This window comes from Chamaea fasciata, unplaced genomic scaffold, assembly GCF_029207755.1.
Source record: "Chamaea fasciata isolate MVZ Bird 193981 ecotype frontalis unplaced genomic scaffold, bChaFas1.0.hap1 SCAF_18, whole genome shotgun sequence".
Taxonomy (NCBI): domain Eukaryota; kingdom Metazoa; phylum Chordata; class Aves; order Passeriformes; family Sylviidae; genus Chamaea; species Chamaea fasciata.
This window is the reverse complement of record NW_027094103.1, coordinates 2,686,360-2,789,015: the sequence shown is the minus strand read 5'-3', so window position 1 is coordinate 2,789,015 and position 102,656 is coordinate 2,686,360. Positions and strand designations below refer to the sequence as shown.

Sequence of the window (102,656 nt, the reverse complement as noted above, 5' to 3'; positions counted from 1 at the left end):
GTGTTTTTGGCCTGAAAGTTGTTCTCACAGAGAGAAATTGCCAATTTGGAGAAGGGGAGTTCTTTTTTTTTCCCCGGGTTCATAGAATGATTTAGACTGCATGGGACTTCCCAGGGCCTGTCAGCTTTGTCAAACTCTACCAAGAGTGCTGCTTTGTCTTAACAAAAATACGATATTTTTTAGTTTCAACCACGTACTAATCAGAAACCGTATTTTATTTCTCATTTTAAAAGCTCAGTTTATGTCCTACGGTTATTGTATTTTGTTTTTTCCTTGCAAAACCCGCGGTCCTTCCGCGTGGGATGATGCTGAAGAACAGTTCTCGAGTGACGGCACGAGAACCTTACCAAGATCCAAGCGACTCCTCTTCCCACAAGAGGGAGCCCAGCGGTCACTGCAGGATCACATCCGTGCCGGCTCGGAAGCGCTGTGCGATCTCTCGCCTGCCAGCAGAGGGGATGTGCCGGGCAGGCCGGCCCGAATTTAGCCCCTTATCGCAGGATTCTCACTCTCAAATCACAGGTATGTGTCTGCCACCGTAGTCTTAAAGAAATTTTGTATCCAATTACAATACTGCTCTGTTCAATACATAAAGTATCAGCAAAAATTCAGAGAACAATTCCCAGTGGAATTTCTGGAGTTGTGCTTCCTCAGTAGATAAAGAGGGTGTAGTTGTTTAACAGTATTATTCACTAAAAGGTAAGTGTGCACATAGAAATTCCTCATCTGACTCATCAGAATTCTTACTCCCTCCAGAAAGGAAACAAATGTCAGAAAAGTGGACCCAAATAGAAACTGCTCTGGAAATCAATCAGAATGGTGAGCCTTCAGTAAAAGTTCTGTATGAATTCAGAACATATCCCAGTGCTGTCACATACCTGCCATTGTTTATAACCATGCCAGTACAATCTTTTTATTCCTAGAAATACATTGCACGTCAGAATGTTGTTGGTCAAACTGCTAATAAGCAAGCTAAAAGTATCAATGGAGAAAAGGCAATTCATTTTATTTCTGTGACAGATTCAGAAAGATTTATAGAGTTATTTATTAAACCTATAGATTTTATTACGATTTAGGTCATAATCTGTTTTCCATATAGGTCAGCCACTGCCTGCTATGTGTTAAAAGCTGAGGAAACAAGTGCAGGAAAAGCAGTTAAAGCCAGGAAACAAAAACCAACAGGGATGAACTATGCAAAAGTGAATACATGAGTAGCCGTTTGTGATATAGCTGAAAATACCCCCAAATATTTTGATTGGCATATAAAAAAGCATGGAGAGAAAAACTGCTTAATGGATTTTGAAACAGTGTATCTCAAAGGTAAGGGAGCTACTCCCATGGAGTTTTGCTTTTCATTCCTATGGGATTTTATTCTTATAAGGGCTATATCCCACTCTTTTCTAGCAACATGTACCAGAAAAGATATGCTTCACCACAAACATGAAAGAAACAGTTCTATGGGGGATATGAGGGTTACATATCACCTTTTCCTGTCCTCCAAACAGGCAAGATGGAATTTCGGTTGTATTTTTTACCCTTTTTTTAGAGGTTGAATTAATACACCAAAAGGACACATGCCTTAAGCAAGGATAGAAGGAAGCGTGATGGTGTGATTTCAGAAGGAAAATAATACCCAACAGCCAGAATTCTGTTTAAATCATTTGCCACCCTTCGCCCAGAGGTGAAGTGTGGGACTGAGTTACTGGGGCTAAATAGCATACAGGACAAAAATTAGTCTAATGTCCAAACAAAGCAGCCTTTATTGTCAGTATCAGAGTTATTTTGGGGTACCGGTTGCCCATCTCAGAAATCCAGCATGTCATTTATTAGCAAGGAAGGTAGGATTGAGGGGATGACAAGCCTGCTACTAACCAGCACTTACACGAGTGGGGGAAAACGTGACCTTTGAAGGTGAGCCGCATCAGTGCCTGGAGGGGGGAGCCTTGCTGTGAACACAAGAGAGAGCACAGAGACATGCTGGTGTTTATACATAATAGATGAGGGCATGGCTGTGTGGCCGGGAATGGATACCTCCCTATACACACAGCGCTGTGTGCATGGCATGTTCTGAAGCAGTCTTCGCTACGGTCACGTCCGTATGGTGTGATGATGCCCAGGCCCGTGGCTGCGAGGGCGAGCGGGTGGGGGCCGCTCACGACTTTGCCTTTTGTCTCACGGCCAGCCGAGAGGAAGGCGCTGGGCCGCCGCCACCCCCGCGGATCCCCCGGCCCGGCCGGCCCGGCTGCCCCTTTAAGAGGCCCCAGCGCCGTGTCAGTGCCTGCGCCGGGTCCTTCCCTCCCCTCCCCTTCCGCAGCGCCGCCGGAGCCGGGCCGCGATGGGCCGCCGCGGGCAGCGGGGGCCGCGCCGCCGGGGGGGCTCCCGCGGGGCCGCGGGGCGCTCGGGCACCGCCGGGTAGCGGCGGAGCTCGGCCGGGACGCGCCGCCGCATCGCCGCCCCGCGCGGGGACCGTGCGCGCCCCGAGCGCCGCACAATAGCCGGGAGGAGGAGACAGGGAAAGGGGCAGGGGGAGAGGAGGAGAGAGAAAGAGAAAGCACAACACGGGGGCTGGCGAGGCAGCGCGGAGCGGAGGGCTCCGGAGCGTGGCCGCGCTGAGGACCGTGCCCAGGACGGCGGCGACAGGAGGTGGGTGGGGGGCGATATTTACCTTCCCTCCCCCGCCCCGAGCCCGCTCCTTTGTCCACGCGCTTTGAACTGCTGGGGGATCGCCGGGGTGGGAGCATTGTTGTTCGCCAGCAGACGATCAGTCATGCCGGGGAGAGAGTAGCGAGTGTACGCGGGGCTGGGGCCGGCAGAAGCAGAAGGAGACGGGGAGGAGAGAGGATTGCGAGACAGGATTGCTGCCTGCCTCCCCAGTGCCCTGCATGGACCGCGAAAGAGACGCGCTGAGTTGACCCTGCCCGAGCTGTTTCTGCTTCTACATGTGAGATCCGGTTGGTTTTTTCTTTCCACCTCTTTCTCTCCAGCCTCCTTCTCGTATTCTCCACTTACTCCCGTATGCAAAATGGTGGACCCTGTGGGGTTTGTAGAGGCTTGGAAAGCACAATTTGCAGACTCTGAGCCTCCTAAAATGGAGCTGAAATCTGTGGGAGACATTGAACAGGAACTGGAGATGTGCAAAGCATCTATCCGGAGACTGGAGATGGAGGTTAACAAGGAGAGGTTCCGCATGATTTACCTGCAGACTCTTCTGGCAAAGGAGAAAAAAAGCTATGATAGACAGAGATGGGGTTTTAAACGTGTTTCTCAGTTGCCTGAAGGGGGTGCAGAGCAGCAGATCCAGGACCTGCATCATCACCAGTCTGCTGACCAAGACGAATATGAAAAAAGCAAGTCACATCACGGGGAGGAAAAGTTCAAACCCAGGATACCCTCTATGCGGAAGCTGTCTACCCAGAGTGATGGGTCAGACCTGTCACCTTTGGACAGTCCCCACCATGGAGAAGGAGAGCAGGACAGGTGTAAGTACTATGGTGAAGAGAAACTGAAGAGAGTTGTAGAAGACATGGAGAATCGCTGCGATACAGATGGCTCTCCTTCAAAACACAGATCGGCTTCCACTCGCAGACTGGTGGGATCTGCTGAGAAGGAGGGATCGTTTGAACCTAAGGAGAGAGGCAACAGCACCAGTGTGGCAGCCCTCAGGTCCAATTTTGAGAGAATGAAAAAGGTTAATTCGCACTCTTCTGGAGATAACAAGGATGTTGTTGAAAAGCCCTTTTATGTGAACATGGAGTATCATCACGAGAAGGGTCTAGTAAAGGTCAACGATAAGGATGTTTCTGATAAAATAAGCTCCCTTGGTAGCCAAGCCATGCAAATGGAACGCAAAAAGTCCTTGCACTCCCTCCCTTCTAACATGGTACCCAGCTTCAGCGAGTTCCAGAGACCTGCCTACAGGGGAAGGGCCTCAGAGAGCAGCTTTGGCTATGATGGAGAATACGAGGATGCTGAACTGAACCCCAAGTTTCTTAAAGATAACCTGATTAACGCCAATGGCAGCAACCGCTCACCTTGGCAGCCCATGGACTTTCAGCCGTATCAGAGTATCTACGTTGGTGGAATGATGGGGGAAGGAGAAGGAAAAGGACCTATCCTGCGCAATCAGGGCCCAGCTGACCAGGAAAAACATCTCACGTGGCCCAGGAGATCTTATTCCCCCAGGAGTTTTGAAGACATTGGAGGAGGATATACTCCTGATTGTAGCTCTAATGAGAACCTTACCTCCAGTGAGGAAGACTTCTCCTCAGGACAGTCCAGCCATGTCTCCCCCAGCCCCACCACTTACCGCATGTATCGGGATAAAAGCCGTTCCCCCTCGCAGAACTCTCAGCAGTCCTTTGACAGCAGCAGCCCACCAACGCCCCAGTCCCAGAAACGGCACCGGCAGCAGCAGGTCATCGTGTCTGAGGCCACCATTGTGGGTGTACGAAAGACAGGACAGATCTGGCCGAGTGATGGAGATCTGCCCTCTGGGAGATGTCACCAGGACAGCTGTTTCCACGGGGATACAGGTGTGTACCAGCTCTTTGCTTGGTCTTTTAAATGTACGGAGCAGGGAATGGCATGGTGGAAATGAATGGCAGACCCTGCGTGAATCACTGTGAGGGGGCAACTGTTTCATGTGAGAGTTCTGTGTTTAATTTGTAGTTTTGCCGTTTTAGGAAGATCCTACAGAAGTATATGTCAGACTGCATTTTAGGAATTCAATCTGGATTCCCAGAAGGGTTGATTCAGGCTTCTCTTGAGAGGATCAGTGGAGTCCCATGTTAATAATTTCAGTCTGAACACTGAGGTAAAAAGGGGCCAGAACTTCACCAGGTATTCACCACCTGTGGTGAATTCACCACCAGTTTATTCCCTCCCTCATATTTGTGCACTGTGGAGTAGTTAAACTCTACCTCAGAGGTGGTAGTATGCCAGCAAGCCACAGCCTGAGGGTTTTGCCAGAGCTTTACCGATAATGATGCTGCTCCCGCAGTCTTGTTTTTTCCTGTCTGTATTAATTGCAGTGCTAGTTTCTCGTTCTGTCTCGTGTCAGCCTTCAATTAGAGCTGATTGGAGGTGATGATTGTGCAGCCCTGTTCTTGGAGCTTTCTGCTATCTCTGACTGAAGGGAGAACTTGGAATATCAGGAAGCCCTGAGGGAAAAATGTTAACTAAATTTCAGCAGAATAAAACTCTTCATTTGGGGAAGGATGGGCAATGTTTGAACCCGTTCTTGTGTAAGTCATTCAGGCACGCAGGTGTGTCTGTGGAATCGCTGTGAATTTGTAGGTGGAAGAGGCATACAAGGAATTATATTAATTCAGACGGATTTTTTGAATGTATGTGGATGTCTGAACCTATTTAGCCAGGCAAGGCATGTAATGTGAATAGTGTCTTGTGCTAACACCAGTAGTCTGCTGTGCAGTAAATGAAAATCAAATCCAAGATTGAGGAAAATAGGAATGTTTGTTTTGACAGATATCTTTAATTATAAATCTGTGAGTTCTCTCATGGGTTTTCTTTGTCTCTTTGAATCTCTCATTTTAATAAGGGATTAACATGTTATTTGTCAATGGGACCAAATTCCTGTAGTAGTGGGTGAATTCAGAGGCCTGTCAGAGATGTCACTTTCTCAGGTTGTGAGAGTTTGCCCCATTACTTCTCAGAAGAGTAACTTTGCTCAAAGGAGATGCCTGGTTTTACTTTCCCTGCTGATTGGTTTTGTCAGCAATACTTCTGGGAGCAACAATGCAGGGAGAACTCTTCAGTGCCTTGGTGCCATCCTCTTACTCATTGTATTATTGGAAGGCTGGGCAGTTGTGGTGGATATTCAGTGTACGTGGAAGCTCTGCATCTCTTCACAGTGACTTCTCCCTTATCACATTGGATGTACATCCCTGTTTTCACTCTGGGACTGCTGCATTCTTCCTGGGTTTTAGGGGAGAGGCTGAGTCTTGTGCTCATTTGAACTGAGCTCAACCATCTGTCTCTGCTCTTGTTTACTGATGCTCTTTAGATGACTGGGAAGCCTCCTGGCAATTTCAGTTTTTGCAGAAGGAAACAAAGGGGTAAAAATAACGAAGGTTGATAAAGCTTGAGGATAAATTCAGCTTTCAAAAAGGCAGTAGATAATTTTTATTTTAAATCATTTATCTGGGATGCCGTGATATAAAAAAAGGCAGCTGAAAAGTCAGAACATTTACAATTCCTAGATGTGCTGGAAAGCTTTGTGTCTTGTTCCTAAGGATGACCACACATTGCAGGCAAGGACAGAATGTAACTGATCCACCTTCTGCTTTCCTCAGCTCAGGGGGCGACATGGCAAGCTTAGCAGGAACTTTCACCAGATGGCTAATCAGTACTGTCTTGCACATTAGCTGGTGGCAACTTTTTACTTGACCGAAAAGGCTTCTGCCTTCGGGAGGACTGTGTTTCTGATTAATTCCTACTGAGCATCGTTTTATAGGAATTTTCTTTCCTTCCCGATTGGGATGAATTTTGATCTGAAACCAGTTGGCAGAACCTCCTTTTCGTAAACCAAACAAAAGGCCTGAGAGACCACTGTGTGATTATCTGGCTCCCATTCCCAGCTACCCTGCTCTGCTGCGGGCTGTTCTCCATGGCCACGTGATACCAAAGCCATTCACACATCCAGACTGATTTTCCAGCACCTGTGGTTCAGTCACTGGTTCTGCCAGGCTTCCCTAAAGTTTTGCTTGAACAGAGTGCAAGTTTGAATCACAGTAGGTTCTGGCCAGCTTTAATGTTAATTAGCATCAAGTGGGGTTTATTCAACAGTACTTGACTTCCCTGTGTATTCAGGTTGTTGTGTGTTTTCTGGCTCTGCCTTTGATCGCTCTTCCCGTAGTAATGCTGAGTGTGCTGTGGACAGGTGCAATGGGAAATTTCCATCTGGATCTGTCCCAGTGCGCCTTGAGCTTGGCCAGCAGACATGGGCTATTCTGTCCAAATTATTTCATGAGTTCACAGTTAAGTGATGTTTTCCTGATTTTGTATTACACAAAAAAAAGGATGTAACTCTCAAGTGGATGGGGTTTTGAGCCAAAATTTGAATCTGAGTTTTTGGAGGTAGATTATCAAATACCTTAAAGCAGACCAAAGTGTAGTAGGCTTTCAGTTTTTTCCAAGGAGCAGCATGAGAGCTCCAGGGTTGAGATTTGGTAATAGCTGTACTTTCTATTAAATGTACTTAATGGAGCCTGGGCAAAGATATTGATATTAGGATTAATTATGTATCACTAATTTCCTGTAGTGGGAATAGAAAAAAAATCACATCTTAACTTTGCATTAAGCTTGAATATCTTTACTATGATTGTGAAGAAAGAACAAGATTTTTAAAATTACAGCTTCTCTTAAATGATAGTTGCAGAAACAGAGATGAGAAAAGCCACTTGTGCATTTCTGCTTATGGTCGAGGGGAAAGTTGCACAGTATTGTTGTGGAATGATGAGATCCTGCAATGGCCTCAGCTGAGACAGTTTTTAACTAGCAGTAATTTGTTAATGAAGAGCACAGTGGAGCTGTCGCTTGGCTTTGGAGCTTGCTGCATAAAATCAGTGCTCTCGCCCTGTGTGAAATGGTTTTATCTGTCTGCAGAATAACATGGAAACTATCTAGAGCCCACATAAATAATATTTACCTGCACAGCTGCTTCCCTCAAGGTGCCCCAGGGGCAACTTCTGTTCACGTGAGACTTGGTGGTGCTCTGGGGGAGTCAGGCCAGGCTCTTTCTCTAGACAGCCACCAACCACCACAGTGCACAGTATGAGGTCACTTTGGGGATATGTGTCATTTAATTCCATCGGAGGCAAGTTCTACTTATTTTAGCCTGTACTAAATGTGGGAGTTCTGCATGTCCCTTTCTGGAGAGCATGGAACGTTCTCTGTATTTTTAGTGAGTTTAATGTAGAGAGGAGAAAGAGCAGTGGAATTTATGCGTGTGTACTGCAAACCTCACGATTCCTGTTATGTTAGAAGGCCATTTTAAAACTCCTGCTTAACTAGAGCTGTAGGTTCTTCACTTTTTGTGTGCCTTAAATGCCTGACCAGCTAGACAAGCATCTGAATTTCCTGCTTTTAAAGCAAACTTTGCACTACTTATTTGTAAAGCCCCAAGAAAGCATGTAGTGTGTCATCATGGAAGGACCTTGTTCTGTACCACTTTCTGCAAGGGTTTGCTTCCTGAGTTATTTGCGTCTTCTGAGATCTTAGACAAGTTTCTTAACTCTGCACTTCTTCCACCCAGTATTGTATGCTGTGAATTTTAGTTTGGAGATGTAGTTTGAAAAGTTCTTTGCAGGGTTTTGCAGACTCGTGAGGCAACATGGCAGTCCTGTTGCTGTTGTTCAGATGCACAGCTTCCCTTTGAGCAGCTGAAGCAGACTTCAGTCCACTGTGGAGAGATTCTTCCTTCTGAGGAGCTGAAATGTAGGAGCTTTTATAATGTGCAGATTGCTTGTTAATTTTAAAGGAAAAGGACTCTTCTGGCCACAGGTCCTGCTTCCCATCTGTGCCTTATGTTGGATCAATAATGCAGTTTAGATTTTCCTGACACTTGTTTACTTCATTTTATTATTACTTCTTCACCATGTTTTAATTCTTTCCTGTGACGATCAGTGATTTCCTAGGAGCACTGATGCCAAGATGCTGTTTAAATGCAACCCCCACCCTGCCTTGCTTTTCAGCAATTTAGTGGCATTTGAGATTTTGGTGATTATCAGGATGCTTGCACTACCACTCCCCTCTTCTCAGTCTAGGGGAGTGAAGAGCTCCCTCCCTTTCTCTTCCAGATTTCTCTTTCCCTCCAGCAGGGTGTAACAGAATCTATGGAGCTGCTTTATGTCCCCAGTGATTATGGTGGACTCTGAAGTGTTTGTTTGGTTCCTCCTTCCACTGAGAGTTGCTAATGTTTACCTCAGGTCTACCAGAAGTAATAGCACGTAGATAGATTTATTTATTTTCTTTTCTTAGGTTCAACCTTCTGCAGTCACAAGGCACTTGCCTTTGAAATGGGAGTGTAAACCAATCCATCAGTGCAAGCCTGAAGTTTGGGAGTGGTGCAGGAACTCAGCAGCCCCAGAGGCACAGGGTCCATGCAGCATCCTTACTGTGATGGGCACAGACTGGAATGCTGTGCTGGAGACAAAACAGTTGGACCCAGGTGATTCCAGCTCAGTGATTTCAGAGCCAGGGGCTCGAGCCCTAAAGCTTTGCAGTGACTTTGGAAGTGATTTACTTGCGTGTGTAGGTGATGGACTTTAAAGCAGTGAGTTACATTGGTGAATGAAGTGCTTTGGTCTCCTGTGTCTTCTCATCTCTAGCAAAGCAGGTGTTGGGTGTGATTTTAACCTTGAAGATTTTTATTGTTTAGTGTAAATATACATGACCCCACGCACGCATGGACTTCCAGGGTGCAAAACTGGAACATTATACTCTTAATTCCTATAGTTATGCTATCTCAAGCTAATGCTGAGAAAAAGAAAGCTAAAAGCTTGCTAATTTGTGGAACTAATTGCTCTACCGTTTTTCCTAAGTGCTTCCATTTGTCTAATATCTCTGGTTTGGATATTTGAATAAAATGCTAAGTACCGTGTTCAGTCACTCTTTGATTGACAGCTTGCTTTTCACTGCCACCAGAAAGTTTCACGGAGACCTGAGCAAAAGTAATAAAATGAGTTGACTGGAATGGCAAAGAGACATCCTGAGTAACAGATTTGGGGTGAAAGAAGAGTAAGGTTTAATTATAAAATTTACTAAACCTTCAAGTGTGGGTTAGGAAATGCTTATTTTTGATTACTGGGCAGCACACTAGAGTTGTATACTGACTCTTAGAAGAAGTGTTGTGGGTGGGTGGTGTGATTTGTAATCCAAATTTGGCTTTGCAGGCTACCTGAAAGAAGGGCAGCAAAGGAGACCTACGCCTGTGAAGATTTGGGCCCCAGTTAAAGGCTGGAAACAGTTCTTATTCCAGTCCTAGCATGTTTAGCAGTTTGCTCTCTAATGCCCTCCCTTGCTCCCCAACCTCTTAGGGGTAAACATTTATCACGCAGAGGCAAGGGGGACCTGTATTTCAGCTTCAAGGAATTTTAGAGGTCAGTCCATAAAGGTTAATGAGGTGAGACTTGGCAAGCTGTTTGAGAATTGCTCCATTTCAATTACCATAGGGAAGCATATTGCTGCTCATGAAAATCAGAGTGTTGATTGGAGGCACAGCTTATCTGGAGCTTGCTATTCCCCAGAGAAACCAAGACCAGCAGTTTGGGTTGGTTTTTTTTTTACCGTCTCCTCTTTGATTTTTTTTCTGCTCAGTCAGATGAGCATGGAAAGAAGAATAAGGGTCTGATCCTGTTCTTGCTCTGGTGAAATATCACTGGCTTTAGTAATCTTTTGCTGGCACATGTAGGAAAAGAGGTGGTGTTCCAGTCCTGGTTGAATGGCAGATGGATGCAGGGGATAGGCTGCAAACGACTAGAAAAATGCGGGCGTGGATTAGTTTGGGTGAGCTGCATGTGAACGAAGTACTTCCAAAACACCGATTTGAGTGTCTTGGGTTACAAAGCAGGTTTTGGCCAGCTCACTGATGGCAAAGTGAATTGCTTTCCTGATCATATCTTTAAATTACAAGTGATGTGAAAGTAACCCTTAACTGTAAGTAAATCCGTGAATGTTGGTCTGTCTTACCACTAAGACAGTTTTACAAATCCATAACTTCTCATTTTTTTTTTCAAATTGTACTGTATGTGTTTCAAACAGTAAAAGTGTCCTGAGCACGACAACGTGGTGTATTTCTCACAAAATCTGGCTGCACTTTGCAAATCTGTCTGTGACTAAAACAACAAAGCACGTCTCCCTAAGTGCCAAAATGGTATCTCTCAGACCCTTTCTTAACCAGGTTATGGCTCATGTAGTAATCAGATTATTGCAAATGTAATTGGAGCCTCTGCTTTAGAGAAAGCTCTGCCCAAATGTGGCAGCTGGAGTCAAGTTAGTTGCTCATGGCTACACGGGTGCTCGAGGAGTATTTGTGTGAGAATCCCCGAGGACTGCCCTGTAGAAAGGGTGAATTACTAAAGTTCAGTGTGTTTGTTTTTACTACTAAATTGTGCCTGTTGGTGTTACAGCCCTTTTGTATCATTGTTACCTTCTGTTATTTTTTTATTTGCAGTCATTTCACCAATTTCTGTTACTACTGTGTGGGGATGGGTTTTTAAAAAAATTATTATTTATTTTATCTTGTGGATGATAAGGATTCTTTTCCAAAAGAGTGGATCCATCACAACCTTCCTTCCTTCCTTTAAAAACAATATATTTTTAAAACCCCTCCAAAACCACCCCATCCTCTTCAGGAACTTCTGCACAAGTTCTGAGGTATCCAAAATCCCCAAATGACTTGCAGATTGGTCTGTGACAACAGCACAGGAGCAGCCATGGCAGGCTGCTGTGGATCAGCATGTGAATACTGCGTGCGATATTTTCTGAAATCTAAGCAAGCAGCCCTTGCAGGAGGAGTTACTTAACAGTGAGTAACTTGTGTGCTTGGACTGCAGCTCCTCTCCTTGAGGTGTGGGGAAGTGCACCGTGCAGCCTTGGCTCGCTCTGTGTGTTTACTTCTTAAGAACTAAAGAATATTCTAGAGTCCACACTGAAATGCAGCTACTTCTCTGATGGGGTATTTACCAGCTATTCTGTTATCAGCAGTTACGTACTCCCTTGGCTGCAGAGCTAAGGAAGGAGTGCCCATTTTGAACCCACAAGATGGGCGAGGCTGGAGCAGGCTGTTAGGACAGCTTTAAGAAACTCAACACACAAAAAGCCACCAAAAAACAACAAATCCTTTTTGAAATGGGCCAGCAGCTTCCTAGAGTAATCTGTTCTGAAGGAAAACACCTCGTTCCCTGGAGCATGAGGCTCCAAATGTATTTGAGCTGCTAAAAAGTGAATGTAATTGGCCTGTTGTCACTAGGGAGGTGTCACATCCAAACCCAGCGCTGATTTGCTGCAGTGCAGTTACACTGCAGGGGATGACTGCCCAGCAGGACAGCCCCTGCCTGGGCTCAGGGCTCCCGAGAGGTTAGATTATGGTGCCTACAGTGAGCCAAGGCACAGAACACTTGTTTCTGTGGCTGTTAGTCCAGCTGCTTCAGATCATGATTCACTGCCCCATCTTCAGTTCTGCTTCCTGCTAACCTAGAGCTGCTCCGGAAAATTTTTTATGGTGTCCTGAAGTGACATTACTACATAAGTTTCAGAAAATATACGCTTAGAACAGTAGATCACTATTGGAAGCTTTGGATGTGTTTTCCCGTGTATTTGCCTGTCACTTCTGTAAACTGTCCCCTTTGTTTGAATCCTTTTAGGTAGAACAAGTATGGGAGTCCCTTCCCTGGGTAGGACATTTTTGCTTTACCCTCTCCTGAGGTGGTCATTGGATCTCTCGGTCTGACAGGGATGAAATCACTTGACATCACTCTGAGAAAACACAATAATGTCTCAACTGTCTTTGAGGAAATCATGGTATTTGGATGAATAAACTTGTCTTTGCCAGCTGTATCAATTACTTATTTGAATTTCTAAATTAGCCAGCAGAGAATGTCCAATTGCAAAATTCTATTGCAGTTCTCCCACCTAAGCCTAATTGTGGTGGATACCAAAGCCGGTGCTTAGCTGGGATTGAAAATGTCTTGTACAGGAGATGGGCATCCTACACTAAATCAGTGGCTGCAGTGAGGAGAGCACATCTTACAGTCCATTCCTTGTTTTACTTTTCTTGGTTTTCTTGATTAGAAAGCTGATGAGTGAAATCTGAATTGCAAGTGGGAAAAAGAATCTGACAAGCTGTCATGTGAAAATACTCTCTTTAGCCTGGGGACATACACCACTTCTCTAGTCCTAGTATTGATCATCTGTGGCTCCTGATGTAGAGTAAATGGATACCAGGAAGAGAATGTTGTAGTCAAATGCAGAGTATTGTCTCAAAGGCTTCCTAAGCTGGAGCAAGTACCTCTCAGCTCATGTAAGGAAGATCCTCAGGGGCCCTCAAGAGCTGCTTCTGACTCCGACAGAAAGCTGTGCACTTACTGCTTAATGTGAGCAATACACTGGGCTTAACAGTCACCTGAACAATTGTTTGGGTGAATCTTTTGTTCAGCCTTTTCTCCATTGGCATCTTTCCTGAGGAGCTTACTCAGGGGAATGAAGTATACTGAATACTCATTTGAGTTCTCCATTGTCTGCTGTTGCCCTCTTTCCCTTGAAACCTGTGACTGTAATGGGCCCAGAGGCAGATGCTGCTGGAGCAGAACTCGTGATAAGCATGTGTCTGATCAGGTGAGGGGGCTGCTGCGTGACAAGGAGGATTGTGTTTAGTCCTTGAGTATATCCAGAAGGGCCAGCGTGTGCTCAGCTCGACAGGGAACCTGGAAACCATTTGCTGTCTTACACTTACTCAACAGTTCAGGTTTTTTTCTGGCAGAAGGGCCATTGGCAGACCTGACTGATGGTCCCATGCTCTTTTCAGATGATAGGGATCGAGAAAATTCCCTGGTTTTCCTTTGGTGTTTCAGGTGGTGTATTGAGCTGCAGGCCTGACTGACTGCCTTCTTGATCTGTACTGCATGGCAGGGGTGAGAGACTAATTGCAATTTTGAGATGGTTCACACGGTCTGGTGCTCTTGCCATTCAGATGAGGGCTGAGTTCTGCTTCATGTGAAAGTAGAAGGTCTCTCATATCTTATGAATTTATATGAGGCCACAGTGGAGACAATTATTTTCCACTTTCCTGTATTCTTAAGTGATGCTTTAACACACAATGCAGAGAATGCAGAGCTGTCAGTGCACCCGTTTAGGTTTCAGAGAGGCACTTCCTCTGTTTGACTTGCTGAATTTGAAGGTCCTCCTGAGCACAGCTGAGCAGTTCCACAAACCCATAAGCCTTTTCTTTTGTAGTCGCTGAGAAACCACACTGCTTTGTATAGAAATATTTACATAGGATTTAAACATCACTTTGACCCTTCCTAATCCAAATTGATTTTGCAACTTCTGTATGCATTGGGTAAAATACGCAGTCACAGAGCTGAAGTCAACTTGCTATTACCAGTTTCTCTGTATTGCTAAAAGGGTCAGTGTTCTCAACAGGGAGAAATATCAGGAAAGAAGGTATGCGTTTGGAATAAGTAACAAGGAAGGAGCAAGAGAGCTTAACAAAATCTAGTTGTTTGGTTAGTTGTGTTTTTGCTTGGATTGTTGTTTTTTTGTTCTTTAACAGCTGTACACACCAGTGGCTACTCTTGAGACCTCTAACAGTGTCTTAGGAAAGACTTGATTGAGGTCTTGCTGATGCCAGGGGATTTCTAGTTTTGCTGGAGTGAAGCTTCACAGCACTAGCTGTTTGTTTCTGTGTAACTACCTGAACCAGAATTTCCCAAGAGACTTTGATTTTGAAGTTTTGAGCTCTGACTTCAAAAGAGCTCATAGGGTCTTCCCAGGCTTAGATTGTAAGTGTTTTAAAACTGGCATGCATGCAGGTTATGCTGTTTCAGTAGCAATGCTGCTGTGGGTGAGAGCTGGCTCAGAGCTATGCTGGGCAGGCAGTTCAAAACTATAATTTTGTTTTGAAGTTTCTTGTGCCTCTTGGAGAGCTGTGTACAATGGCCATATGTGTCTGCCACGCCTCCTGGTTAGGTGCTATGGAAACACTAATGCAATTTGGAAAGCATTTTTACTTTATTTAATCATTCTTTTCACCATCCTGCATCCTGAAGGGGAAAGTGGCCTGACAAAGTGATAAAATGGTGTTTATATCAAAACATCAGATACATTCTTTCCGGTTTGCCCAGTCTTCTACGCTAGGACTCTCAGAATGAGTTTTGGTTAGGTAGGGGGTTTTCAGTATTCAGGGAGAGAAAAGCGTGTCTATTTTGTCTCTAGAGTAGCTGAGACACCGGCAGAAGGTGCCTTCTCTGCTGGCCCATTGTGCGCAGGCAGCTGAGGCTGTGTCACAGCCTGGTGTGATGGGGCTGTTCTGTGGCACTGACCTGTCCTCTGTGCTCAGCAAACGTGCCCTAGGCCTGACCTTGACTACCCCAAATTCACTCAGCCTTGAGCACTGACCTATACATAATTTGTTTTGGTCTCTGCTCAAACTGAAACACATACTAATGTGATCTCAGCTCTGCTTTGTTCTGTGCTGATAGGTAGACGTAATAAAATTCCTGCTGCAGATAGAGGGTTACACATCTTCCTCCAGTTAGTGTCCTCCATTCCAGGGCACGGTAGAAATCTCAGTATCTCCACTTAAAGCAAAGAAGGAGACCTGATTATCTGTTATGTAAATGTGTTCTGACTATATATGTGCACAAGAAGAATATGAAGAGGAAGAATTTTAAACTTGAATATTTTATTCTGCATTTAGGTGTTTCAGGCTGGTTTCAGTGTACATGCAAATATGCAGCGATGCAAAGATACAAGCAAATTTAGAGAGTTCTACCTAAACTTTATAAGGAACTTTTCCTTCTAATTAGACCAACATCTGGTTAAGGAAGCATTCTGATGCTAAAACTGGTTTTCCCATTAATAGACACTTGCCGTGTAGGGCTGATGCATACTGAAACAGGCCTGTTTAATAGTCTTTAATAATTGGTTGCTTTGTGGTTGTGTTTTTTTAGTTTGTAAGGAAACGAGTCATTTGCAAGTTTTTTTCCAAACACATGTAAAGAATGAAAAGGGAATTTAAAAAGGAAAACAGCCTTAGGTTTATAGCAAGCTTTTATCTTAATATAGTGATTTGCATAAATAAATTTCTAAGTGTGTTAATGAGGAAATAAGCAGCTCAGTCTTTTGAGTTGTTGAAACTCAGGGTTTTAGCTGAATTTTGGTGAGCTGTAGTGTGCTGGAATCCAATTCCGTGCTGTTCTCCTGGATCACACTTTAGTTAGTAAATTGATTAACTTCCTCTATAGGTATGTGTTTAGAAATCGGTTTATATCCATATTTAACTTTTAAAAGAAAATACTGTCAAAAAAAAAAGAACAAAACACAATGAAAAAACCTGAGTTTTGTTGGTGGAGGGCTTGCCCTTTCACTGATTTCTACAATTCATATGCTTTCTTCCTCTATTTCTTTTTTTCTACTTAATTCTGTGTTTGTATTAACTCATTCATGTTCCTCTCTAAGTCAGTCAGTCCAGAATCTGGGTTTTTTGCCTGTGGCTGTTGCTGCTTGTGTGTTAATCTCTGGGTTTTCTACTTCTTCCTTTTTTTTGATTTCTTTACTTAAAATTTGAAGCACGAGCTGCCTCGTCTTACAACATGTATCTGTGTATGTCTTCCAGTATTTTTGTATTATGCCCCTTGAGGCTAAATCTTGATTTAAATTGTCTCTGGTGCTAAAGCCTCATGCTGTGACCTGCTGCCCTGTCAGTCGTGCCAGCAACTGCTCATTTCTAGGTTCATGCTGAGAACTGGATCAGAGAATTTATCTGTGGCATTTTTGGGGGTTTTGTTTGTTTTGTTCTGAGCCAAAATCAATCAAAGAAAAATCACAAAACTCACCCAACCAAAGCACAAAACCCCTCTAACCATGGATGCTAATCTATCCTCCTCCAAATGTTGCTGCTGGAGCAGCAACTGATGGGGCGGCGTTGGGGCAGAGTGCAATGCCATCAAAGACAATTTACACTTCAACCCCCAGTCCCCTGCGACTGGGGCTGCTAATTCAAATGACAATGGAACATTAATGCTGAGAAGTCTTGTTTAACTTCAGCAATTTTACTTATGGCTATCCAGCTGCTTTGGGCTTTCACAGAGAGGTTTGGGGTGTCCTTTGAGCAGGCTGCCTCTTCCCCAGGCAGATGCTTTGTTTCTGCTGCTGGGGGAGCGTGAATGAGTAAAAGCTGCCTGAGAGCTTGCAGATATTTGAAATTGTTTTGTAGAAGACATCTAAGCGGAGTGCTAGGACTGAGAATGGGAGTATTTACAGTAAGTATTTGCAAGACAGACCTGATGACATCCTGGTCTGTCTCAGTGACTCCCCTTCCAGTTGCCTGCGTAAGTACTTTGTGGTTTTAATTACTACATCAGCAAATACACTGACTGCTTATGACCAGGAGAAAATAGAAAAAACAGATACAATGATTCGTTTTTACTAAGACTTAAAAAGGTGACCAGCTTCTGCCAAAAGGTTGTTTAGATCATAAATCATCTGGAAAGAGGACAGGATGGATGCCAGGTCAGCACAGCTTTTAGAGGTGAGTGAACCTCCTTCAGTAACTTGTGTTTGCTTTCTCAGAGAGTGTGTGTGTGTTTATAGGCTTAGATTTCATGTAATTTTTTATGATGTAATTACTGTAATGAGACATCTGTAGTATTACATCTTACAACTATGTGAATATTTTCCCTTGATGAGTGTTTTTGGGAAAGTGGAGTTTTAGAGGTCATTCCTAGGCCTTTTTACATTTGTTTGCCTTGAAATATAAAATGTCATGTCCTGGCCTAATAATGCAACTAAGATTTCTGTCAGATAGGGTGATTTGCTTAAAAAGCTCAGTCTTGAACAAGGGGAGGGCAAGAGTCACCACCAGGAGAAAATACACATAGCTTGCAGCATTGAAACATCTTTACAGTTTCTCTGTTCAGTTTTATTTTGAATGCTTATGTGACTCCCAGATAAGACTTCTATTTTTACCTATGACTGCTGGCTCTGCAGAGATTTGGGAACTCTTCTGACTTAACGCCGCTGAATTCCTGCCTGTGCACCAGCCAGGTGCTACATTTCTGGCTTCCAGCTTCTTTTGCTTTTTCTGTTCCTGTTCAGTCCACAAACATGGGAAAAAAAGTGCCCCACCCTGCTGACTCATTGAGCCCAGAGCAGTCCCTATATTCCCGAAATAGGATTACTATCTGAGGCACTTTGAGCAACTCAGAGGAGCTGGGTCTGGTTCTCTTCTGTCAAACCTTTTAAAATAGCTGATTTCTTGTGCTTGGCTGTGTGCTCTGCCCCAGCCTCAAGGTGATTTCCTTAGCTGGTATTCATTTAAAGGGCTTTTGCAACAAATGCAACTGTTGGAGAAATCAACTCGTATGTAGAATAATCCTTTTAACAGGTTTATTCTGATACTCTCTTGGGTATTTAAGTGGATTTGACTGCATCGTTTAATATGTCCTTGAAGATGGCTCCGAATGAAACCTGTCAGAGTGTGTCCTATCTCTGTGTGCATACCAAGTGTGCCTGGGACATGTCAGCCAGTGCCCTAGGCAGTGGGGAGGAGTTGCTGTTTGTAGGGGAAAACTGGGAGTAGCAAACCATTCCTGCGTTTAACACTGTGCTGTCTACAACTCAGTCTCTCAGGCAGTGCTGAGAGAGTCTCGTTGCTCTGCCAGGACTCAGCACCCTGTTGCAAAGGCAAACTCATGTTCTTTTGCGTGTTCTCCTCCTTGCACAGCCTGCAGGTGTCCAGTGGCTCACCCCAGGGGCAGCTGTACTACTGAATGTATCCCTTTAGCTTCACTTGCTTTGGGATCAAAGGACTGTGGGAAGGCAGATATCAATTATTAATTCTCGGTTTTAAAAATACACAAGGTGACACACTTTTTCTCTTTGATTGAAGCAAACTGCAGTCTCCTTTCTGTCAGCAATGCTGTGCAACCCTGTTGAAATGGCTCAAGTTTTGAGTTTCTGCAAACAAGTACATCCTGGAAAGGGCCGTATTTGGCAGTGAAATAGTCAGCAAAATGCCTAGAAAAGAACATTACAACCTTGAGCACAGCCCTTTGGAATGTAGCAGGTTCCTGATAAGGCAAAAATTGGGTGGGTGAATGTTTTTCAGAGAAGCAGGCCTGGAGAAAGGAATAGTGCTAAGGATGTTGGGAGTACCGTGCTTAGAAAGTCCTGGGTTTTGTTTTAAGTATATTGAAATATAGTTTTAATAATCTGAAAGTCAGTGTGGTGAAACTTGTGATTAGTGTCAGTTATTTACTTTCAAAAGCATAATTTGTCCTTTTAGCTTACAATGTGCTGTATTGGAGGTTGCCTTAAAAAATGCACATAAGGATCGTATACCTGACATGGGAACGGGGAGTAGAAAACTCAGGCTAAGATTTTCTGCGCAGAAGAGGAAGGATACACACTCTTAAAACTGGGGTTTCTTTCCAGATCTTCTCTTGCACTGCTGTAATGATTTGGGCTTATTAGTTCTTGGGATCTGCAGGTGTTTCAGAAATGTGGGTACATTCCTTGTCCGTCCAGGGAAACTGAGAGAGTTTTTTTGTCCAAGATCATCTACAGATGATAGATCTGGGATCTTGACCCTGAACTTTAGTTTTTGCTTCTAGAACTTACTGCACACATCTCATCCATGATGTGAGGTGGTAACATGGATGCTTTATCCCCTCTCATCTCTGCCTGTGGTGGTTAGATCAGTGTGGTTTCACCTTTCTTTTCACTGTTTCAGGTGGAGCACTGCTGTGGATAGGGCCTAAAGGGCCCTAGTTTATATAGTTCTGCTGCCTTTTTGTTGGCTTATGCTGCAGTATTTGGATGATAAAGAACCATACTGGTGACCACATCTTTTTATGTAGCCAACCAACCAGCTAGTTTTTAATTACTAACGCATGTAAATGAACTGAAGGTATACAGTAGTTTGTGTCTCATTACCAGGCTCATTACTGGGAAGCTCTTCTGTCCTTGTTTTTTTCTCCCAACATTTCTATGGCTCTTGGCATGGTAGAATCCAGGGGTTTGACTTTCGTTCACTTACTAAAGTGCAAGAGACACTTCTTTTGACCATAACTGGTGTTAATTGAATGGTGCTTTGCAATACAAATTTTTGTGGCAGGAGAATATTTCAGGGAAGTTTGGTCTATTCTCCCCCTGAGTTTGCTTAAGAAATCAACCAAGCCTTTAGCTGGCAACAATAAAGGAGACAGGAATTGAAAAAATTCCATTTTTCCTGTGCTACAGGACTGACTGCCAGACTAACCGGCTTTTCTTATTTGCAGTTCTCCAAAGGCAGATCTGTATGTTGGAGGTTTTTTGGGTTGATGTTTGGTTTGGAGTTTTTGTTTGTTTGTTTGCTCGCTTTGGAGTTTTTGTTTATTTGTTTGTTTTTTTTTGTTTGTGTTTTAAGTGCTTAAAAGGCGCATTCACAGTGAAGGTAATTTGTGTTTCAGAATGACTTACTAACCAGTAAGTTCCTGCCAGAACAGTACTCCCCTAAATTTTAAAGCCTTCCAGGTAGGTCTCATTAACATTCTCTTACAAGATCAGTGAGAGAAGCTGGCGTACTCAGCCAAGAATGCAACTGTCTTGTGATCTGTGGTATATGACCAAGCCCAGAAACTTTCAGTATCTTCCTTGCAGCAGCTTTGCCCAGATTTTTCACTGTGTGATTGCTTATTTATATGCTTTGTATATGTTATTTTTTCCAAAACTCCTTTATTGTGTGCTCTCCTTGTTCCACCTCTTAAGGAGAACTTTAAAATCTGGAGTTGCTGATGCTCTGAATCAGCAGCTCCCTAAACCAGTTCCTGTGGTGAGTCTGTTTACAGTCGTATCAAGAAATGAGATGGCACTGTTCAAAGGAAAAAGAAATACCCAGCCCTCAGGGGATGTGTGCTTTGAGAGGAGCAGTACCTGCACAGCTCTCTTGACTCTCCTGAGAACAGCCCTGCTGAGCTAAGGCCTCCAGCACAGTGACACACTTTGCTGGAGAGGACTACACCCTTTTTTAGCTGGTGTTGGGAGGGTATCTGCCTTTCCTAATGCAATGGAAGGGGCTTGGTTTATGCATTGGGAAATTGCTTTTGTCCTCAGTGTTATTGTCCCTTCTGCCCAGCTGTGCATTCTGAGCTGTCAGATCAGAGCTTAGGATCTCCTGATGCTTTGCTATGATTTTAGTTGGTTTTTTCTTCACTGCTGAAGTATGTTCATTTTTGCAGCCCCATAAAATGAAGATTACTTTTGCCTGGGAGCAGAAATGTGTCTTCTCCAGAAGTGGCTGTGGCCATCGCGGTTGCTGATTTCCCTCCTTGTTGACATTTTTTGGCTGTGGTGTTTTTCTCCCATCTCAGTGACCTTTACTGCTCTGGTATCCCTGGTGTCTATGTACCATGCATGATTCAGTTTCATATGTAATTAGTTTCCTCTTTGGTGTTGATTTGTCTATCCTGAGCCTAATGAAACCTTAATTGCTCTCTGATACTTGTGTAAGGACTCTTTCTATGTATGATTTGCTGCTGCACAAACCCGCACTCCCTCATTTGGACTAGCTTAGCCGTACCCTGAGCTGGCTTAAAACCAGCTTTAATTTCAGAGACTTTGTGTTCCTGTCTCAACACTTTGCTTTTTGTCTTTCATTTCCCTCCATCCCATGGCTGTCATCTGTTTCTACTGCAATGCACTGTCACCTTTGGGGCAGCCCTGCAGTGTGACTGGGAGAGAGGAGGGTGGGAAGGTTGCAATTACAGCAGCAGCCTTGAGGAGCCCTAGAGTCATGTGAATGGGAGCATGTGAACTCTTGGAGGGGCTAATGGACTTGCCAGAGATGCTTCTGACTCTGCTTCTGCTAAAAGTTATTCTTTATCCTTCATAGAGAGCGCATGTGTTTGAGTATCAGGTGATGGGTGGGAGTCAGGCTGTAGTAAAGAATGTATGAACAGAGAGCAAAGAGCTTTGAGATATCTGAAAAGGTGTTAAGACAGTAAAACTGCCCTTAATCTTCTCAAAGCCCGTTGTTCTGTTACCCTTAACCTTTGATAACTTTGTATTTATTGTCCTCAGGGGTCACCATACTTCTACAAGTTGCAGCAGAGCTGTGCTGAAGAGCAGTAGAGTTGTGGGAATACATGACATCTGAGCTACTCAGTACAACCTTCTTCAAGAGGGTTTGTGAGACTGCTGCCAGCACATTTGTGAGCAAAGGCTTAAGGAAAGGGCAGTAGTTCAGTGGATTGCATCCATCTAAATTGTTGCCAGGCCCACTGGGTTTTTTTGTTTTGTGTTTTTCTCTGACTACCATTTCCCTGAAAATCACACATCCGGTACTGAGGTAGTAGGGAAACAATGTCTGCAAATCAACAGCATAACAAGAAAGAGTATCTGACTTCTGTTGCTCTGCTTTTTGTCTCTAAAAAATGCTGTGGCGCCATTTCTAGCTCCAGCATACAGGGAGGGGTTTTCCAGAACAAGTTGTTCATGATCCAAAATGGACCAGCCAGAGGGAGGGTAAGTAGCTGTCACAAACCAGGATGAATACGTTGCTTATCTGATCTATCCTGAAATGTCTAGTCTGTCACAGCCCTCAGAACCTGGGTATATGCTGGAGGATAAACCATATTTATGTCAGGAGGGTGTGCAAGAGAGAGGTGAGGCTGAGGGGGGAAGAAGTGACATTTAATCCCTTGCTTGCTGAACCCTAAAGGTTGCTTTGTGTTGGTCTGCTCCCCTGCACTTCCCTCCTACTTTAATGGTAGTGTTGAATGACAAATGGAGGCAAAGCAGTGAAAACAGGAAACATAATCCCTTAAAAATAACTGGTGGGAAAGGAGGAAAGAAACTGTAAATAAAGGAACCCCTGCTTTCATGGGGTAGCTCCACAGAACAGCTAATTGCTTGTCAACAAGAAGGAGCTGATATTTTCTGAGGTCACCAGAGAGTTTCTGAAGTCCTGGAAGGGTGAGGAAGACCTAAAAGCAGCGGAGCTGTGGTCTGCCCTGTGTTATTTTTATTGTTTGTTTTGGTTTTGTTTCTTTTTTTAAAAGAAGGTTTAGAACCACTTGTCTTGACTACAGCGTGAGGTTTGGCTGGGATGTGATTTATATTCACACACTGTTGTAGGCTGCAGAGGCCCTCAGTTTTCTCTGGCTGTGAGAGGCCAGCCTTGCTTCTGTATTGTCATTTAGTCATGGAGAGCAGAAGGGGTGGAGGAGAGCTGGCTGCAGCAGTTGTATCTGCATGGGGAGGGACCATTTAGAGCAGTGAGGAGCTGCTCAGCAGGACCTGTGTGCCTCAGGCTGGTTTTCTCACTTGTCTGTCTCTGGACCCTGGTTTTCTTGTTTCCACTATGTAAGAGGGGGTGGGAGTGTCACAGCTTTATTGCACACCCAGCAGAGTTACTGTCTGAGGGGTGCACAGAACAAGTTATGGTGGGCACAACTAAAATCTCTGTTGGTGGAGCGTTTTAGGAGGCATCACATTACTGCTTGACAAGGTTGAAGGTACAAGATTTCCACAAACCTTGATCAAAAATGCCAGATAGAGACATCCTGCCAGTTTTGGTGGTTTATCTTACAGGTCTTTTGACATCGTAGCTTTGGGTGTGTGTTGGATGGAATGCCTTCAGTGAGAAATTCTTGAGGTTGAATGAAAGTGAAGAAAGCAGAAGGGGGAATCTCTAGACCACTCTTACTCTCTGTGAATAGCAGGTGCTGAGTAGCTCGTGGAGGATCTACTTAACCTAAACTGGCAGACAAGGTTTGCTAAAGCCCAGCCCAGCCTTCCCAGCCCCTGTCTCCTGATCACCTTTCTGGGGATGGTAAAAGGCAATTGGCAATTTGCCTCCTGACTGTGCTGATTCCTATCATAAAGAAAGCCTGAAGGGAGTGGGATCCCTTTGGTACAGCACAGGACAGTGAAAGAAAGAGGGATGTTGAGGGGGATGTGCTTTACCTCTTTGCACCTTTGTTATCTTTTTGTGGAAGACAAAGATGAGGATGTTCTTCGTAAATCGTTTTGAATGTCGCTTACTGCAAAGGGAGACCAAATCCACGGTAGAAGTGCCTGTGGATGTGTCTGAAATGCACCCTGTGGCAACTCCCTTCATTAGGAACAGCCAATGGCACTGCCAAGCTTTGGCTGCATTCACGTGTTCTGGTTAACTCTGCTTTGGATGCCTTTCCCGAAGCAAGCTGGGCACAGCTTTCCTTTTTTCCCCCCATAATCTGTAAGGATGAGGGAGCTCGACCAGCTCTGTAATATCTCATCTGAAATAGCTAGAGGAAGAAAATACTAGACATGGATCAGTACTTTGAGCCTTTTGTTTCCAAGTGAGTCCATGTTAATGGGAAAATGGTTCCAAACCTGTGCCCGGCAACTGCCTGGTGAAGACTGGTGGCCTCAGTTGCATGGAATGTGGCAGCAGCTTGGATCCTGCAGAGTCTGGGCTCAGTAAAGGGACGCAAGAAAGGTAGGTGAAAAAGTTGGATGACTCACCTGTTTATTTCTTGTTTTCTTAGGACTTCTGTTAGTGGGGTGTGGATCTGTAGTAGTGTTAATTTAACTATAATTAAGTCAGTGTTCGAGAAATTTGCCTGTGCATATTTTTGTGTAGTTTCAACCACTACTTGTATGTTTGTATATGTTTAAAAAGTTTGAGAAGTACTGTTTGTGTGGCTCTTGCACTCTAGCCTCTCTGCAGCTATGCTTCCATTCTGGAGTTCCTCAGAGTGCTGCTGCTTATGCATTTGCCTCGTCTAACCCCTGTTTATCCAAGAATTTAGTGCTCAAACTTAGGCTGCCTGGCCTTCCCCTTAAGTTTGCAAGAGTACATGCAGAAAACAGCTGGTGGACCAGCTGTGACAGCGTTGGGAACCAGAAGGTGCTGTCAGAGCTGAGCTGATGTTCATTACCTGAGCTGTGCTGTGGAGTGAAACTCCCTGCTTAGCTTGAAAATTGCAGGATAGGCCTGTGAGGAATGTGATAGGCATCTATATCTGAGTATCACTGCTTACCTGAGTTTAGAGGAGTAGCAGTTCTTTAGCTGAAGGAACACTGAGGACCAGAGGAAGGCATAGAAGAATTTTTAAAAGGGAACACACATTTCACGAGTTACCACTGACTGTGGTAAATGTTACCCTGGCATGTTTCATTGGTTCTCCCATATGCTTACTCTGCCAGTTTTGCTTTTTATCTTATGTTTTATGGCCTGAACTTGGAGGACTTGGCTCCAGGGAAAGCTGCAGCTTTTCCTGCTGCTTAGATTCCCTTTCTGTGGCCACCACCCTCCAAACTCACTGCACTGGGCTCCAGCCGGGTTCTGCTGAGAGCTGTCACCTGTTGAGCTGCTGCTTCTCTTCTGTGGCTTTGTGACTTGCCACTTGTTGTGAGCCAGCTGTTGCCTTTGGAATGGGAGCTGTCACACACCCTGGGGTGGCATCTGTTGCTGGCTCTGGGGCAGGACTGAGCCCTCCAGCTCATGCCAGTGCTCACGGCCACTTGGGTTAGTTCTAGTCCTTTGTCACCTGCATCTTCCTGAAGCCTGGCTGATGGAAGCTCTGGGTGACTCAGGCACTTCGGCAGACAGGCTTCTCTCCACTCCTTTTCCCAGAAAGGCTGCAGGCAGGTGAGATTGCACTGAGCTTCACATTTTCTTTTTTAAAATTCTCTAGCCTTAGGTGCACTTGGATTTTCCCCAGCATTAAACATTAGCCCTCAGAACGAATAACTGCAAGCTGGAAGGAAGGAGAGGATGCCAATACATGGCATCTGTGTGCTTGCTCTGTTGCCCCGTTTTCCCGAGTCCTTTTTTGTCCTTTGCTGATGCTCTCCCCTGGGTGTGTTGGGGAGAGCCCCCTGCTCCCAGCCCCCACGGCTCTCCCTGCAGCTGCCAGGGCAGGGAGGCACAAAAGCTGCCTGTCTGTGCCTTGGGGAGACAGCTGATGGCTCAGCCCTGCTTTAGAAACTCGTGCTCTGCTACAGGTGCTGGGTGGGGGATGAACACTCTGTGCTGCTGTTTCCGTGGGGACTGGTGGGAATTTCGGAATTTTTATCCGCTGCGGTGGGGAGTGACAGAAAGGGATCCTCCACAAACACGCTTTGAAGGATCTGCAGCCTTTTCCTGCCCAGTGTAGCAGGATGGGATTTCCTTTGCCTGCCACACAGATTAGTTTGTTAGAGAGCTGTAGATTGCTTTTGGAGCACAAGTGCCTTTGTCAAGGTTGCTGTGCACGTCTGGAACCAGGGTTATTTCTGTCTTAAGGGGAGGAATTTGGAGTCAAAATTTGCATTTGGAAAGTTCTGTGCATTGTCTCAGTGGTACCCTGTCACTTGTAAACATTCATCACCTTCAGAGAGATTAGTGAGGGTAGTTCTGAGCCTTTCCTGAGATACCTACCCTGGAAATCCATGTATGTGTGCAGCTCTGATTAACAGCCGTTTGGATCAGTTTGGAATCTGGTGTAAATTAAAGTGTACAGGCCGATATCCTTCCAAATTTGTTTCTGTGGGGAAGGTGGAGAATGGTGAGAAGTGGGGAGGAGTATGGAAGACAATACTATTTTTGATTGTGGTAGGGATACACAGGACTCCATTGTGTGAAGGTTGGGATGAAGGAGTATTCATCTTTGATAACAGCTTTTTTCTCCGTAGTCTTTGTGTTTCGGTAGTGCCGAGAGCATGCCATCTCCAGGTACAAAGGAGTGGCTTAAGGACATCGTAAAGTGTGACAGAGAATTTTCTGCTTGTGTTTTAAATAGAAGGCTGTCACCTTATTACATGAATATGGTTGGATTTAAAAAGCTTGAGAAGATTACTGCTTGGAGAGACAGTCGTTGAAAACTGTGAAGATGCAACAAAACTGAAATTGTCTTTTCTTGTGTTTGTTTTCACTGATAAACTTCATTCATCTTACGGCAAGAAATTGATGCTCAGCAGGAACAGAATGTCTGGCTCTCCTGAGGCGCAGTCAATTCTGTAACTTTGCACTGCTGAAGGCAGTGACGCTCAAAATGACACTTAGTATCTATTACCACAGTTTCTGAGTTTAATTTAGCCTTTTTTCCATCTCCCCGGCAAAACATGAGCTGGTTCTTGCATTGGCTTGTTTCTTTCTTTCAGCTCAGTGGTAACCACACCCAGAGTTCAAGTCCCAGCGCACTTTACATTCCTAATTCTTTTAACTGCTGAAATACTGGTCAGAAAGTGCCAATAAATTTGTCTGGGGGAGTATTTTTTTCTGCATGAGTCTGAAGTATCTGGGAGTGTACTGTAACCTGAAAAATCTAAATGTGTCATGTGCACCTGTGAAACCTGATAAAGAAGGTTCCTCAAAGCTCTGCCTGGCACATTTGAAGCACTGTCTGGGTGAAACTCCGTGCTTTAGACAAGCCTTGTAGTGCCAGCTCTGAAATCCTGTTCATTGTCTCGTGTTGGTTTGTCCATGTGAACATATCAGAAACCAGTCTTGTTCAAAAGAGGTTGGTCTACAGAGTATGAACTCTGTATGCTGAAGTTTGATTCCAGAATGTTTTAATGTTAAATTGTTACAACTGAATCAGTATGTTCCCTGTGGATGACTTTTAATTCGGGATACACTGTCCTTGGGAGACTGTATCCTCTTTTAGCTGCAAAGCTGGACTTAAGAATGAAAATTAACGGATCAGCTGAATGGAAAATCTGTATCTTTTGGTTTACTTTTTTGTATCATTTCTCTGCCAGTCGATCTTAGTCAAGGTCAGATTTTAAACTGAAGCTGAAAACTGGTATGAGACAAGGGTAATTTATTAAATGAGTTGTTACTGAGGCTTTCAAAGTCGTGCCTTATCTCTGAGCAGGAGGCCAGGCTCCTTGTGCTGGTACAGCAGAGTGATGTTCCCACAGTGCTGTCCCACCGGACTGCCAAGCTGTGTCCTCTTCTGCCAGGAGATGCTCCTTCCTGCCTTTGGGTCTCCCCTCCTCTCTGGGGATGCAGTTTTGCCGTGATCAGAACTGGGGCTGCAGAAATACCTGCATAATTTCTTATTTCCACATGTCAGAGAAGCAGCATATGCAGCATGTAATGCTGCCTCTTTTTTCCTGTAGCGATGTGTAATTTGTGCCTGGGCATGGGCCTGGCCTCAGGCAGGTTCTTCCTCGGGACTGGCATCCATTCTTTTTGCTCTGTGTTGCCTCTGGGGCAGCTGTTTCCAGAACCATCTCTTTGCTGCACTCCTGCTCTGTTGGTGCCGACTTAACCAGACTCCTGGCTTGTTCATCGTCCCTTCCTTTGATGTCCTTGCTGTCACTGTAAGGTGATACAGAGGGAAAGCGGTTTTTATCACTGCAGTAATCCTCAGACAGCTGGTTCTGCTAGTGGTGAAAAACTACTTCATACTCTCCAGGAGGCTAATGTCTTCAGGATTTGTTGAATAACTGTGTTATGACTGCAGGCGTAATGAGCTATAATTGCAGATAAATGCATGTACAGGTTGGTGAGTGACACCATTTTTGTGCATGCATAATGTCCTTATCTGTGTTCTTCTGGGTAGCTGTTGCAGTCTGGTCTCACTTGCTCCGCTGTGGCAAAGCTGAGAGGGCTCTTCCCTAGGAAATCTGGTTTTACAATGTTCTGATAACAAGACAGATAGACTCCTTCACATGTGCTATAAAAAATGTCCTTCTCATGTTATGGTTTGCTGTGCTTATACTATCAAATGTTTTAAAGGTCCTGTGGAGAGTGTTAATGGTTTTTGTGGCGTTTCTTGGTATTGCAATGTGCAGAATATTTTATGGTTCAAGAGTGGGGCCTTTTCTCTTCACATTTGTGTGGTGCATAAAGCGTGAGCTCATTTGAAACTCCTGTGTCAGAAAATACATAATCTTATTCATTGACATGCCAGGTTTTGACATCCAGTATTGTCTGTATGCATAATATCAATTTGTTTGTTTATTCAGCATAAGAGCTCTGCCCCTGGAAGGCTTTGGCACTGCTTAACTGTTTCCCACTTGCTAAATGTACAAACCTTGAGTGGAGTGGTTTGGCCACCTGGAACATCACGACTCTGCCACAACTGCCCGTGAAAGGTGAGAGTTATCCTTGCTCAGGGCAGAGTCTGTGCAGAGGCTGATGCAGAGCTTCTCTTCCAGAGTCAGTGTGAGGAGGTAATGGCTGCTGCAGAGCTCTGTGCGGGCCCTAATTTCCCTAAATATTTAATTGCATGGTGTAGGTTACCCATTGCTGTGTGTCAGTGTGGTCTTTGCTGTCTGTGTGTGCTGCACAGTGTGCTGCTCGCACAGCCCCTGAGCTCACTGTGTGCCTTGTCAAATCTGAGCCCCTGTTCAATGACTTGCCCCAATCATTGCCCCAGGGTTACTCCTTTTCCTCACTGAAGGGCACTTTCCTGTTCGTTTTAATTATGAGTATTTCTTCTTTCTATTTTAAACAAAATGCTGTATCTTTTTTTCTTTTTTTTCCTAAATTGACAGGTAGTCTTGCGGTACACTGTTAGGAACCATTGATTAAACCAAATATTTGGATTTGCTTATCTAAGTGTTTTTCTTTATTTTTTTTTTTTACATAAACATTTACATAAACATGAAGAATCGCAATAGGTCAAAAGATCTGCTGATCTTAGTTGTGCCTGCTGATACATACTGGGAGCATCTTGCTTTGTGTTTCTGGAGGAGTGGTTTTGTTGTTCTAATTTGGATTGTTCTGCAAATTACTTTCTTGTCTTAAGTAATACGTGCTTCAAAGCACTGGAATACTTGACTTTTTAGTGTTTCTTCTGACAGTGTTCTGAGATATAGTCCCACTAGCTTCAGTGAAAAGAACTTTCTCAAGAGAATTATGAGAATCTTTTTCTGGTAACAATTTCTTTCATATTTCTTGGTCCTGACCCACAGGTATCTGAGACTTTTCACTGAGGGGAAAAAACAATCTGTGAGGGAGAGACCAGACATGTACATTTTTCAGCCCACAGTAGTAAATATCTCAGTGCATTATGTGTGGGGATCACCTCAGGAGTTCAGTTTAGAAATGTCTCTGAAGTGTAGACTGTTTGTTGGAGATCAGGGCTGACAAGCATCCACGTAGGATTTGAGTTACCAGAAGAAACCAGCTTGGAAGTGGAAGCATAGAGAAAATCTACTTAAAGTGCTGGGCAGCATTTTGATGAACAGAGCACATTATTCGAGTGCAGAAACATTGTCTCAGCTGTTTGACTAAGAGTTTCCAAATGTTTGATAGTACAGACTTGTTTTCTTGCATCTCATTTCTGTGACCTTACTTCATGTGAAGTCTAAAGATGGAGCTACAGATTTGTAATGGCAATTGCCATGCTGATTGCTGTCTTTAGGAATGTGGCAACAACTAAAAACATTGGAAAATGCAGCACATGAGCATAAATGAGAAGCACAGTTGTTGAAATGGGTTTAGGAATTCACTTAATCTGCTTCTGTATTTCTCCAAATGCTGTCTGTCCTCTTTTATTCCAGGGGACAAACATTATCTGTAAGGATGTGCAGGGTGACAGGGGTATTAAAAGTGCATCTGTTCTGTTATAGCTTGAGGTGGTAAGAAATCCAGGCTTTACAGTGCCATGATGTTTGGAGTACATTTTTTTTGCCTGTGGGCAGCAGCATGTGCAGTTAAGGGGCACCAAGTAAGTTTTCACACACCCTTCTTAAATCATGCTATTGTGTTTTGGGACAAAATAAGAGGCAGGACTTCGACACTTCCTGGCATTTGTTGAAGTACTGGCATTTGTTGAACTGCAGTATATTTTAAATGCCCCCCACCTCTTCTTTTTTGCTCAGTCATCTCTCTGATTCTCTTTAAGTGATGCTGCTCCCTGTGCCTCCCTGCACAGGATGAGATGGCAAAGCTTCTTCCTCTCTTAGACTGTGGTCTTCAAATTCCTTTGTGTCAGAGGGGAGTTAATGTGGCTAAAGGCCGGTTTGAAAAGCTTTGCCGGTAAGTGTTGCTCTCCAAAGAACGATTATGCACATCAGCTATTCACCCTCAGTTTTCCTAGGGAGGAGAACTAATTTTCTTTCCTGCAGAATTATAAGATTTGGTTACTTCCTGAGCCTAAAATAATGTGCCCTGCTGCTTAAACCTTGTTAGCAAGCTTAGACTTGCTGAAGAAGCATTTGCTTCTTCTGCTCCTCAACCTGTCAGGTTTTCAGATTATCCTTGCTTGTGTCCTGCTCATAGAGCCAGGTGGAAAATAATAAAACCCCTCTGCTTATCTGTGGTCAGCAGTGACTGAAAGGGAGAGCTTATCTCTCCTCCCCATGTGTCCTAGAGGAAGCCAGGCTGAAGCAATGAATCCCCGTTCCTAACAACAGGAAAACCCAGAATTTGACTTAAAGGGGATGATTGATCGGAGAAAGCAAACAAACAAACAAAAGACACCAAGTAGTTGGGATTGGTGTCAAGTGGCTGAAGCTCCATTTGTGGTCTGCTCAGGTGTGGCAATGCCCAGCCGCCTTCCCAGTGCACCTACAGAGCTCCCAGAGCAGCACTGGGCTCCACTAGCAGTCTGGTTATGTGTGCTGGAGGTCAGAGCAGCACCCACAGATTCATTTTTATTTGTGTCTTCAGGTTTCACTCTGGAGAAGCATGTACAGCAGGTTTCAGCTCAAGGAAGAGCAGAGGGGTGGTGCAGGATATGTACAGGAGCTGGCTCAGTCTTTGTTAACCTTCCTCACACGTCAGTCGTGTGACAGCAGATGTGATGTTTTATTCCCGGGCATGATTTCAGGAGAACTGCAGGTTGGGTGGGAGGCATGCCCTTATACAGTGACCTTCCTACCTGTAAGCTCTCAAAATAATAATGCATAAGTGTTCAAGAAGATGTCAAGTCAATTACTGTGTAAGCTTGTCGGAGGAGCGGCTGCTGGGACTGGCATCCATCAGGGCTGTGCAGAGGGGTAAAAACTGTAAACATAATGAATTTGAGACTGAGGCAATTTTTTTTCCATGTCCTTGCAGAAGCTTTGACTAAAGGATTGGTAGTAGAAAAGGTAAAAGAGGAGTCAAGTACTGCTTCCAGAAGAGCTTGACTGCAAAACATTGCCTTGGTGGGGATAATATGCAAGATTTTGGGGGTCCTGGATTTGTGTAATTCTGAAATTCTTCTGTTCTGTATGGCAGTGTGCGTCGCTTGTTTCTATAGTAACTTAAAGCTGTCTAGTTCTCCTTGTCTCAAAAAGCTGTTCCTGAGTGATGCTTTGGAATTTCTCTTCTTTGCAATTGAATAATTCAGCCCTGAACTGTATAGGTTATTCTAGTTACCAAACCCTCCCTGTTATGAAAAGTGCAGGTGAGAAGCCTAAGAAGAGTTAATTACCCGTAGGAAGTGACTTCCGCCCAAAAAACTGCTAATATGTTTTTTTTCTAGCTTTAACTTTACAGTTCTGAGTATAGTAGGACATTATCTCAGTTTAAAAATGGAGAAAGCCAAGGCAGTGCTGGATGCTAATCTGGCTCTTCCTGGAGTTGAACTGTTCACCTGCAGAACAAAAGACTCTGATCTCAGCTGTTGTCTTTCTGTAACGTGTCCTGAAATGAATATATAAAATAGTAAATTCAGCACATCTATACATGTCAGAAAGGTAAAAAACAATGGAAGAACTTGGGGTGTTGTTTAAAAGGCCACATTTCTAAAATGTTGTGGCTTTTCCCTGTTACATGAAAGGAATTGCTGTCCCAGATGGTTGGACACAAGGGGATTTGGTATACAGCAGGATTTTGTGCCGTGTATTGTCTTAGTAACCATGGTGCCACGCTGTCAAACTTTGCAGAAGAGTTTCCTAGACACTTTCCCAGTGACTGATGTAAATCACTGACTTTTTTCTTTTTCGTCAGGCTTTGTACATCTACAAGATCCAGAGAAATCCAAATTCATGGTGCCAGTCTTCTGAAAAATGAACTGCCCAGGTGATACTGGAAGTAGGGATATTTTTTGCCAGTTTCCAGAGCAGTCTGACTGCACGCAGAGAGCTGTGATGTTATAAGCAATTGAATTTAAGTTACTGGAATACTTCTAATTTCCAGCAGTCCTGGAGGCGTGGAAAATGCTTTCTGCCTTGGATTTGCTGCGTGCCAGGACTTCTTTTCTCCAGCTGTCGTTCTCAGAGAATCCACCTTCTCTCTGCCATCCGGTCTTTTTGGATTGAATTCTGTCACCAGCTCTTCTAGCCTTCTATGTCTCCTCAGCTGAGATTCTTGTTCCTAGCCTTGCAGACAGAAGTGTACCTAAATTAGGCTTTAGTCCTCCTGATTTGCAGCTCTAGCTCAGCATAAAGCTAAGTTTTATCCTTTGTGGTGGAATTTTGATATAATTCTGATGTTGCCAGGATCATTTCTTAGCCACTGCCAGGAGAGGCATTAACTTACATGCATGTATCATCTGTTACAAAGGTGACATTGAATGCATGCCTGGGTAAGGGAGAAAAAGGTTTCAGTTCCTTTAATGGGGTAAAAATCTCTGTAGCCAGGAATTCCTGACTCTTTCAATGGAATGCTGAGGGAACATTCAGAAATTACTGGGATTTGTTTGCTTGTGCAGAAGAAAGTTGTTTGATGTGTTTCCGTTTGAAGCAACTGTTTTTGAACTTCTATTTCAAGCTTTTTGTTCAGTCTTTTCTTCCATTTCTCCTGGACAGTACAGCAGGAAGTCTGTGCTCCATTTCCTGCAAGGAAAGACATCCCCAGAAATGCCACTTCTTTTTCCATGTGCGAGCTCTTTTCAGCCCTGATTGAGAGCCTTGCTCTGTAGGACCTTGCTCATGGGCTCTGCTGTTTAAAGAATGGGTTTTGGCATTGGTTGCCATTGGTATAATACTCCTTGTACCTGGCATGAGAACAGAGGGGAACGCTAGCACTGGGAACAGGGGAATAGTTTTGACTAGACCTGTTGTTACCATTTAAAGAAACTAAGCAGAAGGGGCTTGTCCAAGGTGGTTTCCTCCTTCCCTTTTATCAAAGCCCATAACCATGGACAGTGGAGAGGGAGAGATTTAAATTACCCAACAGATAGATAGGGAGTAACTCCTGACATCAAAGCTTCTATTTGTGTCTTCTCCTCCTCCTCCTTGCTTCCCTTAAATAATATGTATTTTATACACAGCTTTTGGGCCTATTAATTGAGCTGGTTTTGGGAGGTTCGAAATGGGAACGTGGTGTTTTGAGGCTGGGCACTAAACCACAGAGCTGAGCTCACTGAGGGGTTTTATGGCCTTGGCCTCCCTTTGCTTGCAGGCCTCCAGATGTGGAGGGCTGCGTGCACGACCCACACTGGCATTCTTAGGATTTCTGTAATGTGTGGACAGCATTCAGTAGCAAAAGCAGATTATTAACAGAATTTGAAGGAGGTGGGATCTTCACTGAAAGTCTCCTCTTCCAAGTTTCTTTCCAAGCTGCATAGGGCGACCTGCTGTGCTGGAAGCCAGATTTCCTGGCCTCTGTGCAGCAATAGGGTGTAACATTCTTCCCAGCATTTTTGTAAAACAAGCCTAGAGAAAGAGGAATATTCACATCCAAAAACTTTTCCAGCCTTTTCCAACCTTGTGGGCTAAGCAGGAGGAGTCCCAGCTTTTTGGAAGGCAAGAAAAAGCTTTACATTCTGTTCAGAAAGAAGTAGTGAGGAGAGGCAAACTTGTCATCTCTAGAGGGCAGATTAGAGAGAAAATACTGTTACTGGGAGAGAGGAATATTTTAATCCTGGACTGTTCATATGCCTGAAAGAGGAGTTTGGGTTTGAATAAGAAGTTGTACATCCAGTGGGAAGCTCATTTTGCACTATGGTCATTCCAAGTTTTAGCTGAGGAGTGGATTTTAAACCCTGTCTTTTGAAGGCATGAGCCTGCCCAGTGCCCAGGTCTCCACATTCCCAGTTACAGGATGGAATTGCCTTCCATGTGACAGTGGTACCTGCTGCTTGTTTATCACACCTGGTGTAGAGCGGCATTGATCCCTCGTGTCCTTGTGAGACTGTGCTTGGGGTGCCAAGGCCTGCTGGTGTCCGTGGTGCGTGTTCCACCTGTGCCATTTGCCTGCCCTGGGCTGTGGGAGCGGGGCCTGAGCTCCCCTGTTGAAGGGCTGCTCTGGGGTTAAGCCCCATCGGGTGCAGCTCTAGAGTTAGTTCTGCCGTTTGACAAGGCCCTCCTGCTGCAGTAGCTGCGCTGCCCTTCATCCCTCGTCAGCTGGGCTGCTGTGGCCGCCTTGCCTCCAGTCTGTGCCATCCCTCCTGCTAGGCAAGGGCCAGCCTCATGCAAGGAGCCCCCTCGGAGAATGGCTGATAGCCACCAATCCCTTTAGAAAAGTCTGTGTGCTGTGAGAGTGTTGTGCTGCAGATCCCACTGTGACTAAATTTTACATTTCACCCTTGGTTTTTTGCCAGGTCCCACGGAGGACCTAGGCTTCCAAGAAGCAGTTACAGAAAAGGAATAGTGGCTGCTCTTTGCTAGGGACCTATCAGGCAGTGCTCATCCTGCCCTGGGAGGAGAGGAGAGGAGAGGGAGGCAGCCCTGAAAGGAGGGATCACATGTTAGGCTCAAATCCTCCTAACCAAGACTCAACAGCAGCAGGGGATACTTTGTGGTACTCAGTTAAAATAGTCCCTTGTGTGAGCACTTCAGGTCCTGAGACTCTCACTGCCTTTGCTCCCCTGACCCTTTGTACCTCTCTGAGGCACAGCAGTGTGTGCAGGACTTCAGGGTAACTTCAGGTTTAGTCCCAGACTAAATCTCCTGGCTTGGGAAGAGGGAGCTGGCAGTTGAAGGTGCTGCCACGACTCGTAGAGAACAGGGACAGTGACCAAGGAACCAAGGCCTTTGGTTAACATGCAGGTTATGTGATGTCCAGGCCAGTGTAGTGCCACCCTTTTTGATAAGGCTCAGCTGTGCTTTCTCGGTTTTGCTCTTTCAGTTCCCTTCCTGTTTGTCAGCATCAGGTGCTGATCATTGGTGCTGCAGAACTGCCTTGTGACAGAATTGAACAGAGTGTGGGTCCTTGTGCTCCTGCTGAAGAGGGATGTAGTAACCAAAGGCAAGAGACCCATCTGCTTGGCATTCCACTGAGGGCTGAGTGCTGTGAGATGTGGTGGCTGGGTACAAGGGTAGCTGGCTTCACCTGGGGAGTCCTCACCTTGCTCACTGAGTTTGGCCTTCAGCTTCATGAAAACTTTGTGCTTGGATTAATACACATGAATCAGCAGCGCAGGTGATTATGAAACTTTACGTTTTTTTCTGAGCTGTTACATTCAGGAGTAATATGCAAATGGAGTGAGTTATGCTTGTTTTGTTTCTCTTCTCCTCATTCCCATCTGTTAGGAACAAACCCTTAAACAAAAATGAAGCTACTCCATTGTCTTTCATCTCCACCGGGCTGCTGTTAGAAGACAGCTTTGCCTTTATAAACTTCTGAGGTCCAGCCCATTTTTATTTTAGGATAGAAGAGACACAGGGGCTTGTTTCACTTCCTGCAGCTCCTGCTGTGTGTAGCCACTTGTGGTCCCCAAGCCCTGGGTTGCTGATGTGAAACTAACAACTTAAACGGTTGTGATTATTAACAGGAAGAAAGTGCCTGAGGATATTTGTCATCGCTTTTGTGTGAACTGTGTTTCTTCCATTACAACTTGATGTCATTCTCTGTGGCATCTTTAACACCTGCTGTTTTTATAGTCTACACTTTTTTGATTGAAAGCTTCTTGGCCAAGGATCTAGGCTAAAATTTGCTCAAATAGCTTGAGTCTAAGTCTTATTTTCATGAGTTACTTGGACTTGTGAGGTACCAGTGTGGTCCCAGAAATCCCCCATTTTAACTTACCTTCTCAAGATTCCTTCTTTTTATTCATAATGTTTTTGGGTTTAGAAGGAGAAGTTAATATTTGGTATTAAAAAGAGCCTCTCGAAGGTGGTGATTGTTGTTTTATGGTAGTGATGTCCTGAACAGGGTTTCCATTGCAACATCTGGTTTTTCTAATGGAGTATGTGCCCACTGTGCTGGGTGGGTGCCTTTTATGAGCTGTATAAGATCTGGTCTGGGGCATGCCCCACTCCAAGGAAGTCAAACAAATCCCCAGGTTAAGGTTTACTTTTCTGGGGACTGTTTGTCAAACCCTGTTCTTGGGGCAGGATCAAACTTTCCGCTTATGTGAGTGGACGCCGTGCTTGAAATAATTGGCTGGTTAGTCCCATATGGCAACTTAGAAGTAGTGTTTCTGTCTACAGCTGTCTGCTGTAGTAATATTGACAGGAATCTTGTCTTATGCTATGAATTCTTCAGTATTTCAAACCTATCAAAGTGTGTGACTCTGTCAGACAGTGTAGTTGTTGTTGAAAATAGATGGTGGAAATTAAAGGAAGCATTAATGCAGGAAACGTAGCGGCGTGCAGAGGTTTTGTAGAAAACAGTGACTGTGCTGTTGAACAGTATCTGCTCTGTGCAGCTTGCAGTCTGAAACGTCACAAATTCTATTTCAGGGCTGTGGCAAATTGCTTGAAGCTTTTTAGGGCTGGACCAAGCATCAACACAACACGTCTTCCAAGTTTCTGTAACAGTCCCAGTAAAGCAGTGTCTAAATATAGTGCTGATGTACAAGTGTTCCTTTATTTTCCCCTGTTGTGTTTTACTTGCCTCTGGTTGTACGTGGATTCCGTTTAAAGATGGTTAGGCTTTTCTCTGAAGTTTTCACTCAAAATATTTGACTGTCTGCAAACACGAGATGAAAGGCAAGAGATGAAAATAAATAAATACATTTCCTTTAAAAGGAATGAAGATTTGAGGCAGCTGTGCTGCATGGAGGAGTGCAGCCATCCTTCTGGGTGTATACTCCCTTACTGGCGCAAAGATCAGCTGTACATACAATTTACTCAGTTCAGAGCAAGTATTTGGGCCTGGCTAATCTTTTTCCCTTTCAAAATGGTCCAGTCAAGTCAGAAACCATGGCCTGGATCCTCTCCCTCTGACAGGAGGAGCATAACTGTGAGGATTTCTTCTGTTGACAAGTGATTGATCCCCTTCCAGTAAGCAGTTTATCCCATCTAAGATTTTTGTTTCCTTCCGGACGTGCCTCTGGACTATATAAGGAGTTTAGGTTGACATAATTTCTAAATCAGTTTCTTGGGGGTAGGTGGGATTAAAGTACCTTCAACTGCAATACAAATTGCTGTGAATTTCTACATCCTCACCTCTGTTAACTTGAATTGAATGAGGCCAAAGAGTCGTTTAGGTCTATGCTCTTTCTAAGGTGTCAAGACCGCGTGTGTATTTGTAACGCATTTTGGCACCAAGTTCTGTTATCTCTTGACTGACATAAAGGGCTTCTGGAAGCTCAGTGTCTTGAAGATTTTGGATCTTGTCTCAAATATTTGAAGTTTTTCCTCTTTGTATTTATAGGGTTGACCTCCATAGAGCTTCTCTGTGTGTTTCTGTGTTTGTAGAACTGCTGTCCTCTCAAAGCGCTGATTGCAGTGTCAGTTCACGCAGAGCATGTCACAGGCAGGGTTTCCACGGGCACTGCCGTGGTGCCAGTGACAGGCAGGCCAGCTCACTGCAGCACTCAGCCAAAGCAAAGGGCCTCAGGGGTCCCTGGCACAAGGGGAGCTGCTTCCCATCACCAGCTGCCCTCCGGGAGCTGCCCGGGCAGTGATGTGGGTGTGCTGGGGCTTGAGAGCTCCTGAAACAGCCCCTGTTCCTGCTACTGCCACGTACTTTCCTTTTTAATGCTTTGTTCTCTAGCAAAATGTTGCTTGGAAAGGGGGGAGGGAGGAGATCCCAGGCTATTATCTGCTAAGTAGGTCGTAATTCTGGTAAATAATTGATTTTTTTTTTTTCAGGCTTGAAATCAGAAGCAGGCCTTAAGTGCCATGTCAAACCACTGTGATTATCACTCCTTCTGGAATTTCAGTGCTTCAGCTTGAAGGCTAGTTGTCTGGCTCTTTTGGGAGGGGTGTGCCACTGGAAGTAAAAGGAGAAAGTAATTCCAAAACCATATGGAGAAAGCATTTCTTTTGCTGCTGTATTGGTTTTAAAGTTTTCCTACTTTAACCTAGCTCCTGTGAGAATTCTCTGCTTCTGGCTTCTGTCATGTTCTGGAATAGCTGTTTGGGCTCTTCACCTGTTTTTATTAAGCGGTGGAATTTGGAAATGCAAGTGTTAACAGCAGCCAGCATCATCATTGGCTGTGTCTGCTCTGTATGTGACTGTCCATGCTGTACTGCTTAATCTTTTAAAATCTTACCCTGCTGTGCAGACTGCTCAGTAGGAGTCTGCTGTGGATTGCTTGGGTTCAGCCTGTATTTTGGCAGACCAAATCCTGCTCCCAGATAGCTGGGGCAACTGATCAGTCTTCTTCTGGGGGGTGTATGTGTATATATATGTGTGTGTGTGTTTATGTACAGACACTTGGTGTGTATATTTTGTGATTTTTAGCTCTGCCTCCGGAGTGTTTCCTTAACAAGCTTTTTTCACCTCAAGGGAAAGAGGTCTTGTGCAGGGATGTGGGGAGGGGAGACACAGTCCCCTGAAACTCTGTTTATTTTGTGACTTGCCTGGGGGTGAGTCCTCGCTGTGGGCAATCCTTGGCTGCATCACCTGCAGTACAGCAACAGTGCAGAGGCTGCTCTGGGGCCTGCAGCAGACAGAGCTGTTCCCACAGGTAAGTCCTTCTCCTGCTTTGCCCTCTCCTGCACCAGCTGAGCTGAATTGCAGCTTCTGGGTGCCCTTGAAGATTGTGTGTGTGTGTGGCAGTCACAGCTGTCTGTTCAGGCAGCCAGGCTCTGATCCTGCCTGGCTCTGTGTGTCCCTGCAAATCCACAGCTCCCCTTGAAATACTGGGGAGCTGCAAGAGCTCAGTTCTTGGCCTTGGTGCAGTTAGTGAGTGGAACTGCTTTGTGACTTGCTGGGCATGGGAACACCCAGTCTGCTTTGGGAGCTCTGCTTTGTACCTACGAGGCTGGGTACAGACCAAAGCTCTTGGGGGACACCATCATCTGCACAGGTTGTTTTGTCTTTGTTGGGACTGATGTGGTCCTGTTTTCCTTTGGCTGAAATTCATTGGCATTTTAGTGCTTCCCCTTGGCATAGCTTCAAAATCCCTTGTTGGCTCATTCATGCTGTGGGATGTCAGGGCTTAATGAAGTGGTGGTGTAACACATCTGTGTTACCAAAATAAGCTCCCTCTTATCCCATGTTTTAATAAAATCTGAGCAGCAATGAATCAGTCAATGATGCTGAAGTGTAAACCAGCATTGTTGGTGTCTGATGAAGTACACCATGAGCTCTGACTGAGAGGTCTTTCCTCTCATCTGCTTTTCGGCTTCTCAGAGAGCTCTGGCACCACTGGGCTGCCTGTTTTTGAATTGTGTTTATCTCAATTTATTCTTCATAGTAATTAGAGGAGGACTTCCACTTCTAAAAGCAGGTTCCACACAGAAGCACATGGTTTGTGAAAAAGGTGGTGTGGGATGTCAGCTGAGAACTTTGTAACCCAGAGCAGACCTTGACCTTCATCTTAAACTAGTAGTTTCAAGGGGAAAGAGACAGAGAAAAGATGGTGTTTATTAATGCTGGTAGGTAGCTGTGTTTTACCTTCAGCACCTTTAATTAAAAGAAGTTCCTATAACTACCTTGCTGTGATTATGAATGACACAGAAGTGTTTTTTCTTCTCCAGCCAGATGACAGGAAGACACTGAGCTTGGGCAGCAGCTGTGTTCAGAAAGGGTTGTCAGTGGTGTAGGCAGAACCATCTGCCTAGCAAGGCATTTAGCTTGGGTTGCTTTTTCTAGGCCAAGATAGTAAATCAGTGGCTTATTTTTCAGTGTTACAAGTAAGATGCCAATGGGGTAGATTGACAGTGTAAACAGGAAGAAGGCAGCTACCTTTATTGGCTTCTTAGTGTCCCAGCTGCACTAGTGAGAAAACAAAACAATATTGCAAAAAGATAAAGCCAAAGCAACTCATCCTGAAAGAGGTCGAAGATCTAGAAACAAAACAGTGCTCTTATCAGACATTTTACTGTTTCTTTTAAATAGACTTTAATACCCCCCACTGCCTAGGGCTGACCCTCCCTTCCCTTCTCACAGAACTGTCAGTTCAGTTAAACTCTTGTTTGAACAGGCCCTTTCCTCTCCACATGCCAGGGCTGTTGGTCTGCTCCAGTTAAATACAGGAAAAGGTGTATATAGAAATGGGGAGGGGTTTTAAGAGATCATGAGGTGAGAATTGCTCTATTTTATTTAAATTAATTTTATAATCTACTTCGTTGGAGATTCCTGTTGCCAAATGTTGTTTGTAGTGCCTGCAAAACTCTGAGACAACTGTGAAGAGCAAAACAGTGAATAGTGTGCTGGTGGTGGTTGGAATTTTCTTCCATTCACCTGGCAAGTGACGGATGACTGGGTATGGGAGCAGCAGCCCTCCCAATGCAGTCAGCACAAGCAGTTTCCACTTGGGCTTTGTTACTGATGTTGTTTTTAGAGCTGAAGTGAAGGCTGTGGTTTGAGCACAGCAGCAGTGCTGACCTGAGCAGTCACATTTGCTGCATCCCACCTCGGTGCTCTTACGCTGCTGCATTGTGTGGGGAGGATCAGTGAGATGGAATAGGAACTGCTCTGGCTTATCAAATAACACTCTTTCCGGTTATTTTTAGCTTAGCCAGCTCCTACTGTGTTCTGCCACGGTCCTTGCAAATGTGATTTAGGGGGCAGTGGGTGGACATGGACAGGAACCTACACAGGGGAAACTGCTTGAATCCTAAAACTTTAGTCCTCAAAATTAAGGCCCTGCATTTGTTGGGAAATCCTTTTGACTTCCAGGTTCTCCTTACATCTGTGCGTGGTTTGTGGTTGTTTACTTGTTTGGTTTTGCTCTTGGTGGTTTTTTACCTTATTTTTCATGGAAACCTTTCTCTCTTGCAGTCAGTTTGCAACTCTGATCTAGGCAATGCTAAAGCTTCTGGTGCCTTTGGCACAAAGCCACACGTACTTCTGAATGTAGCTGCCTGTCCGTGTATCTCTGTGCTGAAAAGTCTCTACATGTGAACAACCAGGCCTAAAATTTGCTTTCTGCATGTTAGACTTGCAGTAAATGAGGACAGCTAAACTTGGTGCACAATCCTGAGTAAAGAGTGGAAAAGAAAACTGCAAAGGTGTTCCGGTGTGCTTTGGGGTTTCCTTTGCCAAGGACATCCAGTGGCCTGACTGCCAATATGAACTGAACATGGAAACCTTTCCAGCTTGCCTGAGAAAACATAGAACAGGAGAGGACTCTAAAGACATAGATGCTGTGAGGAAAGAGATTAATTGTCTGCTCTCTAAGGCAGGAACCTGAGGTATTCATCCATGTTGTGGGGTGTAATGTTGTGCCATTATGACTCAGTGGTAAACAGGAGGAGCAGTGAAAAAAGCAAGAAGGTGACAGGAGTTTCACTACTTTGGGCCCCGTGAGTATTCACACTCTGTTCCTTGAATGGGTGGTACCTGTGTAATTGAGCCTTGACCAGATTTCTCTGGCAAGATACAGCCAGGCCTGCTGGGAGCATCCCTGTCCGTGTATGTGTGTGTTTGCTGTTCAGGGCTCTAAGTGGGGGCGACTAAACCTTGTCAGTGGCAGCAGCCACCGGGACATGGGCACTGTCAGCTGTCACAGACCATGCTCAGGTCTTGCCTTCTGTGGTGGCAATGGGTGTAACTTTATTATCCTGATGTTGGTCACACCCCGCTGCTTGGAGTTTATCCTGGAATTTACAAATGGCTGTGGAGACACCCTGTATTTGAAAGGCCACATCTCCTAAAGGTGTAACCCATTCTCCTCCTAATCACAGCTCTTGTTATCGGCTGGACTCCCCTGTCTGGTTTGTGGTGTGCAGTGGTTGTGCTTCCCTCCCAGTGTTTCAGTTGGATTGAAACTGCACGAAGTGTCAGATGTCTTGGAGAGATGGGATTTTACACTTCGTGCCTTGCCGCCTGCTGTGCCCTTTGTGTGCTGGGTGTGAGGTGTGTGTGATTCCTCAGTGCAGCCGGGGCTGCTCACCGGAGCTGTCGGGGGTGAAGATGAGCAGCAGGGGAGTTGTGCTGGCAGAAGGGAGATCCTGGGAATTTGCATGCTGCCGAGCAGTCTTGTCTGGACTCTGCTGGATAATCAGGTTAGCTTCCTGGATTTTTCTAATGACTCTCAGTAGCTGGAGTGAGCAGCTCCTTCTGTCCTGTGGGAGGATGGCTTAGGTTTCCCTGAGATGGAGAATGGCTTCAATAGCCCCAGCTTTCACATTATGGGCGGGTGATGGAACCTCTTCTGCATGGGCATTAGATCCGTGTGGATGTTTAATCTGTCCCCACAAATACACCAATGAGAGCAAATGCAACATGTCTCACTAACAGGCTGCTGCAGACAGATCAGACCTGTCCTCTAGTCTCTGCATGAACTCTTCATGGAATATATGGGCAGATTAAAGAACTCTGATCTTCTTTTTTAGATGTTTAATGATCTGGGTTTGACACACCTAAAAGATTAAAAGTGGACTGCAGTTAATTCATCTCCTAAAGACTTAAAGGCGCTGTCTGCTATGGGGATAAAGCTCATCTGTGGTAGAGACAGAAGTTTCTTGGAGGCTGGTTAACATCCATGGCCTGGGATCCCCCGGGGGAGGGAGGGTGGAGAGAACCACCAGCTGTCTTGCTGCTTTCGTATGCAAGGTACATTGCTTTCTCCTCCTTCCACCTCAAAAATAAGATGCAGTTCTCAATCTGTACGTGCACACACACACTTGACTGGCATGTGAGGGCCTTACCCTTCCTTAGCACACATCGAAGCACTGTGTAAAATTTACATGTGACAGGTCCTGTTTCTGCAACCACTCCGCATGATTGAGAGATCACTTACTGGAATGAGAGGGCAGAGGATGTAAACCTGAGATGGATGTTGGTGATTGTGGGAAAATCTGCTGAAATTTTGCATTCACAAACTCCTTTTTTGCATGCTGCGTAAGCTGCAGTTGTCATTCTAGCGTCCAGCAATGTATTTAGAAACCTCCCTTCCTGGGGTGCTGCCTCCCTTTTGCTCTGTTCCCCGGAGAGGGTTTCACGTCTCCTGCAGAAGGGACAGTGCAGCCTGCGTGAAACTGCTTGTTTACCTCTGGGTTTGAGCTGACGGCTGTTTCCTGGGGTGAGCTGTGTTTCACTGCGGTTCTGATTCTGCAGCCCATGCTCCCAGTCAGCTTGTTCAGCAGCGTGGGGGATCACCCTCTGGACATTTCCTATGGCCAGTGATGGGTGCCTGGTAAGAGTCTCTCAGCACTGATCCCTGGCTTCGCTTCATGTGCCTAAAGGAGAAGCAGGCTCTGAGGCCATAGGCAGGCTTGGAGCTAACTTGGGGTGGTTTTGTCTTTGATTTTACCTCACACCGAAGAATGAGTTTACAAATTAATGGGACTTTTCAAAACTAAATGAATTGGTTTTGTATTTGAGTGGGGCTTCAGGGTTCACTGAATAGCCTTACGTGTAGGTATGCAGTCTTTATTTACATAGAGAGGAGATAGAAAGGATGAAGAAAACAGTTTGTTTTGAATCTGTTTAGCATCCTAGCAGAGCCTTTTCTTCATCCATACAAGAAAAATAAAGTCGTAGGGGTTTGACATGGCAAACATATCTGTTCTTTTTCTTTTGATATTTGATCTTTGTGGCCTGGGGGACAGGCTCCTGGTATAGGTAAACACCGCAATTATCATTTGTGGATCTCAGTTTTGTATGAAATTGTACATATTGAGTGTGCTGTTTCCTGGGTTTGGAGATGATGATTCAGGATATGTCAAGGAAATAAGCAAGATGTTTAGCTTTCCATAGCTTAGTTATTATATCTTTTAGAGAACGGTGCTGTATTCCCCAGGCAACTGCTTTCACAGCCCATCCACACTGATGTACTTCTGCGTGTGCTCAGCACTGGGCCTGAATCCCTGATCCTTCTCCAAGTAGCCTGGCCAGCACTAAGAAGTAAAATGACATGTTTCTGTATTGTTTATCACCAAGTAAACAGTGATAGGCAAAAGCTGCAGCTAAGGTTGGAAGGCACTTTAGTAACTTAAAGGTTACAAAGGAAAAATAAAAATAGAAGGGTGTTGCATTCCGGTAACTTACCCCTAAAGCAGCCACGTGTAAATCCCAGCAATTGCCTAAGCTTCAGCCTGAAGGAAAATGAAGCAGTGTTTTGCTAATATGTTCTTCAGTTGCAGCAGAAGCTTTTAAGTGTGCCCACCCCATGTCTACTGTGCGTGTATCCTTCCAGTTTGGATTTCTGAGCCATGAACTAGATCACAGAGCTGATCCAGCTTAGAAGGGAAGCGTCAAAGATATTTTTCTTTGAGCTGGCTGAGTTCTTTATCTGGACCACAGGCATCTGTGGGGTTGCAGAACTAAGGGGATAAGAGGGGAAAGGGCAGTGAAGTGGTTTATGGCTTGGTGGGGGAAACCTAAAACCCTGCTGCTGCCAAGACAATGCATTGTCAAACTATGGCCTCACACATTCCCTGGCATGGAAACACAGGGGTGCAAACTGCCGGAGCCCTGTTCTGCTCTGCAGCTGTGGGAATGTTTTTGGAGTGAGTGTAGACATTACAAACTTGTGCTAGCCTTGGTGCCATTCACAAAGAAGCCACAGTGATGTGGGGCTTTGGCAGGATGTACAGCTCCCTTCCCCCTCCAGGATTCTAGGTATTTACTTAGGCAGGCAGGTCTGAGCTGCTGTGGCTTCACTGCTCTTTTAGCGGGATTAGCTGGAGCACAGCTCGCTTGGAATCTTCTCTGCATGCTGCTGTTAAGCCTCTCAAGCAGCTCTGGATGTTGTGCTGCTGTGAAAGTATGACACGTGCATTTGAACCATTGTGTGGCCGTGGATTAGACGCAGATAATCTTTCTTTTTACTTAGAAGTTAATTTCTTTTACCCTTCCTGCTTTCTCATTAGGTCTGTGATTTCATATTTCCAAAGAATGAACGTGGCACCCAGCAGGAAGGGTGTAGGCAACAGGACAAGGGAGCAGTGTTGCTGTGCTCTCTGTGAGTGCCAGTGAATTTATAACTGTAAATTTGTTAGAGTCTTCCTTACCCCCCAGCCAGGTGTAATCTGAAGCAGTGAAGGAGGGAAGCAGTTTAGAAGGGGGAAGCACAAGGTCACAGAGGAAAGGAATATTATGTTTGAGAAAAACAAAAGACAATGAAAATGGGACGGAGATGAAAAACAAGATGAGAGGATGGAAGCAGTAACTGAGGAGGGAAATGCCAGAACAGACTCATATAAGCTGAAGCAAAGCAAGGCCAGGCTGTTGCTGTCAGAACCAAAGGTGGAAGCAAATGCTTGAGCATTTTTTTGCAGACTGTGGGAATTAATGATGAGCCTTGGTCGCCCCAGGTGGTTCAGAGCCCGTTGTGCTGCTGGAGGAGAGTGGTACTGTAAGAGACTGTCAGAGGGCTGGGGTAGAGATAGTCCCTCTTGCGTGCTGAGGGGGCTCGTGTCTGTAAGTGATAGAGCTCCATGGGCTGAGCTCTCTTTCAGGTTACCCAAAGGGGAGGAGGAAGGGCTGTGCCTGCTGCTGAGGTGAGAAGCAGAGCACACGTGGAGCCGTGTCCTCGGTGTCTCTCTGCGGCTCTCTCAGCCCACTGTCCTGGAGCCCCCCAACCTTGTTTGCCTGCCCTTTTTCTTGTCAGCAGTTATCTGTTGTTGGTTCATCTTCCTCTGGCCTTGATGGCAAAGTTATTGACAGTAACTCCGAGACTGGCTGGCCCTAAAATGAGAATAAAAACCCTCTTAATGCTCGCCTTAACAGAGACACTGGCTAAGAAGCCAAGTGCTCTTGCTTGAGCCCCTGTGCTGTCTCCACTTGCCATTGAGCACAGCAGCACCCGGAGCAGCTGGAAGTGTCAGAGCAGGTGAGCTCCTGGCTCTGATCTCTTTACTCTGGTCCTTTGCTCCCAGGTGGAGGCTGAGCAGCCTGTGAGCGTTGTGCTGGGCTGAGGAGATGTGAATAACCCAGTTTCCCTGGCAACAGCGGGCGCTTTAATCACTGAGACACAAGGCTACCTCTGTTCCTGGTGTTCAGCCTTGCGTGGTGTATCTGGCTGTGGCAGTACTTGGCTTTTCTTGGAAAAAATGGCAAATAAAGGCAAGAAGGTCGTTCTGCCTTTGAGATAATTAAAATCTGCAAAGGTAGATTTCAGTGCTGTATTCAGCAATAATGGAAGAAGGATTATAACTACTTCTAAGCTTTTTAATGTGTGAAGAATCCCTGGAGGATACAGAAATAAAGTTTTAAATTCTGTGTGGGGCTTTATGAACAGATCTCATAGCAGTCTGTGACACCGAGAGATTCATTCCTTGGCAAGATGACTTATTTTCTTTTTTATGGCTAGGGAGACAAAGTGATTCAAAGGTAGACTGAATCTTGTTGCAAAGTTAGGAATAAATATCCCTCTGAGCTGATCCTCCACCTGGCATTTCCTCCAGTTTCAGGTAAAGGTTTTCCTGTGCAGTTGGAGACAGAACACGTTATGGGAGGTAGAAGTGTGAAGCTGGTTTTTAGCTGGAGAAAGTGAGGAAAGTGGAAATGCTGTTATTCACTGCAAGCCTTTCTGCTAATGTATTTTAGTCTGCATTTACTCCCCCTCTAACGAAAGTAGAGCAAACTATTCATTTTGAGAGTGAGTGCTGGGAGCGAAAAAAATATTCCTGCCTTAGTTTCCGCTCCGCGACTTGGTCGTGTGCTGCGGGAGTGCAGAGGAATTGGTTTGGATAAGAACCGTTTGGAGAAACTTCTGCAGGAAAAAGGAACTCTTCCTTGAGTAGGCTTGAGGCCAGCAGAAGTGTCCAGTACTGATGTTCCTCCTTGGATAACGCCCATGTTCAATTATCAGTGATATATCACAGGTTTCTTGGGTTAGAAAGCTCTTGTTTCGGCAGCTCCCATGCAAGCTGCTGTTTAGAAAATCAGCTTCTGTGGTGTTTTCCAAATGGTTGTGGACTCTGGAAACCTCTGGAAACTTCCAGCATCTAGAGCACAGTTCCTTCCAGAGAGCAGATACCACCTTCCCTCTGCCCTTTGTTGCTGTGATTGTGCACAATCTAACAAGTCTTTTGAGGAGCACCATGAGAACTTGAGCACAAGGTAATAACTCGAGCAGGTGGGTGACATAAAACTCATGGAGTTTGTTAAAATAATATTGCCACAGTCCTTCAGCAGCCTAAAGGCCTTGTACCAGGCTGTTACTTAGCTGGGTGGCATTTGGTACGAGCTGAGACAGAGGCTCACATCTACAGTGAGTTTATTGTTGGGTTTTCAGGATATTGTTTGTGTAAATTCCCCAGACCAGCTCTCCCTCCTGAAAACGCCACATAGATCAAGTTTTATTCTGTTCCACATAAAGTTCACATCTTTTACTGAAATGAGTCATGCTTTAACTGAGTTTACTGTGAGGGAGGAAAGTGGGCTTTAAAATGTTACTCCTCCACCCTGCCTTAGTGATGTATAACAGGATTATTAGTATGCTTGGCAGCAGCTGCTTATTATTTTCACAGAACCTGGATATTTGTGAAAACAAGAAATTGCTTTTGCTTGTGTTCAATTGTAACTGTTTTTCCTTTTTTTTGATGTCTTTGTCTTCCATAAGGCTCACTGGCCTCTGTAAAGGCAGATCTGGCTTTTGTCCTTGGGGTTATTTTTCAGTTTGGGGAGAAGGGAGGCATTCTGTGCCTGGTAGCCGAAAGAGGAGTTACAGCTCTACCATTCTGTGGGCAGTGGCCTGTGCGTGGCTGGTACTGTCACACCCAGCACACTGCTGGGCTTTGGCAGGTGAAAGTGCTTCACTGGCCCATGGAAACTGGTGCGGTAGCACTGTGTGGACACCAAATTTGGCTCCTCTGTGTGTATTTCTTTGTGCAGAGAGGTGAAAAGCCTTTTAGTTTATGGCGAAGGAGCGGCTCAGTGTGTGTCCTCGTTACAGATTTTTGCAGGAGCAGTCTCTGTGCACAGCAACTAAAGATGCCATAACCAGTTTTGCTGCTCGTTTTTCCTGCAGAAGTTCATGGTTGTCTCATGCAGTAATGGTTAACTTGACTCCTGATGCCACCATCCTTTCTGCTTGTGTTTTGGATGTGTTGTTGTAGGGTTTTTGGGGGGAGGGGAGACAGGATGTATAGAAGGGATCAGTGTGGTGGTTTGTTTATTTGTTTAAGGGATTAAGCTCAAAATAGGAGGAGGGGCAGCCAACAGAAGAGGACGTTTTAGGATTTTATTTTTGGCAGTAGGTTGGGCCAACTTGACATGTAGGACCTTTCCTACTCTTCTTGCTGCTGAGAGTTATGGAGAGAGTTACAGCTCTCCCCTGAGTTATGTATCACTATCTTTCCTAAACTGGCAGGGGCATCGTCTGCTCTTGACTGACAGAACACCCAGAGTCTGTTACCCAGTAGGTTCCTCAACCCAGCCAGGTAACTTTTATGGAGCTGGCAGAAGCATTTATTTTGATGCCGATGCTTTTGGAGGAAAATGTGAGGGGGGATGAGCTGTCATTAAATGAGCACTAATGCAAGAAAGGACTTTGCCTTTTAACACTTAGAATAAGTAAAATGAACTTTTGGTGACAACACGAATTTAATGATATTTACTCCTCTCCTTGGTCAGTGTTTAACCCTGGCTGGCTCTGGGTTTGTGATGCTGTCCCCAGCAGCTGGGGGGCCGTGCCCGTGCTGCCCAGCCCGGCCGCAGGGTGAGCAGAGGCTGTTGTTGTGTTTTGCAGATGCCCCGTTCGGGGGCACCCCGCCCGGCTACGCATACGATGCTGACCGCGCCGAGGAGCAGAGGCGGCACCATGACATGATGCCCTACATCGACGACTCGCCCTCCTCCTCGCCTCACCTCAGCTCCAAGAGCCGCGGCAGCCGCGACACGCTGTCCTCGGGCTCCCTGGAATCCACAAAATCCGTGAGTCCTTCCTTGGAGGTTTGCCGGGGGGGGCGGCCCTGCCAGGGGACAGGAGGGGACTGCTGCTGCTGTGGGACACCACCCCATGGGATACATGTCATACCCCATGGGGTACACGTCATACCCCATGGGATACACGTCATACCCCATGGGATACACGTCATACCCCATGGGATACACGTCATACCCCATGGGATACACGTCATACCCCATGGGATATGTGTGTGGGACGTCACCCCATGGGATACACCTCATACCCCATGGGATACTCCTCATACCCCATGGGATACACATCATACCCCATGGGATACTCCTCATACCCCATGGGATACTCCTCATACCCCATGGGATACACATCATACCCTATGGGACGTGTGTGTGGGACACCACTGCTGCTGGTGTACAGTTAAAGCTAAACTGGGGCCTGGATTTCAGGGGTCAGTGTTGTGTATATGGTTTTTGAGCCCTTTGTGCATTTTAGTGCAGAGAATTGGTGACTAATTGCAGTTGAGAAGGTCTCTGAACAGCAGATATTTTGGACAGGAGACTGTGGAACCAAACACATTCATGAGTCTCTGGGTGTGGATTGTCATTGCCTTTCACAAGGAAAATAGAAGTTATTTTCAGGTAGGTTAAGGGTTTTGATCAAGCATCTGGAAGGCCTATTTCCTTCACCCTGTGAAAATGGAATAAAAAGAATTAAAAGTGCCAGCTCTGAAATGGTGACTTTGTGTGGGAGATGGCCACTACCTGTAATGGATTTGACTGTTCACTCAATAGCTGTCTATATAATCAATTATTATAGATCAGAGATACAGAAGGGACTGCCTTGCCTGACCTGTGGCTTAACACAGTCCTTCAGTCTGCCTTGCTTTGGTTTTGCTTCAGGTTCAGTAGCATGGCTATAGCTTGGAACTTCAGGAAAATTTCTGGTTTTGGTTTTACAATATTCTTTGCATCTGCATGCCTCAGTAAAGAACTATTGGCTCTGCTGTCTTCACAGTCCAAAATGCCTTCGTTTCAGCTTGGATTAGTCTCTTTGACTTTCAACCTTTTGTTTCTTTTTATCCTTTTGCAATAGATTGCAGAGCACTTGAGTCCCAAGTTGCTGTTTCCCTGAATATCTTTGTCATTTTCAAACTTTCGGGTTCCCCAAATCATTCATAAAAATGTTCAGTAGCACAAAGCCAACTGTCACTTCCTTCCTACAGTACTTCTAAGAAAATGTGCCAAACAACCTTGAATTCCCACATTGTAAATGACTCTTTGAAATCTCTCATCCAAGTGTTTTAACTTACTTGTTGCCTTTATATTGTTCTTTCCTGTTAATTAAGATGTCATGGAAGATAATTATGGGTATTTTAGAGATATCAGCGTACGTGTAAATCAACAGCATCACTATTATCAGGCAGTTTTATTTATCTTGCATCAAAAGGCAAGTCTGAGAAGTGCCACAAACCATCAGTGCTCAGTGTTCATTATACACATCCTTCTGCTCTCTGTTGGTTACTGTCCCAGCCGTGCTTACTTCTTCCAGGATCAATTCTAGGCTAAGAATCCTTCCTGATCCAGTGTCCTCGTTCTTTCTCATTTATAAAACTCATTGTCAAGATCTCTTAAAGCATTTATTTGGTTTATTGTTGATGTTTGCTTAATTTTATTTGACTGTAAAGTGTGGAATCTAGTTAGCTGCTTATGCTTTAGTGTATTCATTTTGAGATGCTTTCTTATCTCTCAAGATGAGAATTCTTGTGATATGTAAGAGGCTTTTGAATGAAGAAATTACCATTGGTAAATTCAAAAAGCTCCAAAGCCATTTTAGTATTGGCCTGAGATTTTCAGGTTATGTTTCTTAGGATGAAGGAAAAACACAATGTGACTACACATGGCTGAGAGTTATCTTCAAAGAACCAGTTATGACAGTGCCTGTGACTGGAAGAGACACTGCCCAATAGTTAATCTTGTTCTTTATTCGTTTGAATATTGCCTCATAAGCATTTAACAGAAGTTAATTTAAAAGTTACTTTAATAATGCTTGAAGGCTGCTTCTTCAAAAATAAATTTTTAACATAAATTGTTGCTTTCTTTTCTCTGACTATAAAAAGATGTTTCATGGCTTCCAAAAAGAAGATGTGTCCTGATAGATATTAGACTTCTAATCATGAACCTCAACTGCTTCACTTGATCCTGTCTGTAATCAGTCCACAGATGACAGTCTCTGGACAGTCCATGGCAAGCAGAAAGAGACTAATTTATATCCAGGTATTTCCCAAGCAAGTTAAACTTTCAGTCATCATGGACTGTGAGATGGCTTTTGCTGAGCTGCGTTTTCAGCTGTACTGGAAAAGACATCAGTAACAAAACTGAGTGTCAAACACTGCTGAGCCAAACATGTAACATGTGTTGGACCAGAAATACCAGGACATGGATCTATTCTATTTTCTTTTATTCTAAGCCTGATGAGCAGAAAACGTGTTTTGTCTAGATGTGTTTGCTTTTAAAGTTGTCTTGTTGCCCTTTTACTTTTAACTGAGGTGCCTGCAGTTACTTCTGAAGATTTCATGACCAGAGTCTGGAAGTGAAGTGAACTGCATGCAGCAACACAGTGCATGCCTTACATACACCCTGGCAAAACATTCAGGTTGTAAAGTCATTCAGAGGTTAAGAGGTCTCGAATCTTTATGATACCTTTGAATTACTGAATCGTCCCATGTCTCCTGTAGGCTCCTGCACTGTGCAGTGGATAGAGGGAATGATACTCCCTGGTTTCAGTATTTCATCTCTAGAGCTGCACCTTATTTACAGGACACTGCCAACTCTGGTCTGGGTACAAAAGTATTCCTTTCCATTGACTCCAAATACACCTGGAATGCCACAGAGGTCTGAATTGTGCTTGCAGTGTTCCTGTGAGATGAGAGGATGGTATGTTCACTAACCACAGGTAATCAGGGCAGACAGGTTATGGGAGAAGCATCTGGTAATTTAGGGTGCTTAATGTGAGATGTGTAGCGTTCTGCAAAACCAGATTCTGACTTTTAACACAGCTTTCTTCACATTAAAGTAAAATTCCTTTAATTTCACTTTGCAACCAAGAGTTAACAGAACTCCAGCTAGGCACCCAGAAAACAGAAAATGTAGCAAATCTCAAAAGCCTACAGGGACAGAGGAAAAAGAAGAAATAGGTTCCACTAATGCTTAAGTTGTTTGTTTATTTAACTTGAGAAGAGATTTAATTTTCCCAAATCTGTAAATCTTTTCCCAATTCCTTTCTGTAACAGCTGAACTGTTGTGATTGAACTACACAGAAATTCTGGAAACCTCTCTTGGAAAACATCAGCCCAAATGTTTGCCAAATAAGACAGTGCTGGTAGCTTCAGAAGGTGTCAGACTGTTGGTAAAAAATAGTGATAATTCACTCCCAGAAAGAGAGAGAATGTGTCTGTCTTTCCCATACAGTGAGGGTGAAGAACAGAGAAAATACCTGGATAAAGTTAGAGGAGGACAGAGGGAGAGTTTGCTACAGTGTTCTTAGGCCACAGGAAGGTGTAGGGACAGCTGGAAAATCAGAGACTGACACCCTTCAGGAGAGGAGAGTTACTGCCAGGAGTTTTGGAGTGGGTAGCTTGCAGCCTGGAGGCCGAAGGAGGCTGGGAGAAGGGGGAAGCCTCACTCACTGACACTGGCACTGACACTGGCACTGGCGCTGCTCCATATGAGGAGAGGTTGCAGCCCTGGGAAGTGCAGGAATAGGAAAGGCCTTTCAGGATGCTCCCCACACAGGCAGGCTCGGGGACGTGCCTGGGACTCTGTGGGGTGGGTGCAGGGCAGGCAGTGGAAAAGCAAAGCTCATTCCAGCGCCCCAGGAAACGAGGGGAGTCCCTTCTCAGGAGTTTAGAAGGTGAGTTTTTGACAAAACAGATCTCTCCAATCCATGCACGTATCAAAGCAAGGGAGGCAGGAGTGCTAAAGCTGAGGGACTACCTCCTGCTGTCTGTTCTGTTCTGTTAGGAGAAGCTGCCTGGTACTTACAGACTTCCAGGTAGAATTTCTCTTCCCTTTTCTGCTGTGCATCCATGGCTGGTGCAGCATTGGCAGCCATTGCCTGTCCTCTGGTCAGATCCCTTTGTTCCTGCTGTCTGCCAGCTCAGCAAGAGCAGGGCTGTGGCAGAGCAGGTTGTGGAGTTTGCTCCTAGCTTGGTCCCAAGGGGATGCAGAGAAGCTGACCCCTGAAGCCACAGGAGTAAATGGGATTACTGCTCCTCTTGGTACTTCTCTTGCTAGCTTGTCCTTCCCCCTCCAGCATTTCCTAACCATTCTTCTTTCTTCCTCTCAGTATTTGAATTGGTTTGTTTGTTTTGTTTTACTGTCACTTTCCCCTCACCACCCCCAACAGATGCAGTTTTTCCTTTTTATTCTCCAATTCTTTGCTCCTTAAGGGCTCTGCCTGGATGTACAGCCCTTCCTGAGGAGAGCTGGCACACCAGCACTGATGTTATAAATAATGTTGGCTCCTCTCCCTGCTGCTTCCCCTCCCCACATGGAGCATGATTGGCTTGATTACAGAATTTGCCCGATTTAATATCACCAAGACAATGAGACACCTCCAGCAGAAGCTTTCAAACATATTTATGCTTTAAAAATCGAACTGAATGTTTTTCTGTTTTGTAGGCTGTCAGCTTCTGTATGAGATTGTGAGCTTGGGAAACCTTGCCTTTGAACACATTCATTGCACGGTTTATGAACACCCTGTACCAAAGGAAGAGTTAAAGTGCCTTTTATACGCCCACTTTGAATCCCTGATTCTCTTCACAGAGCTGTGCCAGCAGCAACCTCTTTGCAAAATCTTACGTATTGTGGTTTCTAGATTCTTAATCTGTGCTCCTCTAACATTTGCAAGAAAACAATATTGCTGTTAATTTAAACAAGAACCAGGAAGCCCTGAGTTCTTTAACCCGAGTCAGGAAAAGCTGAATCTGTCTAAACCTTGGAGCTGGTGAATGTCAGCCTCGCAGTAATTGAACACAGCACACGATGCCAACCTGGTTAGTAAACTAAAGTACTTAGGCTGACAAGCTGTAAACACATTCAACCCAGCCATGGCTCGGGGCCAGCGTGTGCACTGTGATATCTCCAGAGCTTCCAACCCCTCTCGCTGGCCGAGGCTCAGGTTGCAAGATCACACTGTGACTCAATCTTTTGATTTTTTTAAGGCTTTGGAATAGCAAAAAGCACCCCCAGTTAGGAAGAGAGGAGAACACCGGGATCTTACAGGCACGAGATACCTGTGTAATTTCCTGTCGCCTGCTTTCCACCTTCCTTATTGTTTTTGTGTTTTTTAAATGTAGCTCATGAGGAGTGGAAGCAGAGCACTGATTTCTTGTTTGTTCAGATCTGGCTGGGTGCTGGGTCCTCACTGCTCCCATGGCAGGGAGACAGGAATGCTCTGCCTGCTGCCCTGCTACAGTCCTGTAAGATTTATTCTGAAACACATGGGTAGAGAGGTAGCCAAACGATGGGAGGGCAGTGGAGAAAGGGTAATGGAGAAAGGCGAGGCACGGATGCTGGCATCAAAGAGCAGGGACAGTCAGAGCATGAAATACCAGTCAGACTTGTCCAAGTGGCAAACAGGCTAACCAAGCTGGGTAGGAAGCATGGGATGGACTGCTGACCACCTGGCACTCCCTGCTGAGTGGTTAGAGTTTGCCAATACGGGCTGCTCCCACTTCCTGCTGGGAGCATCCCATCTGCACTTTGGTAATAGGTGTATTTTCCCCATCCTCTGTGGTCTGGTAGATGTGGTACCGGCTCCTCCACTTGCCACAAGCAGCTCAAAGATTTCAGACTGCTCCCTTCTTGCCAGGGTAGGGGAAAGGAGTCCTCAGCCTTGGCAGGTCTCCCTGTACTGGTGGGGAGCTTGATCCCAATGCCCAGGATGTTCCCTGTTAACTGTCCTGGCTGGAGTGCAGGAACAGAGGGGCAGTGGGGCTGTTGGAGTCAGGGTTGCTCTTTGTTTCCCTTCTGTGTCAGACACGGGCAAAGCAGAAATGCCCTTGGCCCAGAGCGCATCACGGCTTGCCTGCTGTGTGGGCAGGGTGGGAGGGCAGCCCCACAGCCTCTGCCTGCTCTCTGCTGTCCTGTTCTGGGTGAGCAGGTGCGCCTGTTCCCTGGTCTGTGAGTGAGGAATGCTCTAGTACCAAATAATAAACTTACTCTTCTTCCTCCTCATTTTGGCACCAAGTGAATTTCTGAGTCTTGGAGTACATTTCATAACAAGTGTGACTTAAAAGGACCCTGAGGCTGAAGAAGCACAGGGGCTGTTTCCCAGATGTTGATCGTGCTCCACGCAGCCCCAGCTGACTCTGTGAGCAAAGGCCTCCCTCAGCAGGAGCCCTTGTCAGGACACAGCTCCCGGGAGGGAACAGGAGCAGCAGCACAATGCACACAGCAGCTCCCTGGTGGTGCTCTGATCCCTAACGCAGCAGGAGCAGGGGTTCGTCTTTTCACACTGGAGGAAGCTGTATGTAAATCTGAGGTACTGCATTGGAGATCTTGTAATGTGCCCTGTGATCGTTGGTTCAACTCCCCTGAGGATTTCTTGAGCAATTGCTGTGCAGAGCGTGAAGCAGCCAGGCCCTGCCCTGTGTCCTGGCCGGCTGTGGCCGAGGCTGGACTTCTGCAAGCATCACACTTGGAAAAATGCCCCCGTTAAAAAAGGGTAAGGACAAAACCGTGGACTTTGCACAGTGCCCTCGTGGTAATGGCCAGGAAGGAAGGCCTGCAGTGTGTCCTGGGAGATGTTTGTCTCTCTGAAAGCTCATCTCTTTTAACGGGAGGAAATTAACATTCCGGCAGAAAATGCCGTCTCCGTCAGCTGACGGTGCCCAGCAAGAGCTGGCTTGTAAATTAAAGCTTTTACTTGTGGAGAGGAAAACTGTTCTCAGTGCTGTAAGGAAAACTGTTGTGCCGCTGTCGTGACGGGGAAGTCTAAGTAATTTAAATAACTTGTCATTGTGTGCTGCTCTTTACAGATGTTACAAACATATCCAGCTGGTTTTTAAATCCTCACCTCCTCCAAGAGAACCTGGTAAAGATAATTATGGTGCTGTGTCAATATTGACCAGTTACCTCATCCTCAGCAATGCGGACTTTGGAGCACTGTTAGTTTTTTCTCAATGCTTCTTTGTGTAGCTGCACTTTTTCTTTTGTAAGTGTTGTAAGAAATCTTTGGAAACCAAGAGCAATTGTGTTTTTCTTGCACCAGGGCTGCCACATCCCTTCCTCTTTGGATGAAGGCAATCTTTGTTAACCATCTTGGAGCTGCCTGTCTTGTTTGTGTGCGTGTACCATGCTTTACAAAATGGTCCATGGGCTGGACATCCAGGCACTCCTGGCACAGAAACCACAAGGAATGGTCACAGCCTTGTTGAACATTTCTGTGCCAGTCACACAGGTGCTCCACGGATGCAGAGTCTGGTGCAGTGTTCATTTCATCACGTACTTGTGTTTTTCTGAAGCCTTCTGAACGCTGACTGGTGAATTACAAATGTCTGCCTTCTTTGAGATGCCCTTTCAAGATTTCAAAAGGCCCTGCGGTTCTTACTGAATATCAGTGAAGGGTGGGATGCAAGGAGAAGTTCTTCATTCCATGTAGTACCTAACGTATGTGTAAATCTTACGCATTTCCTTAGAACAGCTTCTGTCTGCCACTTTTATTTAAGAGGTGGTGGTGGTATTTGACACCTCACAAAATTTTTATGAAGTAGTTGCTGCAAGTCTTTTAGGCTAGAATATAGCTTGTGAAATTTAATGAAACCGTTCAAAAAATCAGGATGGTTATTGATGAGACAGAATCCAGAAATATCTGGGAGCGTGAGGATCTGTTTCTTTCTTTGTGTTGTGTGTGGGCTCAAAGTCACACTCAGGATGTAATAGTTCCTGCAAACTGAACCTCCAGCCCAGGTACCTCATCTGTACGTCTGCAGAGGATCCTAAACTAAGTGGAGCTTTTCTGGGGGCAGCTATAGGGCTGTATATTCAGTCACTAGAGTGGAGTGTGCTGCTCTGCTTCCTGATCCTCCCACTGTGAAATCAAAAGCTGAAGATTCTTCTCGATATTAAGAGTAGGATGGAGCCCCAAAAAACCTACCCAAATCCCTTGAAAAGCATGTACCCTTTCAGAGCCAACTTCTGACTCTATTCTTAGAGACTTTTAACAACATAAAAAGGTTGCAAGAGTTTTAAAATGTTATTTCTGTGAATGACAGAAATAAAAAGAACTGGGAATAGGACTCTGTGTAAGGGGGATGTTTCTCATTATTTATAACCTTCATTGCTTGACCAAATTTTTCCAGAGTTTTTGAAAACACTCAGTTTCACTTTATCAGGTTAAATGCTTTTTCAGGTAACGGTTTTGGGAGGAAGGATAATTGAAATTCAACAGAAGGGATTACTGCTTCTCTTAACACTTCATGCTAGTCTTCCCCATTAGCCCTTGAACTTATGTGGGGCTTTTTCCCCCTCTCTTTCTTCAGTTGTTTTGGTTAAGAGCTCCTTCATGGAATTCCAATAAGAAAATCAGCGTGTGCATTCCAAGCCGTGCTGATTATTCCATCCTCTCACTAAAAATAGACACTGTGCAAGCTGGCACTGAAAAATAATTTAGGGACCAGTAGAGAGTGGGAGGAAGAACAGCCCTGTGGAGCCAGGTCAGGCTGTGACTGTGGTGTTTGTGCACACCCTGGGGAGGTGCAAAGGAGGGATCCCCTCTGCCCACAGAAACACTTTGCAGAGCTCCTGTGGAAGGAGGGAGGGCATTGCACAGAACAAGGGCCCCAACATTTGTTTAGGAGGATGAACTCTGAATTTTTAAGTTCCATGTTTTGAATTTTATGAACAAGTCTGGGCACCTAATTGAGACACCACAGTTGGATGACTAAAGCTGAAAGTTGTAAATAATCTAAGTGGTATCGGTTGCTGGTAAATAAAAATTTCTTTAATGTTTTATGTTGGCATATTTCTAGAAACAAGATGCTGAGCACAGGTGGATGTTTTTGTTTGGTTTTCAGTCTGAAAGTAAATCGAAAAAACAAGTGTGCTCTGGTCAACTGAATGGTCTTTTATTCTCCATCCTCATTCTTGGGTTTTTTTCTTACTCTCCCTGCAATGCACTCTTTATTTTTTAATTTTTTTTTTTCTCCTAAACAACTTCTTTGTAGAGTGAGCCAGACCTGGAGAAAGGCCTGGAGATGAGAAAATGGGTCCTGTCAGGAATCCTAGCCAGTGAGGAAACCTACCTGAGCCACCTGGAGGCCCTGCTGCTGGTAAGGTTGGGGACAGATACCAGTTCAAACCCTGGCACTTGAATTTTTACTGCTGCTTCTATCCAGAGTTTCCCTGAACTTCACATACCGTGGGTTACCGGTTGCTGGGTGCAAAAGGTACCTGTTGCTTCTCTTCTCCAGTAGACAGAGAGGCTTAAAGGAAGGACTGGATGTAGCAGGGTTTGGGAGTTGTTAATGTGGCAGTATCCAGGAGCTGTCTTTAAGTATCCTGTGCAAATTATTACACGTTGCTGTACAGTTGGACAGAGATGAGGGAAATGGAGTGCACAGGGATTTTAATTGCAGCATTGATATCCTGGGAAAATCCACCTACCAGGGCTGGCTGATCCCCACGAGAGAACTTGTTCATGTCTAGCTCTCAGGAGTTGTGTGAATGCAAATCTCACTTTTCATTAGGATGAAGAATAGCTCTATGGAGGGATGTGTTGCAGTGTGACAAAGGTGAACGTTCATGGTTTGCATGAGAGTGATTTCCTTCTTTCCTCATTTCAGCCTATGAAGCCTTTGAAAGCTGCTGCCACCACCTCACAGCCCGTGCTGACCAGTCAGCAGATTGAGACAATATTCTTCAAAGTGCCTGAGCTCTATGAGATCCACAAAGAATTCTATGATGGGCTCTTTCCCCGAGTGCAGCAGTGGAGTCACCAGCAACGTGTCGGGGACCTCTTCCAAAAGCTGGTGAGTCAGCTGCCGTCACCAAAGGTGCTGCTAACCCTCAGCCATCTCACGGGAGCTGCAGGTTCCCTTTGGTGACTGCAGAGGCCAAAGGGATCAAAGTCTGTGGCTGGAATAGATGAGAGGTTTCTCACCTCCTCACTTTGCCACCGCAGTGGAGGCCCTACAGCAAAAAAATGGCTCTTTCATTGTCTTTAATTAAAGACTGCAGCGAGCTGTGGTGGTAAAATAAATACGGTTTCACATAAATGTTGAATCTCCAGGGTTTCTGCCGAGTCCTCAAAGCATTTCCTTTCAATGGAGATGGGAGAGTGGCAGCATTACAAAGTGAAGTTAACACCAACAGTGAAGTGTTCTTCGTTACTGTTGAACTCCCCCACACACTCTCCCTGGTACTTTGCTCTACCTGGTGCTGATTTATGGTCATCACCATTGGCTTTGCTCTTCTGCCACTGTCCTGGCCCTTCTGTTCCCCTTGCTGTTATGCTGATGCAGTCAACCTGCAGCTGAGAATCCTCCAAGCAACCTCAACAAAATTCTCTGAGTGCACAAAAGGACAAAGACATATACAGGATATTCCCGAGGCTGAATTAAAATTGCTGAGTTTCTGAGCCAGATGACAAATTGTTTGCATTCTAGGAGGTTTTTTTGGCCCCTTCAGCCTCTCCCCTAGCATGTGCAGAGAGCAAAGGATTAAAGGAGCTGTTTTTTCCTTTTTAGAAAAGAGAAGAAGCCCTGCATTCCTGAGGTGCCTCTGGTTCTCAGGGTAGGAGTGACATTCCAGTGAGGGGTTTATTGGCTGGGGAGTGTGCTTTACCAGGGTCCATCAATTGTTAGCAGCTGTGTAGCCCAGCATCAGCCCCATCCCCTATGGAGCAGGGGGAGCTGGCCTGGAAGATGATGTTTTCTGTACGTGCCAGCAGCTCAAGATGAAAATACAGGAATCTGCCTTTCACTGCCAGCATGTTCTAGCCAGGAGGGGTCAAGTTGGTGCCTTGGTGAATAGTTCATGGTGTGCAATTTGAGCAGCTGGTTTGAGAGGACAAACCCAGCTGCTGCTGCGTGCTGAAGCAGACACAGAAGGCTGCTGGAGGTGGCAGCCTCACAAGCTGCCCTGGACATGTGGTGCATCAATGGGAATAGCACTAATTGGAGAAGACCTGAATGGATTCCTTGGCAGGGCTGTCCAGCAACTCTCTACTCCCTGCACAGCCACTCAGCTTTTGTTTCAGACCATTTCTTGTTGCTGCTGGTCTCGGGTGCAGGAGTTCAGCCCTTCCTCTGCCCTTACTTTCCCCTGATTTTTCTGCGTTTGTGACAGAACTATTTATTTTGTTGGATTAGCATTGGAAACAAAGGAACAAATTGCCCTGGTGCAGGAGGCTTTGAGCTGGCATAGCACTTTCAGTTTCGGGTGGTTTGGTACAGCGGCGGTGGGAATTGCAAACTCTTTGCTGGAAGAGATAAAGCTAATAATTTTTGGCAGGCACTGGGAAGGAACTAGATGAGAGAGACAGCAAGAACATCAGGCTTTATAAGGCATCTACGCTGGATATACATCAAATCTTTTGGTGCAGACTGTTTACTCGTGGTCATGTCATGCAGTCTGATGATAAACACTGAAATATCCAGATGTCCCTGGGGACATTATTTTTCTGTACTGTCACGCAAAAAAACAGCACAGTAGATTGAAGTCCCAGATAGTGGAGGCAAAGACTTTTAGAATTCTGTGTGTTCTGGCACAAAGTACAATCTATTTGCAACATCAAATTGACCGTTATTACACCTTTTCCTGTTGAGAAAAAGAAAAGATGCCAGGCGTGTGGGAGTGAAATACGCTTCTCATTTTTGGGGAATATATTGTACATTTTTTTTTATATAGCTAGAAAGGAAACTCTTTAGAGCTGTTTTTAGAAATGAAGAAATATTTAGCAAACATCCTCACTGATAGACCTCAGAAACAGGAAAAAAATAAGTCCAAAAGCCAGCCATTTCTACCAACTCTTGTTTCATTTTCAGTGGGTTCTTTTTAATTGAAAGAAAAATTAAACCAGCACGAAAATGGTGTATGAGCATTATTGCTGTGATTGGAAGCACAGTTTTTTGTGATGACACATTCAGAGGAGGAAAATGAAAGCTTAGAAAGACTTCAGGAGTAGCAGGAAATGAAAGAACTGCATGGGAATGGAGAAACTTTAAAGCTCTGCCATGTTAGCTGGCATCATCCAAATCTGAATGGCATAAGCCCTGCAAATGGTCAGTAATTCTGTCAGCAGCATCTTCACAGGATTGTGCCTCAGTGGCAAATACAGATTTCATTCTCTCCATGCTGCTGGAGTCACCCCTGGTATAAGTGAGCACAGTTTTCTTCAGCTTCAGTCATAACTGTGTAATTTTGTATAAGGGTTGAGATTGTTTCTAGTCTTTCAGTAAACTGTGGCCTAGGAAATGGCTCACTGTTTCTCAGCCCTGTTAACCGAGTTTGTGCAGGGAATGTTGTTGTGAGAGTGGCTTTTTCTCTTCTCTTGCACAAAGCTGCACAGAGAATGGGGAGCACCATGGTTATGAGAGAGAGCAGGAGAGGGAAGGAGCAGGGTGGAAGTTCCCTGCTCTGCCTCTTGCCTGTCTCGGGCAGCAAGCTTGGGGAGGGTGCAGAGGTGAGTGCAGCCCCAGCAATGTCTCCTTGCTGCACCCTTGGCTGCTGCACCCTTGGCTGCTGCCCGGCCCTGCAGGCTCAGGCTGCTGAGGTGTGCCCAGCCCAGCCTGGCAGCTCTGCAGCACAAAGCCAGTGCTGCACTCCAGACAAGCTTGGAGGCTACCCAGGGATTTCCCATGCTGGATCTTGTGTTCTCTGGCATGAATATGGCTGCAGTTCCTAAGTCAGCAAACGGGATCAGTGCTAAGGCTCTGTGATAATGACTTACTGCTGCACTCTGAGGCCTGTTCCATCCTCTTCTGGACCCATTCCATATTCCTTTTGCTGGAAAAACTGCCATTTTCTGTCACCTAGTGCCCCAGTCACTGCCATCCAAACAGATTGTGCTCTGGATCTCTCTTTGGTATTTTCAGCACTCTGCTGCCTTTATAATAATAATGCTCACTAATGCAGCTATGGGTAATATCTGGGTTTGAGTTAGTATATCCATCATGCAAAGACCAACAAGTAGCTTACTGGGGTCACATTTGTGCTGTTGGGCTGAATCATTCCTCCCTGATTCATATGTTGTGGCAAAAAGCCAGCAGCTCCAGTTACATCAATGAGCTGCAATATTAATAGATACTAATCTGGCAGTTCAGAAGGGAAAAATAGATGTCAGAAATAAGGATGTGTCATTCTCATAGGCTTTCACATCCTTCACAAGTAAACTTGTTCAGCATAGGGTGGAACTGGGTGCATGGGGGCACCAGTGCTGGTTCGACAAGGGTGAGAGGTCAGAGATGTCATTCTGGGACTGCTCAGCGTTCCCTGCAGTTGTTTGTGTGAAAGAAACATGACCTGATCACTGGATACCAGGACTGACCATCCCAAACTGCCTTCTCCCCCAGCATTTATTCTATTTTGTTTTGCTTCCTGCAGGCCAGCCAGCTGGGAGTGTACCGGGCCTTTGTGGATAACTATGAAGTTGCTATGGAGACAGCAGAGAAATGCTGCCAAGCCAATGCTCAGTTTGCTGAAATCTCTGAGGTAATGTCACGGTGTTCAGACACACGAGCTGTCTGGCTCTGACTAATACCCTGCCATGTCACTCCTGTCTATTCTCCAAGTACCTCTGCAGCCCTGACTTCTGGAGGAGTTCTGAGCTCCCACAGACTCCCTGCTCCAGCTCGTGTTCTTACACTGAGTTGTACCTCAGGCTGGTCACAGACACAGCTTTTGTGTGCTGTCCCCACCCAGGGGATCTGGTAGAAACTGGCATTGCTTTGAACTCCTCCAGCTCTGTGCCACCTTCACGCATTTCTAGAAGGGAAAGCTCTATGGGAGTTTCTCAAATGTTTCTCTTGCTAATGATGATTCTGGCTGTGGTATAAAAGCCATCCTTAATGGCTTGCACTGTGGCTGTCAGTGGGATTGCAGACTTCACTGGCATGGAGATGAGAGGGTGACTCTCTCTCTTGAAAAAGGCAAGTGTGTCAACCATAAATCTATAATACTGTTCTTTGGCCTGCTCTGATTTGCTCCCTGTCAGAGGAGTACTTGTCTCAAAGCATTTGGAATACTTTTTCAGGCTTCCCAGACCATCAGCTTTCTCTGCAGTGCATGTTCTCATTGGCCCTTTGTATTGCAGTGATTATTTCTTGAAGAGCTCAGTTGCCAGGAAAACATGAATTTCATACGTGTCTCCTTAAAAACAATCAGATAAATCATCAGAGCTGAGTCCTACCAGGGCCGTTTAGTGCTCTGAGAAAACTCCTCGGTACATTCTAGATCACATGTCCCTTGAGACTTTTATGAGAAAGAGGTAAAATATGATCTCTCAGTTTTGCTGTTTCTGACAAATAATTCTGAGTCTCCTGTGTTTGGAATGATGGTGATTGCACTTCTGCATTTGTGTCCTGGTGAGGATTTTGGAGCTGAGCACATTAATGCAAGGCATGGCCAATGGCAAAGAGCAGAGTCACAGACAGTGTTCCTTTGCTGCTGTGGAAGAACTGACGTGTCCAAGGTCACCCAGCTCTGAGTGCAGGAATAGGAAGCATAACCTGAGGGTATTGAATGCCAATCCTGTACTTTATTTTTTGGTGCTGGGACAGTGGCTGTGTCCTTATGGACGTCTTTCTTCTGCAGGTGATGTAAAAACTCCCCCATCCCTGTTGCTGTAGGTGGTTCCCTGCTTTGCTGCATGTCTATTGACAGGTGCTCCTAAGAACATTGCTTAATATTTGAGATGTGTGGGTGCCTGTGACATGGCAGTGATGGATTTACCGAGAAGGAAAGCACATTTTCCCTATCACTTGAACTGTGATAGGGCTCTCCTCCCTTCACATCTAGGCCTTCCCCTGGAGGAGCAGATAGTCTGTTGTGTTCCCATGTGATATTTCAAGGTGATTGACCATCTGCTATGTGGGTTTTCTTTTTCTTTTAGAATCTAAAGGCCAGAAGCACAAAGGAATCTAAAGATCAGACGACGAAAAATTCCTTGGAAAGTGAGTGATCCATGGAGAGGAGCCTGGTCTGTGAGGACTGTGTGGGGGCTGTTGCCAAACCTCCACCCTCCCTTTTTCTTTTTGAATGCTGGAAGGTTATGGAGTCTGCTGGCTGTACCTGGGAAGTCAGCTCCCTTTTGCTAAGTAGCAGAGCTCGTGCAAAGTAGGCTGCCTGCGTGGGGAAGTGCCTGCTGGCTTCAAACCTCATCAGTGCCTTTGGGCAAAGCCAGCCCAGCCACAGGGCTGCTGTTGTTTTAAGAGAACATCTGCTAGCCAGTTATAGCACAGATGCAGCCTCAGCAGTGATGGGTTTATGGGGGCATTTAGAGAGCCTGGTCAAGATCAGGTTCCACGGTGCTTGTCTCAGGGCACATGAGTAGAAGACACCCCATGCTAGGAGCTTCCGTATTCACTCCTCCTGATATTCCTACTGCTTTGTTTCCACAGCTCTGTTGTACAAGCCAGTGGATCGAGTCACCCGCAGCACACTTGTTTTGCATGTAAGTGTCTGAAGGGGAGTTTTCAAACTTTAGACCCCTGTCCTATTTTCTTTGACCTTCAAATTTCCCATGGAGCTGCAGAACTGCAAAAATAAACCTGTTGAGCTTCATAAGAGCCTCTTCCCTTTACACTGAGGAGATGGAGTCCATGGGTAGGATGCTGCTATCTTTGCAGTCTTGTCACCAAGAAGTGCAGGGTATTATTATCTTCTAGAGATAAAGCCTTGCTCTAATCTGCGTGAAGAAGATGGAGCTTCTTATCCTGCAGCTCTGCTTAGGGGTGCTCGAGGCCTCCTGCCATCCAGTGTGCCCATGAGTGTGTTCTGTGTTTGTGTTCCTGCTGTCAGGATTTGCTGAAGCACACTCCTGTGAGCCACCCTGACCATCCCCTGCTGCAGGATGCTCTGCGGATCTCGCAGAACTTCCTCTCCAGCATCAACGAGGAGATCACTCCTCGCCGGCAATCCATGACTGTAAAGAAAGGGGAGGTGAGTCTTCCTGCTCTTGTTATTTTCTCAGTTTCTAAGTACTGGTTATGTCTTTTCTGTAGAGCTGACTAGGAAGTTATGCTGTTAAGCTGTTTGTTGCTAAGATACAGTTTATGCGGTGTCCTTGTTCTCTAAAGGATGTGGTACAGCTCCCTCTGTTTTCTCTTCAGAAAACAGTTTGGAAACCGAGAGGAAAGGATGATTAGAGTTTTGTCCTTAGCATTGTTATAATCATTTGTCATGTGTAATTTCTATGGTGCACATTGCCATGCACTAAATGGATTTGTGTTTTACCTGCAAACTGAAACCAAATGGGAAGCCTGGGAGGAGAAGAAGGTGCGGAAACATCAGAGGTAATGAAAGATTAGGAAAAACTTTCCCAGAATCTTCATTTTCACTATAAAATTAATTTTGTGTATCCTTATTCTAAAGAAGAGTGTTGTAAATATGACTGGAAAGCAAAACAAATTGAATGGGTTGGGAAAGCCAGAGAGATGATTGACTCCTAAGAGTGTAATATTACACTTCTCAGCTCTGTAAGGAGCTGGACTGCAGCCAGAAAGGTCTGAGATGTGCAGACCCTTCCCCTGCATGCGGTGTTGTGCAGGGAGGCCACAGAGCTTCTCTGTGGTGGGGTCTGCATTCCTCAATGGCTCGGTTCAGCTGCCTCATAGTTCCATTAAAAAGGGATTCAGTCCCTCGTGATAAAGAAAGGCCAGGACTGGCAGAAGTGTTGAGAGAGAGAAGGATGTAGGAGACTGGACACAGAGAGGTGCAGCTCACATAGTAAAGGTGTAAGGAGAGCTGTGGCAGCATTCCAGGCATGGGCTGATCAACAGTGACCCACATTACCCTGTACAAAACCATCTCTTACAAAGCCCAGGAGATTGTTAAGATACCATGAACCTTCATGATTTATTCCCAAATCCTGACAGCTAAACATGCTTGCTTTTAGCTGTTAAAATGATTTTCAGCTGACAAAAGGTTTGCTGGAAGCTGCAGTTCTGGGAATTTGGTGCATTTTTCCCTGCAAGTCTTGGTCATTGTCTCATTTTGTCAACCGAGGACACCTCCAGCTGAGAAAAGAAGAGGAGGGGCTGAGCAATTGGAGGCTGAAGTAGAAGCTCAGCCATCAGTCACCAGTGCCTCAGTGACAGGGGATGGCCTCGTTAAAGTGGCTGCTGATTGAGTCATAGCAGAAAGCACAGGCTACAATGCCCCTCGCAGGGGAGGGAGGGAGCAGTTTGTGTTCTCTGGTTGTCTGACAGCTCTCAGTGAGGGATGCAGGCTTTGGAACATGTCATGCAGAATCCTAATGAGGTGCCAGAGCCCAGGCAGAGGAGCAGGCTCAGGAGGATGATCCTGCTGATGGCTTTTTGGAGCGGTGTATTTGTCAGATCTTAGGAAGCAGGAGGGGGAGGCACGGCAGGACTGGGCTCAGCAGGCTGGTCACACTCTCGCTGGTCCTGCCGTGACTCCAGGTGTGATGTGGGAGGGGAGGAAGAGGATGGACCAGAGCTGTGGGTATGCTAGGGGGGACTGGGAACCCTTTGTGCCCTCCCTCACTGCACACAGCTTTTCCTGAGCCCAGGGAAGAAAAGTACTTGCCTTCCACTCTGGGAATCTGAGCATGAATGTTTTCTTCAGTCATTTGGCACCAAAATCCCACTTCTATCAAAGCAGTAGTATCCCAGTTGAACCCTCTGTGTCCTGAGAGTAGGTATGTTCACTCTCCATGTAGTAATGCAGAGACACAAATCTGCTCCCAGCTACTCTGTGTGGGTTAGTGATGGCTGTTCCTTCCTGCAAGCTGCTCAGCTTGGGGTCATAGCTGGGTTTTGTTTATGCCTGTAAATCTTTCCTTTTCTACTTATCCTTTCCTCCCACTCGCCTTGCTGGTGCTTCCCCCGGGGTGACAGGACAGTGTGTGGATTGCATCTCCTAATTGACTGCTCTCAATGCATAATGCATTTTTTATTTTAATGAATCACCAGCATGCTTTGATGGCTTTTTTCATTATTTGTCTTCCTCCCATTGAAGTTTCCTTGGTGGAAAGGAAGGAGGGTAAAATAGCCTTTTCCCCTTATGTATTGCTTAGGTGCTGATCTCAGTTATCTTTTTTTCCCAGTCCCTGCCTTTTATGTGGAATATTTTTTCCCTTTGAGTGTGTTGTGGGGAGGAATCAAATCCCCTTTGCCAACCTCTTGCTCCAACTCTTTTTTTCAGGATTGCTTTGAACTGGGGAAAGCAGCCAGTCGCTAATCTCCCTAGTGACAGGCTGCCAAGGAGGGGAGTGCAGGTCAGGAGCGAGTACAGGCTCATCATCAGCACAGTGTTGTTCTCTTTTGCAGAGGTGATTCCCTGCTTTGGGAGCAGTGACTCGGCCTGCCCTGCTTGCTGGGCTCCCTGCGTGGTGCCAGGTGTCCACGCTGCACTCCAGCCCCCCAGTTCTGCTGGGCTCCAGAGGCTTTGTTCTAATCTAGACTTATGCACAGGAACTGGAAGGTTTCTGTCATGTGGTTTAATTTGCTGGGCTGGATGAGTATTTCAGGTAGTGCAAAGAGATGGGAACAAAGGGAGTAAAATCTCTCCCCGGAGGGCCAGAAAGAGCTGCAGCAGGGAAGGCAAAATTGGTGGAGTGAGCCTGTGAACAGTTTGGTCCTTGCTGACTGCAGCAGACTTTGCTGAGGGCCGCGGTACAGAGGAGCCGGCAGAGCCTCAGCCCCAGCCTGGCAACACAGGGGAGCAGGGGGGCGTCTCTGGCCTTTGGGGTCTGTTTCCATTCAGCTTGATCCACTGCATTCTCTTGCTCCCTTCTTTTCATCCCATCTTTCTACTTTTATATAGTCCTACCTTTTTTACTGTTTTTTTAATGAATCATCTACAGGCATCCACTTTGCTAACCCTCCAAATAACCAAGCAAATGCATGGAGAGGAAGGGACTCTTAGTAGCCCTGTACTTTGTGGCTTGGAATGTGAGTGGTGTAGAGTCACCCAGCCCTTGGGGCCGTGGAAGAGGCATCTTCTTGTCACTGCTGATCTTTCTGCACCACTTTTGTCTTGGTTTAAATAGGGAACGAGGTTAAGGTTCTACTGGGGACGGTGCCCTTGGGAAGGAGGAAAACAAATGCTTTGGGATGAGGGATGTGGCACAGTTACGTGCAGAAGGAGGGCAGTAATAACCTTCTCTAGTCTTATTAACAGAGCAGCTCTGGGTGCTGCCTGTTGGGCTTTTTTCAGCTAAGCCCGGATGCAAATGACTGTAGTGCTTGTATCTTTGCCTGCCAGAGGTCAAGGCTGGTGTTTCCTGCTAATTCAGTGCATTTGTGCAAAGCAGGAATTAATGAAGCAGCAAAAAATGGCAGAGTTCACTTGAGAGGCAGTGGTCCCTTTCTTGACTGCTGCTTCTCTTGTGTTCTTTGCATGACTGTTTTTCCAGGGCAGTTCAGATCAACCTGAGTGTGGTGGCTGCCACTCTGCCTTGCCCTGGCCATGTCCTCCCACCCTCTCTGAAGTGTTCATACTGATCTTTGTGTGATCCCACAGCGGCACAGAGGGATGGAGCCTGGAGTTTTGGGTCTCTGCCGCCTGAGTGGCTTCATGTCTGGTCTCATCAGCACCAGTCCAGACACAAGGGAGCTGACAGGCAGCTTTTTCTGGGAACAAGCCCACAGGTCACCTTGTGCTGCTGTACACCTTTGTCCTTGCCCTGGAGAGGAGAGGCTACTTGGCAAGCACCTGTACTGTGTTTCTAAACGTGGTTTTAAACTGCAGTCGAGGGACTGGCTATTGTTGCCTTAGGCTTCTGCTTGACTTCGTAGAGCACCAAGTGTGCTTGAGAAGAGAAAGGACAAAGGACGTGTGCAAGGGAGCAGAAGTGCAAACTGAAGCCTTTGCAAAGCTGGAAGGGAAGCTTAGACACAGCCGTGCACAGCATGGGGCCTGGTGCCTACTGCTCCTGGAGGCCTTGGGCAGATGTTGGCAGTAGAGCACTCAGAAATTATCTTGGCTGCTTCACACTCTGTCTTACAGCTGGAGCCAGAGGGCTCCTGGTGACAGGAGCTTTGGGAAGAAGAAAGAGGCCATTAAAATGCTCAAAGAGCAGCCAGTTTAACTCCCTAGGCAGAGCATCTCTTTTTTTCTTTTTTTCTTTTTTTTTTTTTTTTCAGTGCTGGTCTTGCAACACACTTACACACACGAGGAATCATTTTCTTCCTACGCTCTGCAGAAAGCCAAACCACCTCTTCCTCACTGACATGTGCCAATACCCATCTCCTGGTTTTCCCCTCCTCCCTGTGCCTCACACATGTCCCAGCCCTTCCCGGGGCTCTCACCCACGCACGCTGCAGGCCTCTGCTGTCACCACATGGGATGAGCTCTTTCCTCGGCACACAACGGGGAGATGGCCTTTTGTGCAGCTGTGCGGCTGCTCGGGTAGGTTTTTAAATTCCACTTTTTGTAATGTGTCTCAGACAAGCTGGCCACACTTCCTGGAGTTAATCAGTCTGTGACAGCAGCGGGATTTATCATATGCAAACAGCACAAAAACACTGTAGGATGAATAGATGAGCACACAGGTAGTCGTGAGCTTGGTAGCAGAGGAGGGGAAGATGCTCAGTGACAGAGGTAAGAGGAGGAGGAGGACAGCAAGAGGCAATCCAAAGAGGATAACCAAGCTCTGGAAGAGGTACAGGGAGAGCTCTTTTGTTCAGAGCACTGAGGTGGGTGGGAGAAGAAGCAGATGAAAACATGCAAAGAAAAGCAGGGCCTGGAAAAGAGACATGGAACTTATATTGCACCTGTACAGGAGCTTTGCAAGAACCACTGAAGTTAACAGCACAGGCCTTGTGTGAGAGATTAAAGATGATCCTAATTCACTCTATTATGATGTAAAATCAAGGCTTTCCTCCCACGCTTCCTGGAACATCTTTTTTGTGCTGGACACCTGACAGTCTTGGGGGCTGTCTGTGGAAGAGAGAGTGTCACTCTGCCACTTTCCTGCCACGGTCACCCTGTCACTCTAATCTTCTGCTCTCTTGGATGTTTATTTGGTGTTTCTGTAGTCAGTGTTATTTCAGGGTATTTTAGGAAATTTTTAGCACTTTTGGTTACTTTAACAAACAGAGTAGCTCTGGGAACAAGGTAGAGGGATGGTTTCCCACGTGAGAGCTGTTGTATGCCACGTACAGCAGGCTCACCCATCCAAAAAAACCCTTGTGTTTCAGGAGACGCCGTTTAACAGGAGGCCACCAAAGAAATAGCTGTTGGGTGGGAGGAGCCGACCAAAGCATTGGTTCCAAAACTGCAGAGCTGAGGTGGCACAGGCCTCTGAGTGGCACGAGCCCTGTCTGAGGGGGCTGCTGGCTCCCCCAGGGTGGGAGAGGATGGGCTGACTCATGTCAGGAGGTCCAGGAAGGTGCCCTTTGCTCCCACACTGGGGTTTGGCAGGGATCTGGTAAGCCATTGGGAAATCCTTTTATTGTTTCCCTCTGACCTGCTGAACCTCCCGGCAAGATGACTCATTTGCAGCAAAGGATGTGCCCCTTTGCTGGAAGTGCCCCTCCTCAGCCCCACGGATGCTGAGCAGCCTGGGGCATGCCTGTTTTACCCAGCCCTAATGAAAGTTCTCTTTTCCAAGAAAAGCTGGTAATGAGGAGAGATTTCCTGACTTGATCCACAAATGTTTTCTCCTGTACTCTCCTCCCCTGATGCTTGGTTGCTCTTGTGGCAGTTCACCCCTGCTCCTTGCTGGAGGGAGACCTTCCCAACTAGCTCCTATGAGCAAGAAGAATGAAGGGTTCTGGGAAGCTCCATGTTTCCCTCTGACTGACTGGAATACATCTCTTTCACCTCTTTCCTTCTGTTCCAGCCAAGCTTAGGAAGTGCAGGCTTGTCCTCTTCCACCCAGCTCTCTCTGTGGGACTTTTTGCTGCCTCGGTGTTGCACTGTGATAGGATTTAGTTCCCAGGAGTGCTAACCCAAATAAACTCAGTGCCACCTCAGGCCCAGGTGGGAATGGGAAGGTTGTTGGGTCATTTGGTGTGGAATGGCCGAGCTTTCTGCTCGGGTTTTGGGGAGATGTGCTCTTAGCAGGTTGCTGGGCTGGGGCTCTGGCTCATCTCACACACTGCCAGTGCCTGGTAGAGGCGGACAGAAGGTCAGGTCAGGACTGTGCCCTGTCACACTGCCAGGCAGGGAAAGGACAGTGCCACATCCTGCTGGGTAGCAGAGATGAGTAAGCTGTGAGAACGTCTTTACACCTACGAACAATGAGCAGAGGTTGAGCTGGCAACAAGCAGCTATTCTCATTTCTCCAGAGGGGCTGAGCTGATTTGCAGTGTAATTAATATTCATCAGATCTAGAAACCTGCGATCAGGGGTTTGGCTTGCTCAGAAAATATCTTTCCCTGTTTATTATTGCTCCCAAATGAAATTCTTTGCAGGAGTGGAGAGTGTTCTTGCTACTGACAACATGCCTCCTCCTGTATGGTTTTTTCCAAAGCTCAGTGTTTCTAGTTTCCTATCTGGGGCTTGCTCTCCCAGGCGGGAGGGGAAGGCGTGCTCAAGTGCCCATCAGCAGCAAAGGCATTAGTGCAGGCAGGAGTTCTCTCCTAAACCACTGAGAAGAAGCCAGGAGGATCACACCCCCCTAAAAATAAACACTAACATATGTACGGGCCTTTGTGAGCTGAATCACTGCTGGATGGCAGATCTCCCCAGAGTCCTGTCCAGAGATGGTGCAGCAGTCTGCCAGGGAGCAGCCTTGCGTCCTGCAGCTCTGGGAAACGTGCAGCTTTTGCTGCCCTGCTCACAGATTTCCAGGAGCTTCGTGTAATGGAAGGCAGCACCAAGGTGAGCTGCTGACACTGCTCCACGTGCTTCCACAGGTAGCTGTGGTGCTCTTGTAGCTGCAGACGGGAAAACGCAGGTTCCTAGTCCCTGTCAAGAAGTGTAGGGTGCTGTGGGACAGACTGTGGAGAGAAGAATTATGTCTGCAGGGGCATTTCTTTGTCCTGTGTTCCTTGCCGTGATGCCTGCTAGGCTGAGGACTGATGTGGCTTGTTTTCATTTCACAGAGCCAAGATGGGAAGAATGGCAGGCAGCAGGAGAGGCAGCGCGGGGGTTTGCACTCCCACACCCTCGGCAGGGAATGTGCTCAGGGTTTGTTAAATCATGCAACCAACAGAGCCCAGGGGCACCACCTGGGAAATGGAGGCATCCCTTGTGGTGTGAGTGTCCTGACCTTGCCCAGGGGAGCTGCTCGTGTGGGGCTGCCCTGTGGAGACCCTGCTGTGTGTGTGTCCAGTGGGGGTCCCGGCCCTGGGGCAGGGCAGCAGGGACTCGGGGGTGAGTCCTGAGCGTGGGGCTGGGCAAGGCTGGCAGGGAGGCAGCTGGGGAGGTGCTGGTTAGCCCTGGGCAGGGTTAGCAGAACTCTGCTGTCTCCAGGCACAGCGCTGTCTAGGCCGATGTGGGATGTCTGATGTGTCACTTAGTGATGGCAGAGGAGCATCAGCTTGGCTGGGATAACAAAGGAACTCCAGGTCAGGGAAGAGTTCCTTAGCATATGTGGGGAAGCTGATGGTTCCTGCTTGTACTGGCTGTGAAGTGAGGCAACGCTGACAGTTATACATATTGGTGGAAATAAAACTTGTCCAGAGCTGAATGCCCTGACTTCTGCTTGAAAATCAGTGGGAGGTGTCTCTTGCAGGTGTGCACTGAGTCCTGATGATCCTGACAGCACAGAGCAGGGCATGAAACTCCTGTCGTGGTCACTGGAAGGAGCACACGGCCACCTGTCTACGTGCCTGCATTCCAGCCTTTTGGCCTTTTAACTATGGAGGCCTGCCCCTCCCCCATAAGGGAATTAGGAAAGCAATGGCTCTGCCTGCCAATGCGTACCAACCCTTTCTTTAGAAGGCTGTAAAACAACGTGGAACTAGAAGCAGGATGAAAGGTGTCAGAGTTGTGCAGCTTCTTTGCATCTTCCAGGTTTGGGGAATCTTTATATGATATATATTGAAGATTTCAATAGGCACGTGATGAGGGTACATCCAGAAGGTTCTTCTAAGGCACAGGCTGATAAGGGACTCCTAAGAAGTTTGCCGGATACACGTGTTCAGTAATTATTCCTTAACAGCACTTGTAATGAAGAAGCAGCAATGGCGTTCATCTGTTAATGCTGACAAAGTCGGTCTGTGAATGGGAGAGGAAGGGGTCGAGGAGAGCTTTGCTATCCCTGTGCTGGGGTGGCTGAAGCCGATGCAGAGGCTGGGAAGCGGCTCTGGGAGAAGCGGCTCTGGGAGAAGCGGTGTGTGCTGCTCTCTGGTGGCTCGGGAGGGGACGACCTGCTGCCAGGGATTCAGGGACTCTGGTACAAAGGAGCTGGCCAGTGACTCGCAACAAACAGCACTTGGGCTCGGGAACAGGTGAAGGAGAGAAGGCCAAAGGCTGACCCAGCACAGGGCAGGGGAGAAGATGCATGGCTGTTTCTGCCTCTGGGAGAGAGGGCTGCAGCAGGGAGCAGAGTTGACAGCAAGGAGTATTTAATAGCCTTTTTCATTTTTCTGATTTAGACGGATGTACTGAATTAGCTCTGGTAGGAGTCCTGTCTAAGGACTGTGTTGCCCCAGTGCCAGATTTGCAGCTCATATTGCACTGAAACATTTTTCCTGTTTTTTCCCCAGCACCGGCAGCTGCTGAAAGACAGTTTCATGGTGGAGCTGGTGGAGGGGGCTCGCAAGCTACGTCACGTCTTTCTTTTTACTGACCTCTTCCTGTGTGCCAAGCTCAAGAAGCAGATTGGAGGGTGAGAGTTTCTTGTTGGGCTTTGTGCTTTGCACCTCAGCTGTAACAGAATCCTGGCTTTAGCCTGAAGTTTTAGTTGCATGTGGATACCCCAGACCTGGGTAACCATAATCCACGAGAAGTAGACAAGAAATGATCAGCAAGATGGGAATGTTTACTCTGAGATCCTGTCTAAGTCCTGACCCTTCGGGTGAGGTAATTCCTCCCATCCCTGCCCTGAGCCTACCTAGGAGAGCAGGATATGTTGTTGCTGCTGGTATTCTGGACAAATGTCATTCATTTTTCTACTTCCTCTTTCTTTTAATAGGTGACATTCTTAACTTTTTTTAATGACTAAGGTCGTTAATTTTGGCTTTGCAGCTACAGCCTGTTAACAGTTCTACAGAAAAATGGCAAAGGTGCAGTAAACAGACTATGTGTTAACCCCAAAGTGCAGCTATAAAAGCAGTTTTGCTGACACTTTTCACAAATGAGGGAGGAGAAACCATTACCAACGTACTTGCCTCAAATAAGGCTTCTCTTCATTTGGTAAACATTTGGGGAGACGTCTCTTATCTTCTTGCCCTCCTCAAGCAGAAAGTTACGCCTGCCCTTTTCAAAGCATGTGCTTGTGAGAAATGAGCCTTCAAAGGAGTGGGACATTCCCAAGAGTGGATCTTCCTGACAACAAAGGTGAAGAGGGAATAAATGACACGAAACATTAAAAAGGAGAGCTGCTTATCCTGGTGAAATGCCTGGAGAATGGCAGCTATGAGCTGTAGTTTCTGTCCCCTGGTTGGATTACAGAAAGGTTTATGTCCATTGGCTCACCTGCCCCACCTTGGCCCCAGCCTGGGCAGGAGAGACCCAGGTTCAGATTCCAGGGGGCCACCAGGTCACAGGTGTGGCACAGCTTTAGAACTTTGCCACACCAGAGGCTTCAAAGAGAGAGCACACAGGACCAAAATTGTCTGCAGGAGGTGGATGTGGTTTCTTAGGATGAAAGAAAACTAGATAACAAAATGAGTTGACTTTTTATGTGCTGTACCAGCTCTTGGCCCTGCTAGGCTGTCTTACTGAAAAGCAGCCTGTTGCCAGACTTTTTCCATATGGGAATCACAGTAAAGTTGGGCTGGTGTCTGCATCTTCTGCACTATAGCAGGGAAGAACTTGTGGGAAGGACTGGGTGTTGCCAAACGCCAGTAGTAGTAAAAGGTTTGGACCTTCTGCCTTTCAGAAAAAGCCAACAATATGACTGCAAGTGGTACATCCCGCTCACTGACCTCAGTTTCCAAATGGTGGATGAGTCTGAGGCAGTGCCCAATATCCCCCTGGTACCTGATGAGGAACTGGATGCCATGAAGATCAAGATATCCCAGATCAAGAACGACATCCAGCGGGAAAAGGTAAAGGGGTTGAGCTCTCCATGGCAATGCAGACACAGGGTCTGTGCTCAGATGAGGTGCTGGTGGCAGCTCTCCCAGGGCTGCACAGTGTGGGGAGCCAGGCTGCAACAGACTGCTCAGCAGGGGCTTGTGATAGCCAGGTGCTTTGCTCATCCGAGTGCACGGCCTGGGTGATGCTGCCCTGTGAGGAGGCAGAGACAAAAAGACCCTGTGGTTGTACCTAGCAGCTCCTCTACTCAGGAAAACCACCTATGAGCATCCATGTGAGGGGCAGGGATCTTCTGCTGCAGGCATGAGAAGGATTGGGAGTGTTATTTGCCAGTTTCTGTTTGTTAAATTATGATCCTGCCAGTGATTTTGGTCAGAAGCCATATACTCTTGAATTTTAGCAGGCTCAGTTATGCCTTTGTAGCTTTTTCCTATTTCCCTGATGTCAAAGTAGCAGCAAATATATAGAAAACAGCAATTATGCTGCCTGGACAGTCAGACATGGACATGGTGTCTCCGGCCCAGGCTTCTCTTTGCTTGCAAGATATGTTTTCTGAGAGCTGTTAAATCCCAAACCTTCCTGGACCCTAAAGGAGAAAGAAGAGTTTGAACACTGGTGGTGTGTAGAGCAGGATATGAATAACATTGTTCATACTGTGGGAAGGTTATTCCCCACATTTCCAAAGAACACACTTTTGCCTCTTGGCCCTGGCTGGCTTCTAAAGGCTTCCTGGAAAAAGTAAGATATTAGCAAGAACACTTTGTGGAAGCCTTTTACTCACCAGCTGTAGGTGTCTAAGATGCGTGCCTTAGTGGATCAGTGCTAAACAATACACATGGCTGGGTTTGGGACTGGATTTTTTCCAGGAAAAACTGTATTTTTAGCAGACCTCTGATGAAAATGGATCAGTGGGCGGCTTCTACAGAAGTTGCTTAGAGTCTCCTTAGTTAGGGGGGACCTGGCAGTGCTATGCCCAGTGACAGGATGCTACTGCAGCCTCTGGAATGGAAAATACAGGGAACAGCAGGGACAGTGGCCACACACCTCTGCACTTCAGCTGGGACAGCTGGAATGGGGGAACAGAGCCCAGTCCAAGTGTAGACATTCTGCAAACAACACCTTACTGAGCAGCTGGGAGTCCTGTGGATCTTACTGACAGCATTTCTTCTGCTCTGGGGCCATTTACCTACTCACAGGGTAGAGACTGTGGATTTCAAAACAGCAGTTAGTGTAAATGGGGGCAGATTTGGAGAGTAACGCATGTCCTCTGTCTCCCTCTCTCCCACACCCTTCAGAGGGCCAATAAAGGCAGCAAGGTCATTGAGAGGTTGAAAAAGAAGCTCTCGGAGCAGGAATCCCTCCTCCTGCTGATGTCTCCCAACATGGCCTTCCGGGTACACAATCGCAACGGCAAGGTGAGAGCACCCATCACCCCAGGGCCACGGAGCGTGGGGGCTTGTGTCTGTGACCGCACGTGCTCCTGCACAGGGAGGGCTCTGTGGCCTCTCCTGTGTCTACTCAAAGCACTTTGCAAGCAGCAGACACCTCACCCTTGCTGTGCCAAAGGTTATGATAGCATCCTATAAGGCTGTGACTAGTTTGCAGACAAGAGTGGCATTTAAAAAATAACCATGGAAATGAATCCCCTGTCTCAGCACCAGACCTGGCGGAGCCATAGGAACAGCCCTTCACCCAAGATCCAGCTCTGCAGCAGCTTCCTTCTAGACTGCCCTGTGGCTTCACGGCTTGGCACATCAGGGCAGTGTCCTCAGGGCTGCCCCTGCCAGGGTCCTCCTCTGCCAGGGGTATTCCCTGCTCTGGCAGTGCTGTAACCTCTCACTGTGGCCTTTCCATGCACATGGCAAAGGAGTCTCACAGGACTGTGTTACTGCTCAGTGAAAATCCATCCGCTGGTCACTGCTTCCTGACCGTCACTGCTTCAGCAGTGTCCAGGCCTGTGCTGGAGGCTTTTGGCATTCCTGGTGCAGCCGAATGCCTATTGGGAGGAATAGCACAAGCTGCCATGGGAGCTGCTGCGGGGCCACAGCTGCCCTTGGCAGGGCGGGGCTCTGTGAGCTCTGACTGTCCGTGTTGTAGCACGGGCACGTTGCCAGAGCCCAGCCTGTCTTGACAGAGATGAGATGCAGGATAAATGGCAGGAGTACCAGCAGAACCGTCTGTCCAGCAATGTGCCCTGGGGGAGGGTGGGAGCAGGCAGGCCCTGCCCTCAGTAGTGCATCAGACTAATGCATACCCTGCTTTCTTCTGTGTTCCTGGGCAGAGTTACACATTCCTCATTTCATCGGACTATGAAAGGGCAGAGTGGAGGGAGAATATCCGGGAGCAGCAGAAGAAATGTGAGTATCCCTCAGCTGCCATTGGTACAAATACTGTGATCTTAAGAGAGCAGGGCTCCAGAGGATGAGGTGTGGGACAAACCCTGCCAAAACAGAGATCTGCTTTGAAATCCACAGCAAAATATGGATGTCTCCTGTCTGAGGCTGTTGGGGGAACTAATGCTGCAGCAACATGTGAGGAATGTGTAGAGAGAACACTCAGTAAATAAATGTGTGTAGAGATTCTCCCATTAACCCTAGAGATCAGAGCTCATTGCAATTCCACAGAGAGGGAAGAGCAGCGCCCTTTTCCCTGGCTCCATTCAAAAGAAACTCAGTTACTTTTATGACACAGTGTTTTTGGCTTTGCAAGGAACTAAGAGCTCCTCTATTTCCTGTGAACCGTTCTAAGGCTTTACTTGGCAGAGTAACTAAGTATGCCCCCAGCAGAGCTGGGCTGCAGCCGCAGCAGTAGTGCCCTGAGCACCTCAGTGCTGCTGCTGAGCAGTGCCCAGGGAGCACTACCCATGTGTGCCCAGGATGAGGGGTCATGCATCCAGCCTCTCCTTGGATTTTTTACTCCTCCCTCTTTCCATCTCCATGGCAGGCTTTAAAAGCTTCTCACTCACATCGGTGGAGCTCCAGATGCTGACAAACTCCTGTGTGAAGCTACAGACAGTCCACAACATTCCCCTCACTATCAATAAGGAAGGTAAGACCTTTGGGTTCTGCTTTCACATGGTGCAGCTGCAGTGAAACTCTCCTCCTGCCTGACGTTGTGCTTTCCCCTAGAACTGCTCTTACTGTTCCCTTTGGCTACAGGTTGCAGGCATCCTCCTGCAACCATTAATCCACTATTAAATGGTCCTTGCATGCAGCTGTTGTGCAAGGTATCGGAATGCTGGTGGAGTCCTAGCCTTGGAAAAGCTTTGAGCTGTGCCTGAGAATCCTCTGGAACAACACTAGTTGGCCAAAATTGTGTCAGGGACCATCCTAAATTACTACTTAATCTGCTGATGTAGACTTAGCTTCTATAATTCACTTTATCTCCCTTGAATTTCTTCTATGCTGCCTTGCTGATCCTAGAACTGTCACTGTAAGAGCCCCCCAGAGCCAGAAGGTATCACAGGTGCCAGCTGTGGAACAGTCTCCTGTCTTGCTGAAGGGGTTGTTTATGTGTTCCCGCCATCCTTGGGGACAGTGACAGTTGACCCTTTGCTCATTACCTGTGTAACATCAGTCTCATCACTCTCACTCTTGGCTCCACTGTGAATGTAACAGAATCCCTTGGGTCTTTTGTACAGATGACGAATCCCCAGGTCTCTATGGATTCCTGAACGTCATTGTCCACTCTGCCACGGGATTCAAGCAAAGCTCAAGTGAGTTGCAGTTCTGGGACACACAAGAGATACTGATAGGGGTTAGATAAGCCATGTGCTGGGACAGCTGGGCCTGGATTGCAGCATCTGTGATGGCGGTGAGGAGGAGAGGTGTTTTGGGGAACTGGAAGTTCCTACTCTTAACTCCCAAAAAGATCACCATCAAGGATCGAGCACACAGCTTTTATTTTTAGGCCTAGTCTGAGATTTTTAAGCAGTGTTTGCTGATTACACAGCTGTTCTAGAAACAAGTCAGCTCTTATCCTGAATTCTTTAAGGTGTATTTTGTTTTACAATGAAAGAATGGAAGGCGTTCTCTGGCATCCAGAATTTTTGTTGGGAATAAAGTGGTGTTAAAATTCAGGGTAATGACTTGACACAAGGATCAAAAAAGGTGACAGAGCTTCTTAAGGACAGCTGGGCTGATCAAGGTGACGAGATTTCTGTGGGATGGTGTTTCTGGTACTAATGCAGAGATGATGGAAATGAAGGCACCCTGTGCAAGTGATTAATGCAAGTTAGGAGATTCTAGATTTTTTTTTAAAGTTTTTGTCCCTGTCTCCTCTCCTCAGATTTGTACTGCACATTAGAGGTGGATTCTTTTGGGTATTTTGTGAACAAGGCAAAAACTAGAGTTTACAGAGACACCACGGAGCCCAACTGGAATGAGGTAGGTTTGATTTTTCTTGGTGTGACTTGTTCCATGTGCCAAACATCAACACATGATGGGCAGAAGACCTGCCAATGGAAGAGGCTGCTGCATGCTCAGCACTTGTGCTGCATATGCTGCTTCTCAGAAAACACTTTTCTGCCAGGTTCATTTGGCTCTTGGGGCTTGCAGAAGATTTTCTCTTGGATTAGCGGTAGTTAAACAAACAATTTGATACAAACAAGTCTTGTCCAGTATTTAGTCTTTTAAACAGATGCATGCTTGATAATTTTTTTAAAGACTCAAGTAAAAATATGGTTTTGTTTATTTGTTGAGAGGGGGTAGAATTTGCTTTTTGCCTGTTTACAGCCAACTCAGACCTACTGGTGAGCAAGATTTCTTACAAGGAAGATGAGCAAATTTATATCTGGATAATGCTTTGCTGAGACCTGTGAAACCTGACTAAGGAGTGAACCATCTTAGTCTCCAATTTGACCACCTTATAGATACAAAATATGGTTTTAGCTTATTTCTAGACCAGTTCCAGTAGGGAGGAGGTTTTGGCCACTCCTTAAGCATTCTTCTGATGAATATTAAGGAGACTGTATTGATTATTCCGAGACTGGTGTCCTGTTGTGATGCAGCCATTGTTCTTTCCTTTCCTGGTGCCCTGCAGGAGTTTGAGATTGAGCTGGAGGGCTCACAGACACTGCGAATTCTGTGCTATGAAAAGTGCTACAACAAAACCAAGCTCACCAAAGAGGATGGAGAGAGCACAGACCGCATAATGGGGAAAGGACAGATCCAGGTAAGACTGTGCTCAACTCATTCCTGATCCCCTTACTGCAAAACATCACAGGACTTCTGGAACCTGGAGTTCACCACAGAGGTTTTTTTCTGCCTTCTGATTGTCTCAGCATTGAAGATCTTTCCCTCTGATAGTGAGGTACACAGTGTGCTTCACAGGCAGGAAGTCAGCAGCTTTGTCCCTCTTGCTTTGTGCCCTATGCCTGCTCCAGCACCCTTATGGAACAGCTGCTTGTTTTGATCTCTCATTTGCCCATTAACTTCAAAACTTCCACACCAGTGTATAGGAACTGCACTGCCCCTGGGCACTGGTGAGGATGCTTTATTTGTGACAGGAGGATGCCAGAATATTCTCTCTACTCTGTAAATCATGGGCAGGAAGGCTGCCATCTGTGTGTGCTGGAAGTTGATGGATGTGTTGGCCAGGCCCTGGGGCAGCCTGACTGTCCTAGTGACTGCCGTGCCCAGAGCGTGGTGTCCATGACAGCAGGCAGCATCTGAGGAACATTTCCACTGCTGAGAATTGGCCTGGGACGCTCTGTGTGGCAGATGTGTAGTACAGTGGGGGAGGTGATGATGGCAAAGGGCTGCTGCTCTTGGGGAGCTGCTGTGTGATAGAGCACTGAAGTTGGATGTAGGAGAAATCAGGCCATATGTGGAGGAAAACATGGGGGACACGTCCCCCATCTCGTTCCAGTTTGTTGCACTGTCTGTCCACAGCTTTAGGAGGGTGTTTAAATGCCTGCTCTGAGGACACATTCTCTGTGTTGGAGTGGCTGTTGAACAGAACAGAGACCCTGCCCAGATACCTTTTCCTTTCTGGCATATTTAAGGATCTCCCCAGTTCCCCTCCATTTAGGTCTGGCTGTCCATCTCCCTGTGGATGACAGCTTTCCCTGGCACTGGAGTGATGGTCATGCAGGCCAAGGCCATTTGTGGGATTGCAGAAGCAGCCGGGGGTGAGGGTGGCCTGTGGGATCACATCCCACCTTGGCTCTGGCAGGGTTCATTGCCTAAATGACTTTGATCAGGCCTCTTCCCTCTCTCCTGTTGTCAGGGAGAGCTTTTGTCTCAGATGCAGGGTGGGATTTGGAAGGGAATTCATGTGCAGACAATAAATGCCAGCACAGGGTGTCTCCTGTGTGTGTGTCTCAGCTGAGCTGAAATCCCTGTGTCCCTTCAGCTAACAAAGGCTGTTTTCCATGGAGCTGAGCAACTACAAAAGAGCAAATTTCCAGCCCTGAAATGCCCTGGAGATTTGTGTGCTCATAACAGAGAACCCTGAAATCACTGACCCACTAAATTCTGCAAATATTTTGCGTAGAAAGATTAAAAAACGCAAATAAAATCTTTTAAATTTTTGGCAATTTTTTTTTCCTTCTCATAGCTGTGGGCATTTTTACTCACAGCAATTGTACATTTTGTAAAAATAAAAATACTCTTTGATGGCAGTTAAATATTAATTGCATCTTGATTCTTTTACAGAAACCTAAACAGTGGGAAGGTTAAAAAATCAATTAAAATGTTTTTAATTAATGTACAAATGTTGCATTCTGTTGTATCATAAAAGGCACATGCAAAAGTTCTCTTGCTTTCTTTAATCCCCTTTACAATTTATAAAGAAACTTGATCAGTTGCCAGAATAACCTCCTGATTTTCAGTGATTTCTGTCCCATCATGAATTTCAAACTCTGTTGAATCAAACAGAACTCATATGACAGTCTGGTAAGATTTTGGATTGATAAAAAACATTAAAAAATTTGATTTAGTTGTATTTTTGGAGTAAACACCATTTCTCTATTAAGAAATCATAATAATGCAACAAAATCTGATGACAGCCTGGGGCTGAAGGTTGGCTGTGTTCTCCCAGGTGCTTTTGTATAAAATTCTGTTTACCTTATAGTTTGTAGTTTATCCTGGCCTTTCTGATTTGTTGTTGCACTGTCATTATTCAGCCCAAGTCTGTATGTCTAAAGGCAAGGTCTGTGAAGTTGGGTGAGGATTTTTTCATAAAAAACTTTAGTTAAATACTCTGGGAACATGAAGAGTCGTGCCTGCATCCTCCTGTTGACAAAAACAGAGAAGTTTCTCCACTGGCTAAATTGCAGAGTATTGTTAAGCCACGTATTATTGTAAATATGCGACTTCCCACTACTGGGAATTCTGACTCACCAAATACTGAGCCTCAGTGATGAAGACAATCAAGGAGATGAGGACTGTTTTGGCTGTAAAAATGTTTATTAAATCTCTCCGTTACATTATGGCAGTGAAGGAAGGAAGGAAGGCTGGAAATTGGTCCGTGTAGTCACAAGTTTCCAGGAATGGGCAGCAATTTTAATAGCTCCCATTTGCTCATATTTTCTTTTCCTATGGAATATTTTGTTTGCCTGTCTTTATAGCCAGATGCAAGAGCTACTTCTTTCCTGCCTGTCTGCAAGTTTTTTATCTCAGAAACATAAACCCGTGAGGTTTTAGTGTGGGAGAACCTCCTGTAAACGTAGAAGTGAATTCCTCACCAGACCTGGGCACAGCAGTGTGGGGTGTGCAGTGCTGAACTGATGGGCACACATGGCTGAGGCTTCTGGTGCACCTCAGGCATGAGAAATACTATTCCTGGGTACACTGTGAAATGAAATTACTGGGGGAGCTGGGGAAGATGGAATGGACATCACATGATGGGAGGAAATGTGAGGCTTAGTTCAGCTGTGGGCATAAGCCCCTCTCATTGTGAGCACTCTGGGCTTTTCTTTCTGTTGCTGCCTTGCAGTCCACCTTTGGCACTTGGGCTGGCCCTTTGGCTCCTCGAGTTTTGCACATCACTTGGCAGACACGTCCCCCTCCATGTTTGGAGTGCAGCAGCCTTTTGCTTGGTGATGAGACTGTACCTAAGTGGGCACATTTGTCAGCAGGACCAGCGTGTGCCTTGGGAACAGTGCGTGAGTGAAGGGATGCTTCACCCTGTGATCCAGCTCTTGCCACTGGTGCCTCCTAGAAATGCCATTTCCTTTGCTGTTTTCTTTTTCTGCATGATCAGCTCAAGCTAAATATTTCCTTCTCCCTCACAGCGGTGCTGGAAAATCAGGGAGGATGTGACCTTAGATCACTCATTCTGTGGAGCAGCACCATTCCTCTGTTGCCTTGCAAAACTATCACTCTTATCTTAATTATCTGGGATGTCTCATAGCAGTGCCCATGGCTATTTCAGGCATTAAGTTGTTTTCCATGTAAACCAGATTGTCCCATGCTGTACCTCCCAAGTGTTAACTTGGATACCTTTTACTCACTCAAGCTTGTTTAAACAGTTTGCTGAAGCGGAACATTGTCCCAGCAGTGAAAACGGGGGAAATGAAGAAGGCAGTGGGTCATGGCTAAAGGGTGATGGTGGGAAAGATTAACCTGTCAGTAGGGAGCTGTGAGAAGAATGGGGTTATGGCAGGACTGGGAGTTCCCAGCAGCAGTGACACTCTGACAACATGTATGTCACATCAGTTACAATTCAAAATTGATGGAGTGTAAAGTTGCCTGGGAAATTTAATAAAGGGAAGAAGTAATGTGAATAAATATATAAAACACACTAACCTTAATGTTCTACAGTCCAGGCTCTTTCATTTCCACTGAGGCTTCTTTGTTTTTCCCTCCTTCTGCATGTTTTCTTTTCTCTCTGGGGAAAAAGAAATCATGATCAAGCTCTCTGTGGTGGTTTCCCTTCCTAGTGCCTGGCTCGCATTTGCCAGAGCAGCCTCCCCAGTTTGCCTTTTTCCAGGTTTTCACAATGCTGCTGTGTACTCTCAGCCTTTCCTGACTGCTGTGCCCTGTCTGAATTCAGTGCTGAGCTACAAGGGCCAGAGACCTGCACTGAGGAACCCCTGTGGTGCTGAGCTGCTTTGTCCTGTTGTGTTTTGGGCAGGATACAGAGAGGTATTGCCTTGATTCATTAGTGAATTTGGGGCTGCAGCTTGCCACTGCAAATACCAAAGGCCCCAAGGGGCCTGGAGGGAGCTGCAAACAGACAGAGTGGTTGGTTTGTATTTTCCTGTTCAGCATGAGCTTTTGGTGGGGACTGTGCAAACAAGCCCATGTGATATGGTCTGTGAGGCTTTTAGCAGGTCTGTCCTATTTGCACAGAGCATGGAAACAACACAGTGGCTCTGCTTCAAACCAAGGTCACTCAAACCAAGCAACTGCTTGGAGGAACTGTGTAAAAGAGCAGTAAATTCCACTGTCAAATGCAGAGGCAGCAGTTGCACAGTGCCTCCCCTGCTTGAGCTGGCACAGCTTGCCCAGAGCTGCCTCCCTTTGCCATGCTGGCCGTGGATTGCATTCTTCTACTCAGTGTTCCTTCTTTCAGGTCACTGATCTCCAAATCAGGCCACAAGACAGCACGGCCCCGTTTGTCCTCTGTGCTGGAGCATCGCTCTTGCTAGCTCATTGTCCTCAGTGTGCTCTCTCCCTGCCTGCTCCAGCTGCCCTTTCCCTCTGTTGCTCTTGCTGGCCTCAGAGGGTCACTCATCAGCTGGGACCACGACTGAAACTTGATTGAAGTCCCAGTGACAGCTCTTGGTTTCCTGTTGACTCTGTTATGTCCTACTGTGACTTATCAGACTGTTAGACCTGATCTTCCTGTCTCACTCAGTGTTGCTGAGAGTTTATTCAAGCTTTGCTCTTTTAATAGCTTCCATCATTTTGCTTTATTATTTTAAAAGCACCTTGGAGGAGTTTGGGTTTTTTTCCCCCTTAATTGCTGTTGTTATTGCCAGTGATTCATGCAGGGTTGGCTGGGTCAGCCAGCCCTGGTGCCTGTTCTCCCTGGCTGTCCCCATTCAGTACAAAGCATTCTCCAGCAGGAGTCAAACAGTAGGAGGGAGTGCAGGGGTCCTGCCAGCTCTGCAGGAGAGTTCAGAAACAAGGGAGCAAGAGGCAGCAGCAGGTACATGGAGGTTTACTCGTAGTCCTGGCTCAGCCCCAGCAGTTACCCAGTGATGAAGAATCTCTGTGAGCTCTCAGCTCCAGCAAGGAAAAGTCTTTGCGAGTTCTCAGCCCCAGCACTCAGCTTCTGCTTCTCCTTTGCAGCAGTGTCAAAGTCACTCTTGAAACAGAACAGGATGTGTTTGGCTCGTATTTTTTAACAGCTATTTACTTGCTTTTGTTTCGTGCAGTGGCAGGAATTCCCTGGTCGTTACTGAGACATACCCAGTAATACCTGTTAGCTTAAATAAACCGTAACTGGATTCTGCTGGACTCTTCCTTTAAAGTTTTTGGCAAATATTCAAACCCTCTTTCCCCTTTAGTCTTAAGCTATAAATAATATAGCTCCCTGCTATAAATAATAAACTCAATGACTCTGTTCTAAAAGCATATGGAAAACTAGTTCCCAGCAAGAGGATTGGCCGTGACTGTGTCCATCAGCAGAGTCATTTTGGCAGCTTAACCAGATGACGCTTCAGAGCTGGAGATCAAGCTTTCAGGAACACTTAGCATGGTTGCTCCTCATAGGAAACCAGACACTTAGAAATGGTTTCCTCTTGATTCTGGGAAAGAATTCAGTTGTTGAAAGAAATCAAACTTCCAGCACGGAAGTTCAGGGTAGAACAGCCTAGAAGCTGGCCAGCCCGTGGGGCCCTTGGCCAGCCCCACAGGCGGGGGCGGATCTGTTCTGCCGGAGTTAAAAGCGAAGCCCCTTGGCCAGCAGTCCTGTGTTTGGGGTCGCTGAGGCACTGAAGCCAGGCGCTGCTGCCCATTGGCGTCCTGGACCTTTGCACAGTCCCAAAATGTGGGAGCTGCTGGTTACTGACAATTCCTTGCAAGGGCTCTTCAGCAATTTCTGCCGGCGTTGCACCTACAGGAGCCGGTCCAATTCCTCAGGGAAGCATGTGTGTGCTGGCAGCATCCCGCTGTGGGCTCACGTCCGTAACAGAGTGCGCAGGGACAAGGTTGGCCTCGCTTCTTCTGTTGTTGCTTGGGGTCTCTGCAGTGGGAGGAAGCAGGGAGGAACTTTACTCTCTGCTGCTTGTCTTTCTTTGGGGAGTGGGGAAGGGCATGGGGGGCTTGTCTCTGGGCTGCTCTGTTGATGATCTGAGTGCGACCGTGACCGTGTCTAAGCTCTCCCAGAATTTCCTGCAGCTGCCATTGTTCCAGCATTTCCCTCCCCTGCCAGAGCTCTCTGGCCCTGCACGGGGCTCTGTGAGAGGGGGGAGCTGTGCTGCAAAGCAGCTCTGGTTATGACTGTCTGTTTGCTGACAGCAGTAAACTCAAAACAGTTTGCTGCAGTTGCCTCCTCCCGGTCTTACTGTGCCTCTGTGTTCAAGAGTTACAAAGCTATCTCAGGAGGCACCGAATTCTTGCTTTGGCTGGTTCCAGTGGCTGATCAAGCCCCCAAGCAGACAGCTCCTCCTCTCTCTTGCCAGTTTCCCAGGAGCTGAGCACCACTCCTCAGGCCTTCAGATGTGTTTGGGCTCTCCCAAGGCAGTAGTGGAATTGATGGGTGACGTTCTAGCACTTGAGTCAGCTGCTCCCCAGCCTCACAATTCTCCTCTCAAAAGATCAAGTAAAGCTGAAAATGAGAGATTGGAACTTGTTTCTGTTTAATGACTGCTTGCAATAGCAGGGCCTGGTGTTCTTCCTGCCTCTATGCTCAGATAGAAAAGGAATAGGCAGGTTGAAGGACAGTTTTCCATGATTTCTCAGCAGAGTCAAACATTGGTTGTGCTCCCTGAGGTTGCCTTTATTGTTGAGCAGACACTGCTCTCACGTTGCTGGGTTTTCCATGTGTATGAACCCTCATCAGCCCTGTTTAGAGGGCCCTCATTAGCCCCGCACAATATCCAAAACCTGGTTTCCCTGAAACCAGGGAGACTTTGGAATGTGGATTTTTCTATGGATAATAAATAACAAGGTAAAAGTGATCATGCTCTGCTCACTTGCAGAAACCATCTAGGCTAGCTGGTTTCTCTGAAGTCTGATCCTAGCTCTTAACTTCTGTTTTCCAGCTGGACCCGCAGGCACTGCAGGACAAAGATTGGCAGCGCACAGTCATCTCCATGAATGGGGTAGGTGTGGCAAACAGAAATTAGCTCTGTCTCTGTACCTCCTGTGGGCTTTATTTCTTTGCTCTTCATTGCAGCATGAAAAAAAATTAAAAAAAGAAAATGCTTAAAAAGTAAGAGCTGTTCTCTTTGGTTCAGGTGGAAGTGAAGCTGTCAGTGAAGTTCACCAGCCGGGAGTTCAGCCTGAAAAGGATGCCATCCCGCAAGCAGACGGGCGTGTTCGGGGTCAAGATTGCCATTGTCACCAAGTGAGCTGATGGGTCACGTTTGTCCCCGTTGTGTTTCAGGAAGAAACTGGCTAGTGGGGTGCACCTGCCTGTGTCCCCCTGAGGGGTCTGGCAGTCCAGCCTGCTCCACTAGTATGGGAGTGTAGATGTGGCTGCAGACAGGAGATGCTTTACAATCTCCGAGCTTCGTTTTTTGGAGAGATAAAAACCAATTTGCACGCAGGCTGTTTACTGACAGCCTATCGCTCCTCTGAGTTCCGGAAATCCCCCTTGCCCTTGCCTTCTCTGTAGTTAGCTGACATGGTCACAAATTTCCAGAGCCACTGAACAGTGATGTTTCCTTTCCATAATCAAAAATGTTCAAGGTCTTTGGATCCCATTGTATTATTTTAACCCCTGATCTTTTGTCATGAATCATTTGCCAGCAGAAACCTGTTTGTTCTGTTGTGTGGTTTGGGAAGTGTGGTATTTCCTCCCCATGGAATTGCATCAGTTTGAAAGCAACAGGGTTGCTATGTATCCAAGGGCTGTTTGGGAATCCTCTGATTACCTGGGCAGAGTCACAGGCTCTGGGGGCACTGGGACCCGGCCAAGAGCTCAAGCACTCAGGGAAGCTGCAGAACAGCCAGAGCCGGGCTGAGACAGTCAGAAAACCCTCTCTAGTTTTAAAAGGAGTTTTTCAGCTCAGTCTTGACTGCCTGCTCAGACTTCCTATCACCCATTTTCCAGAGGAGGTTTGCACAGGGACACGTTGGGGTGCCTGTAGCCGTCCTGGCTGGCTGGGGAGCAGGCACAGAGGCCTGGGCTGACCTGACCTGCTGTGTCTGGCTTTCTCAGGAGAGAGAGGTCGAAGGTGCCGTACATCGTGCGGCAGTGCGTGGAGGAGATCGAGCGGCGCGGGATGGAGGAGGTGGGGATCTACCGCGTCTCCGGGGTGGCAACCGACATCCAGGCTTTGAAAGCTGCCTTTGATGTCAGTAAGTATTTGTGTCTGACTTTTCCCTTTGCTCTCTGAGAACCTGCCTGAGCTCCCTGTCAGGTGGCTGTGCTATTTTTAATCTTATGTTGCTCAAGAAGCATTAAGAAGTAGAGATTTTCACTCAAGGAAAATAATTTTAACCCTGGCTGCATATTTTATTTACTGATGTAACCCAAGACATACGACAGGATGGATCCTGTACCAAACCATGCTTTTTTGATTCTTCCCAGACATGAAATGATGGCTTTATCTGCCTTGCCAAATCTTTGTAAATAGCAGACAGACACCCCTCTGAGGGGAAACATCAGCAATCAGAAGTCATAATTTCTTCGCTGTTGTGAGGTGTCCAAATAAATAGAAGTCCTTGAAATAAAGAATGTTTTGTGAAAGCTAATGTTCCTTAGAACTAGGAGGGGTGTTCATGAAACTGGGGTTGGGTGGTCAGGGCTTCTCTCCCTAACTCCATGTGGACTGATGTGCATAGGCTTAGAAAATTAGATCACTTTGAGCAACCTCTGCAAAGCTCTCTTTGATCTTGAGCAGAAAAAGGCTCCTTACTGGTGCTACATTTAAAAGAGTTGCCTGTATGTCCCAAAAGACACCTGGGATAAGGCAGGTGAAAGCCCTCCAAATTGCTGAGGTACAAAAAGTGAAATTTTGCCCTACTTGCAGCTTCCATGTGATGGTCCAAGAACTATTCAAGCCATGCTCCACCAGTCACAAGATCTGTGCCAGACACCCAAATTCACTCTCCCTGCACTTTTGCTTCAGTTTTTAGGGAAATTTCCTCCCTGTGTTTTCTTTTCAATCACCCTAAGCTATCAAAAACCATTGATGAATCTCTGCTAGTGCAAGTAAGGGTCTTTCACAATTTGAAAAACAACTTTTTCAAACCAGTGCTGGCTGATGTTTAGTTTAGGGAGAGGGGGTGGTTTTGTTGTTCTTAATAGTAACAAAACTGGAATATAAGCCCTGAATTGCCTTAGCTACACTCAGTTATACATTAGAGAGTTAGAGAGTTAGAGAATCTCAGAATCTCTTATTCTAAGCTGTTAGAGGCAGGGAATTGGAATAACAACTGCTGTCAGTAATGAAAGTTGAAATGCATATAAATACAGTCAAGTAGGGGCTTGTTCAGATCAGGCTGGGGTCGCTGGCACAGCACAGCTGGCCCTGGGAGAGTGAGGTTGCCTGGCTTGATGTAAAGCAATGCAGTGTTTGTAGTCATTTGTGCAGCACTTCTCAGCTGGAAGGTTGCTCATTTAATCCAGAGAAATGTAAACAGGAAAACTCCCGGCTATTTGGGCAGAGACAAAAGATAAACAGACCCAAAGCAAGGAAAAGAAAGAATGCAAGGCCAGCAGCTCCTCTCTACCCTTCCTCTGCTCTCCCCTCTTTCAGATAACAAGGACGTGTCGGTGATGATGAGTGAGATGGACGTTAATGCCATTGCAGGCACCCTCAAACTGTACTTCCGGGAGCTGCCGGAGCCGCTCTTCACAGACGAGCTGTACCCCAACTTTGCTGAGGGCATCGGTAGGTGCAGCACAAGGAACCCTTGAGAACGGAGGCTGCTCTTAAAGCATCATAAACCCTGTATTTAGTGTTGGACGAAAGCCTGGAGCAAGCTGTGAGGGGAGTGGAATGGAGCTCAGAATGACATCGCCTTCCCACGTGGTGCAATACGGGCGCTTGCCATGCTGTTCTGCAAGCTGCAAAAGCCCAGGTTTCTGAAGGATAGGTTCAGGACAGAATGCCAGCCTGCTTGCTGGGGCTGTGCACACTCACTGCCCAGGCAGGCTTCAGGGAATCCCCCTTTGGAGGGGAGAGGGATATGTACCTCATCTTATCTTGATGCAGAGAAAAAAAAATCAATGATTGAAAGCCTCAAAGCACTTGAACTGCTTGAGAGAAAAGGATTCTTAATGAATTTATGAAATAAAAGATGCTGTGGGGTATTGATGTGCAACTCTGACCTTCCAGGCTATGATGATGTACTCAGTCCTTTTGGGTCTATCCCCGTTGGCTGTTCTGGGACATGGCTCAGTCAGATTCACACTTGCTGCCTGTGGTGATGTCTTCTTCTCTGTCTTGTAGCACTTTCAGATCCTGTTGCAAAGGAGAGCTGTATGTTGAATCTGTTGCTATCACTTCCAGAACCCAACCTTGTGACATTCCTTTTCCTTCTGGACCATTTAAAAAGGTAATATGTGGTTCCTTGAGAAATGCATTTAATGTGTAAAGCATTGGCTATTTTGAAAAGTGGAGCCTTTTCTTTAAATACCTGCTGAATCACAGAAATGAAGAAGTATTTGCTGATCTGCTGTGAATGCTCATCAGATAACTATTGTCTCATACTCACTTAGTGAGGCAGTAAATCCTGAATTCCATTCCCACTCATACTGAAAAAGGATTAGAACTGGAGAAAGAAATAACAAAAGAGTCAGGGCTTATCTATGGCAAATGCAAATTCCTGCTGCAATGTCACTGAGACTGCACCTGCATCCGGATACAAAGACCAGGAAAAGGTTTTTGTATAAACCATGGAGCTTTGGCCATATTTAAGGTCTAGGAAACCCTGTCTCAGAAGGTCTCTGAAATCCAGTATGATCTACTTCTTAAATTCCAGCACTTTGCCTAACTGCAGTTGTCAGTTTCTTTTGTAGTCATCTTTCTGGTTTTGTCTATGTCATTGTAATATGGTTGTAACTGTGAAAAACTATTGCCATGCATTTGACATTAATGCAATAAGCTGGCTTAATGCTTGCCCAATGTGTTGATTTGCATAAGTATGTTGTACACACCAGAGACTGTCCCTGGAGACATGAAAGATCATTTTGTGATTGAGATTCTGGATTAAAATCCAGGAAATCTGGGCTTCACTTGTGTTTCTGCTGCAGACATTTCTACCCTTAGGCAAATTTTTTAAACTTTGTGCCTCAGTTTCTCATTTATAAAACTCAGATATTTATGAAGGTCTGCCTTGTGATTGTTTCTTCTCCCAGGGTTGCTGAGAGGGAAGGTGTGAACAAGATGTCCCTACATAATCTTGCAACTGTCTTTGGACCAACACTGCTCAGACCTTCAGAGAAGGACAGTAAAATCCCTGCTAACCCAACCCAGCCCATCACAATGACTGACAGCTGGTCACTAGAAGTCATGTCCCAGGTAAAATCCTGAATGTGCCATTCCATCTTGGGAAGACACTTTCTGGGAAAGCACAGTCCTGTGGCAGGCCTGGCTCAGCGACCCCGCTGGGTTTTCATGATCATTTCTTTGATAAACATAAAACAACTTTTGCCCTCACACAGACATTTTAGCCTGTCTGTCTGTAGAACATTGTTCCTTCAGTTTGCATCTGTATGAATACGGCTTTTCATGAAGGAATGTCTGTGTGTGCATCCTCTGTGTGCTCATGCATGGGAAGAGTTTTTGGGGAGCTGTGTCCCAGCACTGTGCTGCTGGCCTGGGATAAAAGAATCAGCAGTGTTTCCACAATGCTCCTCAGCACTTAAACCACCTTCACTGATGCACAACAAAATTCTTTGGCCACTGCTGCCTTTGAAGGTTATGCAGAGGGTTGGAGCACAGTCACTGAGTCAGACTGGTTTGTATTTCTCTGTTGAGTAATGGCAAATTCTAGATTTAATTTTTTCAGTGCTGGAACCAACCAGCACCATTGTTCCACCTGGAATCTAAAAAGAGTATCTCTGAAGCACTGTGAGTTCTGCTATTTCTACTGCTGTAATACAGTGTATTAAATACACAGCTGCTAGATGTCCCAGAGAGCCGTATCACCAGCTCTCACGAGTTTTTACAGGGTTTTAGTCTTACCTTGTTGTTTCTCTTTCCAGGTTCAAGTTCTTCTGTACTTCCTGCAGCTAGAGACTATCCCTACCCCGGACAGCAAGAGGCAAAGCATTCTCTTTTCCACAGAGGTGTAGGTGCCTGCGGTACCAACAGGACACAAACTGCTTTTGGCGTAACTGTGTCACCCTGGGAAAAAGATGGCTGGTGTTTCCTCGGACTGGCCTGTTCCTGTCCTGGGGAATTCCAGCCCTCAGTGCTTCTGCTGTTTGTTAACCAGAGACAAGCGGGAGGGAATGGAGAAAAACCTCCTTGTGCTGGTAGGACCAGGACTAACCGGAGATGGAGCTGTGCGGAATCTCCACTAGAAGGAGCAATAGACACTTGGACAAATGCACCACAGAGTGTGGCGATTGTTCTTGTTGGGAATGTGACAGAAGGTATTCCTCATTTTATGGATTTAATTTATCATAAAGAAACTTCAAGATTTCTACTGGACCACTTGATAGGACACCCCTTTTTGGGAGAGGGGGTGTTAAAGGATATATCACAACTGTGTCTTTAATAACTGCTGTTTTTCAAGTACTGTTCAAGGCTACAAAAAATAGCATTGCTTTGCAAGAGGAAGGAGAAGAGAAGGGTCTGGGATCTAAAATTCTCTCCACAGAAATTCAAGTCTTGATTTGAATATGGTTCTAAAGAAATCAAAGAGATTTATGTACAGCTAGAACTGTTGTCTGGTTGGGGGCTGGGTTTTTTTCTTTTGTTTGTACGTTTTTTTGGCTCACCCAGCCCTTCCCATAGAAATGTTTGTACATCCCAGGGAAGGAGATGCCCTGCTCTTGCCTATGTTGCACTTCTGATGGGTTTTGTTGGGTTGAGACAAACTCAACAATATAAATAAATAAATACAGCAAATTAAAGTGAGGCAGGGAGGATAACAGTCAGTGATTCTGTTGTTTGTTTGCTTATAAAAGCAGAGGCAATATTATCCAGGAAGGATTGCTAAGTTCCTTAGACCCCACCAAACTTGATGAAAATTAATTGGGAAGACCGTTAATTCCCAACACTCCAAAGAAAATATGTTATCTCTGCAAAAGTAATTGAAGAATTTGTGGATTAAAAAAGAAAAAAAATCAACAGCTCTGTTTGGCTGGCTGCTTACTCCAGACTTTTAGCAGAACATCTTTTTTTTTGATACTTGAATTTTTGGAGGCTTTGTACATTGTTTCTACAAGAGTCTTTTTCTGATAGATACAAACGCTCTGAAAAAATGCCAGAATGTACTTTATGGACAATCTAGCAAGTAGCATGCATTGTGGATTCTCCAGAAATTCCAACTCTGTTTTAATTAAGAGCAGTGGAGAAATTTCTGTGGAACTCCATCTAGCAGTACAAAAGGTCTGGCCAAACACCAATTTTGTATTTCCCTCCCTAAATCAGTTGCAGCTACAGGGGTGGAAAAGGCAGCAGTATTTGTCCAGGGAATTGAAACTGCAGAATCTAATAGCTGGTATCCAGAGCCAGCATTCTGTCCCTGAAGCAGTTGTGCCAAACATCCTGGGTGTGGGAGCAATGCCATTTTCCTAAACTATTCCAGCCCCCACTACTCCTACCCAGCTATGCAGCAGCCATTTAGTGGCATCTGTCCATCATCATCCTGGCTAGAAGGAAAGTACAGCTGGAAGACAAGGGAAGGAATCAGCACAAAAAGGGGAGGGAGGGACAGATTTTGGAAGATTGGTAGGGTCAGATTGTCAGTATCATTTGCAGGGAAATATGACACAGAAAGCAACTCCTCTTGTGCTGAATTGCACATTTTCTGATGGGTGATCTGCAAACTCTCAATTAAAAAAAAAAAAGCAAAGGAATGTTTCAAGCAAATAGAAAAAAATTAAAGGGAAATGATTTTGTAGTCACTGTAATTCTGACTGCTGCAGAATATTAGAAATTATTGTACTGTGAAGTTGCAAAATCAGAAAGGAACAAATATAAATTTCAATTTTGTGAGTATATCAATATTTTGCATGCTTTGTAAGGATTCTTATAGGAATTTAATATTGCTTAGTATCCCTCCCTCCTTAGGTCTGGGAGCAAACCTCTTTGTAATGTAATGTACAACTAGAAATTCCTTCTCTCTTGTATGTATTTCCACAACATTCCAACTTCTGAACCCGCAAAAAAGAAAAAAACTGTCTGTAGTAGGAGGTGCTTTTGGGGGGGAGGGAGGGAATGAAGGCAAGGAAACTTGAAGGCTTAAGATTTTGATTTTTTTTTAAGCTTTAGTTTCATATTTTGCCTGTTTGAAGGTAAAAATTAGTCACAATCCTGAAAAACCATTGACTTGAGCCATGTGGTGCAGAGCAGTAAAGCATTCTCTGTGTTTGTTAATCTGTATTTGTTTCCCGTTTCCCTTTTCCCCAGCAGCTCTTCAGCAATCCTTGCACTCCTGCCTGCTCCCACTGGGGGGGAAGGGACCTGAGGCAGGAGCACTGCTGATGACTTCAAGGAAAAGGGAAAAAGCCCAGGCTACACCTGGTGCTGGGTGATAACCTTTTCCTTTGGTGTTTGGAGTCTGTGGCTGCTCCTTGCAGTGTTGAAACTGGAAAGCAATACCATAATGACTGTGCCAATTTACTTTTGCCCAACTTTTTCATTTTTATTTATATAGGAAGTTATTTTTAATATTAAATTACTGATCTGTAGTATGTAACCATGAGAAAATTGCTTTTGCTTTGGTTACTGTGACAGGTTGTTGCTGTCAGTCTCTCATTACAATGCTCAGTTCTAATGTAATGTTATCTAACATGCAGGCATGTGGATCAGGGAAAAAAAGTTAATTTAACTTAACCCATTAATTATTTCTGTTAAGTATGAATATGTTTTCCCCAAAGCTGGTAATTTTGGGCTGGAAAAGATCGTGGATCATATTGCTGATGATGAAATCATGAACTGATTTGAAATACGAGAATTGATTTCTTGAATTTCCTTTAATTTTGCAATTAATTTTTTCCAGTAGTCTTATGTTTTCAGAAATTAGGTATTTCCAAAAGGCTTTTATGGTTTTTTTCCCAGGGATGTTGGTTGGGGTTTTTTGTTTGTTTAGAGGGGTTTTTTTGTGTTTTGGGTTTTATTTTTACTTTATTTTTTTTAATAAGCCTTATCATACTTAAACAAAAAGGGAAATGCAAAACTTGGCTTTAGTAAAGGCCTTCTGATTTCTCCTCTTATACATTCCCTTGTGAGTTGTGTCACAAAACTGGACTCATTAATTTTCTATGTTAAAAGGTACAATATAAACAACACAAGAGCAAACTAGCAAAAAGTTACCCTTTATATGTGCACTGGGAGATTTTGCTCCTTCAGTTTCTAATGTATTGGAGAGACTTTTCTACAAATGTCACTTTCAGGAACAGGAATCTGAAATGTTTAAGTTTTCAGCTAAGGAAATTCAGGTGATTAGGATAGTCTGTGTCTCTCTCCAGTTTAAGGAGGGGAATAAGCATCAGTTTTATGGCTTTTAGAAGCCACCTTAAAATTCTCGTGGGTTTTTTTTAACACTGAATAGGTTTTTAAGTAGAATTTTTAAAAAGTTAGGCAAATGAAGGGAAAAGTTTTCAAAGATGGACAAGAAATAACAGTTACTAGCTCAGAGTCAGCTTTGTGTTTGTGTGTGCTTTGTGTGGGAGGGAAGTGTCGGAAACCAAATTGAAATACATCCATTCAAATGCTGCTGGTGTTCTTTATTCTTGCACATTTTTAACAAGTTGAGGTAGTAGCTAAGCTATTCCAGGCTGTATTTTTATGCTGCTATTTTTCAGTGTTTCAGCTAAGGGCAAAAGCCAGCAGTGTGGTGCCTGTCCCTGCGGGTGCCCACTGCCCCCTGGGCTCTGGCCGTCATCGCGCACACGTGGCCCTGGTGGTGCTGGCCATGAGGTGGTGGAACCACAGAGGATATTTAATGGAGGTGCAGGATTTTTACAGTTTATTAGTTTTACCTGTTTAAAAACTCTTTGATGGTTGTTCCTGTTCGTTTTCTATGAGTTTATTTAAACAAATGGACTGTTCCTTAAGGCAGATGTGGATCTCCAGATTGGGTTGTCACATGTGTAACACTGGAAGGCATCACAGTGTGTTCATTTACCTTAATGTGCCATTCTTTCAAGTGTGTATAAAATATAAACTGACCAATGGTCAGTGGTTTTAAAAATGTTTAAAGTCTGATGGCAAAACCCCAACGGTGTCCCATTCCTCACTAGGTAATCCTTTCGTTTCAGTGTTTGGTCACCTACTGGGATAACTTTATCAGATGTGGCATTCTTCTTATGGAAATTTTAGTATAAAATGGGAAATATTTTAAGAAAAAATCTCCCACTTCCTCTTTTTACTTTAATTCAAGATGACAGGGATTTGTAATAACAGAAGACCAATACTTTTATGCAGGAACTTGGGGGGGATTTGTTTCTGTTCCTTGAAGAAGAAAAATCTGAAAGGGCAATTCCTAGATACAATCAAATTAATCCAATTCTTGTAGATAGTCACTTGTTTATGCCCTCTTAAGTTCCTACTCGAGGGATGTTTTTCTTTGTAGCCTTTGCTAACATTGTCCTACTACTATTAGTGAAAAATAAACATGGTACCATTCCCTCCCTTTAACACAGGGCCTGTACAACTGAGATACTGGAGCCTTGGACTAGTATTAGCAATTCTCCATTCTGGACTAGGATGAAATAAATGATCATCTGTGTTCTATGAACTTTCTAATTGAATAGAATTAAATCCATGGATTGCCCTTAAAATCAACAGAAGCTATAAAGGAAGCACTTAAAGTTAATAAACTTTTCCTTAACAATCTTTAGGGAATAAAACCAACACAAATGGAAAAGGGAAGCAAAATTAGGAATTGCTCAAGATCATGTTGCTTGGGACTAGAATGAGGTTCTCATTTTGAGTTACAGAAGGTGGCTCATGCCCTAGATAACTGAGGAAAGGCTCTCTTGCCAGTAAATAAACATGAATACGGGAATGCCAGGAATTTAGCTACAGCAGCCTCACAGTTCTGATGTGCTGCAACCCCTCTTTCCTGCTAGTGAACATTCACAGTTCAGTGCTAAGAAAGCAAAGCTTACCACTTGCTCTCTACCATTTCCCCCTGAGGCAGCAGCTATAGTGCCTGTATGTTAATGTAGGTGAACCACCACCACAAAGAAGTAAAAAGCTCCTAGAACCACAAAGTTGGACTATTGCTTAAGCTAGAAGTCTGGTTTGGGGCTGCAAGGATAAAATGCCACAACAGCTGAAATAACAGAAGGGTTGGGGCAGTAGGACCAAAGCAGACCTGAGTGTATGTGTTGTCTTGATTCTCCCTTCTGTGAGCATATCATTAGATTGATGCCTCTCGGGTCAAGCAAATTCATAAATGCTCTTGTCGAGAATTAGAAAATTATTAAATTACCTGGTTTGCCTCCACTGTTGATTCTCTTTGTGTTACCTTCTTCCAGTGACATTGCTGGAGACCACAGTTAAACATGCAGCAGTTTTTACATAATTTTTTCCTGCTGCCATGTTTCACCTCACAGTAAGGCAAGACCCCTCCTTTCCCAACAGAACCACTTCACATCTTTCTGCACTGTATCAATACCACACTGAGAGGTTCAGTTTGTAGCAGAGCTACAGAGCAGAGCCCTGGAGATAATTACACTATTTCCAGCCTTGTTGTGCAGAGTGGACCAGGTACTGCTGAAGTTCTGGGCTCCCGCAGGGCTGTGCTGTGAGCTAAGTAAAATTCTATTATTTACAGGTGTTCAAGCAAATTTGGGAATTAATATAATTACAGAGTGCCCAAGCCTAGCAGAGGTGTTTACTCTACTGCTTTGTCTGAATCACAGTCATGTTCAAATCCTCTTGTCAAAAATGGTTCACCAGAATAGAGAAAATTTTATTTTGTGCTAGAGCTTTTGTTGTGTCACTGCTGTGGTCTTTTCCCCTGTGGTGGGATGTTCTGAGCATCTGAGACATTCTACAGATGAACTGTTTCTCTAATCTGCAGAATGATTTACACCACACAGCATTTTATATCCCTGTGGATGTACAAAAGGGCAGGCTTGTGTACAAAACAGCTTCCTGCCTGCAAGGAGACTGCAGCAGCTTCCTGGAGATGACCCCAAGCGAGGTCACAGCGGGTCCAGCCCAGAGTGAGCAGAGAGAGCCCTTGGATGCTCCCATCTGCCCTAGGCTCAGAAGGCAGTTCTGAGTTCCTTCTTACTGCACCCAACCAAGTGATCAAATGCTGATCTAGAGTAGCTCAAAATTTCTCTATTTTAGTCCCACTTTGGGAGAAACAGGGACAGCGCTGATTCGGAATTGTACAAATAACTGAAAACTGATCTATTTCTATAACCTATGTCTTATATAGTAAATGGCAATGTAAAAGCTGCCACAGCAAAAGGTCATTTCTCCACAAGAACCTTTTCTACTCCCTGCCTTCTTTACTGCATCTCACAGCCTAAAAGAAGTCTTGTCTTGGGTTTCACATTCACATATAAAACTTGCAGAATCCTGGATAAAACTTAGCTATGCAGGGACCAATGTTTCAGGAGTACTAAAAGTGATTACCAAGGTAGCAAAAAGAGGGTAAGGAATTACTGTGTTGGGATAACTGAAAAGCATCACAATGAAATGGTGAATTTAAAAATGATCTCACAGCAGGACACTGAAATGTTGTCCTTTCTGTGTCTGTCCAGCAAAAAAGAAACCCCAACAAAAACTCAGCCTTCTCTTGCCTATGTAAGTTGTGTAGTTGGTTCTTTATCTCTAGTATTATAAGTGTTTATAATCCATGAAGAATTCCAAGGAAAGGAGTTAAGACTATTTATTTAAATATAAATACAATTAAATTATATAATTAGTCCTAAATTATCAGATGTAGAAGACAAACAACTTCTTATTGTTTGGATAATTTGGGGTTTCATCAGAGCTAATACTGTTGGCATTATTTTAAACACTACCATATTAGGGAGTCAGTTTTTGACATTTTATCCTGCTGTTGCTAGTGCTTCAGTATCTCATAGTGCTCTGTTTTGGGGAAAGAAAACCTATTCCTAGTAGTTTAATATGGAAAGGTGTTGAAACCATACTGCTAAACATCTCTCAGTTTAGGCCCAAAGAGAAGGGGAAAGGGAAAAATTGTAATTCTGGATTTTTTTTAAAACTTTCTGAGAAAAGTGATATGAAAACGGGATCCAAAAACTGTATGTGGGGGAAAAATGTCTTAAGGCATTTGTAGCCTTTCTTTGTACACAATGTTAAATAAAATCTCCTGTATCTATGTTGTCAGGTTCTTTTGGTTTTATTTAGATAAAAGTGGGCCTACATTACGCTGAATGTGTGAATTGCATTCAGCTGAGTTTGCTGGGGGCATGGAATTTAACGCTGCTATTTCAAAATTAAAGCTGTTTCTTGTTTTACAAGGTAAAAGCTTTATCACCTAAAATCTAGAGGTTAGTACAGAGAACTAAACCGAAACAACTTGAATGTGTGGAAATAGTTTACATGGAAGGTAGAGAAATAGCTGAGCAACCCAGTCCATGCTCAGATCTGTATGAATCCTTTTGTAGGAGTTCTGCTTCAAAACCCAGCCCGGCTCAGACTTTCTCAACTTTCCATTTGTGTGCAGAGCACTTGAACTGTAGTTCATACTTACTAAGAAATCAGCTCTGGCCTCCAGTTCTTCAAACACTGCATGAAATTAGTGGTATTTTGTAGGAATCAGTGTGGAAACTGAATCAGTTATTTAAATCAAGTTAACTTGGTGCTTTATTTAAATATTGTTTAAATTATTAATGTAATTAAAGTACATTTATGTTGGAATATAGTCCAAATTTAATATAATATATAAACCTTTCTACAATAAAAAGATACCTGCTTGAAAGCTCTCTAGCCCATTTCATTAAGTGTGTATCACTAAGATTACAGGGTTCCATTGCAACGTTGGAAATAGATAAAATATAACTGACTGCAGTATTTAAAACTACACTGAATATCACTCTTGAACTGGGCAAGAAGGGGAAACTCCATGACAATTACTAATACTTCTTACCAATGTTGTGGCTGTATAATATAAAATAGTTTTCCAGTAGCTTCAATGTGAAATTCTTCTGCCAGGAGGTTCTCCCTCTCCCAGAAAGCGAACCCTTGAAGTGCAACCACATGGAACAGCAGCCCCTGGATGAGCCTGGAAGGGATTGTGTCCTGCCCCAGGCACTCTGCACCCACAACCAGCTCCTACCGTGTCCAGCTCTCTGCTGACTTCCAGCCTGGAGCACCCCAGCCACTCCTCCTGGGTGCTCTTCCCCACTGAAGGCCCCAGGTGAGCAGAGCTGCCCTGGGCTGGAGGGGAGCCTGAGCAAAGCAGCCGGCACACACCTGAGGCACCTGGAACGAGAGGGAGCAAATGAAACCCAAGGCTGGAGCAGGATGAGAAAGAACGTGAATATAATAATCACGGATGTTCCGTGCAAACTGCTCCACCTGAGCAGGTGTCTTTCCATTTTCCAGACAGCCCTGAGGCTTGGACAGGCTGCCCTGGGGCAGCAGCTCCCCTGAGAGCCGAGGGATACAGCTGTCAGTGTGAGGCAGGATCAGCCGTCCCTGCCTGACTCTGGAGGGATATTTGTCTGCTCTTTGTTAGGAGCCTCCAGTTATGGAGATTCTGTAATCCTCTGGGGCAGTCTAACCCAGAACGTAACCACAATGAGAAACCTTTCCTAGCAGACAGCTGAACCACTCTTGCACACATTACAGCACACAATACTGCAATTTAACGCATTTTTTTTCAGCGACCTTTTAAGTTCCAGAACCAAAATCCAAGGCATACGCACTGTCAGCTAGCAGCTTGTTCATTAATTCACTGAGCTGAGCTTCCTGCTGCAAAACAGAAAGCTGAGCCCTTTGTGGGCTTCCGTGAGAAATACATTGTACAAAACAAATGCAGTCACTTTTCATATCCTCAATTCAGAAGTAGTGCCATTGAAATGCCATTTTTAGCTGATAACTTTCAAAAATCAACCCAAAGGTAGAAACACAGGACAACATTTTGCTGGAGGTATCATGAAGCAGAAAATCTAGCAGAATGACATTGGTCATACTGTGGGAAAATAAACATCAGGATCATTACTTAAACATAAAGAAGCTTTTCACTGTCAAACGAGTATGCCACGTCTGTGCAGCCCTGCCAGGGGAATCCCCAGCAGGTAGGAGCAGGCAGAGTGACAAAGAAATGGACAGGGAAGGACATCTCAATGAAACTGACTTTGTGAGACACATAAACAGAAAAAATTTCCCACCATGTAAATTTAGCTATGTTGCAATATCTGGCAGCATACATCCTGTCAGCTTTAAAGAGAATTCTGATGT

The 102,656-nt window shown here is 45.5% G+C and overlaps 1 protein-coding gene across 1 annotated transcript; it reads left to right on the top strand.

Moving 5' to 3' along the window:
* The first annotated feature begins 2,509 nt into the window (after window positions 1–2,509).
* Window positions 2,510–101,159, top strand: BCR (BCR activator of RhoGEF and GTPase). Its single transcript, XM_066200055.1, has 24 exons — window positions 2,510–2,643; window positions 2,985–4,532; window positions 49,503–49,687; window positions 58,903–59,007; window positions 59,521–59,706; window positions 63,281–63,388; window positions 64,788–64,848; window positions 65,296–65,348; window positions 65,696–65,836; window positions 74,521–74,642; window positions 75,858–76,026; window positions 77,311–77,430; window positions 78,297–78,372; window positions 78,959–79,063; window positions 79,656–79,730; window positions 80,303–80,400; window positions 81,056–81,187; window positions 88,173–88,232; window positions 88,368–88,477; window positions 89,294–89,433; window positions 90,837–90,971; window positions 91,533–91,638; window positions 92,441–92,603; window positions 93,290–101,159. The coding sequence occupies exons 2-24, from the start codon at window positions 3,023–3,025 to the stop codon at window positions 93,377–93,379; spliced, it is 4,050 nt and encodes a 1,349-aa protein (XP_066056152.1). The 5' UTR covers window positions 2,510–2,643; window positions 2,985–3,022; the 3' UTR covers window positions 93,380–101,159.
* The last annotated feature ends 1,497 nt before the right edge of the window (window positions 101,160–102,656 follow it).

Coding starts and splice junctions, on each gene's coding strand:
- BCR (XM_066200055.1), top strand. CDS start 3,023: ATGGTGGACCCTGTGGGGTTTGTAGAGGCTTGGAAAGCACAATTTGCA. Junction 59,707..63,280: donor GGGACCTCTTCCAAAAGCTG/GTGAGTCAGCTG, acceptor TGCTTCCTGCAG/GCCAGCCAGCTGGGAGTGTA. Junction 91,639..92,440: donor CTTCTGGACCATTTAAAAAG/GTAATATGTGGT, acceptor TTCTTCTCCCAG/GGTTGCTGAGAGGGAAGGTG.